Genomic DNA, 109,955 nt, shown 5'->3' on the forward strand with positions numbered 1-109,955 from the left:
CGGACAGGAAGCCCATATGCTAACATCGGGTGGAAAAAACATGGCGGACGAGTGGACCAAGACAACATTACCACCGTGTTTTGATTGCCATGCTCACATATCTGCTATGAGTTAGCCAAGTAAGTGTTTTTGTAGTCAATAATAGCGATTTAACAGGCAATAGCAGAACTTTATATCTTGAACAAGATGTTTTAATTGTCTTTTTACCCGTCTCTTTTAACCTGCATCGCAAACATCCTAAAAACTATGATTTCTCTTCAACTTTGTACTTTCAATTATGTGTAAGTAAACGAAAGTAGGACAATCTGCATCCATCCATTTATCCAACAATTATCAAGCTCTGAACGTCTTGTAATTACCTCAGCAATAAAATTGTTGCAGATTTTTATAAAATATCTGTACTAGCTTTACAGTCTATAAAAACGATCACAATAGATTACCAAGGACAGCATAATCAATATTTACCCTTAATACTTTGTGTACTTTAGAATCCCCACAGTTTTTCATTAAGAGAATGAGAGGAGTCTGGAATTTCATTAATGGTGAGGAGGTATTTAGTGGTTTTGTAGTGTCGGAGGGGGGGGGGGTATAAAAAGTATTGGGACACTTTTTTGGACTGCACTAACTTCTCTGTAAAACCTCACAAACCATCACCTCATGCTTATTACTTCTTCTAACTTATTACTTCTCATATGTAAATTTTATAACAGGAAGAGCCTGATGTCATCAAGAGCTGCAACAAAAGGTTTTGCTATTTCTGTTACTCCTATGCCCCTACTGTCTAAAACTTTGTAACTTAAGTGTTCAAATTGATGAAATATTTATTCTAGTATTTATAAATTTTAGGAATGGAGTTGCTGCCGTCGTAGGTGTAACAGGTTTCAAAGTGACTTTCAAAAGTTGTTAAGAATCGTACTTCAAGGTATTTGTTTTTTCTTGTGTTTCAAGGATTTTCTCCTGGTTTCCTATCGTCTCCCTTCACAACCATCAGCTGCTAAAGTGTGAATTGATCTTGTTCATGCCCCAAGCAATAGAAGTTCTGACTTTTGGAAGATATTTTTATCCCGCCACCTGTGCCTACATGTGGTATACCTGTTGCGTGTTAACCTTGCTCTATACATTGCATGCCTTTATGCATTGTGGGGGTAAATACATTCAATTCAAAAAACGTTTCGTCGCCGGCTGCAGCCTACACAGACTGAACCAAAGGAATATGGGTAGAACTCACTGAAGCAGTAAAATATTATTTTGTCTGAATAATTGTTCCCTGCTAGTAATAAGATAAAGTGGTGAGAAACACTCCATGCAAACATGTCTTTGGCTTTAGAAAAGAAACACAACGTAGTGTTTATTAGTCAGTTCACAATTCCGAAAATCATTAAGGCAGTAAAGAAAACCTCTAGCTTGCAATAGCGAATGGTTCATTACCTGGAAACCAGTCATAAAGTCCGATAAAATATGGAGGCGATAACTCGCTTCATGAATTGCTAACCCAGATTTCCTTTCGGTCCATTGCTCGGCTTAGTTTGTTCACCAACATGTTTTTTTAATGACTTTACCCGTCATATAGGGGTACTGCAAGTTCTCTTCACTCTAATCTAATCTAGTTCTTTTAAATGTACCCGGATTTTGTTGCCCCATGTCTTGGTATTCATCCATTCAGCAAGTGACTCCTGAAAGAAGTGTGACTATGGATGATCTATTGGTGTGGAAGACATCATTCGGACAGAACCAACAACCTTTTTGCTAGTGGTGAAGTGATCTAAATGTATTTGTTTAAGACTTGAAAGAAGAAGAAATTTATTTATGACATGTGCAGGCCTGACTAATCTATACTATCCATTATACTCAATGTAGTTATTATAACGGGCATAAAGACATTTGATAACAATAGCAACAGCAGCAACACAGTATCAACAGCAACAGGCAGCACTTATGACTGCCAATGATGTGAGCAACAAGCCAACAGCAACAACAGGAAAAATTACAGTCACAAGAATAACAATAACAGCTGGTTTGGTTCTCGTTTCTGATCCGAGGGTTATTCCAGTCCTCTTGATTTTCCTCCGCTCCTCTCAAACCAACCTTAACTAATTCAATCAGTTTTGACCCAGTGGGACTGCCACTGCCAGTACGTGTGTATGATTATCAATGATGGGGAGGTAGGGGTTTGGGGTGATAATAACGCATCACCAGTCACAACAAAAGCAATGAGTATGGTTAACTGTAAATTTAGCTGGCAATAAATCTTTGAAATATTTTTGCCTTAATATATTTAGGATTTTAATTCGTTTTTGATACGATTGGTTTGGATTTTAATCCAAGATTTATTAATCATCCAAGACAAAGCAACCAAAAAGAGTATTTATGTCCAACAGTAATTGCAATATGAGCCTTTAGTTACGTTACTTTGATATATGATATCTCCTTATAATTTAAGTTTATGTAATGTAAGACAATCTATTGTTTGCTAAGTTCTTTTGGTCATGTGGGTCCGAAGATGTTGGTATGGGGGTTGGGGAAGTACTATAGGAACTAACCATCGAAGTTTTTTATCGGCGGACCATGATATGTGGCAAGGATTAATGGATCTTAGACGACACACCTGAATTACCAGAACTGGAGATATTATAGATTTTCCATAACTAACGTAATTGGGTTTGTTTTCCTTTGCTTTGAAGATCCACTAGCTATGAACTAGATCGTCCTGTGTATGTATTGATGAAAATGTGAAATCATGATGATGCATGATGGACTTGTGAACATATAAATTTTTTTTAGATTAAATTTTTAATACCTTTTTCTGAAATATTTTCTTTTTCCCCAGACAATGTCCATTCAGTTCTGCAGTAGACATTGTATACAGATTTAAGAGACAATGTCAGAAAGGAATTGGCTTTTTAATTTCTTGTACTTATGGAGTCAAATTCTCGGGGTTTAACTGTGGTGATTTTTACAGCCTAATGCTTGTGATAATCCTTGAATTCAGCAGAAGGATGATGAGCAATGGTGTGAAGCAAGCATATATTGTAAACACATGAGAATTTTCCAACACTTTTATATCTACTGGCTATTTGCTAAACGTGTTCGCTGACATCATTTGATGGTCGAGCATCTGTTGCATATTTTGACTGGAGTCAGGTCTTGTTTTCTTTTCTCCATCCCTTCCATCTATCGTACGAGTCCGACAAAAACAAAAACTGGTAAACAAGTTCCTTTATCAAATCTTTTGTGCTGGAAAACTGTTCTCCTGTCTCCTGCACTAGCACCTGCAAACATGTAAAATACCTTTGTAGACGGGTGGGTTAGAATGGTGGCACTATTGGTAGGGAGGGGGCACAGGGACATGTGCCAAACCAAAAACTTTTTGCTTTTTGCACCAACATTAATTAATTCAGGTTGCATTCCCTGTGGATTTGTGGAAATGGTACATTGCCCTTATAATTGAGACTTGGCTACTCCCCTTATGGTTGCATATGGGCTGCTTACACATTTTCTTGCACCACTGTGAGTCCAATGGGTCTGGTCCTGTTCGCAAGCCCTGGCAGACACCATTTAAGATTCTTAAAGTATTCAAATAAATTAATAATTCTTCAAATACATAAATGGTTTTTTTTTAACTAACCATTTTATGAACATTTTACATGTAATTTGTCATCCATTTTATTTTTGTGTTTGCAGACTCGCAATGAACCCAACGGATATGTGTTTCCTGCAAAGAGATTGCAATAATAAAGGGCGTATCCAATGGAAACAGTATTCAGAACAATAAAAATGCAACTCAAACTATGTCCAAAGCTGGCAACATTTCCTGCCAAATGAAAAGTTATTACTGACAAGAACTTACTGAAAACATAATTTTATTTTTAATTATATAATGTGTAAATGTATAATAAAGATATAATCAATTGATCAATTTCCTGGTAGCCTGTTAAGAAAGTTGTCTGTCAATCATATCCCATTTCCTCTGATTTAAGAGGTCCTTGTTTTTCTTCTATTTCCCAAGCGTTTAGGGCTCATAATTTTTTCAATACAGGATCCATTTTATTCCTTTAGCATGTTTTGGCTTTCTTTACGGCTGAGTATAATTGTGTTGTTGCCTGTGTGTGTCCCTATTTAGTCCCAGGCTCCTTGGCCACAACGTGCAAAACAAGATGGCGTGACGAAGTGTGGTCGGAATACAGCCAAATTGAAAAACAATTATAGTCTAAATAATAGTTTATCTTACTTACAAAGAGTGGTTTAAAGTGCAAGACACGATAAAACGGTGTTACGCCCGAGGAGGATTGTAGTAACCTGCAATACCTTTGAGACGTCGTCAATAATACATCGTCGAGGTTCACCCTAGAGGTGCCTCAGCATGGATTAACGCCTGTTACCTGGAATTTTAGGGGCTGGAGCAATAAAAGGTCCTGAGGGCGGAAAAGGGGGTCAAGGGAGTGTGAAGGGTGGGAGGGGGGGTGGAAAAAAAAGGGGGGGAAGAGAGAAGTTGGGAGGAGGGCAAGCAGGAGCTGGACGTAAGGTGTAGGAGGTGGGGAGGGGGTAAGGGGGTTAAAGTTGAAGAGGAGGAAAGAAAAAGGGGAAGCAGAACAGAAGGGGGGTGCGGGGGGACGAGGATCTAAGTTCTGCTTATCGAGAAGAAGGTGGGGGTGGGAGGGGGGAGCGGGTGGTTGGGGGGGGGGGGGGTAGGAAGATTTAAGAAGGTGGAGAGGAGGTGGGGGGGGGAGAGGGGGATTAGGGGGGGAGGAGATAGGGAGAAAGGGGATGGGGGGTTAGGAGTTAAAATGAAGAAGAAGTACAGGAAGGTGGAGGGGAGTGAAGGGGAAGGTCTCGAGGGGGGGCTGGAGGAGAGGAGGGGTTGGGGGGGAAAGTTGGGGTAGAAAGGTATCGGGAGGGGCCACCATGGGGGGTAGTGGGGGGAAAAGGGGGGGGGGGGGGAAGGGGGGAGAGGGGGGGGGGGAAGTAGGGGCTAAAGGGGGGGGAAGAGGGGGGGGTGGGAGGGTTGGGGAGGATTAGGTTTGACAAACGGGCTTAAGAGAGGTGTAACGGAGAGAGTGAGTATTGCCGACCGGCCCCCAGCCGCCCAACCGATCCGGGCAGGAGCGCCCGGCACGCAGGCCGGCGCCTGCCGCCGGGAGAACCGGCCCCCAACCCCCCCCCCCCGCCCCGCCCGGGCCCGCCGCCCAGTGCGCCCCCGCCCCCGGCGGGCTTCGCTTGCGCCCCTTTATTCGTCTTGGTTGTCCACGCTCGCAGAGGTAGTATCTATCGCTGGCCACTTATCTATATTAAACTCACCTACCTAACGCCTTGCAAATATATTTCGTTGTCACTTGGGATAATTACAAAGTAGAACATCTAGAAAAGCAGTACAGTGAAAAACAAAACATGCTAATATAAAAAAATATATAACTAAAAATATGGAGGCCACGGAACTTTAAGCAATCATTTTTAACGGGATTAAAGTCCATGCGTTAAAAGTGTACCTGTCATATTTTTGGTTTCTTATGAATTATATCAGCTGAATAGATACCAGCTGAATAGATACCAGCTGAATAGATACCAGCTGAATAGATACCAGCTGAATAGATGCTTGAATTCAAAATAATATATCCCAAAAGAGTCAAATGACAAAGACATTGCGGCCATGTTGGTGGTATAACATTAAGGAAGCAAATGAGAAATCTTTTGTTAAATACCACCAACATGTCAAATGAGCGTCAAATGACAAAAACATGGCAGCCATTTTGGTGCCATTAGCAATGGATGCTAATAAGAAATCATTTGTTAAATGGCACCAGCATTGTTGTGATGATGTAACTTGCAATCAAAGAATAGTTTACGACATACATGCACAAACATTCAGCCACATGGGGGGGAGGGAAATAGGGGAGCCTTAAGGCGCGATTGCACTAAGCAAATTTCTCTGCAATACAAGTTGTATGGAGCATTGCCACCTGTAACCTACAGCAAAATTTGAAAAATGTTGTGAAACAAGTTTCAGCAGTCCTTGCGAAAATTAGAATTTGTTTCTACTCCTGGCAACAATTGCGTCTCCATTGCACAGTGTAGACGCTCTTGCAACTTGTGTCGCAACGCTGTTGCAAGACAAGTTACAGAGAAAATTGCTCAGTGTAATTGTGCCTTTACTGACTTTTCATTAGTCCCATTCCTATTACATTCATTTATCAATGCAGTTGAATTCAGTTTTTTCTTTTTTTGCATTTTTTAAAAAGTATTTGAGCCAGTTTAGGAAAGGATACACACCTGATATAGAAGAAATGACGTCACATTTACAATCTAGATACAGGTTGGTTACGCTAGGATTAGCATGGATATTTATTTGTTTATCAAACACCATCTTTCACAGCAAAATCTTTCAACGGCTGAGCGAGCAAGAGCACTGGCAGATCAAACCTTGCAGCTGACCATGCCACTTGTGTTATACGTGCATTCGCAACGAGGGCCTTAAAAGCATGGTTGACCTTATTACCTCCCAGTTAACTTTGTTTACTCTTGACCACATTTAATGTTCAATCCGAAATAAGTTTATAAAAAAGGATACACTTGACACAAGGGCAATAGTTGAGCTTGATGCTTGGCAAGCAAATTGACCTAAGGTGCCTTGTGGACTGGCCAACTTCAACCAGCCTAGTGTATGGGTATATTCCCCTGCATGGCAGATGTTTTTCCTTTCTCCTTTCTTAGTTTGGCTAGTCTTTACATAGGACTTTTGTTTTATTGACTGTGCACTCAATTAGGTATTTGTTTATTAAGTTGTAAAGTTAATATTTAAATACATAATTTAAATTTATGGTGAAGAAGGGAAAGAGGAGGTAACCTCTGCCAAGTAGGTTATATACATGCATATATATAAAATAATTCTTTTCTTTTTTTTTTTACCATGGACATTTTTTAGTGACTACAGCAGAAAGAAAAGAAATTCATTTAGGTTTTCAGTCCAAAAAGGTATAATGACAAAACACCTTTTTGACTCATGAATAATGTTTTCCCATTTCAGACCACATGTCATTCCCTAGAGTATCCTTTCATTGTTTAACAGTTGCACATGAAAAGCCAAATGAATATGGATACAATTCAAACAATCTTATTCTTAAAAGAATGACACATGGTCTGAAATGGAAAAACCCCTTATTGCACCCAAGGTAAAGAGGTCTATAATATTGACAGTTTCTGTGATCAATGTATATTAAACCCACTGCACTTTATTATTTTAATGATGACTTAACATAAGTACTTTGAATCCCTTCTCAGCGTTTAAGGTATTAAATGACCAAGATAATGAAGAAAAACATCTTCAAAGACTAGAAGAGAAGTTCCTTCAAGAAAAATCTAAGGACTTCAGTTTTATGTAAGCTTGACATGTAATAAAATTACACTTTGTTGCTATGAACACAATAACACATGTTAGACTGATTTTGGAATTGAGAATGTTGGGTTTCATCGAAGGAGGAAAACTAGTCCAGAAAGAACCCTTGAATCAAGGGAGAGACCCAGCAATTTCTAATGACGAGGAATTTCTAATGACTAGGACCCTTGAAATGAGTGGCAAGGGGTACTGCAACATCACTAATCAACCTTTATTATTGAAGAAATAGAAAACTTGTGCATGTGCTGTGTGAGTTATAAAGCACACGGGGGTTGACAGAACACAAGAGAAGTGTTAGAAGAAGTACGATGCATAGCAGCTCAGTGCTTCTCGACACTTCTCGAGTGTTGTGACAATCCCCAAGTGCTTTACAATGCATAACTGCACACGGCATAGCAGGCAGGTTATTTTTTTTATAAAACAAATTACAATAATTGGTTTTTTAGATGGAATGATGCAACTGAAAGTGTGCTTGCATGCTTTCATAAAGCGCTTTATAACAGTTGTTTTATTAAGATTTAATATGATTGATGCTCTTCCAATTTTTCTTCCTGCACAAAAATAAAGTATGATTTTTTGACAGACCACTGGTGGATGATAGAAGAAAGGAAAACGTGAGTGTTGAGGATAAAGAAGGCAGTGACACAAGCGACAGTGAATTATCCCTTCTAGAGGAACCATTGATTGAAACACAGGTAAATACATGATCGTATGCAGAAGCCTTCAGACCAATTGCATGCACAGAGCCATAGCCACTGAGGCAAGCGAGGCAGTTGCCTTTGTAAAATGTCACAAATATCCCTCAAAACTCTAGTCTCCTAAACAGGCGCTACATATCAAGCTTTACTCTATATGTTAGTGTGGAAGTTGGAGTAGAGAAAGCTCACTCCATATATGGTATGATCAATTCCATATTTGGATTGTGTGGAAAAGTGGCAAACACAAAGGCTGTCGTTTTAATGAATTTGACATGAACATTTTTGAAGAAGAAAAGAAAAGAAAAAGAAAGACAGGTAAAATAAGAAAAACTTTGGAAAGTCGAGAAAGGATATGGGGACGATGCTAAATCGTGGGCCTGCCTCGCAGACAACAGACACTGGGAAATATGACACTCAATGTTTGATATGGTAGAGATGACCCTAACAGCATTGCGTAGGAGACTATCAAAACTCTGGAAATCGCATTTCCGAGGGTCTCAATTTCAAAATTTCCAGGGGTACATGCCCTCAAATCCCCTTGTGACGTTATTCTGCCTTCACCGCTTGTTTACCTTGGTAAACAATTGGATCTCACTATGGGCATGATGTATAGCCAGGTTACTGAAGGAACCACTAGCACATTTAGTAATATTTTATTGCTTTGGGTTTTTTCTTCAGGGTAGCAACTTGATGAACCAATCAATGCAATCCATGTACAGGCTGTCAACATCAAGACCTTCATCTGAAGCCGAGGACAACAACCAAACAGAAAATGATCCCACTGGTAACATTAGTACACCGATAGGTAGGGGTAAATAGAAAATTTAAATTCGCCCTGGTTTTATGAGGGTAGCACTAAATAGCCACTGACTAACAAACCTGTGGCCCTTGAAGGGAGGAAAACTGGAGAACCCAGAGAAAAAGTTTCGAAGCACAGGAAAGAACAAACTAGGAATTTCTACTCACATACGCTGAATGACACAGAGTCCCAGAATCAAACCCAGGTCACATTGGTGAAACTTGAGGGGAACACTTTCAAAGCTATGCCACCTGCATGTGCTTCCCAAAATAAAATCAAGAATAACAATAATAAAAGTATTTATATAGTGCCTATATAAATATTCTTTAAGCGCTTTACAATTTCTACATAAGAAATATATATGTGCTTAAAATTATTTATATCAGTACAAAGAATGGTAACTCTAACCAATATGACTTGGATGTGATTTCAATTGTCTTTTGAATTATAAATTAATGATGTTATTTTCATTTGTTGTAGTTGTCATTGATACCAACCTACCTTCAAGCACACCACAAGCAATTAAATCATCATCAGTACCATCAACAATGGAAGAGAGTACATCAAACCAGCAACCTGGTGATAAACCTATAGATATATCAAGAGATCAAGACTCATCAGTCATTAATAAACCAGTAAGAAATGTTACAAGTCACTTAATTGTTTTTATTACTGGTTGTTACAGATTGTCTTGAATGACATTCCATCCATCCCATCCAGGAGGGGAGGGGTTGGTGATATCATTAGTCCCAAATCTCATTCCATGGAGTGGAGGCCTTTTTCGAGTTTGAAATCATTGCTGTTCCCTCATTTGAGAATATTCACAAATAACATGGTACAGCTGTAAAGTAAAGAATGCACAACTTCAACAATACAAACACTATGAAATTCCATTATGAAATTATATTCTGCACAAAATCCAGGCCAACCCCGAGCAACAGAGAACTTGAAACTGAAGTATTGACACAGTATATGCAAATCATAAACTGACAGCCAAAATTTTTCTCATTTGGGTAGTCACATAGAGATGTGCAGTTCTTCACCATAACTGATGTAATCACAGCTCTTCTTGCAAAAGTTTCTTTAATGTCCTTTCCTTTCTTGTCAAATATTACCATGTCTTAAGATAATTAAAACCATTGTTTTACGAATAATCTAGTCTTGTTTTCTCAGAATACTCCAAACTCACAAAACAAAAGAAAAACAGATATATCAGACAAGGAAGAAGTTTCTTCAAGACCTTCTAAGAAGAGACGAAGGAGTAGAGCAGAAAACAGCAACAATGAAAATGAAATTAATGAAGATAAACCCAAAGGTACAAACAAACTTCTTACAAACGAAAAGAATAACTAGAAGTTTCTTGAGTAAGATATTTAGGATGATATGAGATACCATTTCAACTTCTTACAAGTACGTTTTTCTAAAAAAAAGGTAAAAGTATATTAACTACACTACTACATGTATGTTGGTAGTTCCTTCAGCTATGTGGAGCTGGGATCCCAGAAAGCCAATAGTGTGCTTTAAAAAAAAAACCTTACTCTGTTTTGAGAGTATTCAAAGCTGAAGCTATATGGATTTGAGAGAAGTTGAATCAGATATGGAGATCCCTAGGATCAAACCGTGAACCTCTAGCTCTGAAGGCAGCACACAAACAAAGCTACATCTGCTCCTTCTAAAAGCTTTATAGTTTCTTTTTTGTTCTTGTTTCTTTTAAAAAAGTTCTGATAAATTAAATGGCTTAGATAACAATGATTATACACTGACTGCCAGTGTCTTGGAATCATTTTTCTTTAGGCTTTACACCAACTCAGTCGTCAGTGAAGTTCTCCGACGTAGGTGGCTGTGAGGAGACAATAGAGCAAGTATGTAAAATGCTTATCCATATGTGTCACCCTGAAGTATTTTCCACTCTTGGTATCACTCCTCCCAGAGGGTTTCTTCTGCATGGACCTCCTGGATGTGGCAAGACTCTTCTGGCTCATGCTATTGCTGGGGTAAGTACCTGTGGCTGGATCCCCAGACTGAGAATTAAATGTCATCTTTGAAGCATATGTTAAAAACATTTATCATATACTCTAATAGTTTTCATGTGCAACCATGGGAACAATAAAGTCTGATTGGCCAACGTCTATTAAGCTATAGCTTTTGTATGACAGCATAGGCCAATCACAACAGAGCTAGGCTCCAAACTAGGTGAAAGCCCAAAGATTGAATTGGAATTTAGAAGTTGATTTTTGTGTAGGGAGGAAAGCCGGAGAACCTGGAGAAAAACACTCGAAGCATAGGAGAGAACCAACAAAAAAAAAACTATCCACATACGAGGCAGAGACCAGCAGGACTCAAACCCGGGTCGCATTGGTGAGAGACTACTGCTCTCACTGCTTTCTTAGTTTGACATATTAAACTGGACATCTATTTTAAACTTGGACTAATAATTACTATTGGGCTGTAACTGGCTGAATTAATTTGATCGCTATATCTCTTCTTTGATATATTTAGGAGCTCGAACTCCCATTTTTAAAGCTGGCAGCAACAGAGATTGTATCTGGAGTGTCAGGAGAATCAGAAGAGAAAGTTAGAGAACTGTTTAACAGTGCTGTGGTAAGATAAAAAATATGACACTCTTATGCCTTGACATAGCAATTATTTACAAAAGCCAGCCATGAAATTTATTCCTTTCCTACTTGCTTTTCAGACTCAAGCACCTTGTGTCATGTTCATTGATGAGATAGATGCCATCACTCCCAAAAGAGAAACAGCATCTAAAGACATGGAGAGAAGGATTGTTTCCCAGTTGCTTACATGCATGGATGGTGAGTATTTGGGTTGGAGGATACTTTATTACTGACTCCAATTAACTAATTTCAGGAAAATTTGTTAGTTCTCAGATTGTCCTTCAAAATGAACTATGTTAGTTGTTGAGAAGCTGAATATAACTATTTTAAAACAAGCTAGGAGATTTTTTGAATAAATACATCGACAAAGGCTAAATGTAGAAAAAAAGAATGAAAGAAAAAACGAAGGAATAACGAAAGAAAGGAAAAAGAAAGAAAGGAAGGAAGGAAGTAAATGAATGAATGAATGAATGAGAAAAATAATTAAAAAGGGAGAAAAGGAAGACATACATGTAGTTGTATGAAAGATAGGATTGTGATTTCAAAGATACTTTCAAATTCTCTCACAGTTTATTAAAATTAACTTAGAGCTATATTGTGTTTATAATTTTTGCAAATATTTTATTATTATTATTTTATTGTCTTTATTTAGACCTCAATAATAATAGCACAGCCCAGGTACTTGTGATCGGTGCAACCAACAGACCTGATTCCCTTGATCCTGCACTCAGAAGGGCTGGAAGATTTGACAGAGAGATTAGTATGGGTATCCCAGATGAAAAAGCTAGAGAAAGGTAAGGTGGATCCAGGAAGTTGACGGGGGATGTGATAACTTAGATCATACATGTGTGATTGACAATGGTTCTAAGGGTAATCATCTTGATCACCATCATCATCGTCATCTTTATCATTATCATCATCATTATCATCATCATCATTATCATCATCATCTTTATCATTATCATCTCCATTATCATCATCATCATCATTGCAGAAAATATTAGCAAACGCTGCTGTGGTGCCCCTGCTCTTTCAGCTACGTTCCTTGATTACAGACTCATTTACAAAGGGTTAGCCTCGATTTTGTGTGTTTATTCACGTGTTGCAGTCAAGGTTCATTGAATTTCAAAGTGTTTATATATTAGTTGACGTTGTGCATTCTTTACTTTGCCATTGGTATTTGTGAATATTCTGCACAAAATCGAGGCTAACCCTGTGTAAATGAGTCTGTAATCAAGGAACACATCGGTAATTTGGGATTCTAAGCTAGTCTTTTCAAGGGCGGATCCAGGGGGGCAAAGAGGGGTTGAAACCCCCCATCAGCAGAAAAAAACAAAAACTAAAGAATTAGATGTTTTTTCCTTTGTTTTCCATTGTGTTGACGGAAGAAACTCAATTAGCCCCCCCTAAACAAAATTAGCCCCCCCCTAAAATTTTGGCTGGATCTGCCCTTGCTACTGGCATGGGTAGGTTGTCAGTAGGATATGGGTAGGATAATTTTGTTATGTTGAAAGTATACTGTTGATAAACTTATTGTTTACCGTAACCTTAAGTCTCATTACAACCAAACTAATTATTAGCTATGGTAAAGATAACTATATCAACTTGCTTTGATCATTCTTCAGGGTTCTAAAGGTGTTATGTAAACAGCTCAAGTTAAGTGATGAGTTCAGCTTTGCCATGCTGGCTCGTTTGACTCCTGGTTTTGTGGGTGCTGATCTTATGGCCTTGACCAGAGAAGCATCTATGATTGCTGTCAACAGGTAGGATAATTATCATCTCATATACATATTATTGTTATAAATTATAATTATATATTTTACAACCATCACTCCCTTTAAGGTGCTCTTCCTTTACTGTAAGTTTGCTCTGCACTACCACTACATTCATTATTTACAACACACAACATTCACCTCACATGTTGATTTTTACGGAGGGAGGAAAACCAGAGAACCCGCAGAAAAAACCTTCGCAGCAACTTAGGGAGAGAGCAACAAATATATACCACACATGTTGTGGTATTGCGGTTTTTTGTTTCCTGGTTTTAGACAAAATAATGATGATAAATGATGGTGAGAGAGCTGAACAATGACTGACTGCTGCACTGATAATTTATTAAAGTTACATTTCCTTGGCAACTGGAATAAAATGTCATGCTTGTAATTTTCAATGTCTTTTAAACACATGCAGAGTCTTCAAAAGTCTTCAAAATCACCCTGCACTTGAAGCCACAGAGGGAACCAGGAGGGAAATCCAAGGGAGTGATGACAAAATGAAGGAAGATGAAAATAAAACTGAGACAAATCAAGAAAAAACAGAACGTTCTGAGGCAGTTAACATAAATGGTAAGCTGCAAAATGAATTGCATTTCCATTTTTTCTTATTTAATCCAGATATGGGTGTATCCTGACTAGAGGTTGTTTTTGCTTTGATTTTTGCTTTGTTTTATCTAGTTTCTGTTTATCTTATGTTCTTCATTTTCCTTTCCAGTAATGCAATGGTTAAAGGACCAGCCTCCACTAACTGACGAACAGCTTTCATCTTTGTCAATTACCTTTGATGATTTCAAAGTAAGTTTCTTGTTGGATGATGTCAAATGATTCGTTTCCAAATTGGTATATAGGCTCAGGAGCTGATTTCAAATATTTTGAAAGTCTTACTAAAAGGTACTGGTTGTGTTGGTAGGAAGCTTTGACTGTTGTGCAGCCATCAGCTAAAAGAGAAGGATTTGCTACTATACCAGATGTCACATGGAATGACATTGGAGCACTGAAAGATGTTAGAGAGGAATTATCCATGGCTATACTGGTATTTTATATTTATATACAAGGGTGGATCCAGCCAAAATTTTAGGAGGGGAGGGGGGGGGGGGGGGGGGCTAATTGAGTTTCTTCTGTCAACACACACACAAAACAGTTTTGTTTTGATTTTTTCTGCTGAAGGGGGTCAGCCCCCCTTTGCCCCACCCCCTGGATCCACCCTTGATCCACCCTTGATATACTGTTCTTTTGTGTTCAAAGTCATTTTTAAATGTCATTATAGTTTTTTGGAATTGATGGCAGTGAAGAAGATGATGATGATAATTGATGATGATGGTACTAATATGATGATGATGATGTGTGTTAATAATAATGGATGATTATGGTGATGGTGGATGATGATGATGATACTGTATGATGATGATAATGTTGTGTGTTGATAATAATAATGAATGATGATGATGATGCTGTATGGTGATCATAACAGTGGTGAAGATGATGGATGATGTATAGTGAAGGTGAAGATAATAATAATTCGTTAAGATAATATCGATGGTAAAGCTGCTTGTTAGTCTAATTTTCATAATCAGTTACTCGTCTATCTTCAGCTTAGCCAACACGAACCTCTCTACACAAACAGAAATTTATTCCCAAAACATTTTTGGCCATTCTTTTAATGAATAAAAGAATGTTGTATCAATACAGTTATCTTTCTAACTAGGCACCAGTCCAACACCCAGACGAGTTTGCTTCTTTAGGTTTATCGCACCCCCCTGGAATCCTGCTGGCAGGACCCCCCGGATGTGGCAAAACCCTCCTTGCAAAGGTAAGTTAGTATCTATGCATATGCCACTGCGTCCCCCTCCCCTTTGGAAAATAGGAGAAGGAGGGATTTACATAAAGCTCTCTTGATTTTGATAACAAAATTACTATGGGTAAAACAAGCCATATTTCTTATATCTAAATGTTCATTTCCAGGCGATTGCAAATGAATCAGGAATTAATTTTATTTCCGTTAAAGGTCCAGAACTTCTTAACATGGTAAGCCTTGTGTCAGTTGTGTGTACAGATGCGGTTTAGTTCGGTTTACAGCGCGTATCAGGAAGCCGTTTCACTGTTATGCTCTACTGGGATGCCAATGTTATGCTGTAGGATGCTCTTTGGAAGCCATTTGATTGTTTACTCGCATGCTTCTCTTGGAAAGCATCTTTGTACTTTAGCGTGCAACTTTCTTATTTCACGTTGGGAAGCCATTTCAGTGTCCATTCTACTGGGATACTATTTCTTGGCTTCATCATGGATGCTTTTTGGAAGCCATTTGAGTGATTAATTGATTGCAGCGTTGCAGCGTGCGTCTTTTTCATTCCAGTGTTGGAGTAGAGTATTTTGAAAAGCCATTTGAGTGTACAGCATTCCGTTTGGAACCCATTCCATAATTTTCTAGCTAAGAAATGTGCTCCACTCTGGTGTTTTATGATTCTTTCATATTGCCAGAAGAACCACATTTATTTTGGTAATGTTAATTCTATAGCTACATTACGTTATTAATTGATTTCGTTTCTAGTATGTGGGTGAGAGTGAACGTGCAGTAAGGCAAGTATTTCAAAGAGCCAGGAATTCATCTCCTTGTGTCATATTCTTTGATGAACTTGATGCGTTATGCCCAAGAAGAAGTGGCAGTTCCGAGGTAATTCTGAAACCTGTTCATCATTTTTTTTTCTATTCTTCCATTTCAAAGACTAAGTGTAAAGCTTTGCTTTTCCTGGCCACATAATGAATGTGCTGCCTGTCTGCCTGTCATTCTGTTTTCTCGTGTGTCTGTTGTTCGTTCCTTCCTTCGTTCCTTCCTTTGTTGCTTCGTAATAATAATAATAATAGTAATAATAATAATAAGTATATGTAATAGGACTCCATGCTGTCCAATTAAGAAATAATTGGACGAGGAAAATTCTGAGGACTGACAAAATTGGATGAGGCCGTAGGCCGAGTCCAATTTGGCAGTCAAAGGAATTTTTCGAGTCTAATTATTTCTTGATTGGAGAGCATGAAATCCCACTACCTATTGATTATATAGCTGCCTAATTAATCCCATATCAACAAGACCTGTCCAATTAAGAAAATAATTGGACAGTTACCTATATGGGATTAATGAGAAGCTGTATAATAATAATAATGATAATAATAATAATAATAATAATAATTTAATAGTTTCTATAACGCGGTTTTCCATAGCAAAATGATCAAATGCGCTTTACAATCGTAAGTGTTAATAAAAAGCGAAAAAAGAAATATAGATATCTACAATTATGATAACTCTATTGACATATATGTAGTATGTAAACGAACTGTAAATTGTATAAAAACATGGAATCTGAGAAACTAGATTATAAAACAAACTATCTAAAAAGTGATAAATTAACAATACATGGCTATTGGTAACAATTATTTTATTTTTATTTTTCATTTTATTTAACTTAGTAATATTAATAATAATAGATCATATTTTATATAGCGCTAATTCCTTTAGTTCAACAGCGCTTTACAAACATTTAAGACTCAAAAATGTTTTAAAATTTAACGCTATCCTAATACATAGAATACATAAATATTCTGAAAAAACATGATTTTAAAAACATTGCAAAATTTTTATTTATTTATTTAAAACACTGATATAAACTTATAGCAACTCTTAGGCTATCAATAGCTAGTGGGTTAAAGAAAAGAGACTACAAAATGTATCGCTGAATAATAAGAGATAAAATAAGAGAGGCTAGGAATTTACTACAGTTTTCCCCTAATTGCAATAGATCCTATCAACTAAACGGCACGAATAAATGATTTAAAATAATGTGTCTTGAGTGTCGTTCGTTCATTTGTTTGTTTGTTTTCATTATTACTTTTTCACACATTGTACTCCTAACTGCTTAGCGAGGCTGTACCAATACCCTCATTCAATAAGAGTTTCAATATGACCTTATGGGACATGCTTTAGAAGAGAAAACAAAACGTAGTTGCCGTTGTTGTCATCGTTGTCGTTGTTGCTGTATCATTGTCACGCTCACACATTCCACCTATTTAAGTCATATGCTATACTGAATGTGTTTTATCTTGTTCTTTTAGTCAGGTGTAAGTGTTCGCGTGGTGAATCAACTCCTTACTGAAATGGACGGATTAGAAGCCAGAAAACAAGTCTTTATCATGGCTGCCACAAACAGACCAGGTGAGAGAATATTACCCTTCCAACCCCGTATCCCCTCTTCCTTGCACCCCTACCCCACCCCACACCTATCCCTCATATATTATATGACACATATTGTACCTCGCATAAAGCCTTAAGTGCACTTTCTTTACCCTTCCAACCTCGTACCCGCTGTTTCCTGCTCTCCTACCCCACCCCACACCCATCCCTCACCATGTTGTATATATGTATATATGTATATATTGTACCTCTCCTAAGGCCTTGAGTGCACTCTCTTTGCAGTTCCACTCATCCTTTCATGCTCTGTGTCTCGGCTATTTGTTCCAAATTCCATTAACATGACGTCAGCTTCCTGCGCAACGTTGCAAAGACCGTCGTTGCGAATCATTGGAAAACGCGATCGCTATGAGACTCACTGATGGAAACGTGACTTAGTCTGTATGACATTCTTGCGATCTTTGCGTGAAGTTTTTTTTTAACTAAGCTTGGGCCTCGCCGTAAGCATCGTGTGCAATGTTCAATGTTTTCTTTTTACTCAATTATTCATTTACTTATTCATGCATTCACTCACGAAATTATTTCTTTAATTTATTTTAGAATTTGCAAGAAAAGTAACAAAGATATTGCTACCTTTTATCGACTCGTTTTTTTTTTTGTTTTTTTTGTTGTTGTTGTTGTTGTTGTTGTTTTTGCTTTAAAAAATTATAAGTTTACTGTCTTTTCAAATACCGAGAATACCGATAATAATTCCCTTCACAGCTACCTCTGCCATTTTGAAAGGTAGCCGTATCTTCGCATGTAAGCGAGACGAACGTTAAGCTTGCAGTGATAGAGACGTGATGATTGTCCAAAGTGTTAAAAAAAGGTCTCTAACGTTCTAAGCCCACCGTTCGTCTCGCTTCGATGCAAAGGCACGGCTGCTTTTCAACGTGGCGCAGGGAACTGTGAAGGGGTCTACTGTAGCTAGGAAATTAAAAAATGATGTTCATAAGTACTGACAATTGATCAATCAGTTGTTATAAAGCTATTCATGTTGACTGACTGACTCATTGACTGTAAATCACTGGCGCAATCAATTACGATCACTGACGCACAATCAGTGACGATCACTGACGCATTTAGTTACGCATACATGCGACTCTGTGAACTCATTCGTTTCTGCTGACTCAAAACCATCTCGAACTCTCCTGTTCTAGAAAAAATACAATTGATGAGAGTGTTAAAAGTAAATCGCAAAATGAGAATGCTTTTCACATTGATTCGGTTGGATAAAAGTGTACACATTCCCAGAATGAATGACATGCTTAACTAGAAACAAATAAATGTACTAACTCTCTTCTTCACTATCCATTCATTTATTCGCGCGTGTATTTTATCTTGTTCATTCCTTTTATTCTAGTTTTTCGCTATATTCTTTTTTTTTTTTTCTTCCGTCGTTTGTATATTTAAAAATGTTATAATTTATGTGAAACAATTTGCTTCGTCTTAAAATAAAGACAATTTTGAGATCTAAAAAAATATATTAATGACTAATGGATAATATTAATGCTATTAATAACAGATATTATTGATCCCGCTGTCATGAGACCCGGCCGCTTGGATAAAGTGTTGTATGTTGGGTTACCAAGCAGTGAAGACAGGAAAGACATTTTGATGACCATCACCAAGGTAACGATGTTATGAGACGTCAGTCAAAGATAAACGACTTCAGTTTCCAAAACGAATATCAGTTTAGTAGAAAGATTTTTCTTGCATTTTCTTCATGTCAGAATTTGTTGTTCAAAGTTACGTCTGTCTGCTACGTCAAGTTTAGATAAACGACTTCAGGTTTCAAAACGAAAAATTTAGAATCAAAATCACTGTTTGTGTGAGCAGCGCCGCTACTCGGGTGAGAAAGCGTTGCGTGACGACACTGAAAGGTCTAGTAGCACTTAGACGATATCGTGATAAAATTTATTTTTGTTGTTTTGCAGGGAGGTACCAAGCCAGTTCTGTTACCAGAGGTGGATATTGAGAAGATTGGTTTCAGTGAACGATGCAATGGATATTCGTAAGTACAGATTTCTCTTCGTCAAAGTAGTAATTTGTTCGGGTTTTTGCTCTAGGGTATTAATTCGGTTGCTTGTGCCGGGCACTGACTGGAAGTTGCCTAGGGTAACCTCCATGACTAATTTTTTAAGCGACTTGAAGTTGTGAAAGGCCCATTGGTCCTCTTCTTCAGTCGTTTCATTCAAGGCTCGTAATTTACCTATGACGCATGTTCTTATATAATTTCCGAGCCCATCCCACACGGCTTACCGCCTCATCTCTCATGACTCTTAATCCCATCAAAATAGTTTTTGAATACTTGGTAAATCTTTAACGACAAATTGAAATTTCAATAGATTCTTTGTACGCGTTACTAAAATATTTGAAATAATACACAGTGACAACAGGGCGTTGAGAAAGGTTGCCTAGTTTGGGCTCATTCAGTTTTCCTGCGCATTTCTCGTCTTCTCGCAACCTCCGATGTGATTGAATTAGATTATCCAATGCAGAAAAAAGTTCTGTAATTCTTCAAAATGCAAAATACAATGTGTCAGAGAGAGGAGAGCACGAGGCAGCCTTCGCATACGCAATAACACACCCACTCTTCCAGGAGGGTCCAGAAGGGGTAACATGGGAGCTGGGATTCGCCTTCTCTGGGCTGGGAAAATGGGAGTTTATGCACTGGGAATGGGATTCTCAAACAAAAGGACAAAAAACATAGCCTTTGGGACTATGGGATTTGGTCACAATGGGGGCTGGTAAAAGGAATTAGCCCCCCTCCCCCCCTCCCCTTCTGGACCATTTTTCCGGCATATTTTTCCATCTCACCCTTCCCATTTATGATTGCAGTGGAGCTGATTTAGCTGCGCTTGTACGAGAAGCATCAATGGCTGCTCTACGTGAATGCATTAGCATATCCTCGTTACATGACAAGCAGACGAACGGCCCTGCCACGCGTGTTGATCTTGATGGGATTGGAGTAGGAAACAGACATTTCGACATTGCGTTCGACAAGGTTAAGCCATCAGTATCAAACAAGGTATGTGACAATCAGAATATTGACTCAAGTGGATAGTGGCTGTAATAGTCTAATTAACGATTAGAGCCGAAGCTCGAATGGTCGGCAAGTCGTTAATTCTAATCTCCGGGTCGAAAAAATGGATACAATTTTTTTTTAATTAGGTTGAAAACTGCCATTGATTTGGTTTTCAAAACCGACTCTTTTCGCTAATAGAGGTCTAACACTAATACACTATTAGTAGCTCAGCCAATCAGAGCGCAGGATTTGTGATAGACTATCAGTATAAGTTTAGACTAATAGTCTAAATCTACAGTTTGCATTTGATAATGACCTGATTAATAGTCATCAGCAAGTTTATTGACGCCGCGCTAGTACTTGGTTCAACAAAGCCTAGTTCTTTATAGAGGCCTTAATTGCACCAACATGTGATGGAAGCCATGACAGGAGGCACAACAATAGTCGTTTTTTCCCTGGGAAACTGAATTCTTTCTTGGGCAAAGCAGATTAGACCAGATTCAATAGATTCTGCCTCCTGTCATGGCTGCCATCACGTGATGGTGCAAAGCCTCTATAGGAGCTGAACGTAATCGCTTTTAGTGAATATTCACTTGTTCGCATCCCTAACATGGTTAATTATGCACCACATTTCTATCATAACGAGTGCGTTGAAAAAAGCTGGTTTTTTTTTGCCGGAGGGTGGGCTTGGACTTATTGGAAGGCAGAAGGGGGAGAAGCAAGCGAGATATCCCATGTTCCATCCACTTAAAGGGTGGTTCGTTGGCCTTGGACGAAAAATGAATCTGGTTACTTGGCATCATTGGACGGTAATCTCATTTCACTCATCGAAAAAAGTTGTTCCTTTGGAATAAAGCCTTTAAGGGCGCCCTAGCGCATTAGATGTTTCGAAAAAGGAGTTGCCGGATGACCCGATCAAATCAACCACAATTGAAGAAATAAGGCTTGGTGCCAATCGAGTCTATTAAAAAATACCCAAGCTGAAGCCACAGAGATTCCACTATTTAGATACTCAGCATAGCAGCACGTGCGAAACTAAACCATAGGTATCCCGATCCGTTTATATTTGCCGCTTCTTACGTAATGGTTGTTATGCGTATGATCCAAAGTCTATGAGCTTCATAGTCGCTAATAAATAGAGTGCATTCAGTCAAACTGTTGAATAGTTTGATAAATATATCTAACTTAGATAATTATTGAGTTGACGTCACCTAAAATAGTAAAAGCGCGCCAAATAACGGTCATGCTAATCCGGACGGTTGTTTTACCAGAGAATGAGTGAATAGACATTCATTTGTATCATCGTTTCTCCCCCTGATCTCAGTAGCTGTTTACTCGTACATGTAGTTTCAGGTCAGGTACATGTGTGAGGTCAGCTAAAATAGTAACTAACTTATCTAATTTAGGTGACGTCACTATTCAACAGTTTGACTGAATGCACTCTAGTGAAGTAAATATGACAAATGTTGCGGGTCCTTGCGATAGATAGAACGACTTTCTTAATAGACCACCAGAACGAGGAAGGGAGACAAAAACAAGTAAAATGACGGTCTGAGTGGTTGTTTTTGCTCGATAGTGGCCATGACCATGGCGCGCTGCCAGTGAAAGATCAACGTTCTTAATAGACCACCAGAACGAGGAAGAAAAACAAAAACAAGTAAAATGACGGTCTGAGTGGTTGTTTTTGCTCGATAGTGGCCATGACCATGGCGCGCTGCCAGTGAAAGACAAAGAAGCGGGCTCGCAGACTGACAAAATATGCTACTGCGTACTGACAGATTGTTGATAACCTCGAAATTATTTTCCGCATTTTTGGATGATGTATCTAAGACATTAGAAATATTTATTTTAAAAAATACCCCCAAAAAGTGAAAAAGAATTTTACTTGGCCTGCTGAACATAATTCGGATATTTTTACTAAAAAAGGGAATTGTTTGCAAAATAAAGAACAATGAAAGAAAAATGCTACGTGATACATTGTACCATGTTTTGAACATGTTATGACCATGGTTTGGCCCCTTTTCAAAAATTCAACCTTTAGGGTCTACAGTAGAATAATATGTTAGAATTCTACATTGATGGGTATTTATTCAAAATTCTTTAACATGCATTTTTTTGTCTTGATAACTCTCTCTATCAGTCTATTGAATCATTTTAATTTTGAAATATCATATATTGATTCAAGATGTTTTTCTTTAGGACCACGTCGCATATCACCAAATCAAGACGTCTGCGGCCAAACTTTGACCAGACCAAAACAACGTATCATCTTGAATAAAAGCCACAGGAAGAAAAAAAGGAATACTTTATAAATTCACAAAAGCATAATTTATCAGTAAAAAGAAAAAGAGAAAGAAACACTTGTATATTGAATATGTTTTTACTCAGAGACAACTGAGACAAAACGTTTTGAATTGGAAAGAAATCGTATTACTTCCCTGCTAGCATAGTCTCCCTCGTTGGCGATTCTTGGCAGAGAAAAATACAACAGAAAAATAACTGATATTCAAATAAAGCGTCTCTTCTCTAGCCTTTTGCTTTCATTATTTATTGTTATCATTCCGGTCACGTTTAATGACGACTGAAGAACATTAGAATATTGGAGGCTAACCTTTGAGTCATTGGCATTAAACTCCAATTTATTTCCCTTCTGCTTTCCTTTACTTCCTTGCATTTCCTTTCCTTTCTTTCAGCATTCTTTCTTTTTCATGTTTCATCGTTTCCCTCCACCTTTTTAGAGAAAATACAATTTTTTTTTTAAATAACGATTTTTATACCCTGGTCCCAGAGGCTCGACGATTTTTCTCCCGGCCACGTATATTTTGAGAAAAATCGTCGAGCCTCTGGGACCAGGGTACGATTTTTACGGCCAGCCATTTCTTCTTTCGAATGATTGATTCAAATTTGATGATAAAAGCCGCAAGTTATTTTGACTACGTGAGTGCATTCATGGGTCAGAGGTTCTTTTTTGCTTCCTGCATTTACACTCAAGACAGAAAAACAAGATTCTTCCATTTTTACTGTATTGTATTTTTAATCAACCAGAACATTCATTAAATGTTCTCTTGTATATTTGTCTTTTGTGTAATGAACGTTCTGGTTGTGTGATAACAACTATTAGTCACTATTTGTTTTCATGGTTTAAGAATCACGTTCAAGAGCTCTTTGTTATTCATAGCTGTGTAAACCAGTGTCCATGTCTGAAAAATGCGCCAAAGAGTATGCGTATGACAGCACCGAAAAACAAAAGATCCTTCCATTTTTATCATATTTTTAATCTAAATATAAACTTAGTGGAACAGACTTAATCCAGGGAGATTATTTTTTGCATGTAAATGTAGCTGCTTGCTATATCATGCGCATAATCATTAACGAATTTTTCATGCAGCCTTATTTTCAAGTCGAGGGAGGGACCTATATGCATTGCCTGATTTTAGTCCAAGAAAAGTAAACTAAGTAATAATGATGGTTTGGCATTGAACTCTAAAAGAGTGCTGGTTGTGAATACCATTAGCGCAAAAAAGGACTGACGTATTACAATCGTCCTGTGATTCTGAACTCGGAACAAATTCTGATTTATATATTTTTCTAGAATTCCCTCCAGAATTTTTCCTTAAGAGTGAAATTTTCGTGGACATTAATTCGCTCTGGTTAATTATTCTACGAGCACGAAAATTACAGCCGAATAAATAAAGGTTCCAGTAAAAAAAGAAACGAATATTGACAATTCGCAAGCCCCACGTAAATGAAAATGTGGGCTTGTGATTGGTTGATTTATGAACACGCCTCCAAAAGAATGAATGATCTAAAAGCCACGCACCTTCATTCAAGATCAAAATTACACATGGAATGGTTCGCACGTAATTTGGGCAAAACAACTCCCCTTTAGCTTTTTTCACGAACGAAGATCAGAGGGAGACAGAGTATAAACTTTGTTCCTTGGCTCTTCGAGGAATTTTCTACCCGACTACAAGCTTTTCATGGTTGCTTTTGATTTTTTCGCGGGATGCCTTGGAGGTAAGAGAGACAGATCGGCGAAAAAGAGTTACAAATCTACGCCAAACATCATGTAGTTAATATTGTTGTTGTTTTTCTTTCGATTGTTTTACCACAACTGAATCTTGATTATATGTGCTTATATTTTCAACAGGATTAGCTGGAGTTGTAGTTGGGCATCCTTTCGACACAGTAAAAGTAAGTTTGGCAGTTATATTTGCACCTTTCTTTATTACGTTGACGATAAACTCGTTCAAGTAAGCTAAAAGCTCTAAAAACCTCCTTATTTTTCCTGTATGGAGATCCACGTTTCACTTGTACTTTTCATTATTTCTATAAATTCGTAGAAGGTCAATAATTAGTAAATAGTTTTTGGCAACCAACGGTAATAGTAATCCTAATTTCTTTGTCTTTAAATTGCGTAATAAATCCCTAAACTGATAGTAGACCAATGTCTACTGGTATGAATATATGGCCAATCATGCATGCAGCTCTCGTATTTTTGGATAAAAAATTCTTTATATTGGCCCGGGTCGCACTGGACAAAGTTTGGTAAAATTTGGTGTCTTAATCCGACAAAACCTGTCATCACAAGTCCATTTCTAGTGCCACCGTCCTCCAAAACTTTGCCAACTGATCAAAATATCAAAGGCGCCGTCGAACATTGTAGAAACTGGACTTTTTGGTCAAAATTTCTCCAAACAAGAGAAATCACAGAGCGAACTATCATCGCTTGTCATCTGACAGAAAAACAGAACCCTGATTTCTGATCAACTAGAGCGGAATTCAATAGAACGTTAAACTCTTTCGAAAATAATCTTGAGGGATATTTGGATCGTTACAGTGCATTTCAAACCATGAATTTATTGGACGAGGAGCTCTCCAGGCGTATGTAATTGTAGCGGTGTAATCTTCGACGAACAAGTATTCTCCTTCGCATATAATGAGACAAAATTGTAAAACAAATTGCTTGTTGAAGTTGAATTTGAAGATAAAAAAGGTAGAAAAGGCTTATAGTTATCGCGTTATAGTTATTGGGAGTTTGTTTATAAATTTGGCGATCAAATTTTTGTTTTGGCTTAGTAAGTGCGACCCGGGCCTTAATAGACAATTTATCTTCTCAGCGAGGTCTTTTTGTTTCCTGCTGGGAAAAGTTTCATTTTTATTTCGTTTCTTTTCCTTGTGTAGGTTCGCCTTCAGACACAGGCTACTCGACACTACACAGGGGTGACCAACTGCTTCATTCAGATCGTCAAGAAAGAAGGAGTAAGCAATCATAATTTTTAACCGTTATCTTTATGTCAAACGTGATTTCTGATACGTGTTGTCGCGAGGATAAGTTTGTAGAAGTTTCTTTGAGAAACAAAGGAATTTTTAATTCAATCACGGTCATTGGTGATAAATGACGTGAAGGTTGTCAGTTAACATATTAATATAAAGCATTATATTTAGATAAGATGTGAAACTCTGTAAGTCTTTTAGAAAAACTAAATGTATACTTTAATATTTGAGAGAACAGGGCCATTATATATTTTGCTCCACTCCAGATAAGATGTATGGATATTGAATTGATTCCAAGAACAGATTACATGAATGGCATTATAAATTCAATCATTATCATATTAGAGTGTTCTGGAGTTTGCTAGATTGGCATGGTACACAGGTTAAGTGCCTGACAGATAGGTTTAATATCCATACAATCCTTGTATTTGGCTATCACCCAGTGTGCATAATGTTTCACGTAGCTGTCAATAGAAATATTGCAGTTGGGTCCTATCCTATAGTCTATTATAAAGCATTTTGTTTCATGTTCTAAAAACATGGGCTACGCCTCGCGAGACTCTTCTTAACGCTTGTTAGTCATTCTTTATATTTTCTCTCATGCGTCTATAACGCCATGGGTGCATGACTTTCTCTTGTCTATTTGATAATTATATTGGAGATATATACCTCAAAATATAATATAAATTGTTTTATATATTTTAGTTAACTAAAGTTCATAATGTTTGACACATTTGATACATCATTTCATTGTAAAAGTCACTGGCTCTGTCCAAGGGAGCACTGCAGATTGAATCTTTCTGTAGTTTAGTTTACATATTCATCATATCACTGCTGAGTGAGTCCCAAAGGGAAAAGAAATGCTGTCAGCGTATAATCGGATAATCATAAACGCCAGATTTCAAGATGGCATTTGAAAAGCAGATTAATTAATATAAAAAGTACAAATATATAGTCTGCTTTGTTCCTTTGCTCTGTCTCTATGTTTGAACTGTTGAATATAGAGGGGGTGTGAGATCTTTGAAATTGTAATAGATACTTTATTAATGCGTAGTTCCAGAAATTATCCAAACCCCCCCTCCTCCACTACCCACAGAAATTAAATTTTCTTCCATTAAAATTAATAGTAATAATAATGGGGTTCTTCTATAGAGCATTTCACGATGTCTCAATGCGCTTTACATTGCAGTGGAGGACTTTACAGGCTGCATATTAAGGTGCTATTAGCAGCTGTGCAGCTTAAATCATGAGTGATTAGTGTACATTAGTGTTATGCCTCCAAATTGGGATAGGCTGTTGGAATGGGAGACAATCCCCTACTCTTATACGAATAATTCAACAGGTTCTTTTATGACCCCCATTTACTGTTGGTTAGGAAAGGTTGGGAGACAGGGCCTATGGTTTTAAGTCCTTGTCCGAGAAGACTTGAAGGTTTAACCATTTGCAGATGTAATTACAAAGGCAGCACCTTCTCCTCAGTTATTTTAAGACCTGAATGTTGGTCCGGCTGAGGCTTGAACCACGACCTCCCGCACAACTGACCAATGCTCTTACAAACTGAGCTAACCAGGTGGCGGTTAAGAACTCTGTGGTGGGGGAGGGGGTATTGATAATTATTTCTGGAAGTACACTGGAACTATTAAAATTGAAAAGGAGGTCTTGATCCCCTAATATGAGACAACTGGCGCCAGTGATAGAAATTAAAAAAACATATTGAGACCTCATTGGAAAACAAGACCTTGACATGTGAGGGGATCAGGGGTAGATATCTTTACTTTTCCTTCAGGGGTACCCCTGGGACATTGAAAAAGGGGGGCTTGAAGCACTAAACTGGAAATCCTACTCAGTTGTATCATTTATTTCTCACTTTGTCCGCTTATGTATTCTGAATTATATCATCAGATTACATCACAGCCCTATTATATAATTCTCAGTTTAAGTTTACACTTTAATTTGTTTGGGTAAAATGCAAAATCTGCACCCCTGGATGCTTGCCCTGTGAAAGACTGCCTGCCATTTATCAACTGTTTGTTGAACAAAGAGATTTCATTGTTCTGTCATATACCCACAGGCAGCCCAAGCTGTATTATGGGCATGTGATGGCACAAAACCTCTATAAAAGTATGTAGTGAATGTAATATAATATTGTTCTTCTCGTTTTTTCAGCCTCTGGGACTGTTCAAAGGAATGGCCTCCCCTCTGGCTGGCCTAGGTCTTATAAATGCTATTATTTTTGGTGTCCAAGGTGAAGCTATCCGAAGATTTAACTTGAGTGGATTAAAGGGTGAATGTATAGCTGGTGGCTTGGCTGGAGCTGTGCAATCATTTGTTTGTTGTCCTATGGAACTAGCAAAGACAAGAGTTCAAGTGCAGGGCATCAGAACTAAGTGCAATCACATATTTTTTCATACACTTCAAGAAAAGAGTGTTTTACAATACCATGGATCTCTTCATTGCATTAAAAAAGTTTATCAATCAGAAGGACTTCGTGGATGCTTTAGAGGAATGAGTGTCACTTTACTCAGAGACGCCCCAGCATTTACATCATATTTTGGATCTTTTTACTTATTGTGTCATTGGTTAACTCCTGAGGGAAGTTCTGTAAATGAGCTGAGTCCAATGAGACTGTTAATGGCTGGTGGACTAGGGGGAACCTTCTCATGGATTTTTACTTATCCAATTGACGTTATAAAATCAAGGTATCAGGCTGATGGGGTTGGACCAAAACCAAATTACAACGGTATTCTAGACTGTGTTAAGAAAACTTATGCTAATGAAGGAATAGCAGGATTTATGAGAGGAATGACTGCTACTATTCTTAGAGCTTTTCCTGTTAATGCAGCAACTCTGACAGTTGTGACTATTACATTACGATTTGCAAGGGATCTGCATGATCAGCCACGACTTGAAGCTGCTTAATTGAGCTGCTGAAGATTGCTTTAAAGAAGGCAAGTCTGGATGATGTACCTGGTTTGTGCATAAAATGAGAATAAAATATATAAGAATGGTCAATTTGGGCTGACAATGTCTACAATCGTATCTCATGGTCTTTCAATGACATTTCAATGGAATCGAATCAAAGTAGTAGCTGTAAGCGATAACATATTTTATTGCATGGTAAAAATTAAATTAACAATATCCTTTTAAACTAATGTCAAAGTTCCATTAGTAATGTTATTTATTGCTTCTTATTTTTATATATATATTGGTGAGTAGTAGTATATACACATAGTTATTAATATGTGGTTACTAATATGTTGTTTGTAGGCAAGATGGAGATAATTTCTTAGTAAAATATTATAGGTGAATATATATAGTGTAGTTCCAGAAATGGAGTCTGAGACATATTTATGTAATATTTCAAACACGCAAGAGAATTTTTCCTCTGATTTCCAAACGCTGAAAAGCCGAGGTGACTTTGAGGTGTATGGAAATCGGAGAAAGAACTCTCTCAAATTGCTTCAAATTACTTCTCAAACTCATGAATATTTCTTGGAGAAAATCAAAGAAAAAATTTACGAAATTTAATGCAAATTAAGAACACATTTCCAAACCACCGTCACAGTAGTGATTTGCTTTGTTTTCTCCTCATTAAATATTCTTGAGTTTTAGAACTTTATTTCATATTATAGATATATATATTTTTTGTAGACTACGAATATAAGGAAAGAAATTAAAAGAAATGATGCAAGCGTTTTCTGCACTTTTATGAAGATGTAAATATTTTCCAACTTTCAAGAGAAAAAACTATATTGTTAGATATCATTGAACAAACAGGTGGACTATTACAAAAATCCATAATTATTCTGATTTGGCTAGACCTATGCTAAAGTACTATAGGTCTATTCTTGTTAGCCCATGAAGTAGCTATATCCAGGTTTTAAAATAGCAGCTAGTCAGTCAAGATGATATGAACAGCCAACTTAGCTTTAGCTATTAATATAGTATATATATAGTGATATATTGTTTCTCTGGCTCATGGTTGCAAGTCAAATGAGCTGTGAGGCAACTTTGATTTGAACTGATGACAAGTTCTGATTTTGGCTTTGCATTGTCCGATAACTGGCCGTTAATGGTATATTAGGCCCTGTAGTAGAGAGTATTGTTAGCTATTAATTTTTCCAAAGTTTTTGAAGACTGTCATTTATCATATAGTAGGTAGAATAATTAGTAAGGAAATGGCATGATCTCGAGTACCATGTGGAATTTATAGATACGAGAGAGTGATGTTTTGAAAGTTTTCAAAAAATTGGACAAGCCAGGCTTTAGATGAGTTAAATTTGAGAACTTTCCAAACATCACGAGTATCTATAAATTCCAAATTGTACAAGAAGATTGTGTGATCTTTTGTTTATAATACACTCAACAAAATTGAGCAACTTAATTGGGACTCTACAGAGTACAATTTGGAATTTAATTGTACTCCACTTGCGCAATCAAAATGAAGTAATTTTGTAGAGTGTATCAAGAATTAAGAACTCTGCTGCTGACAATCCAAACATTATAAAATTGGGTCTTATTACTACGGATCTCACCAAACTGTGGCGACACGCCAAAAATTTGTCTCGCTACCACACCCTAATTCGTCTACTGACACGCCTACTTTTGTTACATGTATTACGGTGAATACCTTACTGGCAATGTGCTAGATCCGAGACAGTGACAAAAGTAGGTGTGTTAGTGGACCAAATTAGCAAGACAAATTTTCGATGTGTCGTTACAGTTCGGTGAGATCCATACTATGTACATGATATTATAGGAAATAACAATATTACCATAATTAATCATACTAAGCAAAGATATAAGCAGGACCACTTGGAGAAAATTAACCAATCACAACATAGAGTGAAAACAAAGGAACTAAACTTAAGTCAAACTTGAACCAATCAGGAGCAGGCAATCAAGCCTAGATCTGATTATATATCTGAGAAAAAACTTGGATATTATCAAGGATAGTAGGAATGAAAGTGATGGGATGTGGGCAGTATGATACACATTTTGCTCTCTCCTAAATGGCTAAAGTCTTTTTTAAAAATTTTGTTCAAGTGGTCCTGGTTAGTGTAATTATAACAAATTTTAAAAATAATTATAATATGATCACACTTGTATATACATAATCAATATGTTCATTGGTTTAAAACTAAGCAGCTTCAAAAAGCTTAATAAAATACTGGTATTGACTATGACGCAGTTAATGGTTATTGATATGCTTCATATTCTTATATTTATATATTTATATTAATTATATCTTATATATCTATAATTTTTACCCCTAAGAGATACGACGAGCATCCCTGGCAAGAATATGTGGACCGCGTAGCACTTTCTATATCTTCAAGCATCCCTGGTACTTTTTTCCCGGAGTCCCCCCCCCCAGGGTATCATCGAGCTTTGCATGGTGCCATTTGGTGTTTGTGTTCCCAAACCTACAATGTTTGGTGAAATGATATTATTACTTTTCGTGTTGTGGTGTCTTTTCAGACCTTTGTCAGAATAATTGAGCTTTAATTTTCGTGTTTTTTGTGTGGTGATTGGTGATGTGATGTATTCAAGTTTTTGTATTGTGGTATTATGGCATTGAGAACCCCCCAATATGTTACCGTGTTTTAGTTTTGCTATTCACAACAATTGTAAATTATACTTGAGAGACTAACACAGGTGAATCAAATGATAAAAATGCCATGTACATCACTACAGATTACGGTATGCAAGACGGTCAATAGCAATGCTTCCGTTTAATCCTGAGTTACAATCATATTACATACTGCGCTTCAACTAAATCAATAAGCCCCCCCCTCAAAGCCCCCTCTCTCCAATAAGTCCTCCCTCAAACGCGCCTGAAATAAATAAGCCCCCTGGGGGCTAAATAGAGGATTTACGGTATCCCAATTCATGGGATTCCTGTGGTCGTTAGATACCAGTCCCTCTGACCGGGAGCAGAAGCTCATCTCTCCAGTTTCCGCCATATTTATAGTTTTACTTCAAAATGGTTGAAGAAATACCAAAACCAATAGAAACTGACCTGCAATTTAAAGAGGAAGAGTCAGTAGAGGAGGTGAGGTTGTCATTGTTTGGATCTTACGAGTGTTTTGGTTGGATATTGAAGTGTAAAATAACAATGTCGTTTGCTTGTTTTTGCTTTGTCTATTACATCGTAAATGTCATTAACCAAGATTTTTTTTTTTTACCTAATTGATTCTAGTCTCAAAGTACAGAAGACAGAACAGAATGCAAAGAACAAATAGATAATTGCGAAGAAAAAGGACTAAGTTTATCAGCTGGGAAAGCTGGGGAGATTGTCCAAGGGAAAAAAAGGAATAAGAAAAGAACAAATCATGATGAAGAACAAGGAATATTATTGAGAAGGGAAAGAGATCGTTTAAGGCAGAGGCAAGCGAGGAAAAATGAAGACGAAGAAAAGAGAAAAGTAAGGCTGGAAAAAGACAGAATAAGAAAACGAAGCTCTAGACAAAATGAAGATGAATTCGAAAGATTAAAACGACGGGACAAAGACAGAGAAAGAAGAGCAAGAAAACGAGAAATGGAAAGAAGTCAACGGGAGGGATATAATAAGAAAGGTGAAAATGGAGAAAACGTCAAAAATGAAAAGATTACAACGAATATAGGTAGTTGTAATAGAGAAGAAAATCAAAAGACTGTAAATATGAAAACAGATGAAAACACAATGGAAACAGTTGAAAATAATTCTAATGATGTCAAAGGACAGGATAGCCCTTCATCAGAGGATAAGACAGAAACTTAGATCAAGTACAATAATTTATTAGAAAAACGATTAGAAATGGAGCATGGGTAGTCTGTACTGAAAATGTGGTCAAGGGTGCCAGCTCTTTGGATGAATACAATAGAACGAGAAAAAATATATACAAAACAATAGAATGAGTCAACAATGAAAACCATTTGTTTTGGCCAATCTTGACAGCTTTTCTTGAAAGAAGATGTGCTGACAGACTCACTACTGTCGTCATGGGTTTCGTACTTCAACTTCCTATTACAAAGTGAGTAGAGTTGTTTCTTAACTCTCTCCATTAAATTCCTTGGACAGGGTGGCACAGGGAGTTATGTGTGGTGCATGATTTTGACTAAAATAAGTATGTGATACTTTAAAATAGCAAAATGTAAAAGCATGATTCAAAAAGTTTGTGTTTTCCTTTAATACAGTTTAATCGTGGAGCACAAATTTTAGCAATATTGATGCCAGTGTGAAACAGGATGGTGACTGCCCCTGTGCCGCCCTGCTTTATGTGATTCCTGTCAGTCCAGGAATGCCTTCCAAAATCGTACTGGAAGCTATTATGTATGACAATCTATAAAATATTTGAGATATAACATGCATGCTTGGTTGGCTAGTGTTCTTATCAGAGGACAGACACACTTGTGCAAAATCTTTCACAAATATTTTATAAAAGTAATATCAAATGGCTGCTTATTATGGCTCTGTATTATGATATAAATGCTCTGGGTTTGTAGAGTATTCAGCAAGCAAAAGAAACACTCAACTATGCCTAATATTCCTAGACTTGCTTCTCTCATGCTCTCTCTCGTGTCTCCCATCACAATACAGGAGACATGCAAAAACATTTTATATTCCTTAAACATAGAACAAAATGAGATTTTTCTTTATTTTGTTTTTAATCCAACAACTCCAGATGCAATTTTTTTACGTTAACTGTGTAGTTTTGGCCTATTGCCAGAATTGGGAAGAGCATTTGCAGCTTCATGGTCAAGATAATGTTTAAAAGAGGGAGAGAGGGGGGTTTGTTTGCACCTTCAGTCTATCCCTGGAGACACACCTGCTGTTGTCTGCACTGAGTATAAAAGAATTGCCCTAAACTGTTGAAGGTAAAGAAAAAAATAATCATCCCGTTGGCATATCCATATATACATCATCTCTTATTTAAAAAGTGATAAAAAGTCAGTACTAGCTAGCTGAAAAAGACAATAGCTTACAAAGCAGGTGAAGTTGGTTAATGTAACCACCTATATAAAAACAAATTATTATTTGTCTTAATTCTATGTAATCATACATAATTTTTAAAATTATAACTAAATTTTAGTTTGATATATTTTTAATTTTAATGTTAATGTCATAAGAAAGATTATGAACTGACTTAAAAAAAACAGAATAAAAATATTTACTGATAAAATAATTATTGAGTGAAGTACATTTTTCATACCCACCCCTCCCCCAAAATAATTCATGACAGTTTAAATTTTACTACTTTCAAGATACTATCCTAAAATTTCACTAATTTCTTTCGATTACGAAGCCAAGTAAAAGTTTTGTAGGGCCTTCAAAAAACCTAGTTTTCTGCCCATAGAAGAAATAAAATAAGAAAGCTAAGAGGAAAAGAATAATTCTGCTGCCCTTCAAAACATCACAAGATGGCGGACTGTGAGTGGTTGTTGAGTGATCATGGGAGCGAGGTGATGTAACCACGTGGTCGTAGATTCGATTTCAGTTAGAAGTTGACCCCCCGCGAACAAGAGCTCGGGCGCCAACATGGCCGACTTGCCTGATGGTGTCAGTGAACTAGAAGTTGAGGTAGAAACTATGGTTGAACCTCAACAAGAAGTGCAGATTGAGACCATGCCCATGATAGCCCTTCAACCACTAAGCGAGCCTGAGAGAGAAGAGATCGTCGTGCAAACTACAGAAGAAGTGATCGAAGAGTCAAAGTCGTTGATTCAACACGAAGTTGCTGTTTCAACAACACCGCCAGTCAAACAGCGCAAAAGTCGAGCAGGAAAAAACAAAGGACTTGGAAGATCGGGTAAAGGACTAGCTGGTTCAGGCTCGTCTGGTTCAGCAAATGCATCGAATTCTGATAAAGGGGGTGGTAATGGCGATGCTGAACGCACAGGTACGCGCAAATGGGAACAAAAGCAAGTTCAAATAAAGACGCTTGAAGGCGAATTTGCCGTGAGGATGTGGGCGTCGGGTACGTTTTCAATCAGTGGGCGCCCTCCCTTTTCAGTCTAGTTCGATTTCTTGACTTGCTGACTTCACTCAATACTAGGAAACTTATGTTTTGTTATGCTTTCATGTCTCTCTATGTCAACTATGGCGTCGTTTAGAAGAGAAAAGAGCCGAGCTAGAAGAGCTTGAGCGAAATTCAGACTTCAGCGAGTACATGACAGGCAAAAAGCTTCCATCTGGAGGTATTCCTGGCATCGATTTGAGTGATCCGAAGCAGTTAGCGGAGTTTGCAAGGTTAGTGATGTTTTGATCAACTTCGGCAGCCATTTTGAAATCCCATGACGAACAGCAGCCGTAGCTTTGTTCGCTTCCAAGATGGCGGCTTTTCAACATGGCCGCCCAACTTGCCTGTAATACTAGCTTCCGCTCTTCTTAATCTTACTTTCTACAACGTTTAAAAACTCTTCGATGAAATCTTTCGCTCATTCGTCTAAAGTCAATAAGTAAACTTAGCACTACTGTTTTGCTTTTAGCTTGGACCTTTGGTTTTTCCAATATTTTTTGGTTTGAGAACAAAAGAGAGCCTTCGAGTTAGAGGGTGAAGAGACAGGATTGTGTTCTATTGTTCTTTTCCCTCCTTTGGCGCCAGAAGAAAGCTTTGGAAATCTTCTTCGAAGCAATTCAAACCCTAAAATCGAAAGCCAATCGAAATCAAAATAGCTTATAAATTATTTTACAACAAAAAATCAGCTAATTATTGCTTACCTAAAACTTATCTTGGAAAATTTGGTTTTCTTAATTATTCCTATAAGCTTCAAAATAAAATTTGTTTGAAGATTATTAGTTAAAATAGTCCTTGAATTTTTCTTTGATAAAGGTTTTTTAAAAAAATGAATTTTACACTTTGAGTAATTTAAAATTCATTAAAAATCTCATCAGTTCCTTAGAAAGTAATCTTCAGCCTTTGAAGCTAATGCTTTTAAAGTCTAAATGAGTTTTAAACCAATGTCCGAATTTGACACTTGTGGTTTTTTTAGGATGAAACCTAAAAAGATCAAAGAAGAAGATGGAGGAGGAAGATCAATTGCTTGTCCACATAAGGTTGGTTGTTATGGCAATGGATTTTATGACATTGAGCTCTAAAACAATTATCCTGTGTGAGCTTAAGCCATTTTCTTCATTAATTTCCCTATTATTGAGACACAGAAAGCACATCAATTTTTTTCTAACCTTTTTTCAGGGATGCACAAAGATGTTTCGAGATAACTCAGCAATGCGAAAACATCTACATACACATGGCCCAAGAGTTCATGTTTGTGCAGAATGTGGAAAGGTTAGTGTTTGAAATATTTAAAACTACTTGCTACGAGACAATTAAAAAACCCAATACATTTGTTGCAACAGAGCGTCTGATATTTTACTCTTCCTTAGGCTTTCGTAGAAAGTTCAAAGTTAAAAAGACATCAACTTGTACATACTGGAGAAAAACCATTTCAGGTAAGCAGCATCTCACCTACTATATATTTAACTCCAAGTTCAGACTATCCCAAGGCTTCCAAGGCTTTATGATTGGAATCCCTTGGAATCTTATGCCTCAAACACTTCTTAAAGCCCCTGTAATTGGTTTTAAGGAATCAGACTGACTTTCAAAAATCAAGTCAAGCTCTTGGTGTGTTTTTCACATACACACCAGAAGCTTTGTCACTAATGTCTGTGTATTTGTTTGATACAGTGTACATTTGAAGGATGTGGTAAAAGATTCTCACTCGACTTCAACTTGCGGACTCATGTTCGTATACATACTGGAGATCGTCCCTATGTTTGTCCGTTCGACTCCTGTAACAAGCGATTTGCACAATCTACTAACCTTAAGTCACATATTCTTACCCATGCCAAAGGAGGAAAGTCTTGATTTAAAGGACATTGTTGCTTATATCTGTGGATTTTGCCATAATCTCATATCTTGAGTATGACTTTAGAAAATGAGATATAGACTAAGACAAGACCAGGATATTCAGTATTACCAAAGCATTGTCTAAGAGGGACAAGATCTTTTCTTAGACTAAAAGAGACAAAAAGTGTAAATAATTGTAGAAAAGGATGTCAGACCAAATGGTAAAAACTGAGTTGACAGTGGTCTCTTGCAGTTCCTGATGTGATGATATGGTTACTAGTTTCTCATTAGTAGAAACGTATTAGTCACATTTCCAGACTAACCTAAGTTACAATTGGCAAGGTGGAGCATCATTTTAGCCTATTTGTAACCATTATTTAAATTTTATGAAGCCTGTAACATTTCTGACCCCTTTGTCTAGGTGTAATGAATTTAGCCTTGCTTCTAAGATGCATCAATAAAGGGTTAGTCTGTACAGTCAAAGATTTGTAATAATACATTTATTCCCTTGTCAAAATTTAAATTGTCAGGGAAATGGGTCTGCAAAGGAATTTTGTTAGGAGTCATGTGGTAGCAAAAGCATTACTGTACATTTTGTCTAGTTGAGATTATGAAATGCCATTTTTTTGCTTCCTCTTTCCATGAAGCATTCAGTAGTTACTGCTCCATGTGGATATTTATTGCATTATTGACTTCTATGACTTTGATTGACTGTTTTATTTGTTATTTGCAATGTACTCTGCTCCATCTTGCCATGTAATGTGCATGAGTTTACAGCTATTCTTTCATTCATGGTTCCAAGGACAAATACAGAAGGGTTTCACTGCTGTTTAGAAAAAAATTAAGCATGATACTTGCATGTATTTTGTTGTTTAAGTTTAATTGTTTAAGAAACTAAATATGTATTGTACTCTTTGTTACTCACTCGATTTGGGAACTTCCTGAATTTGTCCATGGTTACCATAGGCAAAGAGATCAAAAATCCACCTAAAAACCTTACACAAACATTCAAACATATCCTACAAGTAACTTATACTGAGATAGATATTTGGTCCAAGGTAGATATTTCTTTTTAAAAAGAAATAAAAGAAAGGTAGTCTTATTGGATGGCTCTTGATTCTAGCAAACACAATTTTATAAATTTCAAAAGCAAAGCCTGCTTAACATTGGGGTCTCTAGGTCACTTCCTGGACTTGTGAGATGGTGTGAGGGTGTAACTTTATTGAAGATTTTTTCTGGGTTCTCTGGTTTTACTCCCTCCAAGAAAAGATTTTTAAAAAATTCTAATTTGATCTGTGAGTTAGCTGTGCCCTGACTATGATCAACCAAGAAATTATAGATTTAAAGTTTGATTATTGAACAAGTAAGTTAACATTAATTTTCAAAGTTGTAATTAATAATGATTGGGGGGGCACGGAGAGGGGGGTGAGGCAGGAAAGGAGTCCCCCACTTTTTCCCTTTTCCAATAAGGGTCTCTTATATTTTCCAATCTTAGTCTCCCCCACTTTTTACGGTCCTCTGTGGCCCCTGTGATTGCTATGATGTTGCATTCATCCTTAGAACATGACTTGGAACTATGTAATTCAAAATTTGATCACGATCATGTATGTGGGTAAAGTCTCTATTTGGTTACCCTGCTGTGGTCTACCTCCAATAAGAAATAGCAATATTTTGACCTACAATCTTGAAGTTTAGTGAAGAAGAGCCGATGAAATCACATGCCCCCTAAAAGTTTGCTTTCAGCACCAATATTTGATTAGTTCATGCAGGATTCCTGTGGATTTGGCTGGAAAATGGCACATTGCCCCCCTACGATCTAGACCTCACTATGCCACTGATAAAAGAATGGGATCATGGGGTCATACAATGTATAAACATACTTGTTGGATGAGACAGTCTTGTAAATGATGGCTCTGATGTATGGCTCATTCACGTGACATTTTCTACCTTGTCCTAGCTATATGCCATGATTTTTTCACTTTCTATTACTTTAGGTTATTTAAAAAAGAAATAGCAATGAAATGTCCTTAAGAAGACAGTAAATTTTTAGAATTTGAAATTCATGTCCGATTTTTGTAGGGATTTTCTTTGGGACGGGTATCAGGGAAATTGGGTTTTCTTTTGTTTGGGCTGGAGATATTGAATTATATTTGATTAATTCTATATTTGAGTGATAGGGATGGGTATTAGGGAAATTGGGTTTTCTTTGGGTCTGATATATAAAATTATATTAATTAAGGCATTTTACATTTAATTTAAGGACAAGCATCAAGGGAAATTGGTTTGGGTATTTTATAACAGGTTAATTATCTAGGCACACAAGCACATCAGTTTGTAACTGTAATTTCATCGCGTTAAAATAAATGCTATTATTATTATTATTATTATCATTATTATTATTATTATTATTATTATTATTATCGAGCTGTCCGATCGACAAATTTATTACCCCACCCAGTCCCCCCTAGATTAGTCCGCTGACCAGCACACAATGACATAACATTCATTCAAGATGGCTTCCACACTCGTGGCTGTCCATCGATTGATGAGCAGACGATTCTACAAAAATACATTAAATTTACTCTATCGACAAAATCGCCATATATTCACATATAGCAAGAATAGCTTGTTATCGTCTGGTAGATTCAGCCTCAAGAATCAAAAAGCCTTGTACTATGTCAAACCTAAGCAAAAAAAGGGTCCTTCAGCCAGGGGATGGATAATATTTGGGGCTGGCATGGCCTCTCTGACTACAGCAGCCGTTACATACCTGGGTAAGTTAAGTTTTAGAAAGAATTTGCTAACTTTGTGCGGTTTAACGTTGATTAATGATAATAATGATCACTGATATAATTGAAATTTGCCCTACCTTAGTAGCACCAATTAATTGGCTGTATTGCCTATTCTATCACCAAGGCTATAGGCTCAAATAATGCTCTGTATACTCATAGGTAGACCAAGCTGGCTATTAGTGTTGATTTATTATCAAAATACAGTAAAAAATAAGATTCAAAAATTCATGCAAGTAAAGGCCCTACCTTGCGTCTTATGTTTTGTTTTGTGTCTCTGTGAAGTTTCAACCCATTTGCATCAATATTGAGCAAGTATAGTTTAAAAGTATCCCAGGTACTTAGAATAAGGGAAGGTAGAACACTGAAGCCAGTTGAAACCCTCAAAATGTGAAATTCTTTCACAGAACCTTAGTCTGACACCTCATACATTCGCACTATTGACCTCCGTTCAGCTATTCAACACTATCCATTTTTAAAGCAACTTTTACCAGGACTATCTTCAATTCACACACGCCACCGCTATTTGTTTCACCAAGGTGTGTTGAACTGAGAGGGAGGGTATGGGGAGGCATTTGTAACGACAGTCAAAATCCGTTGCAAGGCTGCTGGTTGCAATAAAGGAGAATTAAGAGATAGCCTTGGTAAAAAGTTGCTTTAAAAATGGATAGCATTGGATAGCTGAACAACTACCTTCCCTTATTTTAAGTACGTGGGATGCTTCACTACGATACTCACTCAATATTGATGCAAATGGCTTGAAACTTCTCAAAGACCCAAAAGAAAACATAAGACACAAGGCAAGACCTTTATTTTTTACTGTATTTTGACAATAAATCAGCACTAATAGCCAGCTTGGGCTACCTGTGCTGTAATAGTCAAAATGAGCGAGCAAGATAAAAATTTGACTGGACAAATCCCAGTTCTGGGTGGATATTGTCTGATGTCTAGCCATTATTTCAAGCCCTGAAAGATCCAATCAATTCATTTCATCCAGCGAAGTATATTTCTTTCTGAATCAACTATTAATTTTTTACAATTTTTTCTTTTCTTTCTAGGTTTTCCTGATCCATCTTTAGAACAGGTAGGACTGTCTTTGTTCTTTATAATTTTTAAAAGTCCTAGTTTATGATATATGTACAGTAATCTAATTTTGTTTTTTATGATTTTTCACAGGATCCATATAAAAATGGTAAGTTTTGATTAATTACCCCTCATGGTTATTTTAGATCAGTAGTAAGTAGTATGTCCAGGTAACATGAGAGAAGAACAAGTAAACAGTATAAGCTTAATCTTTCATATGGTCTTTACTGTGCTATGCGCCATACCATGAACACTTCTACAAGTTTTTGATTTCTTTTTAACAACTTTTTGACAAGATTTAATTGTGCTCTTTACTGCTAACCAATTAGAAATCGATGCTTCACCTTGATGTTTCAATAGATGGAGTTTGTACATCGACATAAGGGATAACTTTTAGAAGTGTTCACAGTACCGCATGTGGCCTAGTAATTATCAAGTATACAGTATCTTGGTCCCTCAAAAGCGTAACCCACAATTTCTTACTCTGTCAAAAAACACAAATAATTTCTTTTAATAGTAAAACTCATTGGAATCCTTTATATTACACATACTGAAAACCCATGTGCATACAAAATTGCTTTTGTTTTGTGTCAGTGCAGGTTTACTGTTTCTACCAAAAAAAAAAGTTCTCGTACCAAAAAATTGTACTAGCTAATTTATGAACATGACATTGTATGATTCCATGAGTAATTATTACTGGTCTAATTATGTTCATTTTGATTTTCAGAATCATTGCCTTTACAATATATTTATAGGACAAGAGATAAGATTTGGGATTTTTATGAGGTAAAAACTAACAATCCTTAGTTAAAACTATTACAGAACAGTACAGTATCTTTCTTTAAATATATTAACTTGGTCAACTATTATCGCGACCGAGTTGCATGCAAAATTTACCTGTGTAAACAGCCTGCGATTCTGGCGGCAATTCTCGCGTGATAATCGCAGCAAATTCGAACATGGTCAAAATTTTCACAGTGATTTTTCACAGAAAGTACCAAAATCTTCTCTCTCCACCCCACTCAGGCAGAATTTTGCACTGTTTTGTAAACATGGAGGTGGAGACGATGAAAATATTCTTCCTATAGGTAATCTTACTTTTTAAGATATGAAGTATCTTTTGTTTGAGACTTCCAGAACGAACAAAATTGCTCTCATGCTTTGATTAAGTCCTGGAGAAATTAATAAAATCAAAGAAATTGAAAAAAAATTTTGTTATGCAACACTTGCTAGACAAAGTCAACTATATTGAGTTTAGACATAACTAAACCGCAGTACACCAGGAACTAGAGATAATATCTACTCTTTCTTTAACTTCATCAAATACTACGCCTTGTACTTTACTAAAACCACGACAACACGCTCAAGTCTCAGTGAAATCGCGCGAGATTCGCACACTGTTTACATTATATTCAACTCGGTTGCGGCGATAATCACATGAGAATCGCACTGCAAAATTTGCTAGTGTAAATGGGCCTTTAGAGTAACAGTATGTTAAGTACTTGGAAACCTCTAACAGTTTATTTGTTTGACGGCAGTCTATTGCCCAATTTCTCTATTGAAACTGTTTTCTTGATCAGCGCATAGCAGTGAAGTCAGCCTGATTAAACAGTAAACAAGCTTGAATACAAAAAGGAATAGGTTAAAACAGTTAATGAAGTATGGATTAAGCTTGTAGTAATGAATCAATGTATTTAATGAATCTATCTGAACCAATAGATGTTTGCAGAACCATCAAGTAAGCTACTTCTACCAGAACCTTTACAAGAGCCCTATATCCAACCTCCTTATACTCTGATACTAGAAATGACAGACACACTTGTTCACCCAGAGTATGATGTAAGTCTTTGTTATGGCATTATGATACAAGATGATGGTGGAAGGGTTTGATAGTGATGATTTTGATAATTTTGTTGTTGGTTGTGATGGAATTATTGATGATGATGGTGATGATGTTGGTGATGACGATGTTGATTTTGATAATGATTTTGATAACCTTGGCATTGATTGTGACAGCCGTGATAGAGTTGTTGTTGATGATAATGATGATGTCAAATGTTGATCAGGTGATGTGATGATGATGGCAATAATCGTGATGATGATGGCAATAATCGTGATGATGATGGCAATCGTGATGATAATGATGGCAATGATGGTGGTGGTTGTTTTGGTTTATTAATAATAACATGAAAGTATAGACCATTACATCTTGGCTTTTTCTCTTTACAGCGTAAAAGTGGATGGAGATTTCGCAAACGCCCTGGCATTGAATTCTTCCTCAACAGTTTAGGGCCACCCCTGTTTGAAATTGTTATTTTTACCCATGAAGTTGGATTTGTAAGTAGAACTTCTATCTCATTTCATGAATTTTGGTTGGGTATTCCCATCCTCCTACCCATCCATTCCCACTTCCATATGCCATTCATCCATCTGTCTAACTAACAAACCCATCCCTATATTTGTTATTGCTCTTGTTTATCCATCCATTTATCTGTTTATCCCCATTGGCCACCTGCCCACCCATATAATATATATACACTTATTTCAATAAAGTTAGTCACCTGAAAAGCTACAAAGCTGAGGCCGACAAGGATTGTGGGTAGATACATTTTACATGTTTCAACCGCTTGATAACTGTTGATGGACTTGATATCTTCTACCAGTTACAAGTTAACCTCCTCTGAGTGTCCTCAATTCTGCAATTTGTGTCAAAAGCTTTACTTGTTGGATATAAAACATTTCCCCATGATTCTCAGCAATCACAGCTTTCTAGGTTTTTGGTGAATAACTTTATTGAAATAAGTATATATATATCAACTCAACCACCCACCCATTCACCCACCCACCAATATTTATTCAAACATTTATCTTTAGAGTGCCTCTCCAGTTATCGATGGAATCGATCCCAATGGAATGATTATGTACAGACTGTTCAGAGACGCCACTAATTATGTTAATGGTACACATGTCAAGGTAAAAATGTCATAGATTTTATAGAAGTTCATGTTAACCAATTCACAGTAAGTTGTCCTATTTACTCCTCTGTGAACTCTCTGACTTAACTAAAGCTAAGCCATTGTTTATTTTGTTTATAGGATCTGTCATGCATAAACAGGGATTTGAAGAAGGTCATAGTCATCGACTGCAACAAAAGCGCAGCGAAGTATAATGAACGAAATGCAATAATCTTAAAGAAATGGGAAGGCGATCCGAAGGACACTACTCTGTTTGATTTGGTTCCTTTACTACAAAGTAAGTACTTGTGTGCTACAAGATGAAACTTTAGCCTGAAACATGTGTTGGTACCTTGCGAGCAAAGGTTGTTTTGCTACCCCTCCATAGTGCTGAGCAGCAGGCTTGCCCCCCCCCAGACCTAAAGCCAGAACGAGGGGTGGGGAGGGGGGGTGCACAAAAAGACTTCTGGAAGCAGGGTCTTCTGTCGGAGGTATTTTACAGCAAGCCAGCGTTATATTTTTCCTTGTGAACAATGTAATTTGACTTGCAAGGTCAAGATTAGTTTAGACCTTCAAATCTTATCAATACCCTGAGATCAAAGTTTGGGCACAGCTAACTCGTGAATCGAATTGGAATGAAGTGTGTAAGGTATTGTTCAGGTTGGAAAACTGGAAAATACAGATAAAAACGAAAAAAAGGGAGAGACCTGACAAACTCCAATCATGTCAGGACTGCCACCGCTACCAAACCAGATAGTCCGATATTAAAAACTGCCACAGGAAGCCCAGTTACGAATCTGTTGAACTTTGATGTAATAAAGTCATAACATTTATCATGTTTTGAAGTCTTTATATATCAGGAAAATTCATGCAAATCAGCAGTTTATTTTCATTTTTGTCATTCTTGTTCTTGTAGCTATTGCTACATCCAATATAGAAGACGTACGCACAGTTCTAGACTTTTACAAAAATGAAGAAGACATCGTCGCTGCTTTCAAACGAAATCAGGCAAGACTACTTGAAGCAGAGAAAGCCAGACAAGAGCAAGCCAACCAATCGCAAAGCTCATCTTGGTCAGGTGTTTTTGGGCGTGGTCTCTTCGGAAAACCAAATGTAAGTTCATTTTATGCAAATTGTTTATTTTCATTCATTTGTTTGCATGTTTGTTTTTGTTTGTCTTAGATGTTGGCTTCATTGGGGGAGAGGGGGAGGGGTGTGAGGGGGTGGGGGTGGAGAACTGTTACCCCAACAACAATCGTTGGCTTTCTGAATTAATTAAGCCCTCATGGTTATTACAGACAGCTGGTACCGTAACCTTTTATTTTCTCTTATATATCCTATATAAATTGTAATTGTAATGGATGGTATCAAGAGAGTATAAACTTCATACTCTCTTGATGGTAAAGATAAAGTTGTTGTTGTTGTTGGTAGGATGTTTTGCACTGCTCGTGTTGTATTAGTATGGGGTAGTGGTTGCACTCTTGGCCCATTTTACACGAAGGTACAAAGTGTACAATCTTATGACTTCTTGTTTCATTGTTTCAGAAACCATCATGAAACAAGAAACAACAAGTAAACAACCCAAAGAAATCTCTACTGACTTGCTAACGAAACTAACTTAAATCAAAGAAAAGAGAAGCTATGAAAACACACTTCAGTAAATTTCTGCTTGTGATTCAGTTTCATCCAACAAATCTGTTGTTGTCGAACCAGAGTCGCGACCATAGTCGTTTGCGACTAAAATCGTATCCAATTTATTGGACATGGAATAAAATTACTCGCGATAAATTTTCGTTGGACATAACAGTACCTACCTTCACCTACTTTTGTTTGTGCAGCACTGTTCAAAAATAAAATGTTTTTGGGAAGCCTGTGTCTAGACGATCGTGAGGCATGGGAAAAAAAGTGAAAATTCTCGGCTTGCCACAGGCATCCCAAAATATTTTTATCTTAAGCAATTTATTTTTGGTTTTTAAATAACCTGTCGATATGTAAGCAATATTTAATTTTTGTTGGACATAACAGCACTTACCTTCACCTACTTTTGTTTGTGCAGCACTGTTCAAAAATAAAATGTTTTTGGTAAGCCTGTGTCTAGACGATCGTGAGGCATGGGAAAAAAAGTGAAAATTCTCGGCTTGCCACAGGCATCCCAAAATATTTTTATCTTAAGCAATTTATTTTTGGTTTTTAAATAACCTGTCGATATGTAAGCAATATTTAATTTTTGTTGGACATAACAGCACTTACCTTCACCTACTTTTGTTTGTGCAGCACTGTTCGAAAATGAAATTTTTTTGGGAAGCCTGTGTCTAGACGATCGTGAGGCATGGGAAAAAAGTTGAAAATTCTCGGCTTGCCACAGGCATCCCAAAATATTTTTATCTTAAGCAATTTATTTTTGGTTTTTAAATAACCTGTCGATATGTAAGCAATATTTGTAGGCAAAAAACGTTTAAACGATTGAAAAAGTCGCATACATGTAGTTATGAGACGATCTGTTGAGCCACACAGAATGCGAGATATTTCTCGTCCAATGAGAATAAGCGCTGGAAAGCCGAAGGCCCGTATGAATGGCTTTGTAACACGTTTGCTTTAAAATCGTAGAGTTACGAGATAAGTTTAACGGTATAAACCGTATCACGTGTTGAGGCTTCGTAAAAAAAATTTTTGTCTAGAAACGTCTAGTGTCTAGTGTATAAATAAAACCAATAAAAACAAGGAATAGGTTGCTATCAATAGACGTCACTTCCGGTAATAGCTCTTTTTTGATGGCTTGTAGAATCCTGGAGGTTGTTTTGATCTCTTGTTTTCTGGTTTGATGTCGTGAAAATAGTCAAATACGATATTTTGAGGACTTATTTTGATATGTTTTGACTTAGCATCCGCTAGTTGCCCCCCAGTCAACCGCTTGTTTGCCCCCCAGTCAACTCCAAAAAGTCACGTGATTGATAGTAAGCAATAGGAAAAGCGATGATAGAAAAGAATATATGATAAAAATTCTGGATGTCTTTGCTCTTATTTTTCTCATCGAAAGGAGAGTAACATTGTAAATTATTGATAATGCTTTACTTCAGTTAATAATGATGCTGACACTTCGATTTATTAAAGAACAACTTTAAAAAAACAAAGTTTTTGTTTGACATAGTTACGCATCAATGTACTTTGCTATGTACTTTGCATCCTCATTTTTATTCAATTCATTGAAGATGTCGTCCCCATGACAACGACAAGTAGTCTTCTTACGCTGGTCTTTACATTTAATCGTTTATCAAAAGTTACTTTGATCAAGACTATTTTTTGACTAATTTTAAGTGTTTTTCCCAAAAACTGTTCTGTATTTTCGTACGTCCACTCGAAGATTGAAAATGTTCAATCGCCTGAGAGAGTGAAACTACATCCATGACTTTAAGTGCTCCCTCCTCCCACACACACACACGTATCACGGCAAGTTCATCGATAACAACGAGCAAACAAAGTGAGGAAGAAAGCAAAGGATAATCATACTTGGGCACCCATTGGCGCCATATCTTCGGGGGTTTGCCGTTTTGTCTGTGCCTAAATAGAGCACATACAAAATTTTATGTTCAAATAGACTAAAAAAAAGGTTGTTTAATATAATTAATATTTTTTATCGCCATATTCATCATAGCTATGCAAATTTCCAAAGAAAGGCCGAAAAAACACTTAAAAACTGGCTAAAGATTTACTTTCTGAAAATGAAAAAATGGGTTTGACCGACAGGCGCACGCGGCAAAGGCCTCGCTTTGATGTCAACACAGGGACCCCAATATCTTCAGGAAACATGAAATGTTGGTCATTTTTGTCAGAATTAGTCTCGTTAGTGTCATTTCGTTAATTTTTTTCTTGCTTCATTATTCTTGCCGGGTTATGGCAGACTGACATGTGCTTGCGAGTACTATCTACTTGTCTGTTGTTTATCTCGTTGGCATGGCAACACTGAGTTTTATAAGATGATAGATAGCGGCACTTAACTCTACTTAACCTTAATTGAATGAGCTACTTTATCGTGGATTTTACATATTGAATCATCTGTTTTAAAGGGTTTGTCTGGAGCTCCATTCTTCGAGTTAGATTATACACAATTTTTTTAAAAATCTAAAGCTAGGTTGAAATACAGAATACCTTTTCTTTATTCTGACTAAATCTGTAAATGTGTGTCTTTTTTCGGTGGACAACTATAATGACATTGACTTTATATGTTTTCAATAAGCAGTACTACAGAGTATTCCGGCAACCTTTTTCAATAGCTTAAGCCCAAGTACGCATCTGGAAGGAAAGATATTTTTAGCAATTCTCAGTATGTATTGTTTAAAATAATTAACGACTAAATGTTTGGCAAATGACAATAAGTTAATTTATAGATATTCAATATACACCGTTTAGGTTACAATTAACTCATACATCTCAGCATCCGATATAGAACTTTTGTATATTGATGGATTGCAAGCATTCCCAAGAGAGTCAAAAGACATAAGCATGGCGGCTATTGTGGTGCCGTTAACAATGGGTGCTAATGAGAAATCTTTTGTTAAATGGCACCAACATGGCCGCGATGACGTAACGTGCAATCGAAGAATAGTATATCCATTACATGACTTTAGAGTGGTCTTGGCCCCGATTATAAGATAAGAACACCCGTACGTATTTTTTTAGCACGATGGTCCAATGTTTTGGAAGAATACTTTAATAAGGGTCTTTATCTTAAAGGATAGGGCATTTCTTTGGTTTCACTCCTTGAGCGGAGAGATGGTTGATTGGACGATACTCGGTGACGTCATCTTTACGTGATGTATGTAATATTCGATCTTGGCTAATCAAACATACAAGGTTTATTATATCATCTTCGGTGAATCTTCGCGCCTCCAAACATTTCCAAGGATCACTAGGGTCATTTTCCGGCACCTATCGATGGTTTTCACAGCCGCCATGTTGGATGAATTTAACAAAAGATTCGTGATTAGTTTCTTTTGTTATATCATCCAACATGGCCGCCGTGTCTTTTATTATTTCGTTCTCTAGGGAATGAATGAAAACCAGCATTTCTAGCGACGGTAACCCGGTCTATATATAAAATTTGATCCAATGAAGACACAAGGAAGACCGATTAACCAAAATGTAATTTCCAATCGATCAAATTACAATTAATAAACTGCTTATTTCTGAAAACTAGCTTGATTTATGAGCACTTTAAGTCCAACAAAATTAACCCTGAAGGTGATCAGTAAATTTAGAAACTTTTTACGGTATTAAATTAAGGTGATAAATCACGTCTTTAACGACGGGGAGTTTCATTCACGTAATGTGCATGTATAACATTGTCTCAAGTCACTAGACCCGAATCAATTTTTTCATGGAGGGCTCCACTCGGAAATAATGAAAAAAATTAGTATTCCAGCTTTTAGTTTACGGTTTATTAGCTTACAGTTTATTCCAGCTTTTTAGCTTACAGTTTATTACATATTACACACCTATTTCAAAAAACGTCGTCGGAGATCTGGAACTGTGGGCGATCTGAGACTAAACGGAATATATAAAATGCGAAAAAATCACATTCCTAACTAAAAAATCATGATTCGTATTCCAATATAAAAGGAAGCAAAGTTGTTCGGCATTGCATATATTACATTTTCAGATAGTCTCAGATTCCAGATTTCGGACCGACAACGTTTTTTGAAACAGGTAGTGTAGACTAATTCAAGAAGTGGTGTACCTGCTACTTTTAATACTGAATAGCGAGTTGTAACCAGAATCGTCATAAAAAAATCAGGTTCATTCTTTATTCCTGGAGATTTGATTCTTTATTCCTCATAACGATGAAACAGCCGCCATGTTGGTTGTCCTAACGAGAGAAGTTATGTCAACCAACATGGCGGCTATGACGTACCAGGTACTCTAAAAATATCTAATTAAACGGGGCCAAGTTGTACGAAGGGTGGATAGCACTATTGAACAGATAAATCTTATCCAGTGGAAAAATTTATTGGATAACAGCATCGACTTATCCGCATTGGATAAGGATTTATCCGTCGTAAAGCGCTCACCACCCTTCGTACGAGATAGATGTTTATTCTTTTTGCATTTACGGATCCTACGTTTCTTTAATTTTGCTGTTATAAACTTCAACAGAAATGACCTCTTTTGGGTGCTATGCGTTTAAAACAACTCGATGATTCGTATTTTCTGATTGGAATAAAACACTCTTTTTAATTGGTCAGGTTTGAAACACACAACGTATATTATACCCTATCATCAGAAGGTGTGGTGCGCTATTAGCCATTCTGACGTTGAGGGGAATAGGTCAAGTTTGCATTGCAGTGCATTGTGGAACTGTTGTTGACCATTTTGAAAATGTGTCCTCTAAAACAGTCCCACAATGCACTGTAATGCCAACTCGACCCAGTTTTTCCTCGACCTCAGAATGGCTTACGCAAACTACTGCTTGTGTTTGAGCTAAGAAAATTCTTTTTTTTTTTTTTTTGCAAAGAAAAATAAAGCAAATATAAAAGAAGGGTTGCATCATATTTGTTAGGTCTTTCCCTTGATTCAAGGGTTTTTTTCTCTTGTTTTCCTCCCTCCGCAAAACCAAACACGTTAAATTACAATTTGCTTCTTGAGTTTACTCCAAAGAAGACCTAACTTCCAAATTTTTTAGGGAAATGATTGCAAGATAGTTTTAATGATATAAAGCAACGTTGGCAAAGACCTGGGGCTCAGACGCCACATCTGCTAAGCTAGCTGGTGCACTGACGCCATACTAACCCATGTTTGACACCGGTATTCAAATCATAATCGCCTGGAAGCAAGTGTTATACCCTGGGGTCCAGAGGTTATTTATTCTCTCTGTAGCGTTTGCTGTTCTCGCTCATTACAACCACAGGAAGCGAAATAGAACCTCTGGAGCCAAGGGTGCAAGTGATATGACTTTAGCACGGAATGTGTCCCATTATGCTGCCTCTTTATAGGGAAGCATGGGTGGCGTAGCGGTGACAGCGATCGCCGCTCACTAATGCGACCCGGGTTCTTTCCTCGGACTCGTCGTATGTGAGAAGAAATTGTTGGTTCTCCCCTAGTATGCTTCGAGGGTTTTTCTCCGGGTTCTCCGGTTTTCCTCCCTCCATCCCTCCCTCATCAAATCAACTTCTAAATTCTAATTCGATCTAGGAAGGGCCTAGATGAGGATTACTCTGTGTAATTCTAGTTACCCTACCAAATTGTGAGGCTTTTTCTTCCTTTTTGGGCGAGACTTGAACACTTATCAGAACCTCCATCGTATGCGAATAGTTAAATGTTTATGTATTTTTCATTTGCATGCTTCAAGGGTTTTTCCTCCGGAGTCTCCGGTTTTCATTCCTCCTGCCGCCAAAGCGAACAGTTTCGGGCCCGTCGTAACTGCCATTGGCCTATTTTATAATCGTACTGATACACATCTATACAAGCAATTAGGAACATTAGTCATTACAAGAATATATGCGAATGCTTTATCATTAGATCAGTGTGCTATATGCCGGCTATTTCGCAATGTCAAATAAATAATTTAGGATTATTGATACATATCTTGGCCATCCACTGAAATTAAGGCGTCAACATAGACGCTGTCTATGAATACCTAACCCGCCTTAAAATGTCATCTATACATTTATCCATGTATAATATAATGTTTTCATGTAGTTATACCGTAGTGAGCTAGGTCACGTAGTCTGTGATTCATCTATGCATCCAAATGTAAACTGAGAGTATCTATATTTAGAGTTCTTTGTTGGTTTATAGATTCATGAGGCAACGTCAGTCGTGAATAATTGAATCTTCTACTAATCGATCCATTTCTGGCTTAGCATTTTGAAACCTCTTAGGTGTACTAGACACACTAGCGCTATCACAGCCACCCGTTAAGACGTTTCAATTGTTGTAAGCCTTGATAATCCTATTGGTCATTGGGCGTTGGCCTTTTCCTAACACGTTGGCAGGTGATTCTAATTTAGATTAGTAAATTAGCCAAGTATAATAGCCGTAAACATCTATTGAATTTAGTTCAAGATTCTTCAGGAATTTGACACTGAAGCCTATACATGTCATATACATATGTATTCCACTGTGTACGCTGAATAAACGATCTGTAGTCCAAGATACCTTTGAACTTGAATTTCATGTACTTTAAGTTCGTCATAAAAATGTTCTCCCCCTCCATTGCCACAGGCTCAGTTTTAAGCACCTCGAAATGGCTGGATGCCAGTGGCTTCTCTGAATATGAAAATAGCCTGACCTGCAGCTAAATACCCTTAAAACATATAGAAAAGGAGCCAGTGACGTCATGAGAAGACAAGTTGGTTTTGAACACAGCAGTATTGCTGGTTGACTGTTGAGCTAAAAATTCTCCGGGTTTGCTTCCACGTGCATGCCTCCTAAAATATTCTACTCTACAATTTCTCAGTAAAATTCAGTATCCACCCGCCTGAAGTTATTCAAGCCCTTAGATCCTTCAACCTGATTCGTTGAGCTCTCGTTGATCTAATATATTTTGTCTCCAAGATCCCTGCCGTTGACTGTTACCATGTAGACAAGAAACATTATTTTGTAATCATCGCCTTGATCGCCCACACGGCCCACACGGCTTTACGCTAAAAGCTTGGCTCAACGACTCAAACGAGTGAATCACCTGAGACTGAATGGTCTAAACAACCAATGTGTTTTAATCTTCTCAAGATTTCGCGCTGTGAAAGCAAAGCTGTCCTTAGGCTGAATTCAGATGAAGGTTAAAATATCGGTGAGTTTTGTGTTCATGAAGGTAGAATTTACAGGTGTGTTTTCGTGAGGAAAGGATGATTGCGAAATATGGGTCTACATTGGAGTGTCTTGTATGAAAAATTACTCCAGGGAGTGATGTTTGCATTAGTGATACTGATAGATGCCTATTGGGTATCAGGAGGACCGCCATCTTAGATGTGCAGAATCCCTAGGGGACTGGCAGTTTCTCTGATTAATCGGTTTTTATTCAAATCCAGAATAACAAATCGTGGGAAAAATTCAGCTTTCCTCGTTAGTTTGAAGAGCTAATTGAAAATGACACTTGGGTGATGTATAATATACTCATCATCATAAAGTTAACTAGAAAAGATCGAACGCCATAGAATATAGTATTTTTATCCTCAAAAAATAAGTTTTTAGTCCGGTTTTGAAAAACAATTCTAAAGCAATTCCAATTTCTGTAAAAAGAAGCGAAAAAACTCAACAGTATATTGAATATATTTTGTAAAATGTTTGGCAAATGCAGGCTGCTTAAAAATTTAAATGGAAGTTTTCTTAAATTTAAGTCGTTTGGGTTTATATTGGTTTCTATAGTAACAGAATATCATTTTTGAAAAATTTCCATACTCCTTTTATCCGTTTTTCCTGTTTCTAAAAATGGCTTCGTCATCCTTTCTTTTAAGAAAAAAAAAATTTTTTCCTTGCTCCACTCCCTTCGCGTTTTCCTTTCTTTCTTTTTTTTTTTTTCTTTCTTTCTTTCTTTTTCAATTTTTATTAAAACAAGTGGGTGTCACATATTCCAGAAAAAAGTCAAAATTTAAAGCTTAATGATTTGATGTATAGCTTAAATTTTTGATGCATACTTGAGTCTCACACTGACAGCATACCGAGCTCAGTAGATGAGAGCGTACACTCAGTTCGTTCCAGTCTTCTAATTTTAGTGCATGTGTAAATTCTCGCTTCTCGAAGAATTCTGGGAAATGTCGTTGAAGGTCTAGGTTATCTGTTCTGGTTAACCAATCCCGCAAGACGAAAAACAGTTTGTTTTTTAATGTACACAACGGATCCACCTGTTGTGAGACTGATGCTAGTCAGAGGTCCGTGTCACGAACGAAAAAAGAGTGACAGAAAATCGTGATTTAAGCCCAGGAAGATTTCATTATTTAGAATTTGGAAGGCAATGCAAGAGGAAGTTCCTTGGAAATGTTGTGGCGATTTTACCTCGAATTTTGGATATTAATGACACATGAACTTGGACAATTGTAGGCTGCAGACGTTTGCTGATAGCATCTTGCAGGTAAGCGAGACTAGAACCTTTACTTACAATGCATGGAGCCGGCTCGTAAGATATAGTGAGGGTAACGTTTGTTAGATTTAACGTATCACTTTCACTTGTCAATTAGATACGAAACAATAGTATCGACTATGATATGATTAGGACTTATTTACTCTCTCATTCAAAAGTAGAATATATAAATGCGTAGTATTATTTATTGCTCCGAAGTTTTTTCCCCAGTAAAGTCATGTGGGGGAGATTGTATTGTAAACGAATCACCACAACGTTAAAACAAACTTTTCAAAGACCGAATGAAAAGTAATAATAACAAAAAATTTTAAATTTTCCAAAAACATCAATTCCAATTTACATATTCTAGTGTTGCAAAAACAAGGCCGACGGATTTAACCTGGGATTATACTTTTTTGGAAATGATTTCTCTAAATATCGGAAATTATATATTTCTTAGGGTTTCTTTATGCTTATAAATTGTAGTATTTTTTCTAACTTTTACCCTTTGATGTGCACATTATTAAGGTGTAAATTCGAAATCAGATGTTTTTTCGCACAAACAAAAAAGCAAAACACCGTGCAAGCAAAAAATTTGCAATTTAATCATGTTTCTTGCAAAGTGAATTTTATGTAACTGCGCAAATCATACTTGGGTTATTGCCAAGATTTTTTCGAATGACTTAGAAAGACGTAGCAAGAGCTATAATATATACTCCTTTATCTATTTGTTGGCGTTTGCAAGAAGACAAAATACTTTAAGATGCATCGAAACGGAAAAATATATAATATATTTTAAAATAAAATCCGCAAGAAAATCCCTTAAAAATACTAATGATTCAATACTCGTTAATGAAGTATAAGCCGTGCTTAGTAAACTTATAAGCCATACATATTATAAAAGCTAGACGACAAACCGGTACTGTAGATCGATAGTATTAAAAATGCAAAAACACTGTTACATAATGTTTTACGAAGTCTGTATTTCTAGTTTGCAGACGTTTGCGGGTTACATCCACCTTTATTTAGAAATAAAGCTCTATATCGACCAAGGATGCATGCATGTAAGATATAAATTTGCCCAAAATTTTGATGCACCATTTATAACGAATAAATTCTATCGATTTTATTAGCACCTTAAGAAAGTTCATTCAACATTTTTTTAGGACTAGGTTTTTATATTTTACTCAATTAACACAGTTTTTTTAAAAATATTACTGGGTGTTTTTCAAGACGCCTTTCCTCATTTTGAATGGATGGCGTTATATCAAACCTTAGACAGAGATGAAGAAAATCTGTCTTTATCGTCTTTAACATAAAAATGATTGATTATTTTTGAAACTAACGAGGATTTTGTGCAGAAAAAGACCCTAGAGGAAGAGTCAAATGAGAATTAATCTTTAATTTATCAAACTGGACTCAAGACAACTTGTGCAGAAACGTAAACATTTCTTTTGAAAATATGCACAAATGATCTTCCAGATGTAGTACCAGAATTTTGCAGTACTAAACCGCACCGAAAAGTCGAAAATACTATCAATTTATTTCTTTCCGTCTCTACTTGAGTTTTCGTAGTAAGAGTTGGTCCTAATTTTCTAAAGTTTGAACAAAATATATAAATTATGAGTGTCTTTGAGTTATTTTTGGTGTATTTTTAACTTTATTTTAAGGATGCCCTAGTTTGAAAATAGCTGAGATAGTTTGTGGATGTTGTGCTTATAGTCGATTAAAATTTATTCAGTCAATAAAACTTGTCAGACTGCAAATCTATCATAAAAATGCCCCCTAGTGCTTAGTAAAGTCCTTGTTCGTTTATGAAGGCGATGTCTTGGAGAAAGAGGAATTATGACTTATAACAGAAAACAATTTAAAACATAATGGGCTCCACGATCCCTAGGATGTCTTATCAAAAAACCCCACTGATTTAAGGAATAATCTTTGTTCAGATACAAAGCCCAGCTCCTGCAATTCTTAAATAAGATTATACTCTAGCATTTCTATTCTTCTCTCTTTCAATTCATCTTTTTCTTTCACTTATTGAGATAGTGCAGCCAACGAAGTTTAATGGCTTATAGGTAGTCGCTCAAGTATATGCAACTAAAACACTTTAGCTTTTTTTAGGTATGAATCTGACCAACGAAACGTCTCGAAATCTTTCGAAAACAACGAGAAATCAGTCGGCAAACGGTTCAGAAATTCAAAAAGTTGCCTTATACTTCGCCTATTTGTCAAACCGGTAATTTTTAAGACTTTCAGCAAATTGCCACTGAGTGTTGTTGTTGTTGCTGCCAGTTGTTGTCTTTGTTGTCGTTCAGCGTTCCTGTTTTGCTGTTAACATTCTTCAACAAAAGATATGTTTTATCCTACTACAACCAAGCATATAAAATCGAAGCCTATCAGCACTGTCAGTCCTGTTGCTAGAACGTTCTCTCGTCATGGCAACCGCTTGAAGTTTTGCAAAAAGAGTCGTAATTATAAAAAAGCTTACTAGAAAGTAAATGCAAATGTTTATTAGGGAAGAGATGACTGAAAATAGCCCCCAGCTGGCGTAGTCTACGGCTGTGTACTGAATTTTTTTAAAGAAATATTTCTATAATTCAATGTTAAAATTAGTGGAATTTAAATTATTACCGGCATAAATAATTAAAAAATTATCGTAGTTGGATGGTGAAAGCTTTTCACCGCGGTTAACTCTTTACTTTTTTAAAAAATTGATTGACAATTGCCGTTGTTGTTTTTGTTTTATATTTTTCATAGTATCTACAAGTTGGTCATTCCTCTCTTGCTTTTGCTCTCTACTTTTGCAACTTTTGTGATTGTTGTTGTTGTCGTCGTCGTTAATAAAATATAATATTAAAAATCTACAATTTTGTGCCAGGTTTTAAGTTAGGCAAGAATTCATTCACTGATTCACTTCTTGGGAATTTTCTTTTCTATGTTTGGACACACTTAAACATTTTCTTTACTCGTTCTTAACAAGCATCAAGACATGTAAAATTGTACTTTTGTGTATTTTGCAACTTGCATGATCCAGATATGCTGCATGGCTGGTCAACTTTTACATCACAAACATGGTTTGCTGTATGCATTAGTATTGGAATTCATAGCCATCCTTTGTTGCATACTTTTAAAATCGGACACTAATTTATAAAAGTCATTTTATAAAAGATTTTCATCAAGTTAACTTGAATTTCGGAACTAGATTTTATCTATTTATTCGATCTCTTTTCCTTTTCAATGTTGTTAAAATTACTCACAATTAGCCTATGAATTTTAAAGATTCTACTTTTAAGACGGGCGTTCAAAATCTATATATCATTTACGCTCCAGGTGGAAGAAACGAATCATTGACACTGTATTCAAAGCTAAACAAAAGCCACTAAACCTTCAGAACAAAGTCTAAGATTATTAGATTCTACCGCGAAAAATTAATTCATTTTTTAACTCAACAAGCTTCCAAAAATTATCTTGTTTACTTCAAAATTATGACTGCGGTTCTGCTGCTGAATAGACTCAAAATTACAAAAGTAGTTGGTGTAGTATTTCAAAGTTTCTTTTTGGAAGTAAGTTCAAAGCATGAGGGAGTGAATTCCATTGTTGTAGACTCAGTGTGGTGGATGTTTTTGGATGACAATTGGGCGACTTCCAGACATGTTACTCTTTTACATGAGTCCATTAAGGCTATTAATAACTTGAAAGATGATTTCGCGTATATTTGCTACTATGTTTTACATGATTTGCATTCTTATGGCTTAATTTTGTACTAATTTTAAAGTTAATCCAAAGTGATAGTCGAGCATGATGATTGCGAGATTTGAAAACCGCGGAAATGAGCTCGGCCACGCGGCTGTGTTTGCGTTCTGAAAACTTCACTTTGACCTTGAAGGAAGCGTGACAAACTAATTGCTATGACATTCACCATTTAAAACCCTATACCATCCTTTCTTTAATACATATTTCGTACTGCGAATAGCAATATTCATGCTTATTAAATAACACATTCCCGCTGTTAGATCAGTGTTGGATTGCTTCACAAATGCCTTCACTCTATGGCGTTGCCTGATTGCTCATTTGCTGCCTCAAATATTCAGCTCCGATGCAAATGAACCAAAACAAACGTCATTAGATTGACTTTTCCGGTATCCTTGGTTCTTCTTTTTTTTATTAGGCACATGGTACTTAGCCATAATCAATAGCATTGGATCAATTCAGTGTTTACACATCACTGACGAATATTCAATAGCTTGTAAACACGATTACGACTGGCGTACTTCAAAACTGTTGCCCATTCTTTAACACCCTGCAGGATCTTTTAGCTCTCACAATTAGGCTTTTTGTACGCTTGTCAACAACCTATGGAGTTATTTTTCGGGTTTACTTTCTCGAGAAAGCGATAAAATTGTTTGACAGCTCTCTCGACGAACATCGCCTCCGGTTGATAGAATGTGACTTACTAGTAAGGCTGGGGGCGGGAATCAGGCTTGTGGGAGTGCGTCTATTTGAACCTTCGGTACATAATATATTGGTCAATACTTCACCTATCGTTCACCCTTCCAATGGGTCAGGTGGAACCCATTGTTTGTGATCAAATTCGCTATCGGCCACATGGTCAAAACAATAGCCGGACTTTGAAAGTTTTGTAAATAGTATTCCACCATCTTGGAATCAGTTGCTGAATATCGAGATCGTTCGTTGGAATTCCAGCACGAAATTGGCGCGAATCGAAACTACTTCGAAACTTCTGTCGTCTGCAAGCGTATAGCTTGAAAATTCTTGAATTGACTACACGTGTAGGAGCCCGCGATCAGTTTGAACGATTTGGAGCCACGTGAAGAAAGACATCACCGCGGTAGACGAAAACTTGTTCCCTGGGAAACATAAAGTAATTTTGTGCTGTTTACCATGTAAAGGCAAAATATGGAGAGTTTATCTTGCTGCTGAAAGATTTCAAAACGCCAGTCCCTCCATGATGAGGAAAAACCTTGGCTCGTAAGTACTGATGGATTCTTTCTTGACGTTAAGAGAAAACTCTCTTTTCGCCCAACATTTTCTTGACACATTACAAATGAAATACAAAATGATATATCATATATTGCAGCCAAAACAGCAGCGAAGCTGTGCTAAAAGCCCTTACTTCGAAACCAAAATCCACGGATCATTATAATTTAAGATAAAGAACTAGGCCGGAAGATAGAATTTTATTCCTGAAAAGGATTAAAAATGGCAAATAGCGTACCAAAGACGACTCTTTATTATTTCAGTCACGTAAAGCTTCACACTCCCTAATACTTTCTATTCATTTTCCAAACTGTCTTACATAACTAAAGGTCTCTCTAAAACCTCACATTTTATTTTTAAAATGTTAGAAAGCAAGAGTTTTGACTGTGATTTTATCAATGACATTTGGTTCACTTACACTGGCAATACAAGGAAATATAATCACCAATCTATTACTATAATTTAGGCAACAGTGAATGTTTAGTGTCGCCGAACACAACCCCGGTACCAGTAATAAAGTTGTTTTTTTTCCTCTTCACATAATAACTTAAGATGATACAGGACAACAAGAAATGTCTATGCTCGTTTTGATATCATAATTTTTTATCGAAATATTTTTGAAATTGATGATGTCGAAAAATGATGAATTCAGAGTCGAAAACAACCGAGTTTGTGAGTGAATATCGCTTGAACGAACACGATCGAGTTATGATATATTTACCCAATATTCCAGCCACTTTTTTAAAAATCTTGCAGCTTTGATGGACAACCTTAGACTGTTAACAACAATATAGAATCCAGGGCCATTCATTCATCATTCAAGTAAATTCATACTTCAATTTGCCAAGAAAAGCTGTTGGCAATTATCGCTTTTTCTCTATTCTTTTTAAGGGCTTATTTTTAGGGTTTTATCTTTCTCCGTAGGGGAAACATCGAAAAAGGAAAAGGGTTCTTGAGTAAGACGTTTCGTCGAGGTTAAATAAACCATTTTTCTGTAAGAAAAATAAATTTTATAATTTAGCTGTCGCAAAAATAGCCGCTAAATCATATGAAATCCGACGAGTGATAAATTTGCATATTTTTTTCAGCTGTCGTTCATGTTATTTAGCGAGAGATATATTTGTTTAGTCGAAAAAATACTGCAATCCCCTCCAGATTTTTACCAAAATTGGTATAAACCCCTGAAGACTACATAGTCAAATAAGGTATAATATTTATATCAAGCTGTTGGCATTAATTTGCGAATGCTGATAGCAAAAAAAGTTCACCTTGGGAAGGAGATGTTTGGATTGAAAACAATCCCATTGTAGTGTTTTTTTTCACGAGATCAAAACATTGGCCCAAACGTACTAAATAAATCATAAAACCGGGAAAATTATCCCGTGGTATTAAGTAGACGACAAAACTTTAGATTAACTAAAAGGATGAAGTGTTGTAGGATTTTTTGATTTGATGAACTAAGAGTCTGGAACAGATTAATTTTCTTGGGCCACGACCCTGGCCTAGAGTGTGCGTCCTTATGCACCAGTATGATTCGATGTGCGTTGTGCATGCTCTTATTTGAATTTTCCGCAGACATTTATGTGTAACTAATCCAGTTCAGTTTACTGGAGATAATTCAAAAATTTTTGGTAATGATAGATCAGTTTGCATTCTAATAAAATTTACTTCAAGGGGGAAAATTTAAAGATAAGTTGTAGATCTGGTGCATTGTGGAAAACCATTTTAAAGTTGACAAGTCTAATCCCCGCAGTTTCGATGGGAAACTGTTTTGGTCACGACTATCTTTTGCAATTTGCAGCACATAGATACCCGAAAATCATGATTACTTCTTCACGAAAAACTGAGGGAAAAAGACCTTTTAAAAATCTTCTTAAGAAGACCATGAAAATCCACTCATAAGTTGTTTTTTCATCAAAAATATTAGCACCAAGTTTCATTTCATTGTCAGTTCTCTCTTTCTCTATTACGAATGATCATAATAAATCTTATTTCCAATTGATTGGCTCAAGGGATGATTTACAGCATCTTTTTAAAGTGACAAAAACTCGAAGTGTTCACGGTTCGAGTGTGCTCACTGTAAAATGAATGTCGTCTATGTGGTCTATTTTCGCTCTTCCTTCATGACCAGAGCAAAAGATGTTCCAAGTTTATCGGGATTCCAAGCACCCACTCACCAAAACATAATTCTAAAAAACTTATAGATCTACACAGAAATATAAATTACAATCGCCGGGTGCAGAATGGTATAGATAAAACACAAAGACACACAAAAGTTTGAATATTTCATCGATCATTTCTCCAAACTTTTGTTATTTTTTGTAAGGGAGACGCGCTAATTGCTCGCGAGTTATCATCACCTCGCTTCCCATAACCTTAATGTACAGGCCTGCTATAAACGTTTTATTCTTAAATTATTGGCTTTCAATAAGATAAAGCTTGGACTGCATTAGCACTACGACTATTTAACTTGCGTGGGTTTATGTTTGTGAAGGATTTTTTCAAATCTCTCTGCATGAATTTCTATAGTAATAATATTTGGCGTAGTCTTTCACAGGAACTTCACAATAGCATCCAACATAAGAAGCTGCGTTTATATTGTTATGGAAAATGCGGCTTTCGAAGCGGGCTATCCACATTCTAAAAACCACTTTGAAAAACCTTCAAATAAAACATAAGGCTCAAAGATAATTTTTGTCTAGTTCGGTTAGCTCCTAGTTCTTTTTCGCTTTTGGCGTCTCGTGCTGGAAACTAATGCGGAAAACTTATGATATAATTTCCATAATGTTCGTTCTTCCAATGATGATAATAATAATTTCGGAAATATATAATATTGTACAATTTTTTTTACTTTGATGTTGTCGATAAATCCTGTTTGAAAAAAGTTTTACCATCGCCGCTAATTCATTCATTCATTTCATTGGTCAATACACAATCACTCACCGGCTTAGCGAATCAATTCATACTGAAGCGATCTTTGCAATACTTGGGCAGCTGTGAATCAAAACCGCACCCTTATAACTCAGCTTTAATGTTTTAACTTTTTGAATAGCATAAGCTGAGATCCAATATCATTGTTGGGAAATAGGCCTATTTAAGGCCACAGATTGAACCCAGATTCATTATAGATAATTTAATGCAGATCAACATAGTTTTCGCAGCCTGATCGTTACTATAGCCTACCAATAATTAACTTCGTTGAGCTAGCGGGATTGATCCAAAAGATATCTTCTATAAAGCAACATTTCACTTTAAAATTTTCTTGCCTTTTGACACTAAATTAAACCTGCCATAAGTCATAGTTCTTAAAACCACTTAAATTGAAGGAAGAAGAGGTATTGAATTGTCATCTCAAAAATGATTAAAAACGGCGGGAATTGTGTTCACGTGCGTTCTGCATCCACGCGCCCGATTGATGTTCACACAATCATAAAATCCCAAGCACAGGCTATACGCGTGCGCTAAAAACCTCTTAGATCTTTAAAAGTTGCTCTTACAGAGGTTTTTCTAAAGTTGAAAGACTTAAACCAGTTGTTATTTATCAACTATATTTCTCTTTTCTCTCCAGTAGTCGATAAAACCCAATATTTTCCCACAGGTGGTTGTATTATTGACGGTTTTGTTATGACCACAAACGCATGTTGATGTCACCTCTTGAAAGGCTTAGTTTCTCTTTCTTTAAGCGACTGTAAATATCCATACCTAGGTTTTTTGATTTCTAGAAAGCACTTTGAAGCTTCGTGTATTTTATGAGATATAATAGAAACGAAGTCTATTAATAACTATCTAGATAAATTAAGATTGTTCATTTGATCATAGCTCTTTGTAATCGCCTTAAAGAGGACAAAGCACCCATGCCTCGTTTATCATTCGGCATAGCGCTTATTGTTGCTTCCTTCATCCCAAGAGAGTTGGAGTAAGTTAGTTTAAGACAGCCAGCATGGCAGGGGATGACATGGTTGAGTAGGTTAGCTGACGAGCGTGTCCAATAAGCATCCTTTTGGTGCATTAGTGTTTATTTACTATCCAAATGAGCACACATGCACGTTGTACTAGAGTTGTTTTGTTCAACTCGTAAAAGAAAAAAATGACTATTTAGTTAGTACTAGTTGATAAAAAACAAACAAAGGAAGAAAATGTGTTTAGAGTCTACCACATATTATTATGCAGTTTTCTCGAATTAGCACTTCGAACATACAATCATATATCAATTTCATTTTAACAGCAGTTAACTAGTTTTCTTTACGTTTTTATGAAAGTGTTCAAAGTACAGAGAAACGGGTGTTCTATGCCAGCAAAGTCAGTATTGTACATAAACACATTAAGTGTATGTTTGCATTAGTTTAGGTAGGATTATTCGGAGTCTAAATAACCAGTAATTGTTGTCAAAGTACTGACGGTGTATTCTAAGCTGGACATGCATTTAGATATCCAGTCGTTAGTAGTGATGCATTTTGTATTGCTTATATGATCCCAGTGACTCGATCCTAGTGACGAGATACGATATGCTATAACATTGAAATGGTTGCCCGTTGTCTTTATCTTATCGGATCGCACAGTTACGATTGCCCTACGAAAGAGTGATTTTATTTAAACCCGTGAAAAAATAGTACGCATAACAGTTAGTAGTAGACTCTAAACCCATTGTTTTCTTTTGTTTTTTATCAACTAGTACTAACTAAGTAGTTATTTTTCTTTCACGAGTTAAATAAAATCACTCTACTGTACGGCTATAAACTGATTTGCTGCTCTGTAGTAACTAATCGTAGTGGATGACAGTGATTGATGGATGACAGTGATTGACAGTATGTAACGGTAACAATAGAAGTAGTGGTGGTAGTGACAGTATAGTGCTGGTCGGTAGGGATTGATGGAAAGATGGTGATAAGAAGTGGCAGTGGCAGTGGCAGTGGCAGTGGCAGTGGCAGTGGCAGTGGCAGTGGCAGTGGCAGTGGCAGTGGCAGTGGCAGTTGTAGTGGTAGTGGTAGTGGTAGTGTTAGTGGTTATGATAGTTGTACTGGTAGTGGTGGCCGAATTTTGTGGTGGTATATAATAGTGGTGGTAAAAGTAGTTCACTAATTGGAGATATTGATAGTAGATATTGATGATAATGACTGTTGCACTGGTTTTGTGTAGCCGCGGATCAGCCGGTACGTGGGATAAAAATAATTATAGTTGTGGCGATGGTAGTGGTGGTGGTACCAGCTGATGCTGCATCTAATTTAGCTAGTGTAGTGAGAGTAGGCCTGATCCTGATAAGTAACTGAAACGCGACTTCTTAGGTCAGTCTGCTTGCATGATTTATGCTGCGTTTTTCCGCATAACAATATGTCCAAACATCTGGAAAGTGGTCTTGATATCTGGTCGGGTAGAGGTCACATAACTGATTCAATCTCTGTTATCAGTCATTTCTTCCAAGGGGGTTTATATCCGTGTAGAAGCAAGGGATAATTAATGTGGTCATCGTTATCACGATGTTATCAGAGCCGGCTAGACACCAAACCGCGGAAGGCTTTTCAGTACCAAACTTCATGGACCATACCAACCCTGAAATAGAAAACCGGCAAAAACATTTCGGCGATAATTTAAGATTTGAATTTATGTAAAATATCGAAGCCAGTATAAAGTTAAACAAATAGAATGTGCTTGAGCAAGTTAATATGACCTTTAGATTATAAAAGCCGTGCGTATAAATAAACCTATCCAAGAATGAATGAGATTATCGCTTATCAAAGAAATGGCCAATCACATAATGGAACAACAATATAAGAATTTTTTTTCCTAATTCGACGATACGGCGGCCATCTTGGATCGCAAGTCATTATGGGGCATTCAGGGGTAAATAAAGAGCTATCATGTGAGGCTTGGTGATATATTTTTCTTTATTTCACCTGCCATTATTACAGTCAAAGAAGGCACACCGATTATGTTTACCCATGAAAGGAAGACAAACACAAAGTTTTTTGCTTTGCTTTGTTTTGCCCCCTGGATGCCTCATAATGCCTTGCGATCCAAGAAGGCCGGCTTTGGGTTTTGGAATTTATTCATTAATTCACTTGTTCCAGGTTTTCGTAAATTCTTTGCCAGTTTAGGATTACAAAACTTCCCCAAGTAAATTATATTCTATTTTTATTTATTTTTATCATTATGGAAATTAAGCATAAATATTTGATTATTAATATCTCCGTTTGATTAATTTGTAACTAACGACCGGCAAAAACAAACAAAATATCTCAGAAAATTCTGGGCGTTTAGCTTATCTATAGATTTCGGAAATCTTCTGAATCTGGTAATAAGCTTGACGACTATATAGAGAGGTATTCTATTCGTATGATATATACAGCTCTCACTCGCGTGTCAATAAGCAGAGGTAATTAAGAAAAGTTGGCCGATCTCTTAACACCTTTTACCAAGTTTTCAAATCATCGTATTAAAATATTTATTAGTTTTTCAACTTGTGCCAAGTTTAACGATACCGTACTCGATAGGTGACCTTCCGTGCGTATTTATTTACATGTGGAGTTTTAATCAAGTCGAACAGATTGAGGGTATTAGCACGAATTAACACGATGCTGGATTTTCTTTAGCCGTACTTCACAACTCCCAAGTACGAGTTGATGCAAGAGTAGTCATTAAACTGTGAATCAGATTTTTTAATCGTTTTTAAGAAAGCAAATGTGTGCTATAACATAGTGACCTTGGTTTCAAATTCGAGCTCAATTCCAATTGTAAACAGTTATAAAGTCAAAAACAAGTTTTAAAGCTTGAGATATATTAGCAAGCATGTCGCAGTTATGTCTGACAACCACCTTGTGACCTAAAATCTCCCCCCGAAAGTGGCACCAATTATAAGCTAGCTATCCCCACTTTACTAAATACTGATGTTCTAGTTTTAATGAGTGGTATTTAAAGGTTATCAAGATGGCACGAGCCACTCGCGCCTGCCTTGTGCTCCTAATGGTAAAACCCTTTGGCGGGAAAATGTCAGACGCGTGCGCTGCCGACACTTTAAAAGGCGCGAATTCTAGAACTTTAAGGTATTCGCTTCATTAGATCATCAAAGACACTACAATTCTGGAGAAATAATCCTAAAGAAGTTTACCAAGGCTTGGAAAGTTTTCTTCAATTTTAAAATCGAGGCAACCTATGTCTCTGAAGGTAAAGTCTTGTCTTTTATTTGCTTTGGAAATCCAGCGAGGCCACAAAAGCAAAGTTCAAAGCAGTTCACTTCTTGTCAATTTTGGTTAACTTTTTCGAATTATTCCGCTGTCTTTAAGGAATTTTTCTATCTAGGCTAACAGTTTATGAAATAGTTGTGTCAAATCTTATCATCAGTGTTAATAATACTATAAAACCTGTTCAAGGTCAAAAATTATTATTATTATCTAATATCGAGATTGCAATCAAATTCTTGATATCTTCTTATTAGATGTCTTATGAGGGCTGGTCTCTAGATAATAGGGATAGTTCAAAGCTTACCGTATTTATACTTGCGTAGTTCGTAATTCCGTCCTTATCAAGATTTTACACTGATAACTAATCCTATGGCATGTTTGTTCCGTAACTGAATTAGAGTAGATATAAACATGCCCTGAACTGCGAATTATAATAAGAAATAGATGGAAATGACAGTCCAAATATTAAGACAAATATAAAGTGGATTTAATATAAGCATAAAAGAAGCTTTAGCCCGTTATAGCAGTTTACGTGGACTTAAATAGATGATAATGATGAGCGGTAATAAGGCACAATCAAGTTAATTCAATGGCCTATTTGATTTATACCATCATTCAATCTGAAATATATACCATCATTTCACATATCTAATCCAATGTAACGACTACTTCACGGCCTTTTTTCGAAGTTCAACGAACTCTCAGGGGAAGTACTCAAGCAATTTATACAAATCATAGGCGTTATTTTCGCAGAGGAATGTGCGAGAGTCGCACCCAAAGGATTTGACACATTGGGCATATGAAAACATCTTTGATAGGTGTGTTAGCTAACTCCTCCTTTATCACCGGTTTGGTTGTCAGTAATCTTAGACCCTCAGTTTCGAGGTATATTAATCTAGACAGCTGGTCAGGAGTTGAAGATTTATCAAGCTTTGCAAGTGATCGGCCGTTCCATGTGTGATCTTTAGCCTTGGGATGTTACTGTAGTCGATTCAAGGTGAGAACTTTTAAGCATTACCTCAGCTCGACTCTAGGTATTTTGGTATAAAATGCGTCAGAGCCAGCTTTCCGCGTTCTCAAATACCCTTAGAAAACAAACAAATTATCAATCAAATTGAAAAGCGATACCTTGAAAAAAATTTTGAAACTAATTTCAGCCATGGAAAGGATTCGATCTTCTGAAACGTTTTGCTTCGTAAGGACGGAGCTTGCGAAATCTTCACTCTTACATCATTCAAGCATAACTTCCTTTTCGCCTTTTTTTAATTATCATGCTTGCTGTGAATTCCCTGAATAGTTTTTCCATAAACACCTCTCGAAAAATCTGCTAATTGTCACAAATCTCACACTTCGTTAAATACGATTATACATGAATCATATTTGAGCAATAGGAATTCATTGAATTCATCCAAAATTATACACAAACAAATTGCGGTTTCCTCTTACATGCTGTTGGCTTGTTAAAAGTCTTTATATAGCTTGAGAAAATAGTAGAATCATATTAGTATTCACTTGAAGAGCCAAACCATGGAACGTCCTGTTAACCTTACTAAAATTGGATTCCAATTTCGGTACAGGCGAATCGTCTTTGTTACCTTACAAAATCTTCTATATTTACTCTTTCAGAGCTCGTAAGTAGTAGTGGGCACTTGAGAAAATCGCTGGCCCCGATTTCTGGGTAGAATTAAGAAACCACAATGCAAGTAGAACACAGAACTAAGCCAATAAATTACCAAGTTTCCTTCCTTTTTCAACTTTTTATGGGTGGTCCAAAAGGTGCCAATCCAGTTTCCTTTATAATTTAATTTAGCCCAAAGACCAGAACACGTCCAAAGTCCTCCTCTTTTTTACCAGGTACAGAAGTCAGAACTGTGGATGCTAGATGCTTACATATATAGAGCTCTTATTTCGGTGATATAGGCACTCAGGAATTCATTCGTGGTGCAAGACTTCTTTATTCTGGGTTGGAAACTGCTGGGAATTCCTTTTTATGTGGGATGGCACCAAACAGCCAACAGTGGGTGGGTGGTATTACAATATACACACGCGCCAGTTTTGATAGAACAAGCTAATCTTGTGACTTGTAACAACAATGCGCATTTTGTTCCTATTCGTCATCAGTACATTCCAAAGAGAGAAAAGATTTTCACGTATTTACTACCAAAACTTCGGTTGCCGGATAAGACCTCTATCCACTATGGTTTCCCTTGGATTACCATCTCATCTAGTACTTCATTTATCATTCTGTTTAAAGTCTAATTCATTAGAATCATCTAGTACAAGATCTATATATATCATAAGAATGATTGATTAGTTAGGACAGCAGTAACGACAAACAAAAACAAGATAGTTTCCTGGTTCTTGAGGGAAAAATATCCTCGCGGTCCCTGGAAAGTGTTTATACAAGCACGGGGGCTTTTAAAAATCGATCGATGCGTTCCTGTTTGTGTAGCAGCGTTGAGTTATGTTTGCGAAGTCGTTAATGGACTTTCAAGAAGATATCTTATACATGTTAGAATCGTGATATCCTTGTCCTGCTGTTAGTCGAAAAAATGCGCAATTTAATTTAAAAAAGTCTTCTCCTTGAATGTTTTCGACTAGTTTTGGAGCTCACCATTTCGTTACAAACAACTAGGCGTTTGCATTGTCAAACAAATATTTACAATTGCTTGGTTTTTCATTACGGATATTTTTAGTATAGATAAAGTTAGTTTTCAAACCACACCTCTGGTGTTATTAAGCTAGGTACAATGATGTGAACGTAGGCAAACAGAGCGAGATTCTATTTAAAGTCACGTTCAAGAACACGGTGGTCCTAAGGCACTTATTCATAATTATTCGTGTCTACGAGCCATTTACTATTGGTGCCTTTGTATTTTTATTAAATACAGTGTTTGTTTGTTAAAATAACCAAGTCGTGTGCGCGTTTGTACATTGAATGGGAACAGTGGCATTATGTGTACTGTCTGTCGGTCTGTCTGTCCAATGACGTCATATTGAAGGTCACGCCGGGTCACCCCTGACCGTGTTGTTTTTCCATCCAGATCGACCACAATCTCCCATCTGCTTATCACTTCGCTACTGTCTCTTGTCTCTCATGTTTAGTGAAGAATCCATTTATTTGTTCTTTAGCGCGATCGCCAACACATGCGGGTGGTCGATAAACACGTCCTCGTGTTACATACCCCAGAGTTTCAAATACGATGATGTAAACACGAGCTCAGCTTATTGAGCATGTATGCACCGGCAGAGGTTTTAAAAGCCATCTAGACGTGCTCTCACGCGGCTCAGCGAAGGGAATCGCTAAGGTGTAATGACTAAGTATAGTACTCTTGACCTCTCGTCCGTGAAAGGCAAAAAAGTTTTTTTTTCTCCTGATAGGCCTTGACATAATCAGCAGCTTGGCTCACTAATATAAACCGTGCAAGTCTCGCGTGGATTTTCCTATAAATGATTACTCGTTGGATAAAATAGCCGCGCTGAATTTATTGTATTGTTTCAATCGATGACTCGTCAAATTGATCGAGTCAAAAGATTAGCACAATTTCGAGTCAGGTTTACGTGGGAAGGCAGTTACTACGGGAACTGTCTTTAATTCTTCGAGCTCAGCAAGACTTTTGCAAGAACTTGCTACCTAAGTTTACTTAGACGCTACCTACTAGGGAAAGTCAGACTACGATAACTTGAGTAAGTATTAGGGTTTTTGGATCTGGATACCAGGTCTGTTTGTGTCACCGTTATGATGATCAGAGGTATAGCAGGGTATTGTAGTTTATAGCATCAAAGTGTCAGGTCGATAGATTTTGCATGTCATAGTGGACTTAATTTTGTATACATTCCCAACATGAATTTTGTTGTAATGCACGATCAGTAAATTTATCCACGAAATGAGAAGAATTCTACTCTCTCTCCCTTTGACAGGCACCCAAACTTAACTAATGTGGGAGATTTTTTAATTTTTTAAAATACAATTCATAACATTTAAAAATAATGTAAAAACAAAGCGTATGCAATCACCTATGCATAGCCATTTCCATAGAACGTACCTAACCGTGTTTGCATAACCATGATATCATTACGACACAGGTGATTCAACATTTTAGGGACTTTAAAAGTCGCCATAACCAAGTGTACTCACTGGTCGAGCAACAGCCCAAAATTTCATTCCTCACGTCCTCAAATCTTCTTGATTAATATACTTGGAAATTCGTAATTAGGGGTCGCTGCCTTTCTCAATTAGGTAGCTTGTTAGCTTACAAACAACCTGTTGGTCTGTCTTGGATCTCATTGCTTAGAACAATATTTCTAACATTTTATTTTTCAACATTGAGTGACTTCTAGGGTTGCTATAATCACACAATTTAACTACTGCGCTTTTTTCTGTTTTGAAATCCGACTCTAGTTTTCCTCGATTTATAAGACCTTTATAAGCCTTTGCTCTCGACTTTAAACAAAAATAACAAAATCCTCATACAGAGTTTGCCTTCACACCGCAGAGGAAGACCGTTCATTATCTTATGGAGACAACATTTGCTAATTAAAACAATTTTCGAAATAATGGGTTTTCCGGTATTTCCGGGGATGAAGTCAGTGACCAGAAATGGTTGACCAACGAAGATAGTAGATTCGGAGTTGGTCAGAACGTTGAGTACACAGCCCGACTTAACCTATAACTAGACAAACATGTTACTAGTGTGTTGTCGCTACTACTAGCGTAACGTTGAATGTTGTTCACATTACGTAAAAGATCCAAATCTAGAAAATTTGTAAGTGTTTATAAATAACTGCTGGGAAAACTCTACGCGTTTGCAATATTTACAGTTGGTATGGTAAGACTGTGACAAGTCTCTGCACGTTTTTCATGGGTAAGATTGGAAACCGTCACGACGCGAACTCGTTAGACTCGGACCCATTTATTAGGTAACGACCTGTGAATGCTTTGTTTTACTATTTTGGGTTAGTGTCACGTGGAAGACAATTGTAGGGATTTGAATGACGGCATGGTAGGTTTCAGGAACCGACAACGCTAGCAGAGTACTACTTAGTTCAGTATTGAGTTTAAGTTTTCCGTCACAAGAGAGCACTTTTCTCATGCTTTTGTGATTTCAACCCGCGGTCATTAAGTCAATTGGCCACTAACGCTCTCTCTACAGGAACTAGTATACATCTAGTGATCTAGTGAAGTGGACTGCTAAACTGAGTCCCTTTCAAGTCAAAGCTCACATGAATTTGTCATTCGTATTTCACAGTGCTACGTCAAGGACACATATTGAGTTAAAGAACAAGCGACTGAGAGAGAGGTGACTTAACACACAGACGGCTCGGAGTCCAAGGCCCATGCCGCTTCGAAGATCCCATCGGAGACTCTGTACGGTGTTTGGAATACCATCCGTTCTTCACAACCTACATTTATATCTAATACTCATATGCGCTTCTCTCCCTCATGTAAGTAAAAGAATTACATATGTTTTCTTAAGCTTAGCTAATCGGCCTTGTCATGCAATAATATTATTTTGTATTACTTTTTTGATATTTTAATGTTTTTGTTATCACTGACAACATAAGATTATCCTTTGGTAAACCACGTGTGTATATATCGAGGGGGTATGCCTTGATGAGAGATCCAAAATCCTAAAATTCAAACCTGTATTGCGATTCACTCCAAGTAAAAATTCAGAAAACAAAAAGACCCCAAAAATAAAAGTTTTTAGAGTTTTCTGACGTAAAAGTGAAAGTTCACGAGGGAGTTCCCCAGATTCGGATGAGTTGACTTTGTTAATTCAGCAACTATTTACTAGCGTATCATAGTGAATTTATCAGAAGCAAGCTGAGTTTTGTCTGAATCAATCAAGTGCTATCTGCGACGTTCGACATAATTAGTTTAAGCCACATACCTAACTACCCCGTTATCAAGGAGCAGAGCGCAATGACTTTGTAAACTCCCGCCAAATAGTTCAGTCCATTCAACGCTATCAAGAGATAAAGATATACTATGATAAGTTGGAAAGCACTCCTGTGATACACTTCAAAATCTAAGAAATACTATAAAAAATTAATATAATTCAACGGCGTTTGCTCCGCTTTTTCGTCCGTTCATTTTACCTTCTTTTTCACGCTATCCTAACATCACAATCCGTATTTTGGTTCAGACCACCATCGATTCGGAACCGACAAAATTTCTGCAAGATGGCATTTCCTACTCGACGTTGGTGAATAGCCCTTGACGTAAGCGTCCAAACATCGATGTATTTCCCCCCACTTATTGACTGTTATATTATTAGAACTAACTTGACAAGTAGGATTCTACCGTGGGTGGCTAAAACGTATTATCAGGATAGGATATGTAGAAAAGGATGGGTGGCTTTTGACCAAGATAAAACACTATTTTTACATGAACTACTGGGCGAACTGGACGTCGTATTGATTTGCTGGGCTTAAATTCTCTTGGGAGCAATTCCTTCACGTATATTTTATAATACGCCACGAATATCGTGCCCTTCGCCTCGAAAGACCTTGAACCAGATACAGAAAATATTTGTCCATTTCAACAAAATTTCAAAAATTCTCAGACGGTTTTTTTTATAAAGATTTTGTTTTATCTCTAGACTTGATAAAATGAGTACTGAATGACATCCTGATGGTTTCCACCAGTTTGATCGTTATCGGGGTATTACAGGGCATCTGGTCTAATCAAGTGCCTACTAATCCCTGCTATCGCCTTCAAAATTGAATTAAATGCATCATCCAGGATAAAACTAGATTTGTTAATTGATGTTTAGGACTTAGATATCAGCAGAATTGATTACCCGGCATTTTTTTTTTTTTTTTTGGAGATACGTCCCTTTTTGATAGAGGCAACTTTCCCGAATACCAAGACGTACTATGTTTGGCATTTGCAGGGTATTTGTTCCTCATCGATAAAAAAAACCCTGTTTCCTCGTACCGTGAAATTCAGTATTTTTAACGTGGTTTGAACTCTATTGCCTCTAAGCATTCGGGTCATCGGGTATAGAAGATTTGCAGTGATGCGTTGACGCATTTCAATACTCGACAAACAGTCCATCGATTCATAATCATCATATCAAAGAGTACATTATAATTTAGTTCATTGAGCAACAATGCTTTTTATTTCGTTAATTTCTAGCAGAGTCATTTCAAATCTGCCCAAAACGACCGTCAGCTTTTTAATTTGTTAATTTCTAGTAGAGTCGTCCAAACCTGCCCAAAACGACCGCCAGTGACCTTCGTTTAACGTCCAATCGGGTTGCATTTAAACTCTGCTAAACGCCTATTACCGTCCTCTTACAAAATGGATCTGTTTTGACTCGGTGCGAGTTGGTGACGTCAAGCACATCTGATATCGGGGATGGGATGGGGGATTCCACAAGATCTGTTAACACTCTGAGATGACCCGAATAACGAACCCCGAGGTCCCGAACACACAACTAAAAACCACTACACCAATTTTAATTTCCGTAAAATGTTCCGTGCTGTCTGGTTCATTTTCCGGACCGGTGCACAGAAGGTTTCCGATTGGGACATACGTTCTCGCAAAAGGATATATCTTCTCATTCAACGTAGCTTCGTTCACAAGAATCGTTCTTGTACCGTTTGGGTGGCCGGGCCCATCGTGTCTCGCTGCTAATATCTACGTATATTTACGATAACTTCACAAGATTAGAGACTGGAATTTTTATGGAATTTGAGGTTAAATTTTGACCACCCCGAGACCAAACAATCGTAAACAAACGTAAACATACAATAAAGAAACCGCGGTGAAGATAAGGCTGGCTTGCTTGCTTCCCCGACATGCATCGTATATCCGGCGTCGCGCAGGAACCGAGTATCCCATTGCTTCCTCAAATCACCTCGGTTACAATTTCCATAAGTACTCTTAACTCTATTCTACCTACAATTTCCCTGTAATCTAATTTATTTGATTCCTATCAGGAGATGTACTCTCAGAAACTTCGTACATATTACTTCCGCTTTAGATCGATTTCTATTCTTATTGGCCCGGTATTAACCTTTGGAGATTGGAGCTTTCTCAAGAGCCTCACGCCCTGTTCTATCCGGTTCAAATTGTTGTTTAAGTTAAGGGGTTGTTTCCGGGCGATACATCATGGCACTGAACGTCTTTACTTAGGCGTCCGACGTCTGGGTGTTCTACTCTTATCGTTCCATTAAAACACGGTTAGCTCGATTACGGTACGCGCCCTGCAACCCGGGTCATTGTACAGCTTGAAATGAACGCCTATCGAAAACAATTGGAGCCATTCGTGGTGGTCAGTCTGTTCCTTCCACCCAAAGTTGCCAAAAACTTCAAAATTTTCAATAGCATCCGATATTTTTTAGCTCGGGATTTTAGACCATGTACCGGCATTCTCTTGAGTATTATTTCTTTCCCATTCCTCTTTCAAACCATATATGTCACTTCCTTGAGTAAAATTAGTCGTTCATTGATAACAATTAAGGAGATGCATAATAGCTTACGCAAGGAATCTCATTCGTAACATGTAACATTCGTGACATGCGGTGTGAAATAAAAACCATGTTTAACCTAAAAAGTCTAGTGCAAGGAGCGTCAGTCCTTCACCATGACTGACAAACTATCTGTATTTCTCCGCATTTTTCTTGGATTTTGATAAACTCCCATGTTGTTAAACAAATGTCTAGTTTATCAGTTGTTTTCAAATGAATAGAAAAATGAATAGTTTTAATTTAGTCCTCACCTTCAGTTTAAACTCTAACTCGCATTTTTTTAAAACCTTAATGCACTCAAATTATAATGACTTTGCCTTTATAAACACGAATATTACTGATCACCTCATGTCGGCAGATTCCCGACTGTATTAACTACACCGAAACTCAATGGATAACCAGACACACCCTTAATGGAATCGGATCCTACAAACATTAAAATGTCATTTTCTCTTAAGACGCAAAATTGGTTTGATTTCTATGTAAGGCGTGTCCCCATGAATACGCAACATTTAGCATATTGTTACGGAATCTAATGAGAAAGATGTATAATCTAGCTGTTTAATCTCTTCCGTTCATTAATCTCTCTTCTATCGACCCAGTACCCTCCTTTTTCCCGACCCTCTCTTGAGAAACATTACATTCTTAACCTTTGCTGTTAGCCTAGTCAACCTAGTGTTGTACCGTATGGAGCTGTAACACATTTGTTTACACTTGATCCTTGTTGTTTTACCATAAGTGAGTGTGTTTGTGATTACTGTTGTCTTTAATCATCTTCCTTCTCTTGCGAACATTCCATCTTTATTCTCAGTTGAGGCATTCATCTCATGCTTTACCATAGTGATGCACTTCATCCGTATTATAATATTTTTTTAATTCAGAAACATAGTTTTTACCTTGCTGGCAGAATCTTCCTTTTACCTTCACCACGATGAGGGAAGGAAAGGAGACTCTCCTTTCTCACTCTCGTACTGGGGATATTGAAGGAGACTTTTCCAGCAGGTTTTTTTTTTTCAATTTACACCAAGAGCTAGAGGTCATAAAAAGTAGTTTTCTCGTTTTCTCCATTTTTTCTTCTTCTATCGCTAAACAGTTTTTGCTGTTATTTCTCATCACTTTCCCTCTCTCAAGACGACGCGCATTTTTACATGTAAGATCTCTAACTGTACAATATCACTGCCTCCAGTGCTGTGATGTATTCAGGACAGTCTGTTTTCCTTTCTTCACACTAACCACTCTCACTGAATGTTTTTTTGCTGTCGTTTCAGGTCATCGGGGTAGGAGTGTTTGAGGTTAAGCTTCGAGAGATCTGGAATCCCGGGCATCGCGACATGAATCAAAAGTGTTGCTCGGGTACTGAATTGAAGGGTGTTTGTTCCAGCCCGTGTAGAACGTTCTTTTATACGTGTTTAAGGCAGTATCCACGCCCAGCACATCCATCAGACTGTACTTATGGCCACAACACTTCGCGCGTTTATAATGACAGCTCATTCATTCTCACGAGTAACAACGTTGCAAGATTTCCATTTACTCCTAATTGGCCGGTAAGGAAGGCATTAAAATAATATATAATATATTAATATATATCAATATACAATCATTAGGAGGGGTTTGTGACCTCCATCTTTTTTCTAAGACTTTTTCAGCTCTCCAAAACAGAGATAGTCTTACAAGTATAGATGAGTTGCGTATTGAGTTCCAAAACTGACGTCTTGATCTAGTGTACTGCAGTTTGAACATTCTATAGAACTCAATTGCCATGTATCTTAGGCCCCGTCCACACTATGCCGGATAAATTTGAATCCGAATTTTTATTTATTCGGTTCCATTTCGAAAATTCGTTTTCGGTGAAGAATTATTCCGGATTCGCCCAGACTAGTGTGGACGGTAGGCCTAACCGAATAAATAAAAATTCAGATTCAAATTTATCCGGCATAGTGTGGACGGGGCCTTAGGCTCTCTTCCCCTATGTTATCTATTAGGAGTTTACATTTTGCTGTCACTCGTGTCCCGACTCGAGGCATAAATCCCGTGCTTTTGCTGTCACTCGTGTCCCGACTCGAAGCATAAATCCCGCGCCCTGTCCTTGAGTCCGTATATACTGATGTCATTGTTTATTATGACTATTACGCTACCTTTGTGGTACTAAGTTATTATGACTACCTTAAGCTATGTTTATCAGCCTTTCTTAATTTTCTCACGCCCACGTGGTCTGTTAGTTTTGTTTACTGCTTTGGGACATGAACTGAACACGAATTCTTCACACGATACTGATTTAAGAGATCGTTCAATATTCTATCATCTCATCGATAAATAAATAGAAAAAATACCTCAAGAACTTTATCCTCAAAATATTTATATGACCACAAGTAATTTATGAACCCTTCACTGAAAAATATTTATTAGGAAATATCAATTTATTTACTTTACTCATAGTTTTATGAAGTTTTATCAAAATTATTTTCCAATGGCATTTAAAATGTTTGTCATACAAAAAGTTGTCAAAAACCGTAGTTAGATTATTTATTTTATTTTCATTATTTGTAGACGGAGTTTGATTTGAAAATTTTAGAACTTGCATTGCAATTTGAATCATTTATTTATATGTGAAACAATCAACTAATGGCTAAGAAGCCAAGCATGTCCGGTATTGGACATGTTTTTTTCTTTTGTACTATAGTGAACTTGTGTTTAATATTAAAAGGGTTGCACTGAAGGCTGGCAATGGGAAGGACAGTGACAAACTCAATTAGTGAAAGGTTATATATCATTCTAACTCGACACAAGAGGAACGATGAAACAATTCAACGCCTTGCATTTTTTATTTATAAAACTTGATCAAGCGTTTCATCGTAACTTTGAAAAACATATATTATTTTCCAGCTCTCTATCGACCCCCCTCCCCTCCCCACAACGTTTTCAAACATAGATACATATATATATCTTAATATCCATTTGTATTATCAATTCTGACTTTGAGTTTATAATTATTCTATTTTTAGGGATCGTTCTCTTTGAAAGTAACAGCCAAAGTCGCAGGTAAATGATTCCCACATATTCACCGTTCCCACGCAATATACGACTTAATTTTATGGTCGGGTTGGTCTGTCATAAACGTGCAATATCGATCAATAATAACAGGTTTTAGGGTTAAAAGATAGGTATGGCTGGTCTGTTTTTTTACTCGTTTCAATTATCTCTACCAAGGAGAGGCAACGGTTAGAGATTCGGCGATTGATTAGTTGGTTCTTGCGTATTTGATCATATTCAATTACATGTTAATTTGCGCATTATAAATAATAAATATTATTATAAATATTATAATCCTTTTATGTTAGAGCAGAGTGAAATCAGTTATTGGAAATAATTGAATAGCAGTAATAAGAGGCGACTATCTATTACAAGTTCCGTGGTGACCACTAGATTAACATGTGTATTACTGTTATACAGTGTATGGCTCAAATAAGGAGTACCGACTATGTATTGGGTCTGCACTTTTGTCCTTACTAGAGCAACAGTCGTAGAGTAGTTTAGGGTTTGAGAAATTATTTTTTCTGTGCTTTGAAAATCTCGGTACAAAAAAAAGAAAACGATTTTCCATTGCGTGATTGGACTCCAGACGAACGGGAACAATGGGAAGCCACGTCAATGTTACTGCGAATGTTCTTGTTTAAAAGAACATTTTTCTATTTTTATAAAAGAACGTTCGGATTTGTGTGGAAAGTTTCGTACAGAGTTTTATTTTATAGTCATTACTAAAGCCTGTCATTCCTACGCTCAATGCATTCTGTCTTTTGCATGTGTAATATCTTAATATCGATTTTTCTCGCCTTTTTTCGTGAGTAAAAACTGCGGTTTTAGTATCTTATCCATTTCCTTCGATGCAAAACCGCGTTCGATAAAAAGTATATTGGATTACTATCAGTCAAAACGACTGTGTTCGCTGACCCTTAGACCTCTGATAAATACATCGCCTTTGAAACCACAAACGATGGACCTTGAGGCATGTTCATGTAATGCAAGACTCCCGCCCGTGTTTAGCCGAATCGTATGTCAACTTTTTGTATTGGAAAACAGACTTAACTGAAAAACGTTTCCTCTTTTGTTAATTATGTGTTGCATAGATAAGAACAATAGATATATAGTTGACCATTAAACGACAGCGTGTGTCGAAAGTAGGTCTGTACTCATCCTCGGGAACCCCAGCAGGGGTAGGTAAAATTCTGTCGCTCCTTTCTCGTTTTTCTGGGATCGAGAAACGAGCGACAGAATTTTACCCTTGGGTTCCCGAGTATGATCTGCACTGGAATAAACTCTATAGATCAGTTGTGCTCGACATATATGACAAAGCTGGCCTTGTATTTACTAACAAGCTTAAACTACGACATGTTCTTTTGATGAAAGGATCCCACTTGATCTTTGTAACAAAACGGTCCTAGTCTAGTCCTACACTAAGTGACGTGATTTTATTGCAAATTGCTGATTTTAATTTCAAACAATAAAAAACCATTATGAGAAGTCAATATGAGCACGAAGTTCGCCGTTTTTTTACCATGCTAAAGCTATAGTTGTTTTGTAAGGGTGTCAGTTTAGAGTCGTTAAAAAAAGGTTTTGGTTGTCTTGGTATACTATGCCCTAATAAAATGCAGAATTCCAGCGCGTTATTAAACCTGGCCATCATCCCTTTTAGGCTGCTACCAGGCTATCTATTCACCCCCCTTTTTTGATCATGATAAAGGGTGTTGGGATCAGTTTTTAGTTGATCAAGTAAAAGTAACACGATTATCCTCTTCGAATTTACGGCGTGTAAATCACAGTGGACACAGAATGCCAAAACGTCGTGGCGACCAATTAACCTCGCATATGTAAATCTAAAACTCCAAGAGCGATAAGCTCGCTCTTATGGCCTTTTTAGTAACTAACGTAGCCTCCGAAAAATATTTTTTTAGAAAGATCAACCTCATTTAGCCTTTGGTTCCGAGTATTAGTTGCACGGTTCCTAAAGCACGTAGGAAAAGGAATTGAAATCATATTCACCTCATAAAGAGGAATTGATTCTTTATAGTGTATGACTCATTGTAGTGTCCGGTCGGCTATGGGGCGTTGGATAGGATTTCGTCTGAAAAAAAATCGTCAGCAGATGCAAAGTGATCTCTGTGGGTCGAGGTCTTTCGATCTCGTCTATCTTATCTCACATCTCACAGCTTAATTGCTATTAAAACTGATTAGATTTAAGTGTTCTCATCAAGGCACCAACTCACGCATTTCATGATTGACATTTCTTGATAATCGTGACCCGAACGTGCGCTCGATTCATCACCAGAGTAAATGAGAACTTGATCAAAATAATAAGGTGCTAAGAATTTTGTACCTTTTACCATTCTTGAAGGTACATCTGAATATATGATTGGTATAATTTGTTTATTCTTCTTAAGTCAATATGTACATTAAGATAACAGCTTGTCGATCAGCATGAGTCGCTAATCCTCTCCTATCTGTTGGCATTCATTACCCGTCTATTGGGTGGTAAATAGTCACCGCGCGCGCCATTTCAAACAATCAACAATGGTCTGTTCCCTAACATCTTGAATAACGATTAGAGAATGACAAATACCGCGATCTATGCCATCTGGTTGACGACCAGCCAGATTAGATTGAATTTTGTATGCTTCAAACCATCCCTAGACGCATTTCTACAATTTATGGACAATGTCTTCCATGGTCATGCAGAGTAGTTCCCTTCAATATGAAAGTTTCTTTATATACAGAAAGATAACCTAAGGCCACTGACAAATCTCTTCCTTGCCAGTGATTCCCGTAACAGGCTATTCTGTTAGTCAAATGGTGAAGTCAATAAGGTTATGAGCTCTAATTAGACTCAAAGTGCTTAGGCAAATCGAAGATTTAAATGAAACATGTCTCCAAGAACTTTGTCTCACTGCAATACTAGTTTGTTCTCTATCAAGAAGTCTTTGCGTCACGAAACCTTTTCAAAGATTAAACTTAGTTACTAGTATCCATGGACAGGTGTTTTAGAATACGGCGTATTTGTACAGTCGATAGCAATTAGAGATCCTTACCCTGCGAGCAAAGGTCCTTTTCTACCCGCCAGGAAGCGAGAGGAAAAGAACGTCCTAAAAAATTGAAGTTTCCATACAAAGTTTTTTCTTCTATTTTCATCTAATGGTGAGATACACATGCATTTTGAAATTACGATGCGCTTTCCGACCGTCCGTACTCATACCAAGCACCTAGACAAGATTGTACGAGTGATGTTTTATTTCGACTTAAACGGGTTATTCAGGAATGTGTATCGTTGAAATACTATCAGCAGTTCTTTGTTCCCTTAAGCCAAGGTTCATTGATATTACAAAGTATATTCCTCTTTGTACCCCTCACAGCTATACATATTGAATTTAATCATGACTTATTAAAGCTACGACCCCGATGTAACGACTATCATGCTTGTTTTCCATTACTGCAGAGTGCACTGTGCGCTCTATGTATAGTGCGCCAGCCATCAACTAGAATAGATCGTTTTCTCAAGGTTGCGCACTCATTCAAATTTAAGAAACTTGACGGGCCACGATACCACACCAGGAGCATTATAATGAGAATGTCATTTCTTTGAGATATTACGATAAGAATTCATAAAATCAATTATTTTCCTCTTTAAATATAAAACTGGCTTCTCAATTTTTATTGAATTTGCGTTTTCAGTTTTGTGGCCCGTCAAGTTGGATGTGCACGCAAACGGTCTATTATGCATTACCATGTATGTTTAAAAGCGCAATACAATACGCGGGACGAGATAGTACAGTCTGTTAACGCAAGGAGCTCATTTTCTTAAGAAAAGCAGTTCTCAAAGCACAGAACATCGGTTGAGAGGCTAACTTGGCACATACTTTGTGGTTCAGTCTTCGTCAGTCTTTATTAGCGTGTTAGAAAACTAACGGCCATAAGTCATCTGTCGATAAGAGGTCACTATTCACCTTACATTTTAAACCAGTGATTTGTTAGGTACTCTGTAATGAATCCCGTTTCTTTGCTATCTTTGTTTGTGTAGGGTCAAGCAATACTATCATCGAAGCGCTAATCAACACACCGTCTTACGGAGCAAGTCTTGAGTGGTCTAATTTCACCCAAGATGTCAACACAACTAATGGCTTCAAGATAAAACTTAATCTCTCATATAGATTTATCTGTGCGCCTAATAACTTTGGTGCCAATTGCTCCAAAGCCTGTACTCCAAGAAACGATCAATTTGGGCATTTTACATGCGATGCCAATGGAAATATAGTTTGTCTGCCTGGATGGGGAGGACATCCTTCCGACAAGTATTGCGAAAATCGTAAGTTTTCTTTTAAATCGTAAGTCTTTTATTATGAGATGTTTTCGTGATCATTGAACTTGTATTAATCGTAATTCTGATTATTGCAGCGATTTGTAATCCGGACTGCGGTAAAAACGGGCGCTGCGTTGGTCCAAATACTTGCAGGTAAGATAGTATTGAATTAGTAGTGTCAATGGATTGCAATCGTCTTATCTATCGATCAACGTCTTCGCTTTTATTATTGCAGTATTATTTTATGGGTTGCCTGTGGTAAAAATATTAACTCAGGAATGACGTCATTTCTCATTGTTTTGTTTGGTTTGCGTATGTAGCTGTTCTCAAGGTTGGAGAGGACCTACTTGTAGTGAATGTGAAGTATACCCCGGATGCGTACACGGCACGTGCAAAAGCGAATGGCAGTGTAACTGCATGTCAGGATGGGGAGGTCTTTACTGTGATTTAGGTAAGAACAAGAAATATATGACGTAGTTCATTTCAATATCTGTGAAGAGTCCTTATGATTTTATCGATACCCTGAAACAACTTCTTGGCTGTTCAAAGTCAGGGCATGACCAACTCGCAGATCAAACCTTGAAACAAGCTCTGGGCTGATGTAAGTCAGGGTATGATTCTATCTTAGATCAAGCCCCGAAACAACCTCTGGGCTGATCAAAGTCAGGGCATAGCTAACTCACAAATGAAATCATGAAACAAGCTACGGGCTCAAGGCACGGCTAACCCACACATCGAATTGGAATTTAGCGTGTTATGTTTTTTCGGAGAAAAATCTTCGAATCAAGGGAGAGACCTAACAAACTCTAGTCACACGCGATGCCAATTCCAGGAATCGACTCCGAGACGGCTCAGAAGAGAGAGGCGAGTTTACTACCCGCTACGCCACCCACGCCGTTGATTCTTGTAGGCTCGTCCCATTGCATCAAATAATGAGATGTGTTTTATTTTTTGTACAGAGCTGGATTACTGTGGTCGAAACAAACCCTGTAAACATGGTGACTGTAGAAACATTGCCCCTGGAAGATACAAATGTCTTTGTAACAAGGGTTATGGAGGCGTGAAGTGTGATTCAGGTAATGTAGCCATATGTAAAAGGAGGGGAAGGAAAGGGAGAAGAAAAGAAAGGGGATGAAAAAATAAGAAAGGGAAATAGAGAGAAGCAAAGGGAAAGAAGGCAAAATGAGAATAGAAAAAGAGAAAGCAAAAGAAATAGAGGGAATATAAGAAAGGAAATGAAGAAAGAAGGAAAAAAGAAAAAAAAAACACAAGAAAAACAAAAAACGACAAAAACAACAACAAAACAAAAAAAAAAACAACAACAAAACAAAAAAACAAGAAACAAACAAAAACAAAAACAAAAAGAAAAAAGAAAAACGACAACAACAACATAGCAATAAGTAAAAGAAATGAAGAGAAAAGAAAAGAAAAGAGAATTAAAGGAGAAAACGAAAATAGTTAACCAAACCATTTTTTCCCTCTTGAATCTATTTATTCATTCAGTTTTCTTTTTCCACAGAGTTAAATGAATGTGCAAGTAATCCATGTAAAAATAGAGGCACCTGCACAGTAAGTACGAAACAAATACTGTTGGTCAGGCAGAAAATACTAAAAAATATCGGAGCTTGATTAAAAGATACACCCCCCACATTGTCAAAATTAAACCTGTGGGGTCTATTCAAACAACTAAACAAAATATAAACTTTCACATTATATCGATAACCTGAAACAGCCCCAGGGCTGATCAAAGTCAAGGAACGGCTAATTCACAGATCGAACCCTGAAACAGCTACTTGTCTGATCAAAGTCAAAGTCAGATCGAATTGGAATTTAGATTGTTATAAGGTTTTGCGGAGGGAGGAAAACCGGAGAACCCGAAGAAAATCCTTTGGACAAAAAGAGAGACCTTACAAACTCTACTCACATGTGATGCTGAGTCAATTTAATTTTAATTTTAGTGGAAATTTTGTTTTCGAAATAATAATGTTATTGCGCAATATTCACCATTTTCCATACATTAGTTCACTGGTCAAACAAAAAAGCGCTCAAGCGAGGCGCCAAGGTACTTTAAAAGGGTTATTCAAATTTGGACCTTGCAACCTCGACTGAATGCTTTGTGTTTGACCAGAGAACCGATGTATGGATAAAATTGCGAATGCCTTTGATAAGAATCATTACAAGAGATTTTAAAACAGTTCTTTTCGTCAACTTTAGGATAAATTTGGAGATTTCACCTGCTCATGTCCTGCGGGATTTCAAGGGAAACAATGTGAAATTAATATTGATGATTGTAAGATGAATTCTTGCAAAAATGGTGGAACATGCGTTGATGGAGTAAGAAGTTATTCTTGTCGCTGTCCAGCGGGTTTCTCCGGGAAAGCATGCGAAGTAGTATTACCGCGGACAACACGACAGCCATTAATCACCCAGAATCCTGGGACTAATACAACAGGAAACTCGGGCAATACTACAATTATTGGTAAGGAGATTGGATTCTACTTTTAATTGAACTTCATCTTAAAAACAGTTTTATGCTGGGGCGGTTTGGAATCCACTTTTTTGACCTTTTTTGGTTTAGAATATACATCAGAATGCAGGAAATAGCATTCCTGTAAGAGTTTCCTTGGAGGCATCCCCCTGGCCCCTTTAACATGGATCCGTACCTGAAGATGCATTTACTGCTTTGACGTCATAGCTACCATTTTTTGTGACGTCATATTGGATGAAATTAAAAAAAGCAGCACTTTGATATTTTTACCAAAGTGGTGATCAAGCCTTTTGTTATATCCTTTTTCTATAATTGTTGCAGACCGCGATATATTTTATCTCCCCCTCCCCCTCATTTGACATGGGTAAAAGTCCTTTCTTGATATTTTCATCTTTTTAAAACTGTCTTGTGTTATTTTTCAAACTTAGGAGGACAAAGAAAAGGAGAATCAAGTGCTGGTAAGTTTACTTGTCAGACCTTAGGTAAACTATTATCTGATATTAAAGTATTACCTTTAACACCCTGATAACACGACCACAACCAATAACAGGGTGTAATATTATGGTCTGCACTTGCAAAATTATTGGCAGTCAACTGACAATTGGCCTTACAATCGGTTACCCCAATCCACACCCCCCCCCCCCCACACACACTCGATAAGTCTGCTTTGTGTCGTATTAAGGAGGTTTAGAACATTACATATAGATGACCTTAGTATTTTGATATTCAGTATTACTATTTTCAAATGATAACTTAATAACATTAGGAAAAAATAAATGACAGATTTACGGAAGTGGGCCATTTTGTTTTGCTTTCTACTAAGTTCTCTCTTTTACTCCTCTCTCAGGTTGGAGTGACTTAAAAGTCGTTATTTTACCCGTCATCTTCGGCTTTCTTATTATAATATGCCTAATAGTAGGCTGTGTATTATGGAGAATATATCGCAAGCGACAACCTTGCTGTTGCTATTGTTGTTTACCGACGACTTCAAGTCGCGATCCAGAGGAGCCCAACACACGAACTGATCGTATGAAACAAGTCGATCCGTCCGATATAAACGGGTCAAGTGACACAGACTTGAAACAATGCCGTGTGGGCAACACTTCCAAAACAAAGAACAATATTACTCCTGATATTATTATAAATTTTGTACCCTCGCGGTCGAACCAGAAAAATGTAAATAGCGACAAAGCGAGTCGCATCAGTAAAGAAAGACAACTGGAATGCAAAGCAAGCACTTCGACAGAGGACACGAGGTAAGGCTATTGGTTTTTGCACGTTTTTGAATATTTGTGTTGGTTTGCGTGATGCTGGGATGCATCAGTATACTTATCGTAGATCGCGAGTCAAGGATTTTGACATTAGTAAACTTGACCTTGTGTGTAGAGAAATTCTTCTTGTGTGGGTGCTGAGGCTGTAACTACTGTTGCTTTAAGTTTGTGATAAAAATGAAATCAGTGTGATTTGTCACCACTTTCGAAACATTGCAAAGAGCTTAAAAACAAAAATACTTATTTCTGTTGTATTCAGGAGGCATTTGGCTCTTTTCATGCTTTTATCTCAACATTCAACCCTCGCCGCACCTCGGGAGGGGATAGGCTTAATTTTGCTCTGTGTTTCGTTTTTCAATACATTTTTCAATTTACTTGTTTCTTATACACAAGTTTAAGGAACGCCTCAGTAACTTATTAGCCTTTATAAAATAACTGTTATGAATGTCGCGCTCTGATTGGTTTGGAGCGCGTGCTTTATGAGAGCACATTGCACGCGCGCGCACTTTCCGTTGCTTCATTCCTATCTATTATCGTAATTTGTATTTTATAAAAGAAATAAAAAACTTGCTTGCTGTGCTGTGTGCAGTCATAAAGCACTTGGGGATTGGCAGAAGTGTCCAGAAGCACTCCGCTACGCGTCGTTCTTCTCCTAACACTTCTCTCGTGTTCTGCCAACCCCCGCGTGCATTATGACAGCAGACAGCACTCGCGCGCGTTTTCTATTTCTTCATTATTGCACATAGAATTGTCCCATGAGAAACAAAAAAAAAAAAATGCTTTCATGAACAGTGTCACTGAAATTGATGTAAATGGACTAAAACGAAAGCTTGCAAGAAAGCTTGTTATGGGGAATAAACTGTCAGTGTACGTTGAGTGCACCGTTAGGGACTTCCTACACCTACTGCGCGTAACATCACATAAGAACAAATGTATGTACGGTGACCCACGATCCCCCGTCCCCAGACGCCAAACCTTTCGAAGGGAAGAAGAGGGTGGGAAGACCTGTAGGATCGTCGAAGAATGAATGGTCGGCAAACTTTTGTATGGGAGAGGAGGGTGGGGAAGAGACTTGTCATGTCTTGTTCTTTCACTTGTTGTACCATAAGTTAGTTTGTGTCTAAGCTGTGAATATACATTAAGTCATTCATACGTTGTCGATTATATGACGTCACAACAAGTGTAGTAAAACTCATTGTTATATATGTAAATCAACAGCAACTGAAGTGCGCTAGCTGTATAACATTGTTATCATAACAACAACCAATCGCGCTAATAGTTAATCTGCAACAGAACGAACAACAGCTTGAGACAATAACAAAGCTAAGGAGACCAACTCGAATAGTATAATCGAAAGATTATATTTAAAAACCAAAAGTTTCAGCATCTCATTCCCTAGTTACTTCACGTCACTCGAAAGTCAACACAACGTCATATTAGCATTTTGACATCATTTCGTAGAGTTTTGACGTAAGTCATGTTGTTCAAGCCGTACTGCGCATGCACCAGTTTATTTATTACGCATGCGCAATCAGATCGATCGTACCAAACAGCCATGAGCATTTTCGTTATAGTCATTCCTTACTGATTTATTTTCTCATGAATGATAAATCAAAACCCAAATTCGATTATTTTTTGTACCTATATTTCGCGGACTAAGCGGAAAATCTATTGAAGGAAGTTTGTTTTTTGGTTGCCGGTTGGCCGACCTCGTGTTTCACTGAGAACACTTTATTCAATATGTATGGTGATTATATTGCAGGATGTCTTTGGAGCTCACAGACAAAATCCCAGAGCAGGATTTGGGCGAAATTTCCTTTCCTAATCGATGTTTTGATAAAGGCTACTGGCAAGAAGTAGAAGTGGAGATATAAGTTATATTTTAAGGAAGGTAATGCTCGACCGCACTGATTGGCTCGCAAATAACAGATTAACCAATGATCTTCACCACTACTGAAAGACTGAAAGCCAAGCCACTTTTAGCACTACTTGTCTATGATTGATTCTGCCTAAACCACTGTTAAACCGCTGAGCAGCACGATCACCGGCACTTCGTATCTATGATCAATTACTAGCACTTGTCATAAATTAACTTAAGTTGTAAATGAACACGAATAATCGAGATTTTTCTAGGACTAATGATGGCTATAATACTATAATATTAAGCAAGCCTCAATCAGCACAGTTAATCACTGGTAGAAAACTGGCTCAATGCACTAACCGGTCGCGTGATCAATTCCCGCCATGAATGCATTTTCAACTGGTACTGTACAGACACCAAAAGACTATCTTATCTTTCCTTCCAATTTTAATTTCATTTCCCTATGGCTTTTCATTTTCCAATTTTTCCAAAGCATGGCGGAAAATGATTGCTCTTAATACTGATGCGATAGCCAGTAAGGGTATACAATAAGACACATATAATTAACGGTTAATTAAGGGGTCAACTGACATCAATAGCACTTAAAGGTCACTAAATAATTTGTGTTCGTACGTTTAAATGTTTGCACATTGTTGGTACGTGTCTGTAGTGTTTATATTTGCACTTCTTTTACCTGAACTCTGTTGCCCTTCCATTCCCATCCCTCCACTTCTGTCCTCTCCTCTTCCCTCCTTTTTCTCTTCCCAACTGAAGTATATATACATGAAGTCCGTTAAGCATTACACTCAGTTTAACGAAGCAGACACAGTCTGTAAGGGTTTTGTGGCGTCTGAAAATTAGCCATTCCGAAGCTGAGGAAAAAACTTGGTCGAATAGGTATTGCAGTGCGTTCTGGGATTGTTTAAGGAAACTTCAATGCCAACTCCACTAAATTTTAGCTCAACCTCGGAATGGCTAATAAGCCAATTCTGAAGCACAAAAATACCCAACTCTCTGAACTAATCGAATTCATCCCATTTTGCTTCAGGTTTGTCAAGCCCTTAAATCGAACACAGGAGACAGTCACGTGAGCTCTTTCCCACGTGTTCTCTGGCATCCAATGGCGGCTGCGAGAAGTCAATCTTCTAAGCCAATGAAAATTTGTCGCGACCAATGTGTGGGAGTCGGATGGTTTAACTGTTGCCACGACGACGTCAAGTCATCACAATCACGTGACATCAGGACTTTGTTTTGCGGGAGAATCGAATGAGTTTAGCGATTCCTTTTGCCTGGAATTCTGCGACTTTTGCAATATGTGCAAGTCATATCAAGACTGAAGAGAAGAAAGAAACGTAGTTCTGTAATGGAGGATGATGATGAAGAACGAATTTTGACTTCCTTACATTGAATGGAAGGACAGAATTGGTTGGTACGTGTATAGACATGACCTGATTAACACCATATGAAAACATGGTGCGATGTATATATAAGGTTGTAAGTGACCACAGGCTGTTACCATAGCAACCAAGATTAAAGATGAAGCCCATTGAAGGAGAGCTCATACTTGACAAGAATCCAGTTGTATAAATATTATACCCATTGTACGGCGAAAAAATGGCAGGATGTTCTAAATGAAACAGTAGAGAATAGGTTTCGCTAAACAATATTGGTGGGCAGGGTTGACAATGTTAATATTAATATTACTGTTAGGTGGCTGGTTTCGGTACGTGCATGCATGTTTTATAGGGTTACATTTTACAGGGTGTTATACTACAAAGACAGTGGTATTTCAGTAGAAGGCCCAGTCTAGATACCAACACTTTAATGTTATTAAATTTGATTCCAACTCTTGATTTGTTCATTTACTGATTTTTCTTTTCCTATTCTGTCAGCCATTTTAAAAAGCAACCGAGCCTCCACATGAAAACGAGGGTTGTTATTGAATGCAAAGGCTCGCTTACGTTTCAAAATGGCCGCCAGAGCTGTGGAAGAAAATAATGTGTTATCAAACATTCAAGGTTTGGTATCTTGTCTGGACCTCAGTCACGTGCACAGTCATGCGCAGTATGCCTAGATGTCTTAAGCATTTTCTCATTATTGTCGTTTAGGATCAACCGTTCCTTTCTTTGGCGTAATTTAAAGCAATGAACGAATTTTCTGATAAAGATCGGGCAAAGAAGATTATTTAGTTTGTTTTCTCATCCAAGTCCTTTTATTAGAATATAGAATTCATCGTAAACGTGTAGTTTTTATCAAGAGAACCCTTTGGAGGTTTTTCAGTTTAGAATCAACTACAGAATGGGAACAGTCTTCACGTTCTCGTAAGTAAGAAAAGCCTAATTGTTATGTTTTCCAAATAGAGTTGAGTTGAGAATTTGGCAAGAGGGCTGTATGTTTCCGGCGTCCTGTGAGTGGGAAACATATCGTGCTTAGTCGCAGTACAAAAACCTTACGACAGGCTGTAGCGGTGACTTGAAATGGCTTTCTGTCTACGAGACATCCAATCAGAACGCGTATTTACGGTTACGTTAAAATTCGAAATCCGCTATTTTATATCTATACACAACTGCGCATGACTGTTAACGTGACTATCGTTTTCAGTCTTCATCCAAAACCAGTTCATTTCTTACTCATTAGCCAATTTTCATTTTTTGTAGGATCAAGAATAGTCGACTTATTTACGAATAACGTTTCATAAATATTCCATAACATACCACTGCTTCGTATCAGAAGTTAGAGTAAGGACCTATGGTCGATAACCGCCACTACCAGGGGAGGAGTGGGGTTAAAGAGGGAGGGATTTTTCCCAACTTGATTGAACTAATGATTTACTCTCATGTGACGATCATAATTTTAAGCTAAATTTCTCTCATCCTAATGGTGACTTACTGATAAAACTGGAATTAAGATTTGTGCTTGAAGTTTAATCATAGTATAAGCGAATGGAAGTAACTTAAGCTTACTTTTAGACTTCACTTTCATAAAATAATATTTTACGACTTGAATTGATGCTTTTATTTGTTAGCTAAAATTTTTGCAGTGGTCATGAACCTCGCGCCAGGTCCCTCACACACGGCAACACACTTGCTTTTGCATAAAATTTGAATTCACTATTTAAGAATGTCAAACTAACTAAATTCTTTCAAGCCATTGATATGTTGTTGCTCTATAAATGACGTCATAGTGGATTCACTATTACGTCATTCTACGTCACTTCCGTTCGCTTAATTACTAAATGCAACCAAACAATCTAGTCAGACCGCAATGATCCCTTAAATAATTATTATAATAATGATAATTTTCACCGCTTGTGGTAAGATCCCAATTAGATTGTATATATATATATATTTTTGTAAAATTTTCTACTGTTTATGGTTTTGTAGAAACTGCCAATTATTAATGAAAAACGTCGTCTACAAAAAGAATCTAATATATATACATACATATACATATGATATATATAAATATATATAATATAGAATCAGCGAGTTAATAAAACTACTTGCACTCCATTTTAATAGTTTTAATTCTTGTCAGTTATTTACAGCAGAACCCCAAGAGTAGAGCGATTTTCATGAACCCGTGAAAGAAATATCATACTGCGAATTTCACGGGATTATGAAAACCCCTCCACCTCATAATCCAAATGGTTCTAAATAATGCATCCACCTATACCCCGAATCGAAATATGGCGACCAATTTGAACAACTATTGTTTTCGACTGACTAGCCTTGTGTTCATGTGTAAACACAAAAGCGTTTTGACATGTAATAGAGGCTAGTCAGTCCAGAACAATGGTTATTCAAATTGGTCGCCATATTATTCGTTTCAATGTATTAACCATTGCGATATTGAGGAAAAGACTGAAGAAATATGTCCAGAAAATATTTCCCATAATGCACTGCAATGCCAACTCGACCCAGTTTTTTCCTCCATCTCGGATTGGCTTATGTGCTTAATTAACGCGCCAATCAAATATAACTACAGTTACATCCAGCATTGTTTACTGGACCAATCGGTCTGAGTGTAATGAAACGCTCCAGTTCCCTCACGGCCAAGGGCACATGACCAATTAAACTTCTTGATTTGTTTAACTCAGCTATAATGTCAACACATCACGTGATCTGTCTGATTGTGGACGAAAAACGGAGCCTTATTTAATTTTCTAAACATTGATCTTGATAACTTTAAACAGAACCCGCTTAATTCTTTTATAAACAACAAACAAAATGGCAGAAAATCATCAGATGACCTTCTGATCGAGTTAAGCATACAATTTTGTTTACACGGTTTTCGTTGAGTGGGAAATGCAGTACTGTCTTACAGCACGTACTCTATACGACATGCCGTAACATTGCAGTGGCTTTTTATAAGAATGGTTATCGTAAGAGTGGGAACTGCTTAACCGCATGTACACGTTACGTACCACGTGTCGTAACATTGAAATAGCTTCCCATTGTCTTCCAGCCAATCCAATCACAACGCGTAGTTACGATTATTACGGTAAGATAAAGTACGGCGACGAATTTGACGTATCGTTTCGCACTCATACGAAAACTGTTTTAAATTGAAAATAATAATGTGTACGTCTTTGACTTATTCCCATAAATATAGATGCATCTTCAATCGTGAGAGCTTGATATTGGTGAATTAGCAAGTAACTTCCAAGACGAAATTGCAGTACACAAGTGGTCTAAAAGACAAATTATCTACATCGTAATTCAGATCAAATCACTGCATATCTCTTTAATTTCATTGAAGCAATTCACCTATCTGTAGATCATATTTAATATTTTCATTTCTAAGTGAATGATGGGGAGCTGGATTTGAAAACCTTTGTTACTTCAGCTCCCCAGAACCTCATAATTATTTTTCTCACTATCTATATTGTACTTTCTTTATTAGTTGAAACTTGTAAATTTATCATCTATTTTGTATTGTAAAGTATATTAAGAATCTATTTCTGACAACAGGAAATAAAGTAATTCTTTTACGCAAAACCATTAGGAACCATTAGACCTTACAAAAATGTGGTAAGGTTATATAACACCAGGGTAACAAAATTTTCGAAACGAAATCGATCGAACACGGCTTATGATCAGCTAGGATAATTTCATGTATTATAAATAAACACCGTTAAGAATTAAATAGCAAAAACTCGTTTGGTTTGGTTTCGGTGAAGGGGTGCAGTTTAATGGGTGCGGTAGTACCCCCTCCTACGCATATGAATTCCATTCATTTTGAAACACTTATTAAACAAAAAATTGTCAGTGTTTTATTTACATAAAAAAAGCAATACTTATCACTGATTTAATAGTTAACCGATTAAACTTATACTTAAATTCTAAACCTTTCTTGCAAATTACAAAAGTGACATTTTGCCACCAAAGAGCATCCTGGGGTCTCTCGTTAGTACGTGAAGCTGCTCAGCGAAGCGCTTGTAGTTTAAAAATAAAGAACTAGTGTTTATTGTAATGAGTTGGTGTTGTGCTTCCTCAAACATCAAGGTCATTTCCGTATACCGGCCATTTCTCTGGAGAAATAGTATATATAACAGAATAAAACTTATAATTGAAGGGGTAAACATCCAGGCGCTGTTACCCCTTCGTAAGAATATTACTAGTCCGTCCGATTGGACAACTAACTGATCGTGATTGCTTATTCAGGATTGTTAACAGCATTCCCTTTACTCCTTAAATAAATCAAAGCGAAAGAATTGATATATGAAAGTATGAGATAAGTTCAGGGAAATATACCTATTTATTCATCTAGAGGATATATAAAAAATGTGAAATATACAGCAACGGAAAGGCAAGTAAACTTTGCCCTTTGTTTTCCTTATAACTATATCAAGAGTCGCTCATATTAAAGAGGAATTATACCAGATATGAAATTCAAATAAAAAGCTATGATAGAAATATAAATATTCATAAATCAAATAATAAAAATCATAGGATAAAAAATATATTACTATATAAAAATATATAACAAATACAAAATTGAATTAAATCAAAAACGCCAAAGCATTATTATGATGAAAAAAATTACGTTTAAAATAAAAAAAAGTAAATACTAAAAATATGTATATACAAACTACCTTAACATTATGATCAATTTTAAAAAATGGAAAAACTAATACAAATGATAGTTAAGATAATACGCTTTTGGAAATATTCAGAACTTTATTATCAATACAAAAATTAAAATATCACCAAACTTTGCGGGAAAAAATATTAAGAAATACTCCAAGATTAATTATTTAATTATTTCAAAGTGAGTTGTAAATTAGTTCAATATAAATGCAAATTAAAACTGGCTCTGATACTTATTCCCAGTCTCTTTGTTCCAATGCGCACCACCCAGTACGCAGTGCATGACGGACAAATTCTTCTTGTTCTTCCGTCCTTACTTCGATCGATGCTCGAACCTTGTCATCAGGAAAAACGCGACAGATCATCTTCGTTTATGAATCGGTGTTTTATTCCTCCAAGAATGCAGTTTGGCCGTAAATTTCCGGGTTGTTTGAGAGTGTAGCTCCAATACTAACTCACCGTCGTACGGGAATTGGAGTCGTTCTGATATGGTGGGCTTTACAGGGTCGCTAAAGTTGCGTATTTATGGAGCGAAGGAGTTGAAACCTTCCGCCAAATACCATTGGGGTGTGAAATTATCTGTAATCAACCCTTATTTGTTGGTCAAAGTGGACGATGTTCAAATATATCAGACTTCGTCCGGGACTAAAACTTCAACGCCAGTTTGGAACGCAAGCTGTGATGCAAACATCGAAAATGGGCACAAACTAGAATTCACTGTATTCCACAATTCGGTAATGCCTCCTGATCCATTTATTGCCAACAGCTCAGTGTTATTTGAAGAAGTCATCAAGACAGGGCTCTCGGAGTTCTGGGTAAAGTTTACTGAAATTCTCGATGCATTGGCTTATGATCTTTGTACATGAGATTTAACTTCGAAAGCCAGTCCTTGCTTGCTAACCAATGTCTTGTTCGTATAGATTCCCCTGGAACCACATGGCCAAGTTCATGTAAACATCGAACTTAAAAGTATGCACTATTCTTGATATATGACTACTATTCCTTTGAAGTTTGTCCTTATTTTTGATGGTGGATCGTCGAGTTCAATAGTATTTATAGTTGCAAGGTTATGAAGTGAATACAAACAGCCATCTAGGTCACGTCTATTAGGAAGAGCTTGCTTTGTACTGTCATGTATGCCATTCTTGTTTCACTGGTGGCTCACGCTATAATTTTTGTTTTGCAGCAGCCCATCGTGTGTTTAAAGAAAACCCCGGTGGAATAAACCGAAGAAGAGGGGCCATGAGAAGAAAAATTCATCAAATAAATGGCCACAAATTCATGGCCACTTATCTTCGCCAGCCAACGTTTTGTTCTCATTGCAACGACTTTATTTGGTGAGTAAGATTATTTTTTATTGATATTTAGCATGGATCTAAAATGACTGCAGACAATATCTAACTTCCTGGCTCAGTACTAGATATAAACTGGTGTCTTCAAATCTATTTGCACCATTACTACTTCAGCTACTAATTCAACATGGCTGCTTTTGCAACCCTCCATTGGCTACCGATACCAGCTTTTTTTAGCATAACAACATGCAGCATTACTTGATGGCGATCGAGTTGATCTTCTAATCCATTGGAGTTTATTGTCGAGATTTGCCATTTTGCTATTATTGTTGTGTGAATCTGCATTCTTTGTCCGATTTTAAGCTGTCTTAAGATAATGTAGTCCAAATCCCCGTTCAAAGGGAAAGGATAGTAGCGACTCGAGTCGAGTCTATATGTTTATCTTGTAATATAGCGTACGAGCGACGCTTTTCCGTGTGCGATCACACTGTTTACTTATTTTTAAGAACTCGGTAGATGTAGTATACTGTAGATCAACTTAGCTCTGTATAAGATTTACTCACTGCTTGTTTGTAAGACCATCATTTTTTGTGAACAAAGACTTCGTAAAATATTCATTCGAACCGTACATATCACCTGTATATATATGTGTTCTTACTTTTCAAGTCATGTTTCAATATTCATTTTACTAATAATTGAAACTACAGCCAGCAACGTCAGAATTATCCCTATATAGCTGGAAAGAATTCTATCATGATTGAAGTTTTTATTGAAAAAAAATCCAAACCCATTTCATTTTTCATTTTTCATTTTTTTTCTTATGATAAAAAATTACCATAATATTGAAATTACCTTCGACTCCTGCAGAACCCTTTAAAAATTTTCGTAGAACGTGTCTAGACAATTTAAAGTCATTTCCAAATAATTTTCTATGTCGAATTTAGAATTATTGTTAAAAAATAATTTCAAATTTTCGAGGTTGCTCATATCGGCAAGTTTAAATTAGTTATAGATTTGAAATTTTAATATCACCTCTTTAAAGTATAGCATTATTTTCAATAACTCAGAATTTCTGATTTAACTTTCTAAGCCACAAAATATTATTGTGGGAGTAGGAAAATGATTTCTGTTTTTATGACTAGTTTTGTGACTTTCTATTCATTGACTTTGTAAATGGTTTTAAGTTTATATTGAATGGTTGTTGCGAATGGAGAAACTTCATTCATTGAATTGTGTTTGGTCATGATCACAACACAGACAGTTTTAAGGTTCAATAAGTCTGTTTAATAAAAAGTCACTCAGTGATAAAAAACAAATATAATTAGCAGTGAAATATTTTTTGGAAGTATATTCGTAGAAAGTCACCTAGCCAAAACCTATCTATGTAAAAGAAATATTGTAATTGTTGAATTTATTAAAGCTGCATTACTTATGTGAGCTAATTTAGAATCAGGATAGGATAAATTTGATGGGTTGAGAATTATAATTTATTAGTTATGATAATAATGGTACTTTTGAAGGATTTTGTTTAGACTTGAGATCAATACAATTTCTGTGTTCTTTAGCTTTACTTGAACATAAAAATTTACTATACACTGTAACTTATAAAGCAAGCATAATTGACTATTTTTATTGTTTGGTTAAAACTACAGAGGGGAATTTCTATCAAAGGTTATTGTCTTGTCAATATGTTGTTAAATTTAACTAGATAAACTTCACCAACCTTGTACAAATTTGCTCTCACTCACCACAAGTAAAAACCCCATTTTCAGCTATCATATTTGCCAAAATTTTTTCAATCAGTCTTGTTTAGTAAGGGCAGTACTTAATAGGTCTATAGCTAACAAACCTGTGGAATTGTTCCATGATTAATTGAGAATTTGTTGACATTGTTATGTTTCATCAGCAGGTAATTTAATTTAACTCCATGTAAGAAAATTCTTAAATACACACACTATTTTCTTCACAGCTCAGTATTTTTAAATTCCATTTCTTCATCACATCCCCCAAAAAAGACATTTACTTGAAAGCTGGGGAAACATTCACTTGGTGACATTTCCTTGAAAGTCTAGAAAATAGAACTGAGCCGGGGAAATACTCACGCAGAATTCCTATGAATAATAAACGAATGGTTATTGAAACAGGGCAAGCATTATGTCATGTAGTTGTCAGTTACTCATAACTGTAACGAATAAACTGATTGCAAGAAACTGGCATTTATGATATTTTGCTAAAATCTTAAGAGGTATCTATTTTTTATCTGGCAGATAAATAGTTCATTTTGGTATATTTTCACGGCTTTTGCTTCAAAAAATATCTTGATTTCATTCACAAAAGGTTTAGCTTTCCAAGCTTAGTTGAATCATGGATTGTCAATGTACTGTACTTTTCCAGACCATTCCCAGCCTTTTAAGTCATGCATGCAGACATTCATGTACACTGTAGCCTTATGCTTTACATACATGTACATGCAGATCAAACCAGTATATATATACATGCATATATACACAGTTAATTTTCATTTTGGGAAATATTCGCAGTAATTTTTATTCGGAATTTGGGATAAATACATTTTCACATTTTTCTCGTAGTCAGAAAATAGAGAAAATCAATAGTCAGATTAATTTTTTTAGAATTTTTTTAAATTTTGCCAAACAATGTATTTCATAGCTAGATGGACATAATGGGAAACTAGGATTATTAAATAACTATGAATTCTTAAATAATATGAATATAGTGATGCTTCAAATTTGATGTATTTTGAAGTTACCAAATGTATTGAGACAATATTCCAGACTTGTTATCAAAAGTCATTAACTTTTAATATAATCTTAATTATAATGTCTAGAATTTTTTAAAATTTCATTCTTACTGATTAGAGAGAGTACCACTTATGTTAATTATACTACAAGAGTTGATATTAGTGTTCATCAATAGTCCAGTAATTCTCTTGGCATTTCTTTTTGAATGACCCTCAGGGCTCTGTTGAATGATGGTACGTGGATAGCACTATCAGATGGATAAATCTTTATCTAATGGATATATAATAAGTTGATGCTGTTATCCAATAAATTGATGAACTGGATAAGATTTATCTGTCTGATGGTACTATCCACCCTTCGTACAACTGGGTCCAGGATCCAATGTTTTTCAACGTTTTTTCACAAGCTAGTCATCCATTTTAATCTTTCCATATTGTTTTGCAGTTTTATAAATCTAGAATATCTGATTATTCCAAACTTTTGCACATATTTTATAACAAAAACCTTTAGGAACAGTTTTAATAGACCTCTTTAACTTGGAAGTAATAATTATGTTTTGCCCATTTCAGATCACTTTCCATTCTCTAGAGCATTATTTCTTTGTTTAATAGTTGTGCATGAAAAGACTCATGAATATAATGGTACTATCAACTCAAACAATCTTATTCTCAAGAGAATGACAGAGGTTTATTCTGTATGCATCTCATGATCATGTTCAACTGATATGTACTTATAGAAAATTTTTTTCTTGCAGGGGAATCGTAAATAAGCAAGGATATCAGTGTCAAAGTGAGTAACCAGATCTGTCTTTTGTTATTTATTCTGACCATTGTCAGGTGGGGGGATGTGGGGGGGGGGGGGGGGGGGGGAAGGAGGGGGAAGGAGGGGGAGAGAGATATTGATTGTAAAAAGATATTGGGATGTAATTTTGTTCAGGAGATTTGCTGGGTTTTCATAAAAAAATCATGCTTTTTCCTTCAGTATGCACATGTGTTGTACATAAGAGATGCCATACCATGGTTGTTACAAAATGTCCAGGAACACGACAAGACCCAAGCAGTGCAGAAGTAATTCATTATATACTACTATAATCATTTAAACTTTTGTTATTACCCTACTACTTGTATATAGAGGGCCATTGAGTCAAGGTGACAAGAGAGAGAGAGATGAAGGGTGGATGGAGATGGATGAGGAAAAAATGCATTGCGTAAATTTAAAAATTTTTTATTACAGTATATATTAATAAAAAATGTCCATAGAACCATAAATGTTTATTTTGATCAAGCAAATATAAATAGACTGCAATGAAATAGCTTAATAAATTATAATGAGGGAGTGTTTAGTATTATGAATGAATGAACAAGTTAACAAAATTTTGAACGAATGAGTGAATAAACAAATGAATGGATGGATGGATAGATGGATGGAAGAATGCATGAATGAATGACTGAATGGAAAGATAGAAGAAAGGATGAATTTATGAATGGATGAATGCATGCATGGGGTGTAAATAAATGAATGAATGAAATGGCAAGAGCATGTAGGTGTATGAAAAAATGGCTGGGTGAGTCACAGGTGGGTAATCATGACTTTCTGATTCAAGAGAGAGCAACTGAAAAACAATAGAGTAAATGAGTTAGTAAGTGGACAAATGAATGAGTGAATGAACGAAGCAGCTATAATTATAAAGTTACATTGGGATAAAATTTCTATGGATGGTTGTATTTTCAGGTAATCTTTGGCAATGGATCATTTCGATTTAAGATGGATGTACCACATAAGTTTGCCGAACACAACTATAAGCGGCCAACATTCTGTGAACTTTGTGGTTCTTTACTCTATGGGTTACTTCGACAAGGAGTTCAGTGTTCAGGTTTGTAACAGAAAAACATATTTTTGTGTGTGTGAATGTGTGAAACAATTGTTATGTTTCCTAGGTAAACTCGTATCCAATAAACTGGTGGTAGGTTACCGCCCTTTACATTACTATGTGGCCACCCCAGACACAAATTGCATCATGTAGTTTGCAATAGACTGCCGTCAATCAAACACCTCATTCTACTTGGATGTACTCAAACTCTTTGCAATCGCTTTCTGAACTTTCTTTCGTGATATCTGACTGAGAAAGTTTGATAGAAAAGCCAACTTACTGATCCAAACGTGTATAAATGGCGTCAACATGAAAGATTGACGGTAGTCTATTGCAAACTACACGACTCGATTTGTGTCTGGGGTGGCCGCGTATTAATGCAAACGGCTGTAATTGGACGAATTTACTCTGGAACAGGGTCAAGGTTCAGAGGGCTCAGGGGCACATCCCTACCCTCTAAACGGACAATAGTACCCCCTGGGCCTGTCATTTTGGCCTGTAACATTGAACCAGAAATGAAGTATGACCAAGCTAAAACTAATTTAACTAGTTTACCTAGCAAAGAGACAGAAAAAAGCAAGTAAGTTAGTTTCAAATTTATACTCTCTCTGTTTTTTCTAGCTTGCAAGATGAACGTCCACAAAAGGTGCCAAAATTTGGTTGCTAATAACTGTGGTGTTAACCCTAAAGAAATGGCCAAAACACTAGAAATAATGGGGTTGTCTGCAAATGAAATGCATGTTCAATCAGTTCATAGCAAGAAAGTAAGTAAAATCTGTTGTTTACATTTTATCACTTTTTTTTTGCTACATGATTGACAGAGACTTAAGTCAAAATAGCTCAATCTGAAGTAGACTTTGTAAACTACTGCTAATTTGGGGGCCACAGGTGGTGTAGCTGTAAGAGTGCTCACCTTTTATTAAGGCAACCAGAGTTTGAGTCCCACTGGGCTCGGTGTTGTATGTGATCAGATCTAGAGTTGTTTGTAAGTTCTCTCCTGAGCTTCAAGGGTGCCCCCCGCCCCCCCCCCCCCCCCACCCGAAAAAAAATCAACTGTTAAATTCTAATTTGACCTATTGGTGGCCTTATCAAGTGTTGGGCTTTCCCTCCACCATGGAGTGATAAATCCAATTAGATTACACTAGAAAGATTTATGGAATACATCATTAGAGTTTGGTTCCAATTGTGTGATTTATCTGCTATTAAATCTTTTATTTCAGTCATCAATCACATCGGTTCCCTCTGTTACTGGTTCAAACATGAATGCTGGTAAAGTCATGCCAGGTAGAACACAGTCAAGTCCAGCAATCGTTCAGCCCAGTGGAGACAAAAACGGTGAGCCTGGGATGTTCCATATGCAAGATCGCAAGACATCACCCGGAGAAAGAAGAAGAATCTTAATCAGAAAATTAGCATTACGGGACTTTACTTTTTTAAGAGTTCTTGGTAAAGGCAGTTTTGGAAAGGTTGGTTTCTTTTATTTTTTATTCAGTTAACTGTGTGGTATAATATGATATTTATATGTATATATAAGTGTGATCCAAATAATCATGGTTTAATAGTTGGAGTGGTTTGATATAACTGCATGGCTGATCTGGCCTAAGGATAGGATGCAGAAACATTCAAATCTTGATAAAAGCCTAAGATACTAAAGACTGGTCTTCAGAATAATAATATATTCTTATGATTTTCATAACATGAAAATAATTATATTTTTTGCTCCTTTAAAGTGCCTATAACCTTTATAGGATTATGATCAATTTTGATTTTCTGTGTGTTGGAGATGAATAAACAAAAAAAATTTTTCGATTGACTAAATATCCTTGGAGATATAACGCCCCAAAAGTACAGTTTTGCCACACCCCATCGATTTGGGCGGGATAAAGGGAAACTGGGACCGAGCAGAGTCTCGCTGAGTGGTGACGTCACAACAAGAACGAATGTTTTGATAAGCAAAGATTCTTACTAGTTCTTCGGTCAGAATATGAGAAAATGCCAACTAGATGTGTTGTTGCTGGGTGCTCAAACACCCCAGATTTTACAAAAGGTATATACTTGCTTGGAAGCCGAGTCGTTCTTGTTGTGACGTCATTCGACACCAACTAGGTACCAGACCTTGCGATCCCGTCCAAATCGATGGGGCGTGGCAAAACTGTGCACTTTAGGGCGTTATATCTCCAAGGATATTTAGTCAATCGAAAAATTTTTTTTGTTTATTCATCTCCAACACACAGAAAATCAAAATTGATCATAATCCTATAAAGGTTATAGGCACTTTAAGTGTTGTTTAAATTTGTTTTGGATTCATTATTTTACAAATTCATCTCAAAATTCTTTTTTTCTTGAGGCAGCCCATCTAGATGTATAAACAAAATATTTCCATGCAATTATTGCCCATTGTTTCTTTTGTCTATTGCATGACTTTTAAGAAGAATTAATTTTTGAACCAACTAAATGTTTTTAAATATAACTTGTTCACAGGTCTTACTAGCCGAGAGAAAAGGAAGTTCAGAAGTGTATGCTATCAAAATTTTGAAGAAAGAATCAGTTTTACAAGATGATGATATAGAATGTACAATGATAGAAAGAAGGATTCTGGCGCTATCGGCTGGACATCCATTCCTCACGTCATTACACTCGTCGTTCCAGACAGAGGTACAGCAGTGTACAGGAAGTGCAAGTACAGGACTGTGTGAACTTGTATTTCTTGGAGGAGGGGCCACCAGGGTGGGTTGGGGGGGGGGGGGGGCCAGGGGTGGTGAAAGGGCTGACTAGTCCCCTCCCTCATTTTGCCCAAATTTCTCAGTATATCGTTAGTAACAGTCACCCCCTTTTTTCTCGAATTCCTGGTAAACCTTTGTAATAGTGACCCCCCTTCTAAAATTCCTGGGTCCCTCCCTGGCCAATCACATTAACCTCAGCAGCTAAGCTTATGTTTGTGATATTGTTTGTAGGCTAGACTGTTCTTTGTCATGGAATATGTGAATGGTGGTGATTTAATGTTCCAAATACAAAAAGCAAGGAAATTCGATGAGAACAGATCGAGGTAAGATAAGCCCATTTTTGTTGTGAAATGTGATCATCCAGGTGAGTGTAGTCTTGAGAAAGACTGTTGTTGGTGGTGACTGACATTTCGACAACCTGTTGAACAAGCCATCTTCAGAGTCCAGTGATTTGGTCGTAATGTAAACAGTAATTTATTTTTCTGTCAGTACCAATTCATGGTGCCTTGTTATGGATGCAATACTTTTACCTTAGTTTTATAATAAGAACAAGTGACTTGAAAGCTTTAAAAATTTTTTTCAATATATATCCTGATATATATATATATCCTGAAACAACCAATAATGAAACAACCTTGAATTGGAATTTAGTGCGTTAGGGTTTTGAGGAAGAGGAAAACCAGAAAACCTGGAAAAAAACCTTGAATAAGGGAGAGACCTATAAAAAAACCTACTTACATATAAGGCGAGTGCAAGCTACCACCGCACTACCCTTGATTAGACTTATTTTTAAATTCTTCAATTCACCTACGTGTATTTCCTCTATCATTTCAAGATAACATAAGACAGCTAAAACTTTACAACATTGGTAAAATGCTCCGCAGCAACCTCTTTTATTTGATAAAAATGGAAAATTGACATTTAATAAACAACTCATTTTTCTTTATTGCATGTATACCTGTACATTCATTCCTAGAAACTAACCCTCTTCTGTAGAAGGAAATTTGAGGTTTTAGTTACAATGAGAAAGGCAGTGAATGCACAAACTTAAATTAGTTTATGTTTACCATCTACAGGTTTTATGCAGCGGAAGTAGTTCTTGCATTACAGTTTCTCCACCAACATGGAGTCATTTACAGGTACTTATTTGTGCAAATGTGTGCAATTTCTTATAAAGTTTATATGGATGTATGGTATGCACTCTATTTTTGGTTGTTATTACCATTATTAATTTTTTGTATCTTGCTGTTTTATTTCAGGGATTTAAAACTAGATAATGTGTTACTAGATGCCGAAGGTCATGTTAAACTGGCTGACTTTGGAATGTGTAAAGAAAACATGGCTCCAGGCAAGACAACAACGACATTCTGTGGTACACCAGATTATATTGCACCGGAGGTGAGAAACATGATGTAGGTTAGGACTTATCACTGTTAACAGTGCTACTGTATGTTCTGGTCGAGACAACAGTAGCAACAGGGAATTAGGCAATGGACCCAGTGGCGGATCCAGGGGGGTCGAAGGGGTCCACGGAACCCCCCTTGAAGGTTTGATCTTTTAGGTAATAGAAATGTTGCTTAAAAGTATCCACAAAGATAATGTTGAACACGAAATAATAGATATTTGCTATTATAATGTTTAATTTACCTTTAAGTTCCGTTACTAGATAGTAAATTAGGTGATTAGAGCCAATTTTTTTGTCAAACATCGACTAAACAAAAGAGAATTATACACAGTTTAAGAAACGGAACCCTGGACTTTGAAAAAGTGGATCCGCCACTGGGACCAAATCCTAAACTAAACAATTTCTTTATTTTCTTATAACGCAGATATTACAAGAGCTGCCGTACGGTTTCTCGGTTGATTGGTGGGCCTTGGGTGTTCTTATGTATGAAATGATGGCTGGACAGGTAAAGGAAGTGATTTGGAAATATTTTGAGGGTTAAACATACGGTCAGTGTACTTCTTGATCTCAGACGTAATGCTCTTCTGTGCCATATCTTTGTGTACTGTTAAGCAAGGCTTGACAGGATGCATTAGTATGAATACAATCAAGTTTTTTTTCTGTTCTCGAGGGATATTGTCTTAAATTGGAAAGCATTTCGCCCAAAAATGAATTTGTTTTTTAAAATTTCGATTCCTTTTAATGTCAACGTAAAAGAATGTGAAAACCATAGGATTTTTGATAACGTGAAATAAACGTCCAGTGAATTTCTTCAAAGAGGACACTTAAGCTACGGACGCACGGTTCAACATTGCGCGCAATGTTGCATGGAATTGATGTTGCGAGCCATGACACACGACGCAATTTGTTGCACGCAACGTTGCTGGAGTAGAAAACTATCCTACTTCAGCAACACTGCCTGCAATGTTGCGCGCAATGTTGCACCGTGTGTCCGCGCCTTAAAGTAGCTTTAAAGTTGATAAAGTGAGGGCATGACTAACTGACAGAATTTAGCGTGTTAAGTTTTGCGGAGTGAGAAAAAGTGGTAAACCATCTTGTTGGTCAGTCGTGGTAAATTTTACTTTATGGTTTTTTTACCAGCCTCCTTTCGAAGCAGAGAACGAAGAAGACTTATTTGAATCGATTTTAAAAGATGATGTGTTATATCCGGTATGGTTGACTAGAGAAGCTGTTTCAGTTCTAAAAGGGGTAAGTACGAGATACTTCAACCCTAAGTTTTGCAAATAATATTTGTCAAGCTTTCGACCTAAGCGGTCATGGACCTTATCACACGGCGGCCATGGTTATCCTCATGAGAATATAAACCTTTGTTGAACCGTATGAATATATCGTCAAGCACTTGAATGCGAGGCCTTGCATTGTGGAATCTATTGTTCAAACCAACATGGCTGCCGCGTGAAAAGGTCCATTTGTAGGACTACTTAAATATTGATCGTTGGAAAAACAAGCAAACAGAATGGAGTGCGTGCGCGAGACTTTGTTGTAGTGTTCTAGCTTACTTACAATGTGAACTAATTTAGAACGCCCATCCATACCCTAATAAGAGCTCGTAGTCATCATCATGCATCGTCATCAACATCAAACGGGAACTATAAGGTCTATAAAATCATTTCATTCATCATGATTGCCATCATCTTCATCACCATTGCTTTAGCATCTTCGCATTTCTTTACTTGCTTCTTACTCAGTCCGACGAATTAGAAGAATTAAAGATTAACGTTTGAAACTTCGATACAGTGGTCAAGTTTCTTTCTTATTGACTTGTTTCTTTTCAACTTCAGTTCATGACGAAAAGTTTCCACAAGCGACTCGGCTGTGGCACGATGGGTGAACAGAGCATTAGAGAACATCAGTTCTTCCGACCAATTAACTGGGAGAAACTCGCAGCACGGCAGGTGGCGCCTCCGTTTAAACCTAAGATCGTAAGTATTCTAAAGAAACATCCTAGTCGCTTCTTATTTACTTTGATGCTATACACCAAATCGAAATATGGCAACCGATTTGAATAACTATCGTTCTGCACTGACTAGCGAATGACTAAAGCCTCATACGTACCAATACGCTTTTATGTTTCAACGTGAACACAAGGCTAGTCAGTCCAGAACAATAGTTATTCAGATCGTCGCAGTAATTCGTTTCGGTGTATGCATTATGCAAGGCACTGAGTTGGAAAAAAAAAACCTCGATCCAATAAAAAGACACGGGATTTTCTCCTGGCCACAGCCATTTTTCACCCTCACAAACACAGACAAACTCCGTATAATTTCACATAAGAAATTTAATAAAACGTGCAGACATTATTATTGTAAAGTTTTCGTTGCGGACTGTTTAAAGTGTTAAAAGTCTTTTAAAAACTCTTTTAAAAAACGCACAGACTAATTTTCAAATCTTGTTTATGCCGCACTGAAAACATTACGAGTTCAACTCGTTTCTCTAAATGCTTTCTAATTTTAAATATTTTGGGCGATTCTTGGAGTTCTTGCATGTCCTTGATTAAAATCCTACATTTGAAATCACGAAGTGATGGATGGATTCCCTTCTTTGAAAGTTTCACTATTTCTATTTATGCTTATCTATTTGGAGCAGATCTTTTTTTATTCCCTTCACTATTGAGTCTCTTGTGTTTTATCGGGTTCTTTACTAAGCGTATCTAAGTCTCTACTCCCATTGTCTCCAACACTAGTTTTATCTGTTTCTAGGTTATTTTCTTGGCTTGTATGTTTATGATCAGTTTTCTGCTGTGTTTCTTGGCCCATCTCATTTTTGTCCTTATGTTGTCTCGCTTCGCCCATGTCTTGGTTTCTTGACTCGTTGGTTTCTTGTTCATCGGAGGTACCTTGTAATTCATCTCGTTCTCGTAAGATCTTCATCACAGAGTCATTCTCCGCATTGTAAACAAATCGTTTGCCGTCACTTACCTCCTGTTCGTAAGACTTTCCCTTCGTAATCTCCGAATGAACTCGTTCGGTCAGTTCTTTATTCATCTTGTTCATAGCATCTGTAGATGAGCGTGCGGATTTTAGCGCTTCAAAACTTCTGTCGAGAATAAGGCATCGATGCGATGGGATTTCCTCAACTTCAAGATCTGGTAGTGGTTCATGTTCTGTAACGAACTCTGATTCCCGTCGCGATTGCCTTCGCGGTTGACTATTGTCGTTCATTTTGAGTGCAATTCACCAACTTTCTGGTTGGAAAAAGTTATTCATCTCTAAAGTGTGTTTTATGATGTCATAGTTTATTGTTTCTGTGACGTCATCGCGCGAGCAGTGTTAGGTGCGCGCAAGGTGGGCTGAAGCATTCCTCAATACATCGTTTTATATTCCTAAATACTTGGTTTTTCATTCATTTTGTTGCCTTTTCATTCATTCATTTTTTCTTTCTTTCTTTTCTTTTCTCGTTTTGATTTGTATTCCATGCAAGTCCTAGCGATTCCTATTCCAAAGCTTGATGCTACTGCCACCTCTATTCTTGGTTCTTTTACCATGAGTATTGATATCCTATTGCTTTTCATTTCAGAAATCTCGAACGGACGTCGGTAACTTTGACACAGACTTCACTCGAGAAGAACCTAGGCTGACACCAATCGATAAAAACGTTATTACAAACATCGACCAGAAGGAATTCAAGGATTTCTCTTATGTTAATTCGCGTTTCGTTTAGTGTAATATAGTATGTCTTGAATTTGACGCCATGCATTTACCCGTCATGCTACGCAATCTTCATGTACAGATATGGTCATGAAAAGCTGTTTAGAACCAAGTAATCTGTATTATTCATATATGGTCACGTGCCATCTAGCTAAAACCACGTGGTCTTCACTGAAGTTAATCTGATTTGCACAGGCCCACGTGATAAAGTTGTGTATTTAAATGTGGTCACGTAAGACTATCAGAATCACGTGGTCATCTTCACGTGATCATATGTGAACTGAACTTCTGTTTCACAGAATAAGCCTTTAAAGCTGCAAGTCAATTGCAAATTGTTACTTTAACTGATTCCCTTTAACAGATTATTTGTTCAGACGACTTGGCCAAACATTAATGATCTAATATCAAGCAATTTTTTTTACGACTAGGATTCGATTTTTTATTTTTATTTTGTAAATGTTGTTTGCTTCTTTCACTCTAGTTCATCTACTATCTAAATGACTTTCGTTAAAACAAATCGGAGATCAAATCTAGATAACAAAGTTGGCCTACCTGTATTTTGCTTTGTATTGAAGAAAGTACTAATTAAATTGGGCTGCCTTTGTTGTGTAATTATCGAGGAAGATTCAACACCAATACAAAGGTAACCCAAAGATTTTCTTAACAAAGCAAAGGACCAACTTTCCGAGAATGAATACAACATGACTGGCGAATATGTTTTCAATCGTATTTGTAAATAATCCACCTTATTATGCTAGAGTAACGAGTATTTTTAGCGTTAATTTAATTTTCGACAAATTTTCAGGCGTTTTTATCTAAGGCAAAGAATGTACAATTCAATAATATTATTTTATCGAGTAATACAATTAATAGTTTAACGTTATTCCTTAGTTTTTAGTTTATCTTTTTTACAGGGACTTTTGAAGGTTTGGGTGGGGAAAAAAAAAATGCACAGGAGAAAATGAACTAAGAGAAGGAATCTCTAGTATTCATGCTTATTCATTTTGTCTTGATTTACTAATAAGTATATACATCTTTGCTCATCTTCCTCTCCTCTGCGACCGCTTGCCAATCAAAGACCTCTGTATACGACCTGATCCGACTCTTCTTTTATTTCAGTTTAAAAACTGACATTCCTACTCGACCTTCGACCTTTCTACTCGACTTTCGTTTCGAAAGACATCTAGGCGACCACTTAACTTTCAGGGGATCAAATTTGAAAGTGTTTCCAGTTGAATGAATGAAGGTAAAATGTGACACTTGGGCATTGTACCTCTAACCCGCATTCCGTTTCCACATTCTACTGCCTGGCATTAGCGACACTGCAATATTCCTCTCAATCCATTGAACGTTCTTTGACGATGGTATCTGTGAGATCAAGTTTAAGGGCGTTGACTCGGAATAGAACTCTTGTATGTGACGTCGAGGCAGCTCAAATTGGAGGACAAAACAACAGAATTTCAATCTCCTGCAAATTGGGAACCTATTGCTATGTTTCCCAAATTGAGCTGCATTCCGACGTATTGTAAGGGGCCTATACCACTCCAAGTCGTGAGAAAGTCCCTGTATATTCAAATGTAGAGTGAGAAAGTTCTGTTCCTGTTACCGAAATATCGCGACTAATTTGAATACTTATTCTGGATTGACTGGCCTCTAACACATGTTAAAACGCTTTTATGTTTCCTCTTGAAACACGAGGCTAGTCAGTCCAGAACAGCAATTATTCGAATTGGTCGTCATATTTCGATTCGGTTTATAAACTAGTGAGGACTGTTATGATTCGGCTATTAAAATATATTAGGTTATTTTGAAGTGATAAAAAAAGCTCTGTATTATTGAGATGTAAATCTAAGTCGTTCAGTTTTGCAAACAGAAAAGTGACATGTTCATGCGTCTTGTTGGGCATTATTGGGGCATTAGTCGACTTAAGACTAATCTTTCTTTTCTCTTGAAGGAATACTTGGGAAAATTAGTGGATGACTTAGGCCATCCTTCTTTTGGGAAATCTCGGGGATTCGTTTTTTGGCTCTTTTCCCTCAGATTTCCAATTTTTTTGTGTGGCTAGCTTCAAACTCATCATTACGTACTGAGCAATGTTTTCCCAACATTCGTGTACTACATATTCCCTTAAGCATGGTTGGTATCTTTGTCTAAAGACTCGGGGGGGGGAGGCTTGCAGATGAAACCCAATTTGAGACACTATATGCTGGAAGTCAAAGGACCTTTTTTGTCGATCATGCACATTGCTTGATGACTCGGCACTTGATAGATGTGCTCAAAGATTTTTCCATTTTAGGTTTTTGACCAGGTGAGGGGATCGGAACTCAATACGAACTCAAAACTGATGCATTGACCAGTGCGGAGGTAGCTACAGTGCACTTGCTGGAAGTAAAGTGCGCCCACCTTACGGTCCGAGTTCAGTCTATCTGGTCTCTCTGATAGCTTGAAATAAAGTCATAATCAAGAGAACAGAAAGGTAGTCAAGAGAGCTTACTGTGAGTTTTTAGTGTCGACTATTTAAAGTTTTGCCAAAATTTTGACCCAGATTTGTATGTTTTCGCCGTGAGAGAAGGCTTTACGATACAAAGTACAAGTCCTGTATATTGGTTGAATGCGATTATTCTGCTGAGAAATGAAAAATGCGACACAAAGATGGGAAGGTAGGGGTGCATATAAAAAATATAAAGTGAATTTTATGTTAGAAACTCCACCATCGGGAATGCACACAACTGCTATACTCAGATACTTAGCCATTAATTTTTCCTGTTCCCTCTAATCAAGCTAAGGAGATGATATTGCATGAAAAAACCTTAGGATCTTTCATCACTGAAACAATTGACGCAAAAAGGTCAGCGGTCAGAAACATGAAGGAAATTTTGGCTTGCGCACTATGACGTCACATCGGCTCTATCCTCTCTGAACTGCATCCAGGACAGAAAGCCACCTTGGCTATATATCAGCCCTCCTTGAGGCACTTA

The 109,955-nt window shown here is 37.0% G+C and overlaps 7 protein-coding genes and 2 long non-coding RNA genes across 17 annotated transcripts; 7 read left to right on the top strand and 2 right to left on the bottom strand.

The window, feature by feature from the left end:
- Positions 1-6,233: 6,233 nt before the first annotated feature.
- Positions 6,234-23,050, top strand: LOC148905097 (nuclear valosin-containing protein-like). The gene is made up of 23 exons (XM_089024159.1): positions 6,234-6,307; positions 6,917-6,966; positions 7,273-7,369; positions 7,971-8,082; positions 8,764-8,890; positions 9,365-9,519; positions 10,058-10,199; positions 10,679-10,878; positions 11,384-11,485; positions 11,580-11,697; positions 12,152-12,293; positions 13,125-13,262; positions 13,690-13,844; positions 13,990-14,069; positions 14,185-14,307; positions 14,980-15,084; positions 15,237-15,299; positions 15,823-15,945; positions 17,379-17,478; positions 19,019-19,125; positions 19,431-19,507; positions 20,335-20,524; positions 22,721-23,050. The coding sequence occupies exons 1-23, from the start codon at positions 6,279-6,281 to the stop codon at positions 22,766-22,768; spliced, it is 2,583 nt and encodes an 860-aa protein (XP_088880285.1). The 5' UTR covers positions 6,234-6,278; the 3' UTR covers positions 22,769-23,050.
- On the bottom strand, positions 22,738-23,275 carry LOC116300657 (uncharacterized). Its single transcript, XR_004197643.2, has 2 exons — positions 23,133-23,275; positions 22,738-22,989 (listed from the first exon to the last, which is right to left on the bottom strand). It is a non-coding gene; the product is annotated as an uncharacterized LOC116300657 (long non-coding RNA).
- Positions 23,276-24,342: 1,067 nt separating this feature from the next.
- Positions 24,343-30,981, top strand: LOC116300648 (mitochondrial basic amino acids transporter). Its single transcript, XM_031709554.2, has 4 exons — positions 24,343-24,538; positions 24,672-24,715; positions 25,706-25,783; positions 27,965-30,981. Exons 1-4 carry the CDS (start codon positions 24,502-24,504, stop codon positions 28,715-28,717), a joined length of 912 nt encoding a protein of 303 aa, XP_031565414.1. The 5' UTR covers positions 24,343-24,501; the 3' UTR covers positions 28,718-30,981.
- Positions 30,982-31,728: 747 nt separating this feature from the next.
- LOC148905098 (uncharacterized) lies at positions 31,729-33,235 on the top strand. The gene is made up of 2 exons (XM_089024380.1): positions 31,729-31,853; positions 32,001-33,235. Exons 1-2 carry the CDS (start codon positions 31,785-31,787, stop codon positions 32,559-32,561), a joined length of 630 nt encoding a protein of 209 aa, XP_088880506.1. The 5' UTR covers positions 31,729-31,784; the 3' UTR covers positions 32,562-33,235.
- Positions 33,236-34,275: 1,040 nt separating this feature from the next.
- On the top strand, positions 34,276-37,732 carry LOC116300597 (uncharacterized). Of its 3 annotated transcripts, none has more exons than XM_031709495.2 (6): positions 34,276-34,758; positions 34,895-35,030; positions 35,774-35,837; positions 35,977-36,069; positions 36,168-36,233; positions 36,469-37,732. In XM_031709495.2, exons 1-6 carry the CDS (start codon positions 34,320-34,322, stop codon positions 36,646-36,648), a joined length of 978 nt encoding a protein of 325 aa, XP_031565355.1. In that variant the 5' UTR covers positions 34,276-34,319; the 3' UTR covers positions 36,649-37,732. The 3 variants fall into 3 exon arrangements, with proteins under 3 accessions (XP_031565355.1, XP_031565373.1, XP_031565364.1); XM_031709513.2 differs by having other exon boundaries at positions 34,276-34,590; XM_031709504.2 differs by having other exon boundaries at positions 34,277-34,680.
- Positions 37,733-39,147: 1,415 nt separating this feature from the next.
- LOC116300590 (mitochondrial import inner membrane translocase subunit TIM50) lies at positions 39,148-46,195 on the top strand. The gene is made up of 10 exons (XM_089024327.1): positions 39,148-39,404; positions 40,478-40,503; positions 40,596-40,611; positions 41,230-41,288; positions 42,222-42,341; positions 42,732-42,839; positions 43,377-43,475; positions 43,598-43,754; positions 44,373-44,569; positions 45,002-46,195. The coding sequence occupies exons 1-10, from the start codon at positions 39,176-39,178 to the stop codon at positions 45,011-45,013; spliced, it is 1,023 nt and encodes a 340-aa protein (XP_088880453.1). The 5' UTR covers positions 39,148-39,175; the 3' UTR covers positions 45,014-46,195.
- A 5,849-nt stretch (positions 46,196-52,044) lies between these two features.
- LOC116300497 (delta-like protein A) lies at positions 52,045-90,638 on the top strand. Of its 7 annotated transcripts, none has more exons than XM_031709397.2 (14): positions 52,045-52,241; positions 70,930-71,125; positions 75,430-75,705; positions 77,164-77,200; positions 81,228-81,512; positions 81,602-81,659; positions 81,827-81,957; positions 82,466-82,582; positions 83,026-83,075; positions 83,721-83,985; positions 84,423-84,452; positions 84,842-85,250; positions 87,028-87,156; positions 88,175-90,638. In XM_031709397.2, exons 2-13 carry the CDS (start codon positions 71,018-71,020, stop codon positions 87,137-87,139), a joined length of 1,878 nt encoding a protein of 625 aa, XP_031565257.1. In that variant the 5' UTR covers positions 52,045-52,241; positions 70,930-71,017; the 3' UTR covers positions 87,140-87,156; positions 88,175-90,638. The 7 variants fall into 7 exon arrangements, with proteins under 7 accessions (XP_031565257.1, XP_031565238.1, XP_031565278.1 ...); XM_031709378.2 differs by lacking the exon at positions 52,045-52,241 and adding an exon at positions 53,228-53,519; XM_031709385.2 differs by lacking the exon at positions 52,045-52,241 and adding an exon at positions 58,073-58,496.
- Positions 62,652-71,965, bottom strand: LOC148905099 (uncharacterized). The gene is made up of 3 exons (XR_016118703.1): positions 71,783-71,965; positions 71,575-71,649; positions 62,652-64,052 (listed from the first exon to the last, which is right to left on the bottom strand). It is a non-coding gene; the product is annotated as an uncharacterized LOC148905099 (long non-coding RNA).
- Positions 90,639-93,515: 2,877 nt separating the features above from the next.
- On the top strand, positions 93,516-107,860 carry LOC116300487 (calcium-independent protein kinase C). Its single transcript, XM_089024088.1, has 16 exons — positions 93,516-94,033; positions 94,139-94,187; positions 94,405-94,555; positions 98,027-98,061; positions 98,254-98,339; positions 99,004-99,145; positions 99,764-99,906; positions 100,363-100,608; positions 101,624-101,797; positions 102,097-102,188; positions 102,942-103,004; positions 103,125-103,263; positions 103,695-103,775; positions 104,411-104,518; positions 105,112-105,252; positions 106,847-107,860. Exons 1-16 carry the CDS (start codon positions 93,707-93,709, stop codon positions 106,988-106,990), a joined length of 2,121 nt encoding a protein of 706 aa, XP_088880214.1. The 5' UTR covers positions 93,516-93,706; the 3' UTR covers positions 106,991-107,860.
- The last annotated feature ends 2,095 nt before the right edge of the window (positions 107,861-109,955 follow it).

This window comes from Actinia tenebrosa, unplaced genomic scaffold, assembly GCF_029948245.1.
Source record: "Actinia tenebrosa isolate PJP-AT-01 unplaced genomic scaffold, QUT_ActTen_1.0 PGA_scaffold8__29_contigs__length_14323225, whole genome shotgun sequence".
In the NCBI taxonomy this organism is placed as follows: domain Eukaryota; kingdom Metazoa; phylum Cnidaria; class Anthozoa; order Actiniaria; family Actiniidae; genus Actinia; species Actinia tenebrosa.

Coding starts and splice junctions, on each gene's coding strand:
- LOC148905097 (XM_089024159.1), top strand. CDS start 6,279: ATGACGTCACATTTACAATCTAGATACAG. Junction 9,520..10,057: donor CATCAGTCATTAATAAACCA/GTAAGAAATGTT, acceptor TTGTTTTCTCAG/AATACTCCAAACTCACAAAA. Junction 15,085..15,236: donor GCAAAACCCTCCTTGCAAAG/GTAAGTTAGTAT, acceptor GTTCATTTCCAG/GCGATTGCAAATGAATCAGG.
- LOC116300648 (XM_031709554.2), top strand. CDS start 24,502: ATGGTTGCTTTTGATTTTTTCGCGGGATGCCTTGGAG. Junction 24,539..24,671: donor TTTCGCGGGATGCCTTGGAG/GTAAGAGAGACA, acceptor TATTTTCAACAG/GATTAGCTGGAGTTGTAGTT. Junction 24,716..25,705: donor ATCCTTTCGACACAGTAAAA/GTAAGTTTGGCA, acceptor TTCCTTGTGTAG/GTTCGCCTTCAGACACAGGC.
- LOC148905098 (XM_089024380.1), top strand. CDS start 31,785: ATGGTTGAAGAAATACCAAAACCAATAGAAACTGACCTGCAATTTAAA. Junction 31,854..32,000: donor AGGAAGAGTCAGTAGAGGAG/GTGAGGTTGTCA, acceptor AATTGATTCTAG/TCTCAAAGTACAGAAGACAG.
- LOC116300597 (XM_031709495.2), top strand. CDS start 34,320: ATGGCCGACTTGCCTGATGGTGTCAGTGAACTAGAAGTTGAGGTAGAA. Junction 35,031..35,773: donor CAGTTAGCGGAGTTTGCAAG/GTTAGTGATGTT, acceptor TGGTTTTTTTAG/GATGAAACCTAAAAAGATCA. Junction 35,838..35,976: donor CAATTGCTTGTCCACATAAG/GTTGGTTGTTAT, acceptor ACCTTTTTTCAG/GGATGCACAAAGATGTTTCG.
- LOC116300590 (XM_089024327.1), top strand. CDS start 39,176: ATGAGCAGACGATTCTACAAAAATACATTAAATTTACTCTATCGACAA. Junction 42,840..43,376: donor TTACCCATGAAGTTGGATTT/GTAAGTAGAACT, acceptor ATTTATCTTTAG/AGTGCCTCTCCAGTTATCGA. Junction 43,755..44,372: donor TTTGGTTCCTTTACTACAAA/GTAAGTACTTGT, acceptor TTGTTCTTGTAG/CTATTGCTACATCCAATATA.
- LOC116300497 (XM_031709397.2), top strand. CDS start 71,018: ATGCCGCTTCGAAGATCCCATCGGAGACTCTGTACGGTGTTTGGAATA. Junction 81,958..82,465: donor AGGTCTTTACTGTGATTTAG/GTAAGAACAAGA, acceptor TTTTTTGTACAG/AGCTGGATTACTGTGGTCGA. Junction 83,076..83,720: donor AAAATAGAGGCACCTGCACA/GTAAGTACGAAA, acceptor CGTCAACTTTAG/GATAAATTTGGAGATTTCAC.
- LOC116300487 (XM_089024088.1), top strand. CDS start 93,707: ATGGTGGGCTTTACAGGGTCGCTAAAGTTGCGTATTTATGGAGCGAAG. Junction 94,034..94,138: donor CAGGGCTCTCGGAGTTCTGG/GTAAAGTTTACT, acceptor TTGTTCGTATAG/ATTCCCCTGGAACCACATGG. Junction 103,264..103,694: donor CAGATTATATTGCACCGGAG/GTGAGAAACATG, acceptor CTTATAACGCAG/ATATTACAAGAGCTGCCGTA.